Source organism: Neolamprologus multifasciatus, chromosome 22 (assembly GCF_963576455.1).
Source record: "Neolamprologus multifasciatus chromosome 22, fNeoMul1.2, whole genome shotgun sequence".
In the NCBI taxonomy this organism is placed as follows: domain Eukaryota; kingdom Metazoa; phylum Chordata; class Actinopteri; order Cichliformes; family Cichlidae; genus Neolamprologus; species Neolamprologus multifasciatus.
The window spans coordinates 29,315,441-29,436,527 of NC_140459.1; the positions used below are offsets into that span (position 1 = coordinate 29,315,441).

Sequence of the window (121,087 nt, forward strand, 5' to 3'; positions counted from 1 at the left end):
CCCCCGTCTAAAGTGAGTAAAAGGGATGTGTGTTTATATGTCAGGTCGGGTCTTACACTCCAACTCTCTGGGAACTCCCAGGCCCTCAAAGGCCTATCTCCCCTCACCACACTCCCTGCCGGTAACTGATGCCCTCAGGGGTCGGTGCGTTGGTGGTTCTTGGTGTCCGGGGCTGGGCGCTCAGGTGTGTACCAGCTCACTCCCGGCGACTACTTGGCGGGACCTGGTGCCTGTTGCTCGGTCAGGCCTCTTCCGGGGCAAAGGGGACCCTCGGGCCTCCGGCCTCTGGGCCTGCGGCTCGGTTCACTCTGGCACAGCTGGCTGCCAGCAGAGCCTCTGGCTTCTGCTCCGTGGCTACTGGGTGACCCCTCATCTGGGGCTCTCCTCAGCTCTTCCCAGGAGGGTGGCACGGATGCCCCTCCGGTGGTCCTCCTTGGGCTCTCGCACTCTGGGGCCTCTGGATGTCTGGAGGCTGGATCTCTTCCATGCCTGCTTCATGCCCTGGGAGACAGGGCTAAGGCTCTCTACATCCTCTAGCAGACCGTTACATGGGGAATCCTTTTGAATACAAGCGCGCTGATCCACACAGGTGTGCACACAGGTGTCCACTGTTCATAGACATAAACTACACCTTTATTGGCTGCTATTTCCAAGCACATTATGCGCTGTCTGTCTTGCTTGCTACACAACAACATTCAATATTTAGTATTTAGTGCTGTTTACACTTAGCTAGATTAAGTGATGGTGTTGTGTTTAGTATGTTGCTCTGTTTTGCTTTGCTTGTTTTCTATTCTTTTTCTCTCAACAGGTGATCCAGGAGATTTTTTTTTCTCTTTTTTCTCTTTTTAAGTGCCCTTTCTCACTGTCCCTCTTCCCTTCTGTTTTTCTTTTCCTTCATCTTTCTTTCTCCCTTTGCTATCCCTCAGTCATGTCTGTCCCGTCTGTAACAACTGAAAATAAAATAAATAATAACAACAAAGGTTGATCAAATGGACCAATATGGCAAGGCCGTGATGATCCATTTGGCAAAGTAAATCCATTGGGTATCCTTGTTGGTCTTCAGACAACAATTCTGACGGCTAAAGAACCAAATGGGACAGGCAAAAAAAAAAAAAAAGGGGGGGGGGGGAGGGATGTGTCATCTGATGGAAAAAGAAAACTGTCACAGGCTGGACAGAGAAATACAATGACAGTTTAAGAGTTGAGGTGAATAAAATATTACCATTAAAAAACTAATGGTAATATTGTGCAAAATATTTTTTGCACAGTTATATTAGATATGCTAAAGTCGTTGTATAAAGAAATACTTGGCTGATTCTGAGGAGGTCAGGTTGAAACAGTTTTTCACATGTGTGGGCTTTCAGGTGTTTAAATAGCAGTACAAGTGTAATTGTAATTCTTTACAATTAAACTGTATTAAACTGCATAATTCCATATTTAGCCATTGCTTGATATTTCTATATGGATGCTAACCACAAAGATTAACAAAATAAATTTAAAAAATGTCATTTTATTGGACACCTGATAAAAATATTATCACTTCTAGATTTATCATCTAAATATTTCATATTAGCTGGCAGTTATGGGTACTGGAGAAATTGTTAGAACATTTTCCTGTAACAAAAGTAGCAATGAAACACTATGAAGACACCTCACTACACATAAAACTGTATTACTGGCAAACTTTATTAAGTATATGAAGTAAAAGTACTTACTCTGTAGCTCAGTATAACTCCTGCAGATGTTTAAAGTTTAGGTCAACTGAAATATTTTATGTTCTGTTTATTCTAAAATAATGTATCATAATCTGTGTGCTGTGAGGACCACATATTTCTTTAAAAAATCAACTTTAAATCAGCCCATAAACAGACATACAAATTGATTTCAAAATGCAGATTCAATAAATATATAGTGATTTCTTATAGATGCTAATTGGAACATGCTAGAACCTAAACCTGTTCAATTTAATGGGAGTTCTACGGTGGCCCTGAGAGGCCAAACGAACTGCAACTTAAGAAAACACCAGCAATAAGAAAAACGCTGCAAAAGCACACAAGACAAAACAGAAACAGGAAAAACAAAATACGAAAAAAGAAAACAGAAACAGGAAAAAACAGATTTCCAAAAACACAAAAGAAGTGTTTCTGGGGAGACAATAACCCGACGGACCAGTTGCAGGAACCAAAATATGCTAGGTACGCGTGTTTTAACCTCATGGTTCATATAATACTGATGACGTATTTTTAGGCTAATAGTTAGGCTAACACACTTACCTCTCATCTTTTCTTTTCTCACAAAACCGATCGATCCTCCACTTCTTTTAAGTGTCTCCCAGCGCAATTCTCAGCATATTTTGGTTCCTGCAACTGGTCCGTCGGGTTACTGTCTCCCCAGAAACACCTTCCTTGTGCTTTTGGAAATCTGTTTTTTCCTATTTCCATTTTCGTTTTTCCTATTTCCGTTGTGATTTGTGTGCTTTTGCAGCATTTTTCTTATTGCTGGTGTTTTCTTACGTTGCAGTCCGTTTGGCCTCTCAGGGCCACCGTAGAGTTCTCCTCTTCATCATCAAAGCTTGCATTACTAAAAGGCTAAACAAGTTACTAAAGGTTTCTCATATCTTACATCCCAGGCAGAGATGGTTACTAAGAGAAAAGCCACCTGTTATGATGTTAAATGAGAGTGCCTGTATTTGCAAAAGCTAGCTCTGTTTCCACACAAAGCACAGATGTCAACTGATCTCAGGGCAGTGAAAGCAGAGACAGTGACATCTTGTCTAGTATCAGTCTCCCATCAAAGACCAGACTGCTATCCACAAAGCTCACGTGGATACTACCAGTAAAAGTTGCTGGCCTCTTAGCTCGATAAACTGGGACAGGTCACACCCATGACAATGCCTATGCCATATAGATTTCAATGGCTCCAAATCAAGAGGCGTTAATTGTTCCAATAACCAGTGCAGCCACAAAAGAGATTTTATGTAAAGGACTAGATATAAACAGGCATAAGAGAAACGTGGTGACAGAAAGCTGTTTGAGATGAAAGGAGAGAGATTGCTTTCACTCACTGGTATGTTTTAACTGTTGTCTATTTTTACATTTCTCTAATAGACAAGCACTGCATGCCTTGCTTGCCCTGATGGAGCACTACTGCTTTGAATGCACTTGGCTACACCCGCCCATTAAGCTTAATTTGAAAACCATGCTGAGGGCAGAAAATTGTAATTCCACTCTTGCCATCTTCCACTTGCATCTCATTCTGCACTTGATTTAGCCAACCCTGCTGTGATTTCTTCTCTTTCTCTTCATTTATATGCCTGTGTGTGATGCCATGATGTTCATCTATTAATGATTCCCTTTAATCAGACACACAACTTTTGATTTGCATTGAGTCTTCACCCCATGTTTACAGGCCTCCCTGAATCAATTTTTGCCCGCTCTTTGAAAAGTGGGTAAATTGACTGTGATGTTGCAAATGCATTGTGAAGTGGTTCATTTAACTGTACTGTACATAGGATTCATCAGCAGAAGTGATTGTGATTGGAGCAGAGAGCACCCAGTGGCCACGTCAACAGCTTATGTGTTGTCTAAATGACTAAGGTCTAATGAGACACGATCATGGCACACTACAGCAAATGACTAAAGAGCTGGCCATCTTTGCAACCCCTTTACTGATGTCCCTCTTCAGAAATCCATTATGGTCCAGGCTATCATGGGAAAATTGCTTACGTGCTTCTGTTAGGAATTTGTCATTTTAGATTTTTCTGTTGAGGAAACGCTGGTTGCACAGGCCAGATGTCCCTTCAATGAGCAGCCAAACCTAGTCCAGAGAGACCGCTGGCTGTGAGTCATCTCCAGCCTTTGGCGTTAATAAAAAACCTCCCCAAAGCTTGCTAAAGCTCTGTGAGGTGTGACAAAGTGCGGCTGATGTCTGGCTCAGATGGTAAACCTCTGATTGTGTGTGTGTGTGTGTGTGTGTGTGGGGGGGGGGGGGGGGGGGGCAAGAGAGAAAGTGTGATAGAGCTGCTTCCCAGCTTATCCAATCAAGAGCTTCCATCCTTGACTTTCCAAAATCTGAGTCACACCTGAAGCCTCTTACTTTCCAATGTATGTGAGTTTGTGTGCGCAAAGACCAAGGATACTACTACTAATAATAATAATACAAATGCACTATATGACAACCAGCCCATTTACCATGGATGGGATGAAAAGATGAAAATAACAGTTTTGTAAACAATTATAATCTTACCTCAGTTTAATATTTTCACATCATGTCATGAAGAGTAAACGAACAGGTTGTTATGGTGCACCCATTCGTACAAGCACTTTTTTCTATGTAAGTGCTGTCTATCTAGCATTCACACACATTCATACTCTGATGGATGCATCAGAGAGCAACTTGGGGTCAGTATCTTGCCCAAGGATATTTGGTACTGGAGCAGACAGTGATTGAACCACCAAACTGATTAGTAGATGACCTGTTCTACCTCCTGAACTACAGCCAGTGTAAAAGACAGAAATTCTCCTGACATCAATCAAAATCTATTTACATGTAAAAAAAAAAAAAAAAGGGGGGGGGGGGCGTTAATTGTTTCCAAAATATAAGCTAGGGTTGGGAGATTGGGCTAGGGGTTGTAGTCTTCACCAGCTATCCAGGTGATTCTCATCCTGCTTTGGGCTGAGATTTGGTTTTGTTTTAGCCACATGCAAATCTTCAGAAACAAAAAGATGTTGCCTTTTAAATGTAACGCCATATATTTTTCCTCAAAAGCCTTTCCAAAAATCAGTAGAAAGAGTTCAATGTGGGTCTCAAATTAGAGCAACAGACAACTGCTCTTGATTTCTCTCAAATGAATCACAGCCACAGTCACCAATTTTACTTAACAGGTGACAAGGTTGTTTGTTCCTCGTAGTCTCGAGCGAAATGGCTAGCTTAGTAGCACATGTGCAGTAGTGTAGGACCGAGTCCTCCCCAGTGCGCTTCATTCACCTGGCCAACACTTCCCTTTGATGGGAATTCAGCACAGAAACCTTAACTCTAACCCTACATGGGATATCAAAGACCCAGTTGACCCAGTACAGTCCGAAATCTCTTGGCAATTTCTCATTTCTAAGTAGGGATGGGTATCGTTTAGGTTTTATCTGATACCAGTACCAAACCGGTACTTTTGAAACGGTGCCGGTGCTTAAACGGTGCTGAACCAGTGCTTAAAGAATGGAAAACACAAAATTGGTCCAAAAACCTCTCATGTTCAGCTGTTTTTTTGTAAAAAGATAACAATGTTAGACTTTTCTGCAGCTATAGGGGATTTATGGCATCACTCTTGGCTGGAAGCAGTGCTTAAACAATGGAAAAAACACAAACTTTATCCAAAAACCTCTCATGTTTAGCTGTTTTCTTGTAAAACGGCAACAACGTTAGACTTTTCTGCAGCTATGGGGCATATATGGTATCACTGTTGGCTGGAAGCAGTGCTTAAACAATGGAAAAAAAACACAAACTTTGTCCAAAAACCTCTCATGTTTAGCTGTTTCCCACTTTTTCTTTGGTCAATTTAGCCTTTTTGGCCAGGGTGAAGGGAGTACCTCCCATCCCTATTTCTAAGTAAGGTAGTTTTCCAGGCTTCATGAAGGATATTCCAAAGCTTATCCCTGGATTTTGGCTGCATTTTGTTCCATTACCTGTCATGATGATCAGTAATATTAAGGTCCCGGCTCTGAGAAAACCAGTCTATGACTCACAGTGTTTCATTGTTTTCTATCCGGGTATTATTGCAGTGTATTAGCAGTGTGTTTATTGCCATTGTGTGGTGGTTCAAAATCTGATAGTATGTTTCTGCATAGGGCTGTAGCCCCAAACCATGACAGAGCCTCCACCGTGTTTTACAGATGCTGTATACACACACTGTTGGGCCTCTCTTCCGTCCTCAAGAGTTTACAGCAGCAGCCTTCTATTGGGAGCAGTCGCTACTTCTACACACACAGAAGTTCCAGTTGTGGTATACCTTTTAACTTCTATTTGTAGCTTTTAAATGAAGTGTGTCATGTTGTAAATATTGATCAGCAGGAACTAGCAGAATGCTATCACTTGGGCAAAATCAGTTTACCGGTATTAAAACTATGGTAAGTTTTTTTTAATTTATTTCCACTTGGACACATTAATGAAACTGTATTTTTGAAAAATAAAATAAAATCCATAATTTTTGTGTCATTCAATTCTGTTCAATCTCACACCATCTTTTGCACCAGAGACTGAAATTAAAGCCATTTTTTTAAACTCAGAGTGCAAGTGGAGTATATGTCCCAGAGCTAATTCTATTATTTGAGAAAATAAAAATGTTTATCATAGTAAAAACTAGGTTTTGTTAACTTTATCAATTTATGGTCAAATCTTGTGTTTTCATTACAGCTGCCATATTATTATGAGATAGTCACCTCTTCTTGTATGATCTGAAATTTACTGTATTAGTGTTGTTCCTACATCATCATAATAGTTAGCTAATGCCTTTAAAAACTAACACCAGCAAACCAACATGAATTACTTAAACCCACATAGCAAACAGGTCTGACCCAGATCCGGCATCAGCTGGCACTTCTGACTGACTGGTGTCATGGCAGGGTGTCTGTCAACCAGATGTGGGCCAGGTCTGGCAATGACACTATTTATGTTCCTTTTCCTGTTTTATTTAGAAGACCCAAATGGCATGTTGCAATACTATACTGCTATGGTAGCCAATGTTTTAAATGCAGGTTTGAAAGGTTTGTGAGTGTACACTTTATCCAAAACCTAGTGAGGGTTTACTCATGTTTACCACTGGGTGGCTGTAACTCAGGAGGTAGAGCAGGTCACCTACTGATCGGAAGGTTAGTGGATAGTAGTAAGCACTCAGTTTAGAGAAAGTGTGTGATTGGGTGAATGTGGCGTGTTGTATAGAGCGCTTTGAGTAATCCGGGAGCGTAGAAAAGGGCTATATAAGAATCAGTCCATTCACTGTCTGAACAGAGTTTCCTCATGTCACTTTTGCGCTATTATGTTCCAGCACATGTTGTTATTACATGGCTTGATTAAGGTACACATTAGGCTGACATCTGGGGCCAGAGCTGAAACTTATCTGAGCCAGCACAGGACCAGCAGTTTGTCTGCAACTGGCCTTGTGCTGGCCCATGTGTTGGCCACCTCTGGCAAACCAGATCTGGGCCACCAAAGGGCCATCATTCTTTGTGGTATGTGGGCCATGTGTAAGCACATTGTGTGGGCCACATCCGGGCCATACCAATTTTGCTATGTGGGAATTGGATAACAACAAAGCTAACTTGAGGCCATATTCATTATACTGTATAAATTAATAAAGGACAATTGAAACGCTTATCCCCCCACCCCACAGAACAGTGGTATTTATAAAGAAATACATTTTTGTATTTTTCACCCCACATTGCAAAGCCATAAAATCACAACATCGTGATTGGTCAGTTGCAATGATGATTTTGGACCAACATTATTCTGAAAATGCAGAAACAACACTTACACAATCACTCCTCTCCCTATGCATTTTTTTCCTGAGAGATGAGGCCACCCCAATGTACAAACGCTCCTGACCCCTGTGCAGTCCTCATCGCAAGTCACTTGGAATAAAAATGTTGTGCATGAAATATTATTAAGCACACAGCGTGGTGCGGCATCAGCCGGTGATGAGATCCACACATCCAGCTATTTTACTGCCAAAGACAAAGAGAGCGAGAGACGGGAGAGAGAGAGGAGAGGGAGAGAGAGCGAGAGAGAGGGGAGGGTTGTGCGCAGCGTTGGTGCCAATGGGCGCAGGGCTATCTAATTAAACCCCTACCACGTAATCCCAGCTACACCATCCCCCCGTTTAAATCCACTCCGCCGGCGCATACCACTTAAACACATTACCCTCCCCTGCCGTCCTGTCCAGCCCAGGCTCCTGGAGGAGAGAAAGCTGCCACCACAGCAGCAGCACCATCACTGATGCCTGTCGCCTGCACGGTATCATGGTTTGAAGGGTTCGGTTGCTGTAGCCAGGGGCCACTAAGTCAGTCACTCAGCCTGCGCGTGTGTGGATGTGTGTGAGCGTGCACTGAGAAGCGGCAGTGAGAGCACGCGACCGGTCCAGCGACGCTGTTCAGCCAGGAGCTCCGGAGAAAGTCGCACAAGAGCGAGCCGAGCCGAGACGAGCATCTCTCCCTGTCCTGCAGCAGGGATACCCTCCTCACCGGCACCGACACTGCCTCGCCTATTCGGGTAAGAGGAGCGGGTCGACGTTATTGCTTCAGTTTAGCTTGCTTTTATGCCTAATGTATTCTAGGGCTAATATTCCGTTTCTGGAAAGCGGCGCAGATGCTTTTGTTTACTCGCGGAAACTGTTCGTCTTCCGGCTGCTCGGTGCTGATAAACACCGCGGTAAAGTGAGCCGTCATTTGTGAGCCGCGGTCAAGCCAGCCGCCTCTTATCCGCCGCATAAATTTCCTTGCGCTTTTACACCAGTCTTTACGGTAGCGCCTTTTCGCTTTATATCCCGATTGAGAGCCTAGACCCGCGCACACGCGCACGCGCGCGCACACATTACGATGGAACAGCCCAATACAGTCAATACAATTATGTCTATTACAAAAATTCATTAAAAATCATCCTTAGTAGTTGAGGTCCAACTTTCAACAGATTCCTTCTCTGGGAAGCCTACTGTACCTGTGTGCCAAGTTTCATCCAGATTTACTGTAGAATTCCTCAGAAATTAAAGGACATTTATATTCAATGCAATACAGTCAATACACTACAATTATGTCTATTACAAAAATTCATTAAAAATCATCCTTAGTAGTTGAGGTCCAACTGTCAACACATCCCTCCTCTGGGACACCTACTGTACCTGTGTGCCAAGTTTCATCCAGATTTACTGTAGAATTCCTCAGAAATTAAAGGAAACTTATATTCAATGCAATACAGTCAATACACTACAATTATGTCAAATTTCAAAAATTCATTAAAAATCATCCTTAGTAGTTGAGGTCCAACTTTCAACAGATTCCTTCTCTGGGAAGCCTACTGTACCTGTGTCCCAAGTTTCATCCAGATTTACTGTAGAATTCCTCAGAAATTAAAGGAAACTTATATTCAATGCAATACATTCAATACACTACAATTATGTCAAATTTCAAAGATTCATTAAAAATCATCCTTAGTAGTTGAGGTCCAACTTTCAACAGATTCCTTCTCTGGGAAGCCTACTGTACCTGTGTGCCAAGTTTCATCCAGATTTACTGTAGAATTCCTCAGAAATTAAAGGGCATTTATATTCAATGCAATACAGTCAATACACTACAATTATGTCTATTACAAAAATTCATTAAAAATCATCCTTAGTAGTTGAGGTCCAACTGTCAACACATCCCTCCTCTGGGACACCTACTGTACCTGTGTGCCAAGTTTCATCCAGATTTACTGTAGAATTCCTCAGAAATTAAAGGAAACTAATATTCAATGCAATACAGTCAATACACTACAATTATGTCAAATTTCAAAAATTCATTAAAAATCATCCTTAGTAGTTGAGGTCCAACTTTCAACAGATTCCTTCTCTGGGAAGCCTACTGTACCTGTGTGCCAAGTTTCATCCAGATTTACTGTAAAATTCCTCAGAAATTAAAGGACATTTATATTCAATGCAATACAGTCAATACACTACAATTATGTCAATTACAAAAATTCATTAAAAATCATCCTTAGTAGTTGAGGTCCAACTTTCAACAGATTCCTTCTCTGGGAAGCCTACTGTACCTGTGTGCCAAGTTTCATCCAGATTTACTGTAAAATTCCTCAGAAATGAAAGGAAACTTATATTCAATGCAATACAGTCAATACACTACAATTATGTCTATTACAAAAATTCATTAAAAATCATCCTTAGTAGTTGAGGTCCAACTGTCAACACATCCCTCCTCTGGGACACCTACTGTACCTGTGTGCCAAGTTTCATCCAGATTTACTGTAGAATTCCTCAGAAATTAAAGGAAACTTATATTCAATGCAATACAGTCAATACACTACAATTATGTCAAATTTCAAAAATTCATTAAAAATCATCCTTAGTAGTTGAGGTCCAACTTTCAACAGATTCCTTCTCTGGGAAGCCTACTGTACCTGTGTCCCAAGTTTCATCCAGATTTACTGTCGAATTCCTCAGAAATGAAAGGAAACTTATATTCAATGCAATACAGTCAATACACTACAATTATGTCTATTACAAAAAATCATTAAAAATCATCCTTAGTAGTTGAGGTCCAACTTTCAACACATCCCTCCTCTGGGACACCTACTGTACCTGTGTGCCAAGTTTCATCCAGATTTACTGTAGAATTCCTCAGAAATTAAAGGAAACTTATATTCAATGCAATACAGTCAATACACTACAATTATGTCAAATTTCAAAATTCATTAAAAATCATCCTTAGTAGTTGAGGTCCAACTTTCAACAGATTCCTTCTCTGGGACACCTACTGTACCTGTGTGCCAAGGTTCATCCAGATTTACTGTAAAATTCCTCAGAAATTAAAGGAAACTTATATTCAATGCAATACAGTCAATACACTACAATTATGTCAAATTTCAAAAATTCATTAAAAATCATCCTTAGTAGTTGAGGTCCAACTTTCAACAGATTCCTTCTCTGGGAAGCCTACTGTACCTGTGTCCCAAGTTTCATCCAGATTTACTGTCGAATTCCTCAGAAATTAAAGGGCATTTATATTCAATGCAATACAGTCAATACACTACAATTATGTCTATTACAAAAATTCATTAAAAATCATCCTTAGTAGTTGAGGTCCAACTGTCAACACATCCCTCCTCTGGGACACCTACTGTACCTGTGTGCCAAGTTTCATCCAGATTTACTGTAGAATTCCTCAGAAATTAAAGGAAACTTATATTCAATGCAATACAGTCAATACACTACAATTATGTCAAATTTCAAAAATTCATTAAAAATCATCCTTAGTAGTTGAGGTCCAACTTTCAACAGATTCCTTCTCTGGGAAGCCTACTGTACCTGTGTCCCAAGTTTCATCCAGATTTACTGTCGAATTCCTCAGAAATGAAGGAAACTTATATTCAATGCAATACAGTCAATACACTACAATTATGTCAAATTTCAAAATTCATTAAAAATCATCCTTAGTAGTTGAGGTCCAACTTTCAACAGATTCCTTCTCTGGGACACCTACTGTACCTGTGTGCCAAGGTTCATCCAGATTTACTGTAAAATTCCTCAGAAATTAAAGGAAACTTATATTCAATGCAATACAGTCAATACACTACAATTATGTCAAATTTCAAAAATTCATTAAAAATCATCCTTAGTAGTTGAGGTCCAACTTTCAACAGATTCCTTCTCTGGGAAGCCTACTGTACCTGTGTCCCAAGTTTCATCCAGATTTACTGTCGAATTCCTCAGAAATTAAAGGAAACTTATATTCAATGCAATACAGTCAATACACTACAATTATGTCTATTACAAAAAATCATTAAAAATCATCCTTAGTAGTTGAGGTCCAACTTTCAACACATCCCTCCTCTGGGACACCTACTGTACCTGTGTGCCAAGTTTCATCCAGATTTACTGTAGAATTCCTCAGAAATTAAAGGAAACTTATATTCAATGCAATACAGTCAATACACTACAATTATGTCAAATTTCAAAATTCATTAAAAATCATCCTTAGTAGTTGAGGTCCAACTTTCAACAGATTCCTTCTCTGGGACACCTACTGTACCTGTGTGCCAAGGTTCATCCAGATTTACTGTAAAATTCCTCAGAAATTAAAGGAAACTTATATTCAATGCAATACAGTCAATACACTACAATTATGTCAAATTTCAAAAATTCATTAAAAATCATCCTTAGTAGTTGAGGTCCAACTTTCAACAGATTCCTTCTCTGGGAAGCCTACTGTACCTGTGTCCCAAGTTTCATCCAGATTTACTGTCGAATTCCTCAGAAATTAAAGGAAACTTATATTCAATGCAATACAGTCAATACACTACAATTATGTCTATTTCAAAAATTCATTAAAAATCATCCTTAGTAGTTGAGGTCCAACTTTCAACAGATTCCTTCTCTGGGACACCTACTGTACCTGTGTGCCAAGTTTCATCCAGATTTACTGTAAGATTCCTCAGAAATTAAAGGACATGTATATTGAATTCAATACACTTACTTAAATATTGCATCATATTCAAAAATTCATTAAAAATCATCCATAATAGTTGATGTCCAACTTTCAACACCGTCTTACTCTGGGCGACCTACGGTATCTCTGGGCCAAGTTACATCTCAATTCACTGTAATCTTTATCAAAAATTGAAAGAACAATTATATGTCAATGCTGGCTGTGTGCCTTTCAAAGTGACACTAAATAACAGAACTCAGGCACATCAGGGAATAATCCAAAAGGCGGATTTATTAAACAAAAACAACATACAAAATATCCCTAACCCATACTACATAACCTAAAAAGAAACAAAGGGACACTTAGAAGCACAAGAAAACAATACTATACTGAAAGGGCAAGAGACACAGCCCAAACATAATCCACAACTAAAACGCCAAAAGAACAAGTCATCCCACATAGCAGACGGGTGTTGCCTGGATCTAGTGTGAAGCCGGCACTGCTGGCTGACTTCTGGCATGGTAAGATGGCACTGTTTATGTGATGGCATGCTACATCTGGCCTGATTGGGTGAATGTGACATGTTGTATAGAGCACTTTGAGTAATATGGGTGAGTAAAAAGGCGCTATATAAGAATCAGTCCATTCACTGTCTGAACAGAGTTTTGTCATGACAGTTTATTTGATTGTCTTCACTGACTCGCTTTGAAATCCAGATTTTAATTTTGGAATATTAAGTGTACTTGTGGTTCCTATAGAATTTTAAGGTTGAACAGGAATCATCTCTCAGGCCTCTCTTCTGTGGATGCAGCTCACATCATTCTGTACAATACGATAATTTTTAATTCTACAACTGTTTATAACCTGCATATTTCACATTTGTGTATAGCTGTATATCTCATATTTCTGTATAGTTTTTTTAATTTCATATTCTGTATAGTTTTTCATGTTTATATCCTGTTCATAGCCTGTACATACTTATAGTTATAGCATATTCATAACATACCTTCATACCGTGTACATTATAACATACCATAATAGACCCATTTCTGTAATATACTTACATACCTATATTATTGCTAATATATATTGTAATATATCTATATCATGGCTAAAGCACTTCTTGATGGATGCAAACTGCATTTCGTTGCCTTGTACCTGTGACATGTGCAATGACAATAAGGTTGAATTCTATTCTATTCTATATTAATTCAGAAGACAAACACCCGTCTCTGCTTTTGAGATTAGCATTAAAACCCTCAGTTTTGACAAATAATACAGTTAGAGTGGATCAGGTGACCCTGAATCTTCCCTTATTTGTGCTGCAATAAGCCTAGGCTCTTGTGGGCTTCCCATCATGTATGAATTTTTTCCTTCTTTGCTCTTTCTGTGTTTATACACCTCTCTGCATTTAATCATTAGTTAGTATGTATCTCTTGCACAGTATGTTGTTCTGTCTCCTTTTCATCAACCTCAGCCAGTCACAGTAGATGGCTGTCTCTCCTTGAGCCTGTTTCTGCCAGATGTCTCTACCTCTTCAAATGGAGTTTTTCCTTCCCACTCACACTAAATGTTAGCTCATATGGGGTACTTAAATTGTTGGGGCTTTCTTTGTATTATTGTTGTGTTTTTAACCAGCAACATAAAGTGTCTTTAGGTGACTGTTGTTGTGGTTTGGTGCTGTATAAATATAATAGAATAGAATCGAATAGAATAATGTACTTCAGACCGGGAGATTGGCAAAATGTATAAATAGGATGGTGATTAGGGGAATTGGAGACAGCTGTGTAACACAGCAGGGATACATTGGGAATAAGAAGACAATGGAAGTAAGACTCAACACAAGAAAGAGACAAGAGGCCACCAAACTAAAACACAGACTAAGACACACGAGCTTGACACAGACAAAACCAGAAACAGACATGAAGACAAGACTGGCTTTAACACTAGAGTGTTTTCACAAGTGTTCCATCCACTTGTGGAATGCTTAAAAAGAACTACACTTAAAAGCAATATGGAACTGAAAACAAAAGAATACATAATGTAAACATATCATCAAATAATCCAGGACTCACAAACAATGATATGATGAACAGAACTATAAAGAACAAAACTGAGAAATGCTTGGTAAACTGACCAAGGACTATGTCATCATGTCAATTTTTTAATATCATAGTTAATGTGTCCTGATTTGTAGATAGTGCCACCTGACAATTACCAGGAAATCCAACTGGGTGACAAGCCAGAGTTGTTTGCCTACACACCCACTGACTAGAAAAAAGGTCCAGGACTCTTCAAGCTGGGATACAGGCATCAAAGACAAAGATGTAACCAGATAGAAAGTCATCAGGAAGGCATTGCCTGTTGTTGCTGCTGCTGTCAGACTTTTTAATTCATCCACTTGTGTCAGACACATATTGAACAGGAATAAACATGACTCACTGCACTCTCTCACTTTGTATGCCACAATGTTTGCTTAGACACCTGTATGCTTATATTGTTTATTATATCCCAGAAACATTAATCTTAAAACTTGTGTTCCTATGTCTATATATAAGTTTATTTTCATATCTCTATATTAATCTATTTATAGCTCCATTCCCTCACTTCATTTTATACAATTGCTTTGTTCCTGCATGAGAGCTATTTAAAATGGTTTCACACAAAGTGCCTCCAGATGAATACAGAGTAGTTTTGGACAGCAGAGGCTGGAGAATGGTATTGCTCTCTGTGTGAAAAATAACTACTTATTTGAAATGAAGATGAATGTATGTTGTCAAGGCAAAAAAAAGATTTTTCTTTTAAACAGTACATTGCATAATGAGAGTTGGCAGTTCGTCTTGTCACCGGAAGGTTGCTGGTTCGAGCCCCAGCTCCCACAGTCTCGGTCGTTGTGTCAGAAAAGCGGCAGAGCTACGCCAGAATGCTCTTTGTGGACTACAGCTCAGCCTTTAATGCAATCATCCCAGACATCCTCTGCTGACCTTCCACCACTCGCCCATTGAGAGCCTACTAACTTACTGCATCCGAGGATGGTACGGCAGCTGCACTAAGGCGGATAGCGAGTCAGTGAAGACAATCAAATATGCTGTCATGACAAAACTCTGTTCAGACAGTGAATGGACTGATTCTTATATAGCGCCTTTTTACTCACCCATATTACTCAAAGTGCTCTATACAACATGTCACATTCACCCAATCAGGCCAGATGTAGCATGCCATCACATAAACAGTGCCATCTTACCATGCCAGAAGTCAGCCAGCAGTGCCGGCTTCACACCAGATCCAGGCAACACCCGTCTGCTATGTGGGATGACTTGTTCTTTTGGCGTTTTAGTTGTGGATTATGTTTGGGCTGTGTCTCTTGCCCTTTCAGTATAGTATTGTTTTCTTGTGCTTCTAAGTGTCCCTTTGTTTCTTTTTAGGTTATGTAGTATGGGTTAGGGATATTTTGTATGTTGTTTTTGTTTAATAAATCCGCCTTTTGGATTATTCCCTGATGTGCCTGAGTTCTGTTATTTAGTGTCACTTTGAAAGGCACACAGCCAGCATTGACATATAATTGTTCTTTCAATTTTTGATAAAGATTACAGTGAATTGAGATGTAACTTGGCCCAGAGATACCGTAGGTCGCCCAGAGTAAGACGGTGTTGAAAGTTGGACATCAACTATTATGGATGATTTTTAATGAATTTTTGAATATGATGCAATATTTAAGTAAGTGTATTGAATTCAATATACATGTCCTTTAATTTCTGAGGAATCTTACAGTAAATCTGGATGAAACTTGGCACACAGGTACAGTAGGTGTCCCAGAGAAGGAATCTGTTGAAAGTTGGACCTCAACTACTAAGGATGATTTTAATGAATTTTTGAAATAGACATAATTGTAGTGTATTGACTGTATTGCATTGAATATAAGTTTCCTTTAATTTCTGAGGAATTCGACAGTAAATCTGGATGAAACTTGGGACACAGGTACAGTAGGCTTCCCAGAGAAGGAATCTGTTGAAAGTTGGACCTCAACTACTAAGGATGATTTTTAATGAATTTTTGAAATTTGACATAATTGTAGTGTATTGACTGTATTGCATTGAATATAAGTTTCCTTTAATTTCTGAGGAATTTTACAGTAAATCTGGATGAACCTTGGCACACAGGTACAGTAGGTGTCCCAGAGAAGGAATCTGTTGAAAGTTGGACCTCAACTACTAAGGATGATTTTTAATGAATTTTGAAATTTGACATAATTGTAGTGTATTGACTGTATTGCATTGAATATAAGTTTCCTTTAATTTCTGAGGAATTCTACAGTAAATCTGGATGAAACTTGGCACACAGGTACAGTAGGTGTCCCAGAGGAGGGATGTGTTGAAAGTTGGACCTCAACTACTAAGGATGATTTTTAATGATTTTTTGTAATAGACATAATTGTAGTGTATTGACTGTATTGCATTGAATATAAGTTTCCTTTCATTTCTGAGGAATTCGACAGTAAATCTGGATGAAACTTGGGACACAGGTACAGTAGGCTTCCCAGAGAAGGAATCTGTTGAAAGTTGGACCTCAACTACTAAGGATGATTTTTAATGAATTTTTGAAATTTGACATAATTGTAGTGTATTGACTGTATTGCATTGAATATAAGTTTCCTTTAATTTCTGAGGAATTCTACAGTAAATCTGGATGAAACTTGGCACACAGGTACAGTAGGTGTCCCAGAGACGGAATCTGTTGAAAGGTGGACCTCAACTACTAAGGATGATTTTTAATGAATTTTTGAAATTTGACATAATTGTAGTGTATTGACTGTATTGCATTGAATATAAATGTCCTTTAATTTCTGAGGAATTCTACAGTAAATCTGGATGAAACTTGGCACACAGGTACAGTAGGTGTCCCAGAGGAGGGATGTGTTGAAAGTTGGACCTCAACTACTAAGGATGATTTTTAATGAATTTTTGAAATGTACATAATTGTAGTGTATTGACTGTATTGCATTGAATATAAATGTCCTTTAATTTCTGAGGAATTTTACAGTAAATCTGGATGAAACTTGGCACACAGGTACAGTACGTGTCCCAGAGGAGGGATGTGTTGAAAGTTGGACCTCAACTACTAAGGATGATTTTTAATGAATTTTTGAAATTTGACATAATTGTAGTGTATTGACTGTATTGCATTGAATATAAATGTCCTTTATTTTCTGAGGAATTTTACAGTAAATCTGGATGAACCTTGGCACACAGGTACAGTAGGTGTCCCAGAGAAGGAATGTGTTGAAAGTTGAACCTCAACTACTAAGGATGATTTTTAATGAATTTTTGAAATGTACATAATTGTAGTGTATTGACTGTATTGCATTGAATATAAATGTCCTTTAATTTCTGAGGAATTTTACAGTAAATCTGGATGACACTTGGCACACAGGTACAGTAGATGTCCCAGAGGAGGGATGTGTTGAAAGTTGGACCTCAACTACTAAGGATGATTTTTAATGAATTTTTGAAATTTGACATAATTGTAGTGTATTGACTGTATTGCATTGAATATAAATGTCCTTTAATTTCTGAGGAATTCTACAGTAAATCTGGATGAAACTTGGCACACAGGTACAGTAGGTGTCCCAGAGGAGGGATGTGTTGAAAGTTGGACCTCAACTACTAAGGATGATTTTTAATGAATTTTTGAAATTTGACATAATTGTAGTGTATTGACTGTATTGCATTGAATATAAGTTTCCTTTAATTTCTGAGGAATTTTACAGTAAATCTGGATGAAACTTGGCACACAGGTACAGTAGGTGTCCCAGAGGAGGGATGTGTTGAAAGTTGGACCTCAACTACTAAGGATGATTTTTAATGAATTTTTGAAATTTGACATAATTGTAGTGTATTGACTGTATTGCATTGAATATAAATGTCCTTTAATTTCTGAGGAATTCTACAGTAAATCTGGATGAAACTTGGCACACAGGTACAGTAGGTGTCCCAGAGGAGGGATGTGTTGAAAGTTGGACCTCAACTACTAAGGATGATTTTTAATGAATTTTTGAAATGTACATAATTGTAGTGTATTGACTGTACTGCATTGAATATAAATGTCCTTTAATTTCTGAGGAATTTTACAGTAAATCTGGATGAAACTTGGCACACAGGTACAGTAGGTGTCCCAGAGGAGGGATGTGTTGAAAGTTGGACCTCAACTACTAAGGATGATTTTTAATGAATTTTTGAAATTTGACATAATTGTAGTGTATTGACTGTATTGCATTGAATATAAGTTTCCTTTAATTTCTGAGGAATTCTACAGTAAATCTGGATGAAACTTGGCACACAGGTACAGTAGGTGTCCCAGAGGAGGGATGTGTTGAAAGTTGGACCTCAACTACTAAGGATGATTTTTAATGAATTTTTGTAATAGACATAATTGTATTGACTGTATTGGGCTGTTCCATCGTAATGTGTGCGCGCGTGTGCGTGTGCGCGGGTCTAGGCTCTCAATCGGGATATAAAGCGAAAAGGCGCTACCGTAAAGACTGGTGTAAAAGCGCAAGGAAATTTATGCGGCGGATAAGAGGCGGCTGGCTTGACCGCGGCTCACAAATGACGGCTCACTTTACCGCGGTTGATAAACCGCGTGAACAGACCAGCCGAGCTGAAGATATTCCCGCCTATATTATGTGTGTGTTTTTGACTGTTTGTGTCGTTCTCCGGACATTTCTTTAAAATAAAAGGAGGAGAAAAAACAAGGCTGTTTTTGTACAGCCAATAGGATGAAAGCAGTGTAGGTCTGCCATTTTTATGAATGATCTTCACGCGGGGCAAAAGGATGGAGGCGCGTGGCGCTTCTCTGGAACTTCCTTCCCTGCTCCGAGGTCTCAGGTTTGGGCTGCACTGAAGCCTCCGGAAGAAGAGGCAACATCTTTGCCTGCTGGCTTATTTCTAGCCTGATAGTAAATGCGTTACTAGTTAACTACTGAGTGCAAAGTATTTCAGTACAGAGGAGCCTACGTTAATCACGCTCTTTAATTGCATGATGCATTTTTGCCTAATGTGGAGTTTATAGAAATTTCAAACTAACACCTTTGTTTCTTTTGTACCAGCTGTGTATGCCTGCTTATCAAATAAGATACTACCAACAAAGACTAGCCCAACATTTCAGGTTGTGATGTCTTTTTTTCTCTGTGAGTGAGGTTAGTTCACTGTTCACGGTTGTTAACACTTTTCCTGGGCATCCACTGTGATTATTACATATCAATACTGGACCGAGAACTGGGTGGGGTGTGCATAAGAGGGAACCAAGAAACAATGAGTGGGAAGCACAAACTTTATCAAATATAAATATAAACTACTAGAATTGACAAGTTGGCAAGTTGTCATTGTGAAGAGACCTGCCTGCATAAATATGTATTATGAAGCATGTATGCCCTGTAACGATATGCCAGGGACATTAAAGCACAACATCCAACTCAGGGGCTAACAAAAAGCAGTAAATATGTTGGTAGAATTAAAGAAGAAAGTCATTTTGATTTAAGCACACTTTTGCAATGTGAAGGAGTGAATCAAACCAGTGTGAGGCACATGTTGAGGGAAAATTGTAATGGTTTGCATCTCGAATTAGCAATAAAGAACACATCATTGTTAGAGATGGGCATGTCAAGTAAAATATATATTCAATATTCACTGGGAACTGTTCTTCCACTCACGCTCTAAGCCAGTGGTCCCCAACCTTTTTTGTTCCATGCACTGGTTTATGTCCAACAATATTTTCACAGACCGGCCTTTAAGGTGTCTGTATAAATACAACAAAATAAAACCAGTACCAGTAGCAAAAAAAGAAGATTTATTCATAAGACACGGGAAGAGACCCAGGGAAACTGAGTTAATGATAAAAATGATAAAAAAAAAAAAAACAAACGCTAAAAACTGATAAAAACCCTGAAAACCATGACTTTCACACGTGAGCCTCAACTCTCATGGTCTGGTACCAAACAACTCACGGACCAGTACTGGTCTGTGGCCCGGGGGTTGGGGACCGCTGCTCTAAACAACTCAGGAATGACTGTTCTGGCTGATGTGTAATGCGCTAGCTTAATGGTGCAACATAACGATAAACTGGACTTCCTCTAAGTTCTGAACGCGTTCCGAAAAATATGTTTTGCTTGCTGTCGTTGTCTCTGATTGTGTTTGTTATTACCTGTTTGTACAGCAGCACCAACTATGACTGTGACAGACACTTTGCCAGAAGAATAGCTGGTAGTTAGTGGGTCATTTTTATAATTTTTGTTGTTTTGTTTAGTTTTAATGATAAATGGTCTGTATTTGTATAGCTTTACTAAGGACCCCAAAGCACTTTACACATTCAGTCATCCACCCATACACACACTGGTGATGGCAGCTACATGTAGCCACACATGTAGCCCTGGGGCGCACTGACAGAGGCGAGGCTGCCGAACACTGGCGCCACCGGGCCCTCTGACCACCACCAATAGGCAACGGGTGAAGTGTCTTGCCCAAGGACACAAGCCGGGGCTCGAACCGGCAACCTTCCGATTACAAGGTGAACTCCCAACTCTTGAGCCACAATCGCCCTAAAGTGCATATTACATTACCACACTTGTTTGGGATTAGTAGTACACTGCATTCAACCACCCAGCAGTAAAATCAAGGAAGATATGTAGACAAGACAAAGGACAGTCATCTTAATGACTGTTTGAGTATTAGAAAATCGTGACTAACCCTAAATGTTACATTAGTTAACATTAAATAATATTATTTACAGTGATGCATTGAAGGAAGACAGTGGAACCTTTTTTTTCCAACATAATTTGGATTTATGGTACTTTTAACATAACATATCATTTTTGAAAGGGCAACCCCCCCCCCCCCCCCCCCCCCCCAGTGGATGGGGCTGTGACGCCCCAGACTCCCTTTAGGTGCACCCCTGTTTAGGACCTCTGCTTTGCTTTTTCCTGGAGATAGCACACCAGCTTCGCTGATAACACGACACATTGTCTCTGTCTTTTCTTTCCTAAATGCCACACAGCTATTGCTCGCCTTCTGTATAATCCTTTCAGATTTACCATCAGGCTTGGCACAGGGCGCAGACAAGCGAAATTTGTGCAGGCAGTCAGGAATACTCAAAGGAGCCCCATGATTGGCAGCTCATGGTGGGGGTGGGGGTGAAAGCCTTTGTGGTTATTCTCTAGCTGTCATTTAGGGCAGCTAATGACGAACAGAATGATGAGAGAGACCATTTTAACATGGCCATTTTCAGCCCGACCCCAGGTTAATGGGAATGTGGAGGCACGGCCCCAACAAATTGATCCGTGTTTGGGGCTTGTGTTGTAAGGGAACCTGCTGAATTCTGTCTGAAGCGAGCAGAATTGTGCTGCTCATGTTTTTGGTGGGTAGAGGCAGCATTTAGCCTGCATCTGCTTGTCTAGTTGTTACATAAGAAGATAAATGTGCGCTGGAGCACTACTCTCTCAGTCACTTGGACTCATAAGCACCCCCGCCTGCACACACACTTCTAACTCGTGCTTGTATATACACATGAAAAGAGGTTTTAACCCTGAAGCACCTTGCAAAAGATCGATGTCGCAGTCAACGTGTATATCAATGAGGCAAGTGAGTTGCAGAGTAGAGGAAATGGCCTCATTAGTATTTCTTACTCTCTTTGGTGGTTTTTTCACGCATTGCTTCTGTGTGAATAATGCATCCCTTTCTTTGTTCTACACTGCAGGCTCTCACATTATGGGAAACAATGTAGCCTTGCTCATTTATGTGACCCTGCTCTCACATAATGCCGCCAGAAATTCTTGACAAGATAGATGCCCCTGACTGCTTGCATGCATGGGAATACATAAGTACGCAGCCTCAAAGTCACTTTCAATTAAGGTTACATGTGAAGGCAGGTCAGCAGGGACATTCAGACTCAGCATCTTGGAGATCTTTCTTGAAGAGACACAAGGAAATCCTGTGAATCTGTGGTGGCGACAGCTCAGGAGGTAGAGCAGGTCATCTGCATGGTTCGATACATCCAAAGTATACTCGGGTAGGATACTGAACTTTATGTTGCATTTCCGATGCAATCCTCGGAGTGTGAATGTGTGTAAAAACAAAGTGCTTGTATTAATAAGGGTGATTGAGGCATGCTGTTTAAAATGCTTTGAGTGCTCAAGTAGGAAAGTGCTATGTAAGAACCAGTCCATTTACCATTTACCATGTGACTGAGGCCGAAAAGGAAATGTACATGTCCAAAACAGCTCCAGGCTTAAAGTTGGGTTAACTACCCCGCCCCTGCAAAAGTGTGCTGTTTGTACATCTTCCAGTAACCTGATAGATTCGAAAGGTCAGAGGATTTTTATTTATTTTTCTCTGAGGAGAACTCCAAGGCCTTTCCGGGAAAAAAAACAATACAAAACAAAACAGTCATTATGCGAAAAGAGAAGAGAGACTTCAAATGAGAGTAAAATGGATCTGTGGTCTGTAGCATAACACAGTAATGGGTGGAAATGGAAATCGTTCAGTTTATCTTTTACAAGAGTGATATTACATTTAATTAGCAAAATGTGAGCAGTCACTTTCCCATGAACCATCATAACTGGATTTTAATGATGCTGTTAGGTACTAATGTACACAAGACTTTCTTTTTTAAAATGATTCACAGCCCTTTAAATTTCTCTTATAAGCAACTTAAATAATCTGTATAGTCAAACTGTGATTTTTCTAAATGAAATTTGAACAGGATTTTGTTGATTCGGTGACACATTGACTCAATTCATTCTGCGAAAGCAACATGATCACCTACTGTACCTAAACCACATAACTAACAAAAACAAGACATTCTTAATGCCACAATAAGTTGGATCATCTTCGTAACGTTGGTACGCGATTGCTGTCATTTTTGTGCCTCTTTATGCCTGTGTACAATGGGCTTTAACAATTGATTTTACAGCAGCCTCCACAAACTTTCCAATTGGTTTTAGAATATGCATTTTTCCCTCGCAACTTGTGGTTGCCATATCATCACCGACTGGTCTGCGAGCCTGTCTGACCGGGGTTTTAACACGGCCTGATTCCAACATGAGGCATAATATTGTTAAGCTTATGTTAGCTGAGATGGACATAGATCCTGTTTCTGTCACACTTACTTGTTTCTGAAGTTGAAAGAGCACAGATGACACAGCTTCCTAAAAACAAGCTTAGAAATATTAGATTAGTTAGAAGTCATCCATCAAGATAGAAATAGAGGTATGATTCATCACACCAATGTTTGAAGCCGACTTAAAAGAAAAAAACCAACAGTTATTTAAGATCAGCATAATCTGGAAGAATCGAAGCTAGTTCATAAAAAGAACTGTTAAAATCATGCCGCAAAGGCAGAGTTTGGTGTGACAGGTACGTCGAGCTGCAAAAAAGATTAGATCCTACATTTCCCACAGGGCAAGAGACTAATGTCCACTTTCACCAAGCCCAACTCTCCTTCAAATAACACAAGAAAAATTCAATGAATCCTGTTCTAAAGGTGCTCTGGTGACATCTGTCAACAGTTTGAACACCTTTTTGTTTTCTATGTCTTAAATAATAAAATAGTTTATAATAATAATCATCTCATTTGAATTACTTGATTTTTTTTCATTGTGTGCAACATTGAATGCAGAATAGTCCATCTAATTGTCAAAATCTGCTAACCTTATATTTCATAAATTGCACTGATATGGAGCAGCAACAAATTCATCAACAACTGATAAAAAACAGATAAAACAAACCTGACAGCTCTCTGCCAAACTAAGTCAACTAACTGTTTGTGTGATCAGATTTGTAAATTTGGAAAATAAGTTTCAGTTCAGTGTGACAACCCAGGGTTACAAACCTACAGAAGGTGTTCAACTATAACTGCTTTTTTAGACTCAGTAGCGTTTTCTGATTACACTTCATACATGTGTAAAACGAGTGGAGTGCTCCTTAAAAAGACACAAAACTACGCCAAACTTCACACATAGCTTGAGGGTCGTGAATGCTACATGATCATTATGGGATGAGTGGGAATCAGCAACTCAGGCAGAGATGTTTTCATGGTCATCTCTGTGTGTGGATGTGTTTTCACGTGATCTGTTCGGGAGTGGGATGTAACCCGCAAGGGTTAACGCAATGTCCATGCATCCCATGTGCGCTGCCGGCCACGTAATCTGCTCTGATCCTAGTTGGGAGGGGCGTCTTCTGACTGTCAGACATCCAGTCTGATAATGACTGCGATAAGGCCGAGAGAGCAGCTGCTCTGCTGGAGGTGGATGGTTTAAAGCAAAATGCTAAAATCCAAAGATTTTACCCATCAGTCCGAGGTGAACCTCCATTTACTCTGTGGGCTTATTAGAGCATCGGTCCTGGGTAAATTAGCACAGTAGTGCTTTGCATTTTATGAGCATCTTTTGAATCAAGTGAATGAGACATGAAGCTTAATCAAGACTATTGTTCAGGCTCCTTATTGTAAGGAGATCTAGCTACTCTGTCTCAAATCTCTGTCTGAAATCAAAAGGAAACAATCTGAATTCTGGATTTGACAGAAGTGTTTTGTGACGCTTCTTTTTGTCCTCTAATAAAAGGACTGAAAATAAGTGAAGAAGAAAAAGAGCAGGGAGTTAAAACAATAAAGTAGCTAGTGAAAAACAATAAAACAGATCACAGGAAAGCAAGAAGACTCTGAGTGGAGGTTTTATTTATGAAATGACTGTAATTCTGCTTGTTTGCCTCTTGATCTCTCCTTGCCTCTCCTCTTGCCATTAGGAGGCTGAAAGGGCAGCCAATTACTCCCTGAGCTCGGTGTGCAGTTTGGCTAATGAAGCCAGGGGAGGAAAAAAATGCGTGAGAGCAGGTTCTTTAGCATAAAAGGGCCACAAGCTCTCAACTGATAAGGCGTGGTGGGGAACACACAAACATGCACACACGCTTCAGATCATATCTCAGTGCAGCTTTATCTTCCATGTCTCTCCCAGACCACAAAAACATTTCACTTTAGTGTCTTTAGAGCGATTTCTCTCTTCTTCTCTTCCGTTCAATCAAATCTCTTCCCGTCCATCCACGAAAATACCTCTCTGTCTGTCTCTCTGTCCATTTCAAAAGGCTCCCTAAGAAGCGAAAAGTAGTTTAATTAGTCCCTTAACTCCAAGAAGCTGTACAGTAGGAGAGAAAACAAAAATATCTTCTGTTCTCAGGGCGCTCCCCTGACTCTTCGCTCCTCCGGGCCTTCTCTCTCAATTTAGATGCCTCCCTTCCACCTGAACATAATGCAAGAAATTTTATGGAAGAATAACCACCAGCTGTGTCTCCACCTCAGTCTCATAAACATAAACAAAGTGGTGGTTGTTGTCGCGTCTGTGTTTTCTTATTTATTTATTATTATATATGTCACTCTAATTGTATTGAACATGGAGATAAAATGTTCCCGGTGACAAATTCAGCCCGTGCCTCGGAACTGTCAGTTAAGTGTCGCTCTCCACCAGTAGCCGTCTTGCAGGGCTCCCGCGACAGTAACAGAGGGTCAATCAGAAATAAGAAAATTAATCTGGGATCGGGCGGTTTGTATGCATTTACAAGCAGCCGTAACAACTGCAGACTCATTTCTCCGGCTGCTGGTGCAATCGCACAGCAACCTCCTTCTGTCAAACTGTGAGCAAAAGAGCAGCATTATTCTGTGGAGTCTGCTCGGTTACTGTAAATGCGCTTCCTGTCTTTCAGGCCGTGGCATGGTGCTCTTATAATGTGAACAGCTTTTTTCCCCCTGTTCCCTCATTTGACACAGTCACTTGTATGTTTCTGGAGACTCTTTTTCTTTTGTCTCCTTTGCAGATGGGAATATGACTTTTTGCATACTGACTGATCACACTAATGAGCACGTATTGATGCTGCTGCTGCTTCAGAGCTGTTGGTTTGAATTACCACTAATCAATGGCATCGTATGAGGAAGGGATCATACAGGTCTGTGGACTCCCTGCGAGTAACTACCTACTGCAGCGCTCCCCTGAGTACCACATACCTTAAGGGGCTTTCCTTATCTGTTTGCCTTCCTACCACCAATAGGAGGGCTAGTGTGACATATTAGTTGGCATAGCAACAGCTAGAATGGTGTCGATGGTAGTAGCCTGCAAAAGGAACTGTCAGAAGGTGGTGGTAGTGCTCCTGAAAAGTGTTTACCAGCCCCCATTAAACAAACAAGAAGGAAAACATGTTACTAAGTTCCAGGTGTGGCAGGTGTGGTGTGGTGATAGAAGCTACTGAACGAGCAGGAGAAGCTTGGGAAACCAAACACTAATTAGAAAGAACTTAAAATGAAACGTGAGAGAGTGTAACTGCGTAAAGTTAGCCTGTTAGCAGTTAGCAGGGTGGTGTGAGATCTAGTCGAGTAATTGCCAGGATATCATTTTGTATTTTTTCCCAACTTTCCCATCTGTACTGATTAATCTTTTGGCTCACTGAGGTGAGGGATAGCATCTAGTAAAACACAGGAATTCAGATCCACCTCAGCTGTTTTTACTTACTTTATTATCTAATTTCAGATTCAGCACATTGTTTCACTTTATGTGAATATCAGTCAGAGGAAATGCTAATGAAGCTTTAACAAATTGAAAAAAACTATTTCTCAGGCAAGCTAAGGTCCAAATCCCACTATAATGCCACTGGTATGTTTTTATGTATTTTTTTTCTTATTTGCCAGTTCTCTGTGTCACAGTATTAAAGCCATTCTTACATCCAGACAAATCAGTCTGCAGTTACTTAAACAGTCCTCAACAGAACTGGAGAGTATCTGTCTTGAAATAAAAGGCAGTTAAAAATCCACAGATGTGGTTCCAAGATCTTTGATAGTTTATTATTCCTTCAGTGTCAATACACAAAAAGGAATACTTCCATTAAAGGTCATAAGATCTCTGAAAAGATTCCTCTGATCCTAAAATACCTATTGATTTGGGCCAGTGCTGAACTGGTGCCATGCAAAATGGTTTACATTACAGACATTATTCTTTTCAGTCATTGATTTCCTTTTATAATTTGTAGCTATTCTCATGGGGTCAAACATCATTCTGTGACTTCATGATAATAATGGCTGAATCTTTGCAGTACAGTGGCAAAATACTTTTTCTGACTAAAAGATGTTGCATGAAACCCCAGACCGCTGTCAGCAGGTCTTATAGCATAACACTTATACTGTGAAATTTACCCCATAATCATTCTGTAAATAATAAACCACTCCCTAAACTCGCTAGTTTCTGAATGAATGTCACATAAAAATAATGCTAACTGTAATATCTTCCTTTGTTTCTTCCACCATGAGAAACATGATCGGCTAATTCTCCTTCAAATTACCCTTGACTCTGAGGTTGGCTTAGAGCTGGAGTTGGTCCCTGAGTGCTGCACACAGCTGCTCTTAATACTTGGTTGGGTTAAATACACATATACAAAGATTTCTCCATAATAGGATAACCTTACTTAATTTAATATGAATGCTACCTAAACATACTCAATCCTAAACTTAGTTGTGGATTTAATGCCGTTGCTTTCAGCTGTGGTGCTTCTGCTGCATCACTTAACTGATGTCACATGTTACATCAGTGTTTTATGTCCCTGCCTCTGAATTCATATTCAAAGCTGCTAACTTCACATCTCTGTAAAATTGATCCATGGATTATAATGTTAACTACTTGACTTATTCGAAATTACATTTGATTTATTTTACTGACGTTAAGGCTCTGGGGCTACCTTTAGTCTTAATAATGCTACAGATCCAACCGCTGGTGTACAACTGCCAAATCAAAGATGCAGAGCCAGCTGCTGTGGTGACCCCTTAGGGCAAAAGACCACCCAAAAGCATTTTTATGCTACCATGTTACCTATGATTACGAGATAAGTTAATCTGTTCACCCTAAGTGCCTCAATAGCTCAACTTTGGAACATGAAACAGTTTCACGATGCAGTGGTTTATACATTAAACTAAACTACTCATGATGCAGTTAAGAAGAAAACTATGCGCCCTTGCAAACTGCTCCTCAGATGGTTTGGTGATGTATTTTTTTTGTCAAGCCTTGACATATTAAAGAATAAATCAAAATAACCTAGCTTACTTAATTAAAGGGCAAGGGGGTAGTCCCACTTAAATAGACTAGCTGTAGCTTTAGGATCTGAAAAGCAAAGGTAGTGTTGAAGAGCCTTAAACCTGTAGACTTTCTAATAGCCAATAGTTTTTTTTTTCTGGTTTGAAAAGGAAGTCTGATTCTACAGACACCTATGGGGAAATAGCACGTCTGCTGTCTTGCCCTGAGACCTCAGTAAAATGTTTCCCAACACATTTACTGTCTCTGTCTTTAGTTACGTTTTATTGAATACAACACAATGTTTGTTTTATGAATTTTGGTCCCCATTAGAGGATAAGTAGGGTGGGCCCATAGTTATTCTCATATGAGCATGCAGTGTCACGTCCACTCTTCGGTTTCCACTATCGCCAAGATGTTGATAGTGGAAATCTTCTGCCGAGGGCTTCACAACAGATCTTCACTGACCACCAGTTGCCATCTTTTATATACAGTCTGTGTCTAAAACACTTACACTCCAAGTTGAGGTTTTCCATTATGGACTGAATTTGTTTTTCAGAAGCAAGTTAGATCTTTGCTGTAGCTCAGAACAAAACTGTACCTTGTTCTTGTAAGTCAGATATTGGGTTGAAATATGCTGTTTTCTTGTGAAGCCTTATGAATTTTTTTTCAAATGCATTTTTCCCAAAGGATCCTGCCTTGAATTTAAATGCTGAGTACATTAAACATGCACTGTTTACAGTAAACAAGAAAAACAAGAAGCAGAGCTCATTTCATTTTATTTTTGCCTCAATTTATACCCTGGTGCAGTAAGGAATCTCTCTTCCAGTGGTTGCATTATAAAAACGAGTAACCCGAGCAGCGGCTAAGCAGCACGAATTCTTCGCTTGGTGTCGATGGACTGATGTGTGAGCTTCACAGCCTGCAGGAGACAAAGAAAGGAGTAGGTAGAGTGTCAGAACAAGAGAGTCTACAAGCAAGAGACATAAAGTTGCCTGAATGCGTGAGCGTGCCCTGCACTTCAATACACTGCAAGTCACAGCACTGCATTGTGGGATATCTTCATCATGCAGCTATCGGCGAGACGCGATCGTTTCTGAAGGGGAAATTCTTGCTGAGCTGGCTCTCTCCCTTCACGGCAAAGGCTGAGGGTGGGCTGGACTTTTATTTAATGCTTCCTCTGTTTTCATGGCTGGTTCAGTGAATCTGAAAGTGAGACATCTATAATGTGGGAAGGTGTGGATTGTGTTTTTTAGCTGTCCCTGTGTCTCCTGTCCCAGGCTTAATCCATCTTTCTGCAGATGCAGCACTGCATTTAAGAAAGGATCTACATACATTCCTCACTCTTGAATTGTTTAATGTGGCTTTACTTGTCTTTTTATCTTAAGCAGACCAGGGCAAGCAAACCGGCTGCACATTCAGGGACGCGTCATCAGCTACATTCAATCAGACATCGCTGTGACAAGAGAGAAGTCACAGTGAAATAGGCAAGGCTGAGCAGGAGGTAGATTATGGTTGTGAGAACACAAAGTTGGGGTTAAATCCTCTTTATGTAAGTATGTTTGAGGGCAATGTTCTTTGCTTCATTTTAATATGGTGACTTAAGGGCAGGATCTCTCCCTCTTCTGCAACAGGGATACTCATCGGAGCTGGAATCAGTGTAATCACCAAGTGTAACACACTAAAGGAATTTGAGAATCTTCTTAGGACAACTCTGCGTTATGTACAGATAATAGGATTATTCTGAATAGCAGCCAAAGACATGCAATGATGAGTAAATATTACATGTTCTTTCTTTAATGACAAGAAAGTTTTAAGAAGTAATATTGTCAAAGCATTGGAACAACATTAGTCTAAATTATTTGGACAGTGCAAAATGGAAGTGATATGAATAAAAATGAACGTCTTTACTCAACATACTGTCACATAATGTGTGAAATGAAGCAATATGGCACCTACAGTTCTCCTACACATGCTTTGCAAACAGAAACACTGCCAGGTTATATATATTTTAAGTTCCATTCAGTACATTCTGCTTTGTGAGTCACGTATTTCCAAAGGATGTGTGATCTCCATATGATGGGTGATGCGAGGTGGAATTCATCCAAGAAGTATAGGGGGAGGGGGATGTTGCTGGTGATTTTCCTTGGACAATTAGCAAATGTCACAGAGAACATGCAATGTCGGCACGAGAGATGTGGTAGGGGAAGAATGAAGGGAACCAGATACGGGGGAAATGAAGTGGAAAGCTAAACAGAGAGCGAGAGAGAGGGGACAAAAAAAGCGAAAGGGTCGCAACCTTGTCGTCAGTGTTTGTGCCAGCTAGCAGCTGGAAAAGACTGATGCTCCTGCCTCTCCCATCTGCCTTTCACACCCCGCCCCGCCAACCATCAGCTCCACATGACCAAAGCTTCTCGTTTTTCTTTTCATGTAACTGTGACTTTTTCTGTTTTCTATCACCGGCCTTAAGATCAATCTTAATTTCACTGATCAATAACTTTTGTCGAAGTTTCCCACACAACTTTTTTTCTAACGATAACGAGACGATAACTAAATAAATACAAATACACAGTGAAAAAAGCATGATGACATACATTGACACTTTCTTCATGAATGAGACGAAAAATTACGCAGATTGAAAAGCTGTTTGCATAAAAACGTACTTGGTTTTTCCAGAAAAGGCTCAGGCTGGGGTCAAGTACATTAGAGGGTTACCTAGGCAACTTGAATGTCCACTTGCCACTGAATTGAGAAGAGTCACTCTTTCTTTCGGACACAGCTTTATACCTAACAGGGTTAACAACTTTAAGGTGTCGCTGTCCATGTAACGTTAATAGTGTGGTTTAATTTTGTGTTCTTGTAAATTTTCATTGTAGCATGACGTTAGCTGAAGTTAATCCTCACTGTAATCATAGGCAAGCAGAATATTTTTTTTTCTTATTAGGTTGTTCTCCCAAGTCAGGAAACAAAGAAGATAATAATTATAAAATTATATATATATATATATATATATATATATATATATATATATATATAAAATTTTATAATTATTATCTTCGATACTTTGGTGTCACGGTTCGATATTTTTTCGATACAAAAAAAAAATGTTCATGCCTTTTTAATTTGTCATTTATTACAATTATAAATATATACAGTGGGGCAAAAAAGTATTTAGTCAGCCACCGATTGTGCAAGTTCCCCCACTTAAAATGATGACAGAGGTCAGTAATTTGCACCAGAGGTACACTTCAACTGTGAGAGACAGAATGTGAAAAAAAAATCCATGAATTCACATGGTAGGATTTGTAAAGAATTTATTCGTAAATCAGGGTGGAAAATAAGTATTTGGTCAATAACAAAATACAACTCAATACTTTGTAACATAACCTTTGTTGGCAATAACAGAGGTCAAACGTTTACTATAGGTCTTTACCAGGTTTGCACACACAGTAGCTGGTATTTTGGCCCATTCCTCCATGCAGATCTTCTCAAGAGCAGTGATGTTTTGGGGCTGTCGCCGAGCAACACGGACTTTCAACTCCAGCCACAGATTTTCTATGGGGTTGAGGTCTGGAGACTGGCTAGGCCACTCCAGGACTTTCAAATGCTTCTTACGGAGCCACTCCTTTGTTGCCCGGGCGGTGTGTTTTGGATCATTGTCATGTTGGAAGACCCAGCCTCGTTTCATCTTCAAAGTTCTCACTGATGGAAGGAGGTTTTGGCTCAAAATCTCACCATACTTGGCCCCATTCATTCTGTCCTTAACACGGATCAGTCGTCCTGTCCCTTGGCAGAAAAACAGCCCCATAGCATGATGTTTCCACCCCCATGCTTCACAGTAGGTATGGTGTTCTTGGGATGCAACTCAGTATTCTTCTTCCTCCAAACACGACGAGTTGAGTTTATACCAAAAAGTTCTACTTTGGTTTCATCTGACCACATGACATTCTCCCAATCCTCTGCTGTATCATCCATGTGCTCTCTGGCAAACTTCAGACGGGCCTGGACATGCACTGGCTTCAGCAGCGGAACACGTCCTGGCACTGCGGGATTTGATTCCCTGCCGTTGTAGTGTGTTACTGATGGTGACCTTTGTTACTTTGGTCCCAGCTCTCTGCAGGTCATTCACCAGGTCCCCCCGTGTGGTTCTGGGATCTTTGCTCACCGTTCTCATGATCATTTTGACCCCACGGGATGAGATCTTGCGTGGAGCCCCAGATCGAGGGAGATTATCAGTGGTCTTGTATGTCTTCCATTTTCTGATGATTGCTCCACAGTTGATTTTTTCACACCAAGCTGCTTGCCTATTGTAGATTCACTCTTCCCAGTCTGGTGCAGGTCTACAATTCTTTTCCTGGTGTCCTTCGAAGCTCTTTGGTCTTGGCCATGGCGGAGTTTGGAGTCTGACTGGTTGAGGCTGTGGACAGGTGTCTTTTATACAGATGATGAGGTCAAACAGGTGCCATTCATACAGGTAACGAGTGGGGGACAGAAAGCTTCTTACAGAAGACGTTACAGGTCTGTGAGAGCCAGGGATTTTCCTTGTTTGAGGTGACCAAATACTTATTTTCCACCCTGATTTACGAATAAATTCTTTACAAATCCTACCATGTGAATTCATGGATTTTTTTTTCACATTCTGTCTCTCACAGTTGAAGTGTACCTCTGGTGCAAATTACTGACCTCTGTCATCATTTTAAGTGGGGGAACTTGCACAATCGGTGGCTGACTAAATACTTTTTTGCCCCACTGTATTTTAACTCAAAAGTACAGTTTTTAAATTTAATGTTGCTGAAACAACAAAGTAATTAAAAAAAAAAGAAATCTATCTGATTGAGAAATCCCTCATCTTTGGAAAGAGAGTTTATTACAGAGAAATGTCTCTTTCCAAAATAAAAGCTATACTATACGCTTCTTCTGGGGTATACTCTCAGCAGCATATTAAACGTATCAGGTCCCCATAAGGAGAATCATGTGCTAACGGCTGTCTAAATGACTCGGGTAAAGTTTGTAGCATGCGTGCTTGTTGTTTTTGTCTGCTTCCACTTGTCTTTGCACTAGGATGATGTCGACATAAATGTGCAGTCATATTCGTTGTGTTCCCACTAGTGCTGTCAGCGTTAATCTCGTTGAAATGACGTTAACGCCACAACACGGCAAATCTCCGTTAACGAGCTACCGCGGATCGCCCCGTGTGTGGGGCTTGACGGCCAACACGTTAACAAGCTAACTGTGCTAACACACTAGTTCCCACCAATGTAATTGAGCATTGCTTGGCACATCCAACATACTGTTTTACTTTTGTCCATGACGCGCATACCTTCAGGGTCATACGTCACATGAAAACCAAAATCGTTCCAAACGCCAGATCTGAATGAGGGTGGGGGAGGTTCAATTTGCTATGTTGCAACGAGAGCTTAACTTCTGTCTCGCTAGCTTGCGCTGCGCTCAGTGAATCTGCGTTCGACTACTCCACCTAGGCTGCACTGTCGAGCGCAGATCCACTGAGCGCTCAACACAGACAGCATCGTCAGAAGGAAAGTTGATAAAATAAATTAAAAATTTTGTATTGTTCGATACATATGCGTACCGAACCGAAAGCACTGTATCGAACGGTTCAATATCGATACGAGTATTGTTGCACCCCTAATATATATATATATATATATATATATATATATATATATATATATATATATACATTTATAGTTTTTTTAAAATTCAGCTTGATCTTTTTCCAGAATATAAGGTTAGGAAGAGCATTTATGATGACCTGAATTTTCGTGGGATCAAAAGACTTTCCATGCGGGTGATCCAAAAAGTAAAATTCTATACAAAGGGTGGGATAAGTGACCAGACACACATACTACCCTTAACTCCAACTTAGATGGGTTGCCAGTGTCTGGGTGGGTGTTAACCGGTTGACAAAGATGTGAATTTTTCCCACTAACTGCGCAGTAATGATGGAAGCCTGCCAACACTGAGACCTGAACGTTCTCGCACAGTCACAGCTCAAACGTTTCTCCATAGATATCCCATGATATCAATAAAATACAAGAAGTCATTTTTCTTGTGGCAGTTATCTTGAGGAACCAGACTTTTGTTTTCATAAGATAAAGAAATAAACTGATTCATATTCTTGAGAAAAAATCAGCTTTGTTACCTTGAAATTAGGAATCAGAATACAATTTCCCGGTGACTGACATAAAAAAAATGGATAATATAACTACAGAAAATATAAAAAGGCAAATGGTATCATAATCATCCAAATTAATCTATAACTTTATTGCTGTGTGTCTCTTTGGTAAGTGAAACAAACAAGGATGTAGACACAGTATCGACATTTGGTTTGTCACTGTCAGTTCATGATCCAAGGACATGAACGATCGTGTTATCATGTAAAAGATAAAAAGGTGCTTTCAGTTCACCTAAGACTGATGTGTATTATGATCAAGTAAAATATTAAAAAGGAAAACTGAATTCTCTCAGGCTAAAATGTGGGAACTGCCACAGTGAAGTCCACGGGTCTGTCTTTTTACCCCCTCTACTCATTTCTCATCACAGAGCAATCCTTGACCTGAATAAGCGAATAATTGCCTTCACCAACAAAAGAAGGAAGCTGATGCTTAGAGAATAATTACCAGCTTCATCTTGGGAAGTGTGTGTGACACTGCAGTGTGTCTTTGTCTGGTAGGACTCCTGCACGCTGCTCCGAGTGCGTCCTTGGGGCTAGTGCAGGTTGCTGCTGTGGGACATGAACTAAAATACACGTTAGTGCCTCGACAGCTCTTCACCCTGGAGGTGTCGCTCCGTAAGGGATGTCCCCTTTTTCCGAGGCCCTGGAGAGCTCCAAAAACAGCGCAGTCCACCCTTTCATTCCTTCATCAGTGCCTACAAGACATTTCACTTCCCAGGCAATGTGATACCGCTTGCAGGTTGAAAGGAGAGAGGTTTGATTCAGTATCTTGTTTAACTTACCATTACATTATCATCTACATTGTAGCTAAAGCTAACCAGAAGCCTTTCAGAAGATCAGAGAGCTGCTAAAGTTTTTAATTTTTGTCATGTAGAATTATCTTATTCTTGTTTTCCCTGATTGCCAAGACTCAGGCAAGCTAAGGGTTAGCTTTAGGGTTATGGCTGGGGTTGTTGCAATGACTTAGATGGTAGAGGGTTGACTTTACTACTTTGGTAGCTTTTTAATAGTCAGGTAGCTAAAACCAGGACACTGCACGGCACATCTGAACCCACTTTTAGTTAGTTTAATAATGAGGAGAAAGGCAACAGGGCTGGGTTGTAGGTTCTGTTGCCAATTTGCATTGGCAGGAACGGGACAGAAAGATCTAGAGCAGTGATACCATGGGAGCACAAACAGCAGCAAGCTAGGCCCAAGGCATTTGCTAAAAATCAAGGGCTGTTAGAAAATGACAAACTGACACTAGAAATGGTTTAGAGTGGACAGAAGATGCTGGAAGGAGGACAGAGGATAAGAAAAAGGAGAGGGTAAAAGAGAGGATAGGGAAGACGGGTGTGGTATGTCAGCAGATCAATTCCAGCTAAGGATAGAACTATATCAGGATCCTCCTTCACCTCAGCGACAGGAATAGCTGCACTTGTAACTCCGGGGGGAAATTTGTGGATGCTATAGATTTGTTTAGGGGGCAGTCTCACAGACACAATTTCAGTTATATCCTTGATGGTGATCTTGGAATGCTATAAACGAGCTGGACAGTTTGCTCCGTTGTCCAGTCGTCCTGTGTTTGCTGCATTGCCAATGACTGATAGTGTCGCTGACCGGGCAGCAGGATGTTAATGTGAGAGCATTGTAATATCCATCCTCTATGGTGCACAGTGTGGGGCCCCAAAACAAAACAAAACAAGGAAGGAAGATTAACATAAGAGGATGGATATGAGCCAGACACTAAAACAGTATTAACTGATAACATTTAGTAGCTCTTTACTTTTTGACCTTAAACCTGTAGGTCTACTATAGGTTGATGATGATAGACTGATCGATGAAGCCACTCACACACACATATTTATTTCAAAGTATGCAGAAGTGTAGGCACGACCTTGTGTGCAGGTGCCTGTGCATGCCCAGACATGCCTGTGCTGCAAATAATGGGTATATGTGGAGATGCGACATGAAATTATAGTGAACTTCATATTAGTTCATTTTAGGGGTGGCTGTAGCTCAGGTGGCAGAGCAGGTCAGCCACTAATCAGAAGGTCGGCAGCCTCGCCTCTGTCAGTGCGCCCCAGGGTAGCTGTGGCTGCAATGTAGCATGCCATCACCAGTGTGTGAATGGATGAATGACTGAATGTAGTGTAAAGCGATTTGGGGTCCTTAGGGACTGAGTAAAGCGCTATACAAATGCAGGCCATTTACCATTTAATCTCCCAACATCATCGTCCATCGGCACATCCTGGGGTTCAGTTTATTAAAAATGATCAGTAACAAACATCTGCATCAGATTCAGATAAGGATTGGTGACATTGTTGTTTTTTTTTAAATAAGCCGGTTTGTACCAGTGAGGGAAAAAAACAAGAACTTTCTCATTTGAAATTAAAGCTGTTAGAACTTGAACTGAACAGAACAAACACTAAAGATATCATCAGGAACACAACTTGTAGACTGTTGCAAACAAGGATTCAGATATTAATGGTTATTAATCTTAGATGACAGATCAAAATGATCCATAATTTCCACCTCTACTTCATGTACACTAATATTTTCCTACATGTTCAATTCAATTCAATTCAATTTTATTTATATAGCGCCAAATCACAACAAAAGTCGCCTCAAGGCGCTTCATAGATACAGAGTATCACCAATGATACATGTGGTATCATTGGTGAGAACTGCTCCAATAATCTGCCTATAATCCTTAGTCCATCCACAGGAGGATTACCATGCCCTGATAGCTGTGTGGCTGCTATACCAGCATGTTAGCATGGGACTAAATGGCTCAGATTATGATGAGTTAAAGGACATCAGGTTAAATGAGTGGTGCAGCTCAGTCTGATGGGTAATTATTTTGAGTTATTACTCATGCATAGATTAGATTCTATCTCTGCTAGGGCTTTGGTATATATACATCTGCACATGAAAGGAGACAGACAAGATGTGCATCTGCAAATACCTTAATAACCAAGTACTTTGAGACAAAGTAAAAGATGAATATTATTGACAATCCCTCGGCAAGTTTCTCATCCTGTCGATTGGCTCCACAGGCATGGACTGTAGCCAGTAATAGTAGTATTTATGCTTTTTGCTGTTTAAACTCAGCACCTTAGGACATGAACCAGTTCTCCTTCTTGATTTAAAACATTGTGTTTAATTCATGCTGTAGATGGTGTAGCCCAGCATCCTACAATATAGCCTCACGTATATCTGACAACAACACGACATAGCATCGCAGACCCTAATGATTGTGATAAGTCTGTTTGGTAGTAAACATGGTATTGATTAGTTCAAGCTTACTTGTTTCTAGCGTGCTCTTGCTAATGCTAATGCAGTTGTAGCCAATTTTCTTATTTTCATAATCTAATGATAATCTAAAAATCACCCCAACTGGTCATGGCAGATAGCTGCCTGTCCCTGGGCCTGGTTCTGCTGGAGGTTTCTTCCTGTTAAAAGGCGCTTACTCATAGGGGGTCATACGATTGTTGGGTTTTTCTCTGTATGTGTTAATGTAATGTCTACCTTACAATATAGTGCCACTGTTGCTATGATTTGGCAGTGTATAAATAAAATGTAATTGAATTGAATTAAATAATCTGTGTGAGGGCTTGAGAGTTTCTGAAGTTGTCTTTCTTTTCTGCATTTCAGTGAAAATTAGTTTGAGATTTATTAGCCCCAAGTCCAATATGGATAGCTCTGTTTTACTTTTCATGGTCTTACAATGGAGACACACCAGGGGACAAGTTAAAACCTGTCTGACCACAGGACAAGAGAATCACTGGAGGGACAGCTGAATGATATTTGAAACTGATCTACCTGCCCTGCCAGCAGGAAAACACAAGAAAGGAAGGGCGAGTGCTAGCTGGTTAGCAGCAACTGAACTTCCAAAAAGCCAGGGACTGTCCTCTAGAAAATCAATTGTGGTTGGTTAATATACCAGGGCAAATAAAGTCTGTGTGTTGGAAATGTTGATCAGACATGATATTTAACTCAGAACGTTAGTTTAAAAAAAGCTGTGAAAGGTTTCCTAACTGTCAGAAAGCCCATGATAGTGGCTGGTAGTTTTCTGTCTGGGTTTTCATATTGTTTTTTTCTTGGTGGAAGCTGTAGAGCATGTCTGGCAATGGAAAACCTTCCTGACAATGAGTTAGAAGTATTTAGTTAGAATATTGTATTGCTGGCACTAATATTGTGTTACAGACTTGCCATGCTCAGCTGCTGAGGTCAAGTTGTCTCCAGGAGGAAGATGAGCAAACTTGCGGCTGTATCACCAACCCTCACCCCTTCTCCCCCATGGGAGCTCGATTCCTGGTGATATAATAGGCTGTCTTAGTAGAGGGCCACGGTTCAGCCTGTCAGCAGCCTGTCTCCTGTCTTGGGTTTGCACAATGAGCAGCAGACCCTATGGATTTTCATATATTATTATGCTCAGGCCCTGTGCTAGAATTACACACTCGCTAAAGGTCAGAACGGTGCATAGAGCAGATACGAAAACAGACGGCGAGAGGAGGGAGGGAGGGAGGAAGGAAGAGGAAAAAGTCACATTAATTATCCATCAGTGTTCCACTTGTTTTGTGTAGTCTTTTTTTATTGCTCCTCTTTTGCTCTATCTTTTCCTCCTCTTAATCTGCTACCTTTACAGAGTGAAACCTAACCTCGCAAACATTCTTCAGTCATGATGTCTCTCGGTCTCACATATGGTCTAATCATCGAAAGGAAAAAGCTCGGCTCCCTTTGATGCGCCAACTGTGCCGACACCCTGCTCGCAGTCTCCTCAAACCTGGCCCTTCCCACACAAGCACATGGTGCGCTTTAGTTGGGAAGCTAGCTAGAACACCCTCCCATGCTGTGAATGTGCAGACAGATGCAGAGCTGACCTGAGCCGTATGCTGGCTAGCACACAAGTCTTCCTCAAAGCAACAGCTCAGAGTGTTCGTGCACTCAGCCAAATGCTTCGTTTTCTGTCTGAACATGTTTACGGTGCACTGATGTGTTTTCGCCATTAGCTGCAATGAAATCAAAAAATAAGGCTGTAATAGCTGCCCACACCTTCCCGTTTGTGAACACTCTCCCTGCTCTGTTTCCATGCATGAAACGGTTAGTGTAAACAGCACGAAGTGCATTACCAAAGGTACTGTTCAGAACCTAAAAATTCATAACAAAAAGTGTGTAGCTACAGCACACAATTGCTTTTGCCTCGGACGCAGCGGTTGTGTGTGTTTGCAGTCGCTCAAGGCAGAATCTCTCTGCAATTCTGGCCCATGCATGTGTGAGGGGAGCAGAATGAAGTAGTTAACAAATGCATGCTGGCTACATGGTGAATTTTGCCTTAGTGACTGTGAAGATGAGCTTCCCAGTGTCAATATTTTATAAGGAACTGCTGTGAGTAGGCTTTCCACCAGTCCGGCTTCTAGAAAATATTACATAAATATTATATAAATGAATATCTTCTTTCTTTCTTGTCATGTGGGACCGGCTGGCTCATATATCTTTCCTATGAGCAAAAAGTATTGAATATCCGTACATTCCCGAGTGCTGATATATTTGGGCATGTGCATCTTTTTTTTCCTTTTTTTTTGTATCATACACAAACCCTCTGAGGTCTAAATTATCATTTATGGTGATCCTGCACTAACCCTGTGCTACCAGAATATATTTTGTTGTTTTTAAAAACTGTTTCTCTTGGGTCTTGGCAGTCAGGAGAAAGTAGTGAACATTCTTACTGGCACTCATAAAAATCTGATTTTGATGTTTTTCCAATCAAAGTACTTTTACTTACCCCTAAAACAAAGGGTTAGGGTTGGGATTGGAGTTTGGGGATAGGGTTGATGGTGTTGCTGATGATAACTTCAAGCACAAAGAGGTAAAGGTAAACCTTTTTCCCACAAGTCAGTCAAAAACTGGAGCAGTTGGTGGTATGGACTAGTAATTTCATTTTGAACCATTCCTGTTCCCATTAAACAAAGTGTTCACGGCTGGATACAGATCGTTTATGGAGTTTCCTGTAACTCCTTACAAACCACTATCACTGCTTTCCAGAGTTTGATTTGTCTCCGTTGGAATGATTATTTTGTGTCCGCTAGCATAGAGTTAAGTTTTAGGGTCATCATCAGATTCCCTAACAGAGAGCCAATCTGTATTCTGCCAATCTGTTGGCGACCCAAGGAAATAGATAAGTTGTGGGGGAAGGGGACTGCTGAATGCTTTCAGTCATGAAATGGAGATTTGTACTCCTGGATGCAGGACATTATTTCCTGTCTTTGTGACCTAGATGGAAATAGCATTGCCCTCTGATGGATGTGTTATAAATGAGGTCAGCCTCCTCCCAGATGGAGGTCTGAGTTTTTGAAAAGAGGTCTACAATTGGGCCGATGACGAAGGAATGCTGGCGGTATCACAGCATTAATACCACCTGCCTTAATGGTGTGTAGACTGGTCTTGAGACGTCGAAACCACTTTTAGCTGTTTTAGCACTGGGATGTTGGCAATAGATTCTTACATTTCGGTGCACTGGGGTTGGATGATTAATTAGACTTCAATTTATTAAGATGTTGACCTTTAAGAGAAGAGAATCCAGTTAAAATGATTATTTTTCCATATATTCACACTACAAGGTTTTCCCCAATAGGAACCTTTTCAATTAAAGCAGTGCTCATTCATCCTTCTCAAAACCCCAAACTTACTCGCCGTTTAGTTCAGATGGAGCCGAGACAATGGAAAAAGGACCTTTGGTCATCAAGACTATATCTGAAAAATGTCAAAGTGATAACAAGATTTCCAGAAGTGAACCTTTGACAGCTGCCTGTGTCTACAGATCCAGCAGCTTGTGGTGGAGGCTGTGCCATAATTTCTTTATTTTTCATCTAAATTACATTTTTAACTGGCAAAAATTCCCTGTAAAAAGATGCAATTTTCAAAAAGTCAGTAATGCACAATTCTTGAACGAGTTATTGTGTTACATTAAGAGTTTTGGCGTAACAGAGTAGACCCTGTTTCCATGCACTGGACCAATCCCAGTTCACTCTGAAGATCTTGAAGATCCATTTGGGATGCAAGGAGTTTGGAGTCTTGGTCTCTTCACAGTGCTCCTTACTTGTGAATAGTTTTTGTTTTGTGGGTGAATCCGATGGAGAGTGGGAATGTACCAAACAGAAGACTGCTTGTAACTGGGGATCTTCTTACTCAACTAAACAAGGAAAAAATATTAGACTGACCGCTGGTCTAAAACTAAGAAACACTAAATATCAAGTTAAATTTGAGAATTGCTTAATGGACCATGTCAAAAACCAGTAACAAAAACATTTGAAACCATTAATCACATTCATTCTTTTTCTGTCTTCTTGGTCATAAAAGCAAAGCAACTATAAAAAAAAAATCATAATTCACGATAAGTCATTGAGTAGAGGTTTTCAGTTTGACCTTTCGAATTCACAGTGGGGATTTACTGCTTTTGTGAGTTTCCATGACAGTAAATGGAATATCATTCGACTGTAATTTATAGCATCCTTGAAATCTTTAGCTTCACTATTAATTGCAGCATTAACCTCTTGACATATAAGTGTCTGTGGTTAGGGCTAGGATGATTGTGAGTCTCATGCTAAGCCAGCACGTTTTTAGAAAAACGTTATATTTTAAATAAAGGATCATTTTTGTATGTCTTCCTTGCAGCTCTTTCATAAGCTTTCATAAGTTTTTCCCATCTCAAATGGGCAAATTTTCCATAAAAAGAGAGCCCTACCACCAACCGGAGTGGGACACTGCGATCTTGGTGCAAACAGAATAAATAGATATCCATTGATTATGTTCATAAACAGAATACATATTGAACAAATAGGAAAGATTAAATAAACAGTTTGCAGTTCGATTGCAATAATATGTGAAGAATGATTAGCAGCTATTTCAATCATGTGAAAAGCTCCATCAAAAAAGGCGTCCCTGATTTACCCCTAAACTCTCCTCTTCATCTGTCTGTTTGTCTCTCCGTCTCTCAGAGAGGTGAATGCCACATAAGCCTTTTAAGCCTTAGCCCGCTGCACTTATGTGACCTTAGCTGTTACTTCATCATACCCCAATCTCTTCTTATCGTTTTATACATTAGTCATTTTGAATGAAGAAGGAACGGTTTTAGATCACACTGTATTGCATTGTGTGTGTGTGTGTGTGTGTGTGTGTGTGTGTGTGTGTGTGTGTGTTCAGATAGCCGTGACTACTCAGTAATGTGTGTGTTCCCTGTTTGATAGCAGGTTATTATCAGCATTTAGTCCTGCTCTGAAAACTCTCTCTGCAGCAGCAAAGAGCTCCACACTGAGGACCAGTCCTCATTCTTATTTTTAACCACTCCATTAATGTCTTTTCTTTCAATAACTTTCAGTTTCTTCAACAATCCTTCTTCCTGTCCTCTGCCTCTGCTTCTTTATGTCTATTTTTCCCCACTGCTTCTTAAGATGGAAGCACAAGAATTTGGAGACTTGACGAACTGATTTGTATTGATCAGCTGCCTCTGCCAGGCAGCCAGTGACAAGGCACAATATGGAGCAGGTTCAGGAAAGGAAGGATGGGGTTGATGGGAGAATTATTCTTAAAGGGCAATGATCATATCTATTATTTACACAAGAAAAGCTCTTTGTTGGTTCATTTTTGTGAAATACTAATGAATTGTTACTAAATCAACATTCCCCCTAAGTTTTACTGAACATTTTAGCATTTTCCAGCTTCTGTCTGATTTAGTCCCATAACATCACGTGTTTGGGGGGTTTGTCTTATGAGTCTTTATAAGTTTATAAGACAGTGTTTTACAGTGTTGGGTAAGTTACTTTAAAATAGTAACTTAGTTACATTACTAGTTACTTCTATCAAAAGTAACTCAGTTACTTCAAGTTACTCGTTACTTTCAAAGTAACTAGTTACTAGGGAAAGTAACTTTGGTTTTACTCAGAATTCTCTTGTTAATGTGTTGCTTCCATAACTTTGCCAGTCTTCTAGCTTGCTTACTTGCCACAAGTGCACTGTGCCACCTACCAATAGAAAGGAAAAGATAATGTGCATATTTCCACGAGAGAAATCCCAGACCCGGACCATCATTGACTGCTGCCATGATTCTAGCCTACGTCACAGCGTCATGTGCGCCTTTTACATCCAACACAAAAACTGCAGTCGTGGTGCTTTGATTGTACTCAGAACTCGGAAATTCTGCCTTCTGAATAGGAAGATGTAGGTAACACCAGACTGCAGATGAGCTGCATACAGGGCTGGACTGGGACAAAAAATCGGCTCGGGCATTTTGACTAGAGACTGGCCCACCATTATAGGAAAGATCATAAAGCCTTTGAATGAAAACAAACACTGTTGTGACAGTGATGTTCACTGTTTTGATGGTATATTTGCATCAATCTATGAATCGTTTGTTCGCAAGATTCAGATAATTATTTTTTAAAAGCTAGACATTTTAAATGAGAATAAGAAAGAAAAGTATTTCTTTGTGCCCACCTTTCCCTGTTAATGCCCTACCTGGCCCCCCTGGCAAAACTTTGCTAGATCCGCACCTGCACAATTACCAGCTGTCAACTACCTAAAAAAGGATCCTGGGGTTATCTGTCTCTCAGAAACAGTTCATAACTTCCCTTCAACTCATTCATGTCACCTAAAAGGTAAACCTGTTTCTCCATCACCTGTTCAGCTCTGATGATTCAGTAAGGACGTCTCCTGGTTTCATCTTCATGTTTCCCTCTCACCAGATAACCAAACCGACATCATGACCAGCAGCTTTTTTGCAGCTGTGGCTCCAGCAAACATCAACTGATACTAGAAATTAATATTAAATAAATTCTAACAACAGCTGATCAAGCTTAAACGTGCTGCTGTTGTTTAGCGCGACATCGGCTGGTTTCCTCTTTCTTGCGCAAAGTGGGCGATAAACAAACAAGAGAGCCGATCAGCTGATCATTGATCAGTTTTCATGATTGAAGTAGAAACGGGAGAGGGAGGGGGGAGAATGAAAGAAGAAGAGGCAGCTGTGCAGCAAAGACACAGAATAACTCCAGCTTTGTGTCTTTTTCATTGTAGCTGAATTACGGGACAAACTGTTCCTTTTCACCTCAATAAGAAACGCGTAATATTTTATCTGAATACCAGACGGGACGGTTGGCAACTCTAATAACTTATGAACAAAATAAAGTTCAACATGATTAACTTCATAGCACCCACCCAGCTGTATAGAAACTCCGTCATGCTAGCTAGTACGCAGTACGGAAAAAGTCAGAATAACGAAAGTAAACTCCACCTAAACTTGGTTCATATCTGACCCAGATAGACTGCAGGTCATAACTTCTTACCTGAAGTTCAGTTCACACTTGGACCGGCGGCCGCCTCGGGTCTCTTTTCCTTCTACGTCCCCTTTCCCTCATCCACCTGCTGCCTCCACCACTTGCTAATGTTACAGAATCTGTGGAAGCTCCGCGATGCCACCACACGAAGTAACGAGTAACGACCGTATCTAAATCCTAGTAACGACTAACGCGTTCCTGGTTTTGGCATAATAACTAGTTACCGTGCTCGTTACCACAATAGTAACGTAGTTACTGTAACGCGTTACTTAATAACGCGTTAGTCCCAACACTGGTGTTTTACCGCTTTTGCTACGTAGCAACCATTAGCATTAAGACCTTTGATCTTAGCCTTTCAAAAGAAATGGTCCCAGTTCAATCATACTCGGCATGATCAGTTATTCCTTTAATCTTACATTACTGCATCTATCATACCACCACTTTGCATTCTGTTGATAGCATTAGGTACTTTTGAAAAAGTTTAAACTTTTTTTTTTAAATTAATAGTTAGTAGCTTTAAAGTTGCCAAAAATCTCATCCCAGTGTATCGGTATTTCATTATGCCCAAAACTCTGCTGAATGCTTTAGTTCACCATAAGTGCGCTGTTGAATATATTCAAAGCTTTTTAAACGAGGTCTAAAATTGACTTTTGTCATTGGTGCCTTCAGGGATGCTGCAAAAAAAGATTTGTATTCATGAATTATTTTGCCCTTTAAAGGATAAACCTTTGTCATAACGGAGATAGGATTTCAGAAGCAATAAAGGAAGAGTGAAATTCAGAAGTAGTTTCAGGAATAAGATTTGCGAGTTGCAGTCAATGACACAATGACCCAGCAGTTCTGATAACTCGTCGATCAGAAGTCTTTTTGTTCCTACGTGTTCACAAATAATTTTATTTCCAAATAATCTATTCTTCCAACACTTACAGTCATTTGGAAATAAGTCTGTCAAAAATCTGTGAAAACCAGCTTCACTCTTTGCAGGCTTGAGAGTCTTAACCTCTTAGGACCCGGCGTCCACATATGTGGACATCACATTTTGGGTTATTTAGACCAAAATACTCAATTTTGCTTCACAAGGGCCTGATATCCACTTACGAGAACATTATACTGCTACTGTTCTATCAAAATTTTAAATGAATATCCTCATATGTGGCTCTCATTTTTCTTAGAAACAAAAATTAGGTAAAAAAAAAATCTGGTAATTCTTTGTTTTTCATCAGGTCCCAATCAGCCCAAATATCAAAGAGAAAAAAATGCATGCTGTGGATGAGTTCGGGTCTCAGGAGGTTAAGGTGTGTTTTCATTTTTTTTTGGTTAGGGTTTTTTGCTGAGGCAGTCCGTGAGGGTGGAAGTTGTTATATAAAAGAGTGCCTTCAATCTGCATTCTTTCTAATGTACAGTAGGGGACGACTCCTCTGGTTCCAAAAAGAGGTGCATTTGTATAGATTTATATGAGAAAACAGCCCTGCGCTGGATCTGTGAGCTCAGTAAATGCTGTAATAATCAATATAATACATTTATAGGGTTGGCTGCTAGTTTTAAATCTCGTTGAATACAACATGATGTTCATTTTGCAAAATAAAGTATGAGCCCATTACATACAATTGATTTATACTTCTGTGTAAAATATTTCTGAAACCTTATGCTCGAGCCTACGCTGTAAGCTAACATGAACCTCCCTGGAAATGCATCCATATGATGAACTGGCATAAATGCTGGCAAAGGTGCTGACCACTTGCAAAGCCTTTATTGTAGACTCTACACAGATTCATGGCAGTAAAAATAAAAATATAAAAGTATCATTTAAGCTTTAGAAACTGCAAGAGTATGTAACGGGTGAACAGGAGCGGACCAAACGATGACAATAAAGAGAGCAGTTAAGATGCAAATATCTTTCAATCTTTTACTATGTTACCATTTTCTAATTTGTCACCTACACAGTGCACAAATACAGTTATCATCAAAAGTTAGAAAAGGTGTCAAAAAATACGACTCAAATTCTTTTGTGAGAACAATCGCTGTGAGACCACGCCAGGCTATCGCTTATCCCTGCAGTGACAGGGAGAAGCACCAGGAGGGCTGCTCCAATAGAAGAAAAGGAAATTGTTGGGCAGAAATTACGGAAAATTGTGAGGGAGATAAAAGCATGAAGAGCAGGACGGGGAGGAAAAGAAAGCGGCCCAGCATCTCAGGTGGCCTCTCAGATTGCTGCTCTTTGGCTCTTTGAGAAGAAGCAACGGGAGACGGCAGACTGAAAACACTCGAGTGGAGAATAATAAAAAAAAATCAATGGTGCCTGTCAGTTTTTTTGATCTGTCGCTCTTTTCACATGGCACCAGCTTGGTGTGCTTTATTCAAGTACCGTATACCACTTCAGCATCCCCCCACCCCTGTTGTCTGTCTTCTCTCCAGTCCTCTTGCTTTTTTTCCCTCCCTCTCTCTATCCCTTTTCCTCCCTAATGACTGAGCTACTGGCAGGCGATATGAAGGCGGCATTTTCTCATCGTAAAAGCATATTAAACAGTCAAGAAAGAGACCAACTCTCTGAAATGTTAAATTGAACTTTGGACTTGTCTCTAGCTTGCCTTATTTTTTTTAAACATTCTTCCTTTCTCTTTTCCCATTTCCACCTCTCCATCTCAAACTTTTCGGCCTCACGACTCTCTCTTTCAATTTATTGCTGCTAAAATTGGGCAGATGTTCTGTAAAAGCCTTTTATTAAAAACCTGATATTGACCAGCCAATGCCATCCTCCTCTTTTATAATGGCAGTGCCTCCCTGACCACAGTTAGTCAATATAGTTTTAATACTTTTTATTTCACATGGGCACCCAGAGAAATAATTTCAGCCTGGTGTGGGAGGATTTTACTGAACGGTCTGTAAAACCTGCAATGAAACCTGCTTCAATCCTCCTTAAGGAGCAGCTTACACAACTAGAAGAACTAAATTACTTGTAGAATCAACTGATGTGCTCTAAGGTACTTCTGATGGGTTTTCTGGGTAATATAATTGTATCTATCTATCTATATAAAATGTATCTAGCACATAATAGCAGGGTGCAAGATGCTAGCAGGCAGGGCATTCATGGAACGCTATAACCAAGTGGCCGGCATATTATGACAGCAACATCAGGAAGAAGGAACAAGAGAAGCTGGAGAAGTACCAAGGGCTCAGAGAAGAGCTCGAGAAGATGTGGAGGGTGAAGGTAACAAGCTAGCCGAGTGGCTCCAGCAAATCCCAGGAAGAACATCTGATATCTCTGTCCAGAAGAGCACAGTCCTGGGAACAGCTAAGATACTGCGCAGGACCCTCAAGCTCCCAGGGCTCTGGTGGCAGACCTGAGCTTGAAGGATAGACCGCCTGCAGGGCCCAGAGGAGACATTTTTTCTACATGTGTTACATAAATGCCTGAAATCGTGAATGCTATGAAAAATAACTTATCATATTAGTTTTCCAATTACATAAAAGCAAACAACAACAATAAAATGGTAAATAGAGCTTTAGCATCAACAGCTAACTTAATATTAATTTAACATAAGCATAAATAACACTGAAAAACCCAGTTATGTGATTCATTAATACTGCAATGTATGTCGCTAACATTAGCAAGGCAGCTAACGTGTTGACACAACTTTGTTCGATGGGATTTGCATGGTTTGGTTAGTCTGTATCCCCCACCTCTAGCTCTTGAGCCAAGCGAGCTAGCTAGCTTTGAACTGTACGTTTTGCTGAATGCGGCGAGATCACTTCAACACCTCGATCACTTCAACACCTCGATCAGACTCACTCTAAAACAGCAAAGCAACAGCAAACTAAGTACCAAGCTTTTAAAGAAATGGGCCATTAGGTGATGTGAAGTTATCATGGTGTGTATATGACAACTTAGTAAAGACATTAGACTGTTACCTAAACAGGAGGGGCTACTATGAATCATACATCAGCTACAAAGGGACGTATAATAAGTGAATCGCTTTGTGTTTACTCAAAAATACCACATTTCTTTTTAATTAGTGAGAGTGTCAGACTGCAGTGCTCTGAAATTGCTCTGAAATTGTGTTTTTGGATTTTCAGGAAGGTACTTGGAAAAACACAGTTGCAGATACTGTAATAAGTTTTGGTAGCACCTCTAAATCCACAGATCTGACTTTCTGTCACCTCTTTTCCCTTTCTCTCTGTGATCCTGTCTTTGTTCTTAAGCCATTTGTCTGTGTAGCTTTGTCTCTCTTCTTTGCCTGCTTTTCTCTCTTTTCTCCATGCGAAGATCATCAGGGTAGAAGTCAGTGACCCGCTTAGCAGCTCTGAAACAGATGTTCACAGGGTTTGTGTATGTGTGCGTATGGACTTATGACGGGGCCTGACAACAGCAACTAACAAGCAGTGGGCACTTAAACTGGGGAGATGGATTAATGTTTTTTTCATGTTTCAGGATGGAAGGATAAGCAATAAAGGGACAGTAGGGATTGGGTTTGAGAGTTAGATTGGGATTAAAATAACTGTAGCTGTGGCTTCTTTGACCGACTGACATGCACACAGAGTTGTTGTGGATCACAGCTTGGTTAAAGAACAATTCTAGGGGGAAAGACGAGAGTTGTGAGCTCACAGAAAAGGTCAGTGTGCTAGAATAGGTTTTGTTGTGCAGTTGTAGCATAGAGCACTGTCAGTCAGGCTGTCACTTTACATTATTGAGTCTTTAGGACAGGATCTGACTGCCTCGTGGCAGTAGCCATTTTTGTTAGAGCTTTACGGATGGTCTTGATGAAATAATATAAAATGTGATTGTAAAGATCACCGTTGTGTTTAATACACAATGCTAACAATCTTATTTGTTGTGAAGACTCAGATCTAAAAGCCGAGCAGATTGCAAAAAAGCGCCATGACATTCCAGATTTTTTCATATGCGAACTTGTAACATATAATATGTTGTATAAGATATACACACATGGAAAGGATTGCATTTCTGCATTGTGAAAAAAAAGGAAGTAAACATCAAGTGATTATGAGCTGATCCTGATATTTCAAAACAAGAAAAGGAAGAAATGGAGATTCTGGGTTCATCAGTTCTCAGCAGAAGGCAGCAACGGGGAGGTTTGAAGAGTTGAGGCTGTATGACGGCTGCTTTTGTACACATTTCAGGATGTGAGTGGGGCACTTTCAGCTCTTCACTTTCAGTAGAGGTGGGACCACATCAAAATTATGCAGGTGGTGTGAGCGGCTGAATTGAGAATAGTCGAGGCCCCAACATTTCTTTAACACACAAAATATTTTCTGTGTCCGGTGTGTAAAGGCCTTGAGCGTGACTACGAAGAACACATGCCTAAAGTAAAGTCCTTATAAGGTAACTGTTTGTTTGTTTTTTGTTTTTTTAAGTCAGTTACTTCAAAAGCTGGATGAGCTTGCTCTTAGGGTGTAGTTGTGGTTCCCATTCTGAGCCTTTCCACCAACAATAATTGCACTGGACCGAAGAGGAAAATCCCATGATCTGAGGATCTGAGGATCTGTGGCTACATGTGGCGAAAGGTCCTCAAAAATCCTGATGTGAACATTTTAGCAGGTCTTCACAAACTCACTCACTTTCTGTTTGTTTTGTTTGGATATCAGCCCAAATCATCTGCAGCGTTTCACAGAGACATCATGTGGAAGCGGCCCTCGTGGCTAATTGAAGCAGAGGTTGACTGTTTCTGTTTGTCATCGGGAAACCTTTGTTGCTGTTATTTAATCACCTTTGTCTCAACAATTAAATTTCACATTTGGGCAGCGTGGGAAGGAATTATTAATCGTTACAGGAACTAGAAAGTGTGTGCATCAGTGAGTGCGCGACGGGTGTGTGTTCTCCAAATGCTCATCCAAAGCACAACGGTGCACTCGGTCTGTTCAGCTAAAACGTAAATTACTGGTTTACAGCGACTACCTACTCATTTCACATATAGCCTTCAGCGCTGCAGGCACCACCACCCAGTTACTCCTTGAGGAGAAATAGATTTATGTCTGTCTTTGTGGTTGGATTGCACATGATGTTTAAGACAAACTGAAAAATTTGATCACTCAAACTATTTAAAAACATCGTGGACTTAAAATTTGAAACAAGCTTTTCTGGGAAAAAACAAAAAGAAAGCACTGGTCCTCAGGTGTTTCTAAAATAACCTTCAAAACCTGACGCCCTTCAGAATCAAAGCAGCTGCAAGGTGTGAACTTGACAGGAAACACTGGCGTTGTGACAGCTGGCAAAGGGTCGAAAATTGCAGTGCATTCTGGGTAGTTGCAACCATGTTGGTGTTCGCTCAAAACCTAAACAAAGATGGACATCAACAGGTGGTTACTCAATATTCAATGCTGTACTGTAATGTGTTTTGTCTTTTTTCCAATTCGATAAAACACAACATTTCCTTATTATTACATACTAATATTTTGTAACCATGTAACAATTACTGTAGATGTGTAACTGAAGTGCAACGACAGCAGGAAGTTGTGACTGCAGAAGTTTTAAAACACAAAAGTATAAAGCTTTTGTTTGATTCAAGCCATACCGCCATGTAGCTACAGCCTACATATAACTGCCACATTTGTAATGTAGCAAAATCCCTACGATGTCTTCAAGCCGTACATCGTCGGCTTCATGACCAGAGCAAAAGTCTTCCTCCACTCTGTAAAACACGGCTGTGTCACAGCAGATCACAATTCTGATGACCCAAAAGCAGCTTCAGTCTCTGTATTTGCTTTTCTCAACTTGGATTTGCACGAACAATGGTCCCATAATGCACTTTGTTGGTGACAACACGAACCCAACATCCGTCACATCCCAGTCCTCTCTCTGCAACTTTCACCAGACCCCAAACAGGAAGGACTCATAACTGATGGTTGCAGTTCCAGCGTCAGCAGGCTGGGGACTAACTACAAGAATTACTGTCAGTGCTCAAGCGTTTACAGTAAAGCCTCCAGAATGAGTCTAATTTTATTAGCCGAGTAAAGAGATGGTTGAGTGCGTGGGTTTCGCTTCTGCGATGGTGCAGCTCTCGCCAGTCAGTGATAAACACCACGCCGTCCACCTCAAATGCCCCACCAGCTCGCTTTGACTTTGTAGAGGTCACGTAAACACAAACATTCCCGCTTCTTTGGGCACCTACACGAAAAGCTGACGGCGTAATTACCGAGCTCGACCGAGGAGAAAGTGGAGGTCAGGAAACGTCTCGTCAGAGGTGTTCAAGCCCGACTGATACTGTAATTTTAATTTGCATTGCCACACACACAGAAGACACAGAACACTTTGATGGCTGAGCACAAGCTAATTAGTGGTCCAAAGTAAGGAAACAAAGTTAACAAGCACAAGTTTGTTAGACCTTTTTTTTACTGAAAGATTTTACAGTGCAGAACTATATAAATGTTTGTATAGAAAGCTCTACCACAAGAAATACCACAAAGACATCATTTTAAATGAGGCAATCACTGCATTTCAACCCTAATTGGTGGCAATTTAAGGTATATTTAGTTTTTTTCCTACTGTTAAAATCTCTTACTCTGTGTATTTAATCTTTAACCACTATTGCAATGTACAAATTGCCTCCAAAGTACCTTCATTACATTATTAATAGGTAAATGAATCGGATTTTATATAAGTGATGTACTCCTTTTCATAGTAATGGTTTTATTGTTTAGTTGAATCATTGAAATCGCATTTTGTGCAGCAGGTTGATCTGACATGAAGATTAGGAGATCTGAAGGCACACACCACACGGCTGATTTGACACACAGACACGCAGCTGGCTAAATAATCCCATAAAAATGTGATCAGTGGGCTAGCGCTTGACGTCACCGAGGCGCGCTCAGGATTATTTAACGGTTTGCGACTGTGATGCGGCAGTTTAAAGGCTTGCGTAACATCTCACGTCAAAGGGACTGGGTAACAATACCGTCACAAGGCTTGCTTTGATTCCATTAAAAGACTTTGTGTGAGTTGCAAAGCTGTGCTGTCTATTTGGAAGTGTCTATGTTACTGCTCCATGGTTTGCCCGATCATTTTATTTGTTCAAGCAGAAAGCAGCTGCTGGTTTTAATTGTAGCCGACAGTCGACTGTGCGAACCCTCTCTTCTAATCCCTCATATGTTTTGTTTTTGTTTTTTTCGTCTGTTGCCGAGCAGCTTTGGTGACGTTGCGCTGTTTGCACTTCTCAATTGTCACTCGAGTTCACCCTCCTCTCTTCTTAATTGTTGCTGACCTCCCGTTTCCTTATCTCTGATTGACAGGTGTGAAAAGCAGCCTGGCTAGTGCTGTAGTCGCTGTTGTTGTCAAGGAAACCCAAAGTCCCATCCCGTTGCCATGGGGAAACAGAACAGCAAACTGCGGCCAGAGGTGTTGCAGGATCTCCGTGAGAATACCGAGTTCTCCGACCACGAGTTGCAGGAGTGGTACAAGGTGCACAATTCACACCCTGAACACTGTGCAAAAGTCTCGAGCCCGCCTTCAACTCTTTATACTCTCCTTCCAAGGAGCAAGACTTTATTGTAAATTTTTAAAGTGGTCTTGAGCAATAGTTCTCCAGGCTTTCTGAAGGTGTTCAAAGTTTTTCTTTAGACATTGACTGCAAGTCCTTACACTCGATCATTTTCACAGGAATGCTTTCTCTTGTTTGTTGAGCCACATAACCCTGACGTATGATTCATTCTAGGATAAAATGGCACCTAATGCCACCTAAAGGCACCAAACCTGCGTAGTGTCTACACATAACAGGCCACAGATCAGTAGATGAACAGTATCTGAAAGTCACATCTCTAAGAAACAGAACAAAATCCAGCAAAGACCTGACACAGGACCCGAGATGCCTGAGAGATTACAGCTGGCTCTTCAGCTGTATTTTGTGTATCAATGTGTACAGAGGAGGTCAGGATACAGGTACAACAGTCTGTGGCTGCAACCATCTGTAAAACATGATGGAGGCTTTGTCGTGGTTTGGGGCTGCATTTCAGACAGTTGTGTCAGGGATCTTTTGGATGATGATGGAAAAGATGGAAAAGTACTATCTGATTTTGATCCACCATTCAGTACCATCTAGAAGGTGTCTGATTGGCCACAGTTTCATTTTAAAGCATACAATGATCATAAACAAACTGCCAATACAGTAAAAATCCTTCCTGGTAGAAGAACTAACACAATGGAACACTTTCAGTCATGGATTGGCCTCCCCAGAGCCAAAAATCCAATGTTTTGAAGCAATGTGGGATCATCCTAACAGAGAATAGAACAAAAGCCAACATCTAAAGAAGAGCTTTGACTGTCTTTCAAAAGGTTTGACGAACTATTCCCAAAGATACTTGATAAAATGATAAGGAAGCTGACCTAAGAGAGTTCAAGCTGCGTGGGAGAGTAAGGCCAGTCATACCAAATATTGACTTTCAAGCTCATTAAAACTATACAAACTTTAAATTTAAAGCTTTAAATACTGTATTTCTAATTGTGTTCCCACATGCTGCAATAAATTGCTGCATGAGAAGGAATGCAGAAAATTAAAAGAAATGGTGAATGGCTCAAAACGTTTGCACAGTACTGTACTATATTATAACTGTAGTCTTACACTACTGTACTTCTAAGAGAAATACTGTATTTTTTTGTTTTGCAGATTTATATTGAATTGTATATAATGACAGATCTGGTATTTATATGGCACCTATATAAAATGGACCAGTAATACTAATATAACTATAAGAGGTATCATTTGGCATAGATGTTTATAAAGCCGTACGATGAAGCCAACAGCAAAGAACCAAAAACTGCAGTTTCTCAAACAGCCATCTGAGGCTTGAGGCTCAACTTTAGTACAGAAATAAACTGCCCAGGTTCTCTACACATGGCAACTGTGCAGGCGGTGGGGTTTTTTTTTTCAGTTCTTCCATTTAACATTATACAGGAATAAATGTTAGCTATTAATGAGGGTGGGGCAACTTTGAGTTACAGAATAGTGCTCACCTCAGGCAATTTATCTCTCTTAAATTCTCTTATTTGTGGTGCTGGTGCCTTTTGGAGCATATTCACTGAAGTTATCCAGCAAATAATATGGATTTCAGTTTGGTTATTATACAGACAGATTGTCCAACAAATCCATGATCCTGTGTTGTTTGTTGAATTACAATCTTTTATTCGATCGTGGGATATCTTGATGCATGCTCAATCATCCATGTAAGCAAATCCCAAAAGGCTGATTCTGTTCATCTGGACGTAGCGTTTTCAGTGCGAGAAACATTTCGTCACTCATCTGCAGGTTTCCTCAGCCTTCAGTGGGCTGGTTTCAGTTATTGTGCAAATGTACTTGGGGAAACCTGCAGTCAGCTAAGACTGAAGAAGTCACTTGGATGAGTGACGAAACGTTTCTCCGATTGAAAATGCTACATGCAGATGAACAGAATCAACCTTCGTGGGATATGTTGCTTGGCTTAAACACAGATACCAGGTATCTGTACGATCTACTCCCATCTACTCATACAATGCCAACTAAGCTTGCTAGTGTTAGCTGATAACACAACCATTTTTGTCAGATTCTTTGGCTATTTGGGAGCAACACAACTAGCTAGCAACTAGCTCAGGGGTGGGCAATCTCAGTCCACGAGGGCCGGTGTCCCTGCAGGTTTTAGATGTGTCCTCAAACCAACACAGCTGATTTAAATGGCTAAATTAGCTCTTCAACATGTCCTGAAGTTCCAGAGGCCTGGTAAAGAACTAATCATGTGATTCAGGTATGTTGACCCAAGGTGAGATCTAAAACCTGCAGGGACACCGGCCCTCGTGGACTGAGATTGCCCACCCCTGATAGCTGAACGCATTAGCAAACTAATAAAAGCAATAACCCGGAGCATAAAGATGAATAATCTGGTCGATTTAAGTAGATTCGTCACCTTGCATATGACACAGCACAATCGGATCAATTGGTGTTATAAAAATATTCAGTGTTGCACCTTTAACTACCGTCTGAACAGCATGGCTTGAGTTATCTCATTTTATGCACATGGATATATGTGTAGTGGCTGCAGAGCTTTACACGTGGATTAAACCTATGGAACAGCTGTGCGTGCTGTCCTGAATAAGAGTTGTACAGGTTAAAGCCACTCCCTCACTGACCTGTCACAGTGGTCACAGCTCTCAGCAGATTAACTGCTTCTGAGTGTGGGAGATGCTGGATGCTTCACTAAACACAGTGAAATTTTGAATACTGTCAATTAAAAAATATTTATTAGGAGCACAACCCTGCTGATTTTTCCCCTCCAGTTGTGAGTAGAAATCCCAGCCATCAAAAACGGTTTTATTAACTCATTGCCTCTATTTTAAAGGTCTTTGTAAAAGAGCTTTATTTCTTTTGAACAAAGACCAGGGATAGAAGTGACTTTTACCTCCCTTTTTTTTCCTCAGGCACAATGCCGCTTTATCAAATGTGAGGGCTTGAATAGAAGATAGCGTTGGCTTTTCTTATCCAAGGCTAAGCTCCTTTTCAAAATCATTCTTATCAGAATAAGAAGTTAAATGATTGAAAATGTTACTACTCAAAGTTTTGATTGAGAAATTTGATCTCTGACGGTTCTGATGTTTTGAAAAAGTTATGTTAGTTTCCTGGCTTCTTGCATATTTGAGCAACACAATGCTGAACTGCATACTGCATTTATTACAACAGCAAGGCTTTATAATAGAAGAGTCCGGGTACCAGACTAGCCTGTCTGCAGCCCAAAATAGACACTGATCACCTAGAATTCAATGCATTTTATACAGCATCCCAACTTTATTGGAATTGGAGTTGCTTTATATTATTCTATAGACATAAAGAAAATGTTAAAGGTCTTATTTTCAACCTTGTCTCACCTAATATCTGCTTTTTTTAACCTCAGGGTTTCTTGAAGGACTGCCCCAGTGGAACCTTGAATGTGGAGGAATTCAAGAAGATCTACGCCAATTTCTTCCCCTACGGCGATGCCTCCAAGTTTGCTGAGCATGTCTTCCGAACTTTTGACACCAACGCCGACGGGACAATAGACTTCCGGGAGTTCATCATTGCCTTGAGTGTGACGTCACGAGGAAAGCTGGAGCAGAAGCTTAAATGGGCCTTCAGTATGTACGACCTGGATGGAAATGGGTACATCAGCCGCGAGGAAATGCTGGAGATTGTAGAGGTAAGCAAGGGAAGCTGGTTAGTTTTGGTTGAAGTAAACACTTCTTCTGGCCTCAGGTGCTGGTGGAGGGGTTGTCCCATGTAGACCATGCGATTTGTCTCAAAACCTTCCGTTATAGCTCAATATGACACTTTTATGAGGGCCACAAGGTTACTGCCATTTAAAAGCAAACTGTTTTTGCAGTGCTATCTACTGCATTTAGCTAGGTCACACATCCAGAGGGCTCGTAGCCTACTCTACATTTACCTCTTGACTGTATACGTTTACCTAATTGCATAGTGAGTTGATGTTGGTGGCATCTCCCCCACCACATAACCAACAACAAGCTAATTAACTCCCTTTAAATCGAAACTCAGGCTAGATAAAAAGTTAGCCATGACAGTTTTGAAGTTGTAACACTGGAATCATTAGTAGTATCCTAGTTTGCGAACATGTGCCTTAGCAGCTCACAGACACTTAGTATCATCACTAAATAATATAAATACTTGTGCAAAAATACTTTGTCATCTCCCTAGCAGGCCTTTATATTAGTGCTGTCAGCATTACTCTTGTTAAAATGACATTAATGCCATAACCGCGGCAAATCTCTGTTAGCGAGTTACCACGGATCACCCCGTGCGTGGGGCTGCACGGTGTCAACGTGTTAACAAGCTAACCGAGTACATTAAATCACGAATGAAATCACTAATGTAGACTCTACAGTATGCTTGCCATATGTGTAGAAGATCCCTTAATATCTGTAGCAGTTGTAGCTCAGGATATAGAGCGGGTCGTCCACCAGTTAGGTGATACTCAACCCCCAAATTGCCTGTGATGCACCTGTGGGCATGCTATGCGAATGTAGCTTGTAGTAAAAAGCACTCAGTAAGAATAGTAAAGCACTTTGATTTATGGTCCATTTCAATTTCTAAATCCCCAAACCTGATTTCCTTTTCATAAACTCACATCATGCGACTGAAACAGGAATGTTCTTGAATAACTAATTTGATCTCACCAGGAGTCTCAGTATGTTTTCTTGCTTTTTCCTGCTTGTTCTTTCCATTGGTCCTTCAAATTTTCATCTAGCACATGGTGCAAACTACATGACAGTTTGTATTGATCAGCCAAACACAGAGATTTATACAATACTAAGAAAAAACAGAGCACCTTTAATAAATACTCCCATTAGTTATGTTAAGTAAGTTAATGCATTCATTTAAGTATGTGGATGAATGCATTAACTTACTCTAATAGGCACCCTGAGTGCAGCATTGGCACAGGCAACAGTTTGCAGGAAGGCTGTTAAGTAGTGCTGCATATAATCCTTTCACTGTTGAAGAGAACAAGCAGAAGGACTCATATGTCAAGATATTGGACTGAGGATCTCGCTGTGTATTCTGTGTGTGTGTATGCACTTCTGGATTCTCATGGATTAGCAAGTTAAATTTAACTTGAGTTTATCCCTGAGTGTGCAGAATACTAGGATTATCTACAGGCTCACTGAGGTTACACACCGTTAGGGAAAGGAGGGGACCATTATGTGCTGAGAGTGAGCAGGAGAGTGGAAGGGTCATGACTGAGGTCAGATTTGTTTTACACCACATTATCAGATTAGTAAAAGCTCTACACTTTTGCTGATCAATGGACGTGTCCATCATAATAACCACAATTTCAATTTATTGCATATTGTGAGTTGTATGTGGGTCTGGACACACAGGAAGTAGAAAAGGACTCGTGCAGATTGGTTAGACGGAGAGATCGAGGTGGAAACGACGTGCAGCAGGTCAGGGTGATTAAAGATAGATAAAGATAGATTTTGCTAACAAGCAAAAGTTTGCTGAGAAAATGGAAGGAGCAGTTTGAGGAGCTGATGAATGAGAGAATGGGGAAAGATGGTGAACTGGGAAGTGCAGAGGATTAGTAAGGAGGAATTGAGGGACAGAGGGCGGTAGACTTATTAACCAAATTGTTCAACACAATCCACAAGAGTGAGAGGATAACTGAGGAATGGAGAAGCCTGCTGCTACGGATTTTCAGGAGGTGTCATATGCAGAGCTGTAGTAGTGATGAGCCATACCAAGAAAATATGGGAAAGAGCTGCTGATGCTAGGTTGAGAAGAGAGGTGACGATCGGTGAGCAACAGTGTGGCTTCATACTGACAAAGAGCTCTACAGAACTGATGTTTGCTTTGAGAGTGTTGATGGAGAAGTGTAGAGAAGGATCTCCACTGTGTCTTTGTGCATCTAGAGAAAGCAGATTATAGGTTGCTAAGGAGTGTCAGGAGGGAGAGATGTATGTGAGGGTGGTGCAGTGTATGTATGAGGACAGCAAAGACATTGGTGAGGTATGCGGTAGGAGTGGCAGGGAGTTAACCCTAACACTAACCAACATGGGGGTGGGATTACATCAGGAATGAGCCTCTTCCTCTCCAGAGGGTTGGTGTGACAGAGAAGGATGTTAGTGATAGGCTGAGATATTCAGATGATCTGCTGTGGGGAATCTTAAAGGCAACAAGCTGTGGCCTTCAGTGAATCCTTTACAGACTATGGCCTTGCTATGGTGGAGTCGCTTTTTCTACTCTGGCACAATTAAAATTGGGTGACTTATTAACAAGTATCATAACTGCTCTTCCAACATATCTTTTCTGTGAAATTCATATTTTATAACCTGAATTTGAGTAAACACCTGCAGTTCAATCCAAATGTGATTTTTATCAATTCTTTTTTTGTGTGTAAATACACAATATTCACGTCCATGAAATGTGCTAAAGATATATAATCCAAAGTTGTAATACCATTTTGTACCACAAGATGGTGCAAAGAGTCACTATAACATTTAATGTAACCAGCCAAATCGATTAAAAACTGAGCGGGGGAGGGAGAAAGAGGAATATTAAAACATCTCAACCATCTACAGTCATTGATCTCAACACAGTCAGTTGTAAAATGCTGCCCCCCTGGTGTTGAAAGTTTTAGTTTTCCTCAACAAATGCAGGGATAACGTCCACATCCCAAACCGTGAACTTGTGTATCACAAAACCCTGTTTTCTCATTACTTTGTTTATGTTCATTTTATTTTATTTTTTAACTTTCTAGCTACCTTAGTAAGTCAGTTGGGACAATATTAATCAAATATTGAGCTAACGCTGGTTTGAATGCTGTTTGTCTGTCTTAATGATGGATGGATGCTACAATATGCCCTTAAAATGGTATAAAGTAAGAGTACAGCTGAGTTCCATTTCAACTTGAGCTGATATCTCTGCATCCACAGACATCTTGGACATAACGTCATCGCTGTTGTGTCTTCAGATTCTGTTGTGGTCCCGAGTCATTAGTGAGCCTTCCTGGGAGGCACATCTGAGGATACCTCTCATTACAGGGAGCCACCTGGCACACCTGTTGGCATTAGGTTGACATTCATTGTTGGTGAATAGATAAAAGGAGCCAACCATGAAACTGAAGGGTTGTTGCACACTAATGATGGCATAGCTGAATCATCTGTGCTCAGACTTAAAGCAGTAAAAATACCTGATTATTTCTGTGTCCGTGACGCCTTTGTCACTATTTTTCTCCTTGGAGGTTTTTCCCACAGTTTTTTGAAGGACGATGTGGGCATGCGCTTTATAGTCAGAGGAGATAACATTTTAGAGCCAGTGTATCTTTCTTAAAAGCACAGAGGGCTCATTTCCTGCGAGCTCCCTGCCTCTGTGACGATGCTCCTGCGACACCGATCTACAGTTGCTTTTACACCCTATACTCCCAGCGGAGGAGATTTAATAGGCATGTAAGCTGATTTTAGATCTGCGCCTGAGGACAGCTGATACTCGGAGCTTCTCTTGCAGAGGTTAATTTAATGCTATCAGGGGACGCGGCGTGCTCATATCGGTCAACAGATAAAGATGTTTGAGATCAATAGCATAAGCCCTCCCTCCCTTTACCCCGCTGCCACATGTGATCCATGTCACCGTGGCGCGATGGAGCGATTCTATAGGCACACAAACACTGCGTGGGTATTTGTGGAAAAGCTGCCCAGGGAGCAGCTCTTAGCATCAGGAGCAACAAATGTCAGTGAATCATGTGGACTTTCAGAAAGGCTGTTTATCAGCATCTTGAAAGCTGCAGTGACTTTATTTTTTTTAGTTCAGTTATGTTTTACTTCTTTCCTGCTGAGTCTCCTTAATGGGTCCCTGCTGGCTTGAATTCACTTATCTTTCTTGTTCTCCTGCCACCGCCCACCCAACCACCCACCCTATCTCTCTCTCCTTCTATTTCTCTCTCATCTCTCAGGCCATCTACAAGATGGTGTCATCCGTGATGAAGATGCCAGAGGATGAATCCACGCCGGAGAAGAGGACGGATAAGATCTTCAGACAAATGGACCTCAATAATGATGGTGAGAGGAGGAAATGGCAAAAAGGAGGGTGCTGGGGAGAGACAGAAAAAGAAATGAGGGTAGCGCTGGGTGAATGTGACAAGATCATCTTTGAAATGTGCTAATTTTGTTGAGGACAAAAGACTTTGTACAGAATTCAAACAGCATATATGTGTCAAACATTTACAAAAAAAATGCAGCTTTCATTCACACGTGAAAAAACAAACCATTTGGTGTGTGCACGCGCATGTGTTTAATGAAAGCAATTAGTCTTTATGTGTCATCCTGTTGTTAGAATAGCAATAAACAAAGTGCAGATGAGGTCAGAACTATTAGCCATCGTCTGAAATTGTATTTGACCGAGTGCTGTCAAACAGAGCAAGGGTTTTTAAACACAGCTCTTTGAAGGTTTGATTTTGGATTCTTATATTTATTTATTTATTTTTTTTACACAAAAGCGAAATTATTTACCCCCACCCCTCCCCCCTGCCGTTAATTATCAGCCCCCTGATGGTAATAGTTACTTGTTGGTATCTTTTTTTGATGGATAACAGTCTGCAGTCATTTGCTGTAGTCTCAAAAACACTTCTGAGCTCTCCACACTCCACATATTTTCAATGCAGTGCAGGTTGATGCAGGTTGGGGCTTTGTGACTTTTGGAGGTAGTGCTTCACCAGGAGCGACATATATTTTGGGTACTTGTCATGATGAAGGACAAAGTGCTGATCCAGACCTGGTTTTACTGCTGACTGCTTGAGGCTTTCTTTCAAAATCTTTACGTCCTCCTTTCTTCATGATTCCTTCCACCTTCATGCATTTCTCAGTTCAAGATGTGCTGCCACAGCGTAAGACTCCCACCACCGTGTTTCACTGTGCTGATGGTTTTCTTTGGGCTGTGCATCCCTCCCTTCTTTCTCCAAACATAAGAAACACCTCTGTGGCCAAAAAGCTCTAGTTTCATCTAATCTGACCAAAGGATGTGCTTCCAGTACGCATAGTCTTTCTCCAGGTTGTCCTCATATGGAAAGAAATATGTCTCAAAAGAGTTGCAAATATGGACGATGTGATCTAAAAGCATAAACTAAGATTTACGAATGTGTCCAATGATTTATATTTTGCTCAGCTCACAAATCCAATAATTTTCTCTTTCATAAACCTTTCTGTGCAAAAAAATGTGTAAAACTACACGTACCATCTCTCGCTTACTCACAAAACGTGTGGCGAATTACCAGATACGCACAGATCACGCCGCATGACACTGATTTAACGCACAGATCCACAAATGTATGCTGCTTTCAAGTCCCAGTGTAAAACTGGGACATCTGGCCTTCCACTGCATAGTTCAGGGTTTGTTTTCTTTTTGTTTTGCTACCATTACCACCATGATTATTCATTACACTAACATTAATGTTAGCCTGCCTTTATTAGTGAATGGTGACATTAACATTAAAGTGTTATTCAATATATTTGAATGACACGGTTAGCGCCCAGTTAGCTCCTAGCATTTCTCAACAACTCTGCCTCCTTTTCGACTACCGGGACATTTAAACAATGGATAATCCATATACAAACAAATTCACGCTTTTCTCCTCAACAGAGAGCGTTCCCCGAACAACAGCGCCGTAAAATAAGAAGAATGGCGCCTAATTGCAGAGTTAATAATACAGACTTTGTGATATGTCACCAGCCAGATGAAGTGTTTACTGGCAATTGACAGTGATAGCGGACATCATCATCACTATTCCAATCAATCCTCTCCACACAGACAAGCATAAACACACTTGACTATCACTAAATCAAATTTAACACACGTTTGTAATGACGCTAATTCAGTTTACAATAGGGTTCATTCGCTCGGTCAGCAGGTGGCAATATCCTCGAACACTGGGGTGTAAACTGCCATTAAACGAACAGAAGAAGAAGAAAACCCCTGCACATGCGCGGTACGGATCGGGTAGACCCGATTTGTAGGGTCCGACTTTGCACATATACGGATCGGGGAGCACTGATTCGTCACTATCTTTTTATTTTTTTGTTTTTGTCTACATTATATTAAATGTTTCATTATCGGAAACATTTTAAGAGATACTTATTATTCTTAACATCTTAACAGATACTCTGACCCGTAACTATCGTAAAATGCTTCGACCAGAAGTAGACACCTTTCGCGCATGCGGGGTACCGATCGGGTGTCCGGTATGGATCGGGTAGTGACATACCCGATCCATACCGCCCATGTGCAGAGGTTTTCTTCTTCTTCTGTTTTGTTTAATGGCAGTTTACTCCCCAGTGTATGAGGATACTGCCACCTGCTGACCGAGCGAATGAGCCCTATTGTAAAATGAACTAGCATCATTACAAACATGTGTTAAATTTGATTTAGTGATAGTCGTGTGTTTATGCTTGTCTGTGTGGAGAGGATAGTCGGAATAGTAATGATGATGTCAGCTATCACTGTCAATTGTCATTAAACACTTAATCTGGCTGATGAATCTTCACGTGACATATTACTAAGTCAGTATTTAAGTCTGTAATTAGGCGCCATTCTTCATACTTTACAGCGCTGTTGTTCAATTGGGGGACGCTCTCTGTTGAGGAGAAAAGCATGAATTTGTTTGTATACGGATTATCCATTGTTTAAATGTCCCGGGCAGTCGAAAAGGAGGCAGAGCTGTTGAGAAATGCTATGAGCTAACTGGGCGCTAACCGTATCATTCAAATACATTAACTGTCGCAATGTTGGCAAAGAGAGGAAGTGACGTAAGATTTGCGCATGCGTGGTACCGATCAGGTTTCAGGTACGGATCGGGTAGTGACACTAACAAGTAGCACTGATAAACTGTAAGGATACAATGTGCAGACACATTGGCTAATTGTAGTCTGACATTGATCTTGAAAATATCTCCACAAATTAATAACAGCATTTCTTTTGTTTTTGTTCTTCTTCTTTTCTCCCTGTCTCTCCTGCAGGCAAGCTATCCCTGGAGGAGTTTATCAAAGGTGCCAAAAGTGACCCCTCCATCGTTAGGCTACTCCAGTGTGACCCCAGCTCGGCCTCCCAGTTCTAAAACTGCCCCTACTGCAACCTTCTTTTTTTTTTTATCTACAACTTTGCTCTGTTGCTCTATTGAAACAGTCAATCAAATCAATGCATGATGGTCCTCGTCTCTGATATCTTTCTGTTGTTGTTGTTACTGTGTGCAAGGATGATAGAGGAGGATAAGGAAAGTCGTCACTGTCATTTTACGTTTATGTTTGGGAGAATGAAGGGACTAGGTATGACTGACAGAGACGCCTGCTAATGTTCCATAATATCTGTCTCTCTCTCTCTGGAGCGTTGGATTTCCAAGGAGCTTGTGACAGCGTGTGGATGTTTGTTTGTTTTTTTCTTTTTTCCGCAGGGAGAGGAATCAGTTCCTACTCCTACACATATGCACATGTAGATGTACATCATGTATATACTGTATGCCTGTATATCATAAGATAAAGTGCATCTGTCTTCATATAGGGGCGCACACTCTTTGCCATTGAAAGGCAGTATTATGTAGCGTAGCTTCCTGGTGGTCCATCTGAATGGGCAGTTTAAGGGGGGTGGGATGGGGGCGGGGCTACTTCTGTACATCAGATTTCTTTGATTTTTTTTTTTAAATTTAAAATGCTTTTTATTTTTCTTTTGTAGATACTGTTTTCCTCCTTCATGGTTTATTTATTCGGTTTTTATTCTCATTATTGCGCTTTTACTTTGATAATATCGAGATGATCAAATTCCAGTTTACAGTGACGGAGAGAGAGAGAGACAAAACTATTTAAGATTGACCTCTTTGTGGACTCGAGCGGAGGAATTCCTGTAAAATAACGGGATCCCATTTGTTGCATTTGATCAATGACACCAGTAGCACATATCAGTCGAGCCGCCATTTGTTTATATAAAGTATGGCTGTGCATTTGGGTCTGAATGCGTGCGCGTGCATGTGGACACACACACTGTATGCTTGAGGCTAACTTTTACAGTATTATCTTGTTGTGTTGTTTCTTAATTTGTAAGTATTTTAAAGTTCTTTAACGATGAGCAGTAAACTTAAGATAGCTGTAACCGTTCGCTATACTACTGCATGATCCTTCGAACCAGGCGACGACAGATTCCACAGACACAGTTTACGCACAGCGGTAACTTTTTGTAGCTCTTCAGCCTCCTCAGCATGGACCCCAGGCAGAAATGATTCGATATTTGTCTTGCTCTGGGACAACACGGGCCTCCTACCCCCGCGCTCTCTTTTCCTCTGACAGACTAAGAACTCACTAAGGGCTTGTTCATCGCTCTCTAGCCTAATGCTTTTTTATTATTATTATTTTTTAACCTCCTGGATTAGTCTGCTTGCAGAGCAGTTAGATGAAGGGACGTGTTTCACAAGATTGCAGCGAGTCCAGAAATGTGTTGTAATTTGGATCTGTTTGATCTTATTTATAGTTAGAGCAGAAAGAATGTTGAATATATTTTAAAAAATTAAAAATTATAAACTTGTCTCCTGTATCAATGACAAATAAGTATTGTGCATTGTTGAGGTTTTAAAAAGACCAGATGCAGTTGTGAAGAAGACCTGAACCTGAAATAAACATAGTCACTGGTTGCAGCACGGCCAGCACCATTCTCCTTTATCATGCCTTAAATGCTCCGATAGTCAGATCACTATTGCCCTCTTGTGTTTTCAAGGTAAAACACACACACTCAAATTGAAGCAATGGGACAAAGCTAACAGAAAATGTGTGGATATGGCGCATAAGGAAGTTGGACTCAAGGATATCAGTTTGTCATGATGGATTTTGTCATCATGGGTGTCGTGATGAGCAAAACACAAAATCACGTTAACGGTATTTCAATATTTATAGAAAATAATGCTCTCGGTCAAATTTTTTGTCTTCTTTAATGAACACAGCAGGGAGGAGGTAGGAATGTAGTCATGAATTCATAAATACTCAAACAACATTGATATTTTATTTTTAAATATCAGGATTATTGTTAATTCAAAGTTAGCATGGCACCTCTGGCCTGTAATATTAGTTTCAATGGTGTGTTCTGCTGACAGAACGCCAACACGTCGTTGTCTCCTTTCAATTTTATCTTGACATCATTAGCCAGAATTTAGCTAACTTACTGAATTACTGTAGCAGTGGGGGCTGAGAGTCGTCCTGGTGCTGCTGCATCTATGTGACATTTAACTAGTACCAAACGCTCGCACAGGAGCTTCCTAACCAGCCGCACCTCTGCTTTGGGGATCCTTTAGTGTCACTGCCTTCTGCTGATAGGATAAAGAACAACAGTTGCTACTCTCTGATCTATTACAGTGTAATCCTTTTCTATTCTCACTGCCTCTGATGAACTGGTACCTTGTGTTGGATAAATACGAACCTCCTTCTTTCTTCCTTCCTACTTTTCTGTTGCATGAAAACCTCGTCTGAGGATGTCATGTTTATTCTGTTGAACCTGAAATCGAAATATATGTGTTTCTAAGCTGCACGTGTGCACTGCGTCCTCATTTGTGGTCTTTTTTGATACGTGTGGAAAACGTTAAAACAGGGGTCGACATACAGTCTGCTTTTGTCTTAACTGGATCAAACCAATGAAACTCTGTGAAACTGCTTAGAGTTGTAAACCACTGACATTGTTATCATATTAAAACATTTAATTATCTTAATATAGGAATAAGAAGCCTTATTTTAACATTATGTCTCATTTTGTCTACATGATATAGAAATGTAGAATGCAGTTTTAAAGAAAAACATCTGCTAGCATTAATCTTTGGGCTTAAATTACAAGGGGAAAAATCAGCAGAAAAAAGTAGGTCATTGCCCAGACGATCCTCTAATTATGGAGCAGAAAGATTTTTGTTAATTCACATAAAATAGCCTTTTTTTTTGCAGACCCATTGTACAAAAAAAGAAAATCCAACATTTATGCCTTTCTCTCCTTTTTTTCCAAAGCAGCCCAGTCGACCGAATTGGGAGTCTGTGGTGGCCCAATTCTGGTCCCCGAGCCTTATGTTTGAGCAGATCGTGTCTGATCTGACAGCTGAACTGTAATATATTAAAAACATGACATATATATTCCAGGCACTTCTTGACGTGCACCTGCAGAAGGTTTGTACCAACCTGGCTAAAAGTCATGCATAACCAGTCCTACCTGTCAGGTCACTCACGAGCTGCTGGCATTACCATGTGCTAAAAATGTTCAGAAACAAAACACAAAACAATGGCGTGGTTTCTTGAATAAAAACTTTATTTACTTAAGAAATAAAAAAACAACATGTGCAGTGCTAATTTGACTTGAGCTAAAAGAAGAAAACAAAATGCATCTCATACCCTGTTAGGCAAACCTGAGACTATCCTCAACAAAAAGAGGAAAAGCATTGTAATACCAGGAGAGCAGCTCATTTACATCCCAACAAAGTCAGAATAAAGAATATTTTCATCTTGTTCTTTCCATTCTGTTGGCATTGTGCAAAAGAACCCACCAAAAACACCCAAAATGAAAACATTTTGTGGTCACATTTTGTGGTCACATTTTGGCGTGTGTGAAATACTGAACTTTGAATTGTGGTGGAGATTTCAGTGTTGGAGAGCGCTAACTTCCTGCTTCATGGCTTTATACTGGGAAAGTGTGAATCGAGTTTTAAACAGGCCCGAACAGCTGACATCACAGCGGCATCGGATCATTCATCCAACACTTGGCAACAAACTGACCAGCTATTTCTCATAATCCCATTCAGACCTGGCACCGTGTCCTCTCTTTGCAGCATCTCTCCTGATGTGCATATTTTGTTCAACATGATGACAAGAATGAGAACTGACAAATTCCCATAACTGAGAAATAATCTGGGCCTCAGAATATTCATAGATCACTTCCTCTTAAAGAAACATCTTCATCTGAGGCCAGAGCTTTAAAGTACTGACAGGTTATGAGCATGAAGTTTGACTCCAAGTACTGTAGCTGGAACCTCATAAGTCTTTTTCTGGCTCTTCGAGTAGATCTGCTGCGTTAAATGACGCTATATCCAGAAGCTGGACCTTTCCAGCGCACCCCTTTGCAAGAGCCGGTGTTGCTCCGTCGCCCTTTGCTGGCTTCCAGCTCTTGTTACTTGCCTTTCTCTGTCTGATCTCACTCTGTGTGGCTGGCGAAGAGGTTGTCTCTCCGAGGGAGGAAGACTGTGGTGCTGACGAGGAAGATACTGTGGAGGGGCGGGAGTTCGGTGCTGGCGTTGTGGAGTTGCTGTGCTCCTTCTTGGTGGTTGGCTGTAGGTTCTTGGTGGTTGGCTGTAGGTTCTTGGTGGTTGGCTGTAGGTTCTTGGTGGTTGGCTGTAGGTTCTTGGAGGCTCTGTATGCCCAGGGGCAGGTTCATTGTAGCTACTTGGAGGTCTAGAATAGTGAGGAGAAGCACCTTTCTTGATTGGCACCACAGCGTTAATCTACAGAGACACCAAAAAATGGCTTTAGTTATAGTGCACAGACTGCCAGTAGAGTTCAATAGATGCTCGAGTCAAAATCTCACCGATCTGCCTCTGGGTCTCTTCCTGGTAGGGCAGCAAGGCAGACCCAGAAAGGAAATGCAGACAGCAAAGCAGCGGGCACAAAACACCAGCTGGATGAGACAAGTCACGATTAAAGGCACCCAAAGGATCAGAGTCGTACTCTGGGGAGGGAGAAGGTGAAGATGAGCTGGGGGGAAACACCAGCTGGACCATTCAGAGAACAATATCTGTAAAGGTGCTCTGCAGTCTCACATAAAATGGGGAAACTGTATAGATAATAATGTGATACAGAAGTGAGCGTGTTCTCAGATTGCACAGCAGGGCTGCAAACCAAAAAACTTCTGGTTTGCAGCCCTGCTGTGGGAATTTCAGTTCGCACAGGAGAGGCTGGATAAAATATGCAGAGCAGAGAGTATCAGCATGAAATGCTACAGAGGGAATTCAAAGAAATAGAGATGCCTTTTGTTGTTGGGCACACTGACTCGCAGACTACAAAGAGAATAAAAAAGTGCACCACTCAAAATTTGGAGCTCTCTTTGTAAATCATGATGAAATATGCAGGAAGCACAGATCATAAGGCTTGCATAACCATCATTACTGCTTCTAAGCATGCATGTGTGCCAGAAAAGTCCAAAACACACTCTCAGGTGATGTAATGTACCCTCCGGCAGTCATATTGGAGGCCGCTAGTTAATACACAGCACTGAGTGAACAGCATGGTCTGCAGTCTCAATAAACTAAGACAAAACTTGATGCTCTGGGGTCCAGCTTAAATTTGGTCCATCGCAAACTTTATGTGGCTATAAAACAAGGAAGAAACACACCAAAGATGATAATCCAATCCTCATTCCAGAAAGAAAGCAGAAGAACTTGGGTTCATATGTTACAACTTGTCTAAATTTCAGATAAGTATTGCTCAAGTTGTTTCATAGCTCTCTGTTGACTTATTGAACCATTTTCTCTCTTTTTAATAAGCTTTGATGGTAGCTACTTACTATATTAACAAAAGTATTGAGCCACACCTCTTAAGATTTGAATTCAGGTGTTTTTAGTCCCATTGCCACTGGGGAATAAAACGAAGCACCCAGTCATGCAGTCTGTCTTTCCAAGTCTTTGAGGGTCGTTCTAAAGAGGTCAGAGAATGGTACTGTAATAGGATGGCACTGCTGCAGCAGGAGAGTTTGTCTTCCCTCCTAGATATTTCAGGACCACCTGTAAGTGGTATGATTGCACAGCGACGCAGCCGCAACGTGTCAGCAGACAAAGATGTAGAGCGAGGGTCGCTAAATACTAAATACAGACTCAGTAAAACTGTGTGCCAGGAGCTTCAATAGGAATCCTATTATTACGCTTTACATTATGTACTCAGGTTTGCAATAATTCCCCCACTTTTCCTTTTAGCTTCATTGCCTTCTACCACTCCCGTTCACATCCTGTCAGACTGTGGCAGGTTCACACTGATTTATTTATTCAGAGGAATTCTAAATAAAACACAAAGAAATCCACATAATTAACAAGACAAGTTTCTTCTCTTTGCTTAAATTCTAATAAATGTACTTGTTATTAATTATTTTTAGGTCTGAGCAATTGTAATCTCAATATTGAAGAAAATAATTCTGTATATACAGTGGTCCCTCGTTTATCGAGTTACTTTCTAAAAATAACCGGTGATAGGTGAAATCGGCAAAGTAGCCAACCTTATATTATTTTTTACAATTATTATAGATGTTTTAAGGCTGTAAAATCCCTCACTGCACACTTTATACACTTTTGTCAGACAGGCATGAACATTTTCACACTTTTCACTCTTTTTAAACACTCTCGAAGTTCAAACCTTCGTAGAAAAATAAGTCCAGTATTATAGAATGAAACCAAAGGCACCCATGGTTTCCTTTGACGGTGCAAAACATTTCATCGACATTGTTGTGTTTGTCGGGGAGAAAACTTACATATTGTACAGCACTTCAGACTCACGCTGCTAGCGATGGAAGATTCATGACAATTTGACAAGCTGAATGAAAAGTGGGACTAGTGCATTTTTGGCTTCTTCAGCTATATTATAATGTGAAAACACCTGTGTTATTTAAAGCAGCGTGAATGTTAGGGTTTTAAGGTAGTACGTCTGAGTTAGTCGTTGCTTTAACTGTCTTTTGTGATCTTCAGGATGATTTGCCCTGTTCTCATCCCAATCATCGGGTGTAGGGCACTAAATAGAGTAAATAAAAGCACGGCCCACAGGCGGTTACAATCATGGTTAAATGACTTACACAGATGTATTGATTCAAACGGAAACATATCTGTTCACCCAGAGAAACGATGTAGAAACGAGGCATAATATGCTACCCTGTGATTACCGCTCTCTATCATGATGAGTGACGATCTGCACTGCAGACACGACTGCACGATGGCAGTCTCCTTTTCAATATTTAGACAAGTGAAGCCCTCCCACTCACTGAGCCACAAAATTGATTGAAAGAATACAAACACGGCGGCGGTGGGGACCGTCTGCCCAGGGCCGTGGCTGTGGCTACAAATGATAACCTACACCGCGTGCAGCAGCTGCGCCATTAAACCCCGTGCCAAGAATAAATCCACTCTAAGATGAAGGTGACTGATGCAACAAATTGTCAACTACATTGGGTGTTAAAACGCCAAAGTGTTGCTGATGTGTGGATGTTTCCGTGAGGCTTAGTGCGTCTGACAGTGTAACGGCGTCTGGATGCAGCCCGGAGCTAGCTGACGGGGTCAGGTCAGCATTTGTGCCACCAGTCCGTCAGCCGCACAAGCGCGACAGCCTGAGTGACAGAGAAGACAGACACCCAGCCTCCCACTCCTTCTCCCACACCCTTATGTACACACACACACACACACACACACACACAGTACAAAAGGGAATGCTGCCACCATGATGCACAGCCTCTGTTGTGATTATGTCACAACAGTCAGCTGTTCAAAGAGCCATCTGCTGCAGAAAAGGTCACAGGTCACGCCTTGATCTCAGCATCTGTGGTGCGCACACTAATGCACTCACGTAGATGCGTGTGGGGTCAAAGGGACACTCGTTGGTGACGCTGGAGTAGCCGGTGGCGTCGGGGAAGCGGCAGAAAGTCATGAGGCTCCGCCCACCGTGAACAATGGCCCTCACCACGGATACAAAAAGGCCAATGGCTGAAGCCGCTGCCGTGAAAGACGCAACCAGACTCACTGTGAAGAGAGACCACATCTAGGGGAAAGGAAGAGAGAAGCACAGCTTAGATGATCAGGAAGGAAAAATTCTCCCAGCTGGGAAACTGGGGCATCTCCAGCTGGAAATAGACTTTTAAAAAAAAGAAAAGAAAAAGAAGGCAAAAGAGAAACAAACATTAGTAGAGCTGAGACTATTCACAGCAGCCGCTCTGACATGTCAGAGCAACAAAAGCACAGGTGTATTAATGATTCTGGTTCCACTCCTGCTACTGTGCGTGCTGATTCACTGCCATAGACTCCTCATCCTCCCCACCCACAACAAGAAGTTTACAATACAAACAGGGTTAGTTAGGATAGTAAAAGCAAGCAAAAGCAGGAGCAGGATTTTGACTGATGCTCATAAGGAAATATGCAAAGAAAAGCAAGACTAACTCGACAAAAACAAACAAAACAGTTTCATATTTAACAACCTCACTTCAACCAGGGGGTGCAGTGTGGAGTTTGCATGTTCTCCCTGTGTCTGTGGGCTCTCTCCAGTTATACTGGCTTCCTCCCACAGTCCAAACACACAAATGGGGTTAGGTAAATTGACCATAGGTATGAATGTGAATATGAATGGTTGTCTTTCTCTCTTTGTTAGCTCTGTGGTGGACTGGCGTCCTCTGCCTCTATGATATGATCCAGCTGCCTCCGTGACCCTTAATTGGATAAGCAGAGGAAAATGGATGGATGGCTGGACTTTAACCATGCTTTTGATTAAGTAGACTTTAAATTGTTGTGTCCCTCCATTTATCGCAATTTGTCATTACGCAGCCTATCAGATTTCATATACCAAGATAAGTGTTCTTGTGAAAAGAACTCCTGTGTCTGAATATTGTGTTTCTGTCTTCAAAGAGTTGAGCTCCCTCAACACATGAAAAAAAAAAAACCCTAAATTACAAAAAAAGTAAACAAAAACCCCAAAAGAAATCGGTTTGTCTCTGCTTGGACATGTTCTCTCGCCTTGCTTGTCCTGACTGCACTGCCATAACCTAGCATAGCGTTGCATAGCGTAGCATAGCATAGCATAGCATAATAGGCTCTCAAAACACATTATGATTTGAATGTTGATGGCTGCACAGTAAAAGCTACAGATAGCAGCCTTAGGCTCACACAGGATTAGAGAGCGTTAAAAGACTGCCTGGCAACCATTGGTTGTTATTAAAAAAATGTTACCCAATCTGTTGCAAGTACTTGCTAGAGGCTGCTGGCAGTTGCTGTGAAATCGACTGCTAAAGCCCCAATCATGCAGGCTTAAAAACCTGCAATGCCTTCTGCTAGCCCCTAGTTGTTAGGGAAAAAATTATATTCCCTAAATTGTTTGAAAGTGGTTGCTGGAGGTTGTTAGCTGCTGCTAGGTGAAACTAGTTGTAAGAACTTATACAGCTGTGCTGACAACCTCCTTGCAATTGCTTTTGTTGCTAAAAACATTGCTGTGGTTGCCTGTTGTTTGTATGTTGCTCCTTTTGCCAAGTGTTGGTTTCAGAGGTTGGGGGTTGCTGCAGCACTCCCTCTGTGACCCATCACAACAAACAACCTTTGTTGTTTGTTGTGATGGGTTGGACGCTTGACTGTCTGCAAGAGTGGGGTCTCTTCATCTAGCTGGCTATTCCCAGTATCCTCATGATTTGTTTGTCCTGGTGGATATTTGAAATCGGAGGATTCCTGGCTGGTGTGATAAGTGAGGTCGAGCTGGGAGCTCAGTCCATAGCATACCAACTCTGCATTGTAGCTTGTATTGTAACCACTCACCAACCAGAGTGGTTTTTTGTTTTTTGCTCTAGGTCTGTGTGATTAGGGGCTTAGTAATCCATCCATTTTCTACCAATTGTTCAGGGCCGGTTGGCGAGGACAGCTGGATGCCAACAGAATCACATCATCTACAAAAAGCAGAGATGAGATTCTGAGGCCACTAAAGTGAAAGCCTACTGCCACCTGGCTACACCTAAAACCTATGTCCATAATATCTGAAAAGAATGAAAAGAATCTGTGACAAAGGGCAGGCGTAGCAAAGTCCGACACCCACTGGGAACGAGTCTGGATGCGGCTGAATGCCTTCTCCAAGTCCACAAAACACAAGTAGACTGTGGGTTATAAATTTGAAATGAAAATTCTGATTTGATCACAATAAAAATCTTGGGTTAAAAACAATTTTAAATGGGAACTTAAGTCCAATTTAACCATGAACACAAACATTGCAGTTTATTTCCTGATGTTTTACGAATGGTGTTTCCTAAGTACAGTCATCGCCTGTTCTAAGGAACTACTTATAATTTGTTTTTAAAAAGAAAAAATAATAGTAATCCATTCAGGATGTAGCACGCCTCTTGGACAATGCAACAGGAATAAGCTCCAGCCTCCATGCATGATAAGATGATAAGAAAATAGACTGATTATGCAAGCCTTAGCTATACTTGTATTACAAATGAATGATGCACGATAATGAATGATACGCTGGGTGGAGAAACCTATCCCAAGTTTACAGAAGGTGAGATGCAGCTAATCAGCGTGCCCAGATATTTAAAGTCAATTTGCGAAGATGACTGAGCTGTTAAATCAAAACCCGATAAGGCCAAAAAAAGGAAATAAAAATAGAAAAAACACCTACAGCAGCCAGCACATGTAAGAAAGGCCCGTGTTCACTCATCACTTGAAGTGGATGACTGAGTTACATAACAAGATGTAATGGACTCAAACTGCCGCCTCACAGCCTGCTTCACAGAGGCACTCGCTAACAAAGGAAACCGGAGTGGTTTATCAAGCTACAGCTCACTCATGAGCAAGCTGCCTCGTCAGTCCCGTCTGAGCAGCCCGACAGCTAACTGAGTAAACAGAGAGGAGATGCAGGGAGTGAGAGGGGGAAAAAACCCAGAAACACGCGCGCACTCGCGCGCACACACACACACACACACACAAACACACACAAATCCAGCTCTGCAGGGCTGAATTCAGACACTTGAGGCAATGTGCAGGCTTTTATTTAAGTCACGACAGAGAGAAAAAGGTGAGGAAGCTGTAAAATATCAAAGCAGAAGCAGGCGAGCAGAGTGTTGGAGCGCTGTGAAGGTACTGCTCTGGCACAGTAATGTTAGATCAATAAGAAAAGCAAAGGAGAAAAGGTGGATAACACAAGGAGAAAGGCACCTACTCTCCAGATATTGAGATTAAAAAGCATACTGCAGAGATACTAACCAGGGATTTACTCTTCTTGTTTTTAGAGAGGACGATAGCCAGAATACCAGCAACAACTCCCTGCGGAGAAAACACAGATGACATTTAAAAAAAACAAAAAACAAACAAAAACAAAACAGGGAACGCACTGCAAGCAATTCAAACACATCTTTAAGTGCCTCTGTATTTTTGAAAGATATTTTTAGGAGACCTGAGGAGCAGCATTTTCACAGAGTGGCTCAAACTAAGTGAAAACCACTCAGATTCCTACACAAGCCACATTTTTCAGAGAGAGATTAAACATTATTCTAGAGTTCTTTATACAGTAAAAATGGTTTTAATGAACTTTAACACTGACCTTTTTTCACATACAAACAAATGTGCTGCATGTCATTCTCAGAATTGCTTCCTCATAGCAGCAAGGAGAATCATTTATGGCACAAACCCAAAGAACAGCCAGAAGTGAACCCTGTCTTAAAATGTGGTCACATCTTACAGCAGAGTCATTGTGACTTTGTTTCATTCTTATCTGTAACGAGCACATCACATCAATCCCCTACACGTGAATGACATCAGCAACTTTTAACTAGAGTTGCGGTAGTCCAATTAACCAAAGGCCGGAGCTGCAGATTAGAAATGAAAAGCCAACTTAAGCTTGTGATATTTGTCCAGAGATGGCAAAAGTGAGCACATTTATCACTAAAGCAGACATACAGATGCTTGGGGTAACAAGTACTTTGGTAAATGTTAATGTACTGATTCAATTTATTAACTCAAGTAAGAGAGAAAAGGCAGAAAGTAAAAAGTAACTCTTTGAATATTTCTACCAGCTTTTTGAACCTCCCACAAATGTGAATACAAACCTTATCATTTTAAAATTTGAATTCCGATAACCATCTGTTATTTGGAAGCAAAGTGACATTCAGCAGGTGAGGGCAGCGTAAAAGCCCGTCTTATCTGTCTTACATCTTTCTCCATCTCTGATTGAGCGTATTTGGCCATATCCCTGTGTTGGTGTTAATCATGCATTATGATAATAATGTTGTTCCAGGATCAACATTGCAATTGATTGATCGCATCGTGTCATAACTTTGGAATATTGAGAAAAATTTAAAAAATGCCCTTTTTTATAAGAAACTCTTCTGGAAAAAATGTAAGCATGTCAAGTGTTTCCTTTATTTAGTTATATTATATAATGTGTATATTATCAATATTATCAGCTTTGCTGTTACTCCAAATTTACGCTACTCATGCTGGTTAGCTAGCAATAGTTTTTAAAAGCATTAGCTAACTTCCTGGCTAATGCTAACTGACTCCTCAGACAACATCATTGGTCAGCTGGAATCTTGATCCTGGACCGATGACGATGCAGGATCAACGGAATTATCAGATGGTAGCTCTGAGTGAACTTATCGAGCACTCTTCTTTTCCAGGGAAATACAGCAGCTGGATCTTTAGCCAACAGATGTAACGCGTGACCAACTGCATACAAATAGATGGTGTATTTGTTGATATCTCTTGAGCTTTTAGAAACTTATTTGAAATTACCTGCTACCAAAACGGTCGCAGCAGATGGCCGCCCCTCCCTGAGCCTGGTTCTGCCAGAGGTTTCTTCCTGTTAAAAGGGAGTTTTTCCTTCCCACTGTCGCCAAAGTGCTTGCTCATAGGGGGTCATATGATTGTTGGGTTTTTCTCTGTATCTATGAAGCGCCTTGAGGCGACTTTTGTTGTGATTTGGCGCTATATAAATAAAATTGAATTGAATTGAATTGAAAAACAAACCCCTGAACAAACAAAAAGTTACTTCATTTACGCTAGCGCCTCTTCTGTAGCGCTAGCTAGATGTTTAAGTACTTCAACCACAACTTTTGGACGATCTGCACCAAAAAAGCCATCCCAGATTGTTCCGGCCCACTTAAACCCTGAGTATAGTACAACAAATGATATAATGTGTATAGATTATATATTTGGTTTTTTTGCCTCTTAGATTTCTTTGTGATAAGCACCAGTGATGGAGACACCAACAGGACTGATTGTCCTTTTTCTTGTTCTCCCCATTTAGCCTCCAATCACTTTAAGGTTTGAACATTAGCAGAGTCAGGAAATAATAGCCCCCTCAAAAGCGTTAAACCTGGAGTAAAGAACTTTTTTGGAAAATGTAATGAGTAGAAATTGCAGATATCTTGGTTAAAATGTAGGGAGTACAAGTAAAAAGCTGAAAAGGTAAAGTAAAGACATCTGAAAAATCTTAAGTACAGTAAAGTATATTTTTACTTCACAGCTGTGAATTTGTCTACAGATTTATAACTTATGAATCCTGAAAAACAGGTAATTCTATTGTTTTTTTCCCCCATGTTGCTCTAACCTGTGCTGTCATCACCACGAGGGAAGGCAACATTGGTAATACTTTACTAAAACGTACGCACGTAAAAGAATTCTTACCCTGCACAAAGAAAACAAACAAGCACGCGCACACAAAATCACCATCGGCTTTACAAAACCCGCGCACCAGCCTGTCGCGTCTCACCACCATCCTTATCTGCACACTGCTCCACGTGACCTTAACTCGCCCACACTGTTTTGGATGTGTGACACTCACGGTGACAGAGTATGATCATGCAAATAAAGCTTTAGTCACACAGGTAAAAATGACTATTCCCCGACTGAATGGGAGTGGCAGCTGGAAAGTTTACACTGGCTGCAGCACTGAGAGTGAACTTTTAGTCTGAGGGCAAACTTCTTTCCAGTCTGTTGCACATTTTCAAGCTTTAGCATCACTAAGCTAACAGAAAGCATGAAAAACTAGAATATGTTTACTTATATTGTATATTGCATGTTGTAGCATATGGTATTTTGGAAAACCGTAACTATAAATAATAACCAAAAGGCAATATTTTATCATTATTATTGTTGTTGTTGTCGTTATTGTTAGTGATAATAGTAGAAGTAGTATTCATGCCAAAGATTTATGTTTAAATAGTTAAAACCTGTTCTAAAATCACAGGAGTGAAGCAAAGATGACATTTTTTTTAACCAGTCCTCCAGAGAGGAGGATTTTGGGTGTTTTGGCTCTTTTTGAATGTGGTCTTGCAGGTCAGTTCTCTTTGTTACCTTCAGGGCATTGTTATACCTTACCTGCTAGTAAAGGTTTTTGATGCTTTAGCTCACGTGTTTGTTTGGATGTTACTGTGTTTTATGCACAACAAGCTTCTCCGAGCTAAATTAGCCAGAGTGGGATTTATACAGTTATTAATGAAGATTAGATTTCCTAAAATTCCCTCCACAGAGATGTCCTCTAGCTCTGTCCTTGTTAGTGCCAAAATGCTCACCAGCATGCCAGATGCGATGGCCACCACGTTGGCGATGGCGTACTGCATGGTACGGTCCTGGTTTTTGATGCTGATGTGCCTGAGCACCACGCCGTGCACCAGAGCTCCCAACAGAAAGTTCACGTGACCGACTAGAATCACACTCAGACCCATCTTCATCAGGGCCTTGGGATCCTGCAGGCTGTCGCAGCACAGTCCTGATGGGAGAGGGGAGAGGGAGAAAAGAAGCAAGTCGAGCCACAGCAGCAGAGCAGAGAGAGGTGACTTTACGTAATCAACGCCGTATTGATCAGAAACACAGGGACCAGGTCAAAACCACAGCGGAGATGTCAGCCGTGTTAATAATTAGCTGCTGAGCACAGGCTGTCCCAAACAAGTGTGTAAGAGGTGACCAAAGATTTCCAAGACAAAAAAAATCTACACTTGGCCTGTTATGCTTTCCCCCCCATCTTTTCAACCAGTCAATGCTCACAATAAACCCACATTAGCTTCATGCAATGCACAATAATCCCTCTTATCCAAAAGCGGAAACTACAGATACTCAGTTCCTGACAAGCTTATCTACTCTTGGCTCTGTATGATGTCATCAATGTCATCATCTAAGACACACGCCCTGTTTGTGTCACTTTTATGCTTGCACATCAACTTTAATCTCATCTTGTGAAAAGCCTGCTGTTTAAACCTTCTGTTCACTAGAAACAGCCAATCAGAAGAAAGCAAGCTTTAAGGGAAGGGGAAAGGAGCTAACACAGACTCTGGATAAAATCAAGGGATGCTCCAAAGCCCAGTTTAATAGAAATAAGGATTATTCTGAACTGCCAAAGCTGCTCAAGTAGAAAGCAAAATTATGAAGTAGAAAATTAGCATGAACAGGCCTCCCTTTCAAATGAAATCTGGATCATATCTCAATTTATATAATGAATATTGATGGGGTTTGTGTAGTCACGTGACATCGGTCCTCGCATACATTTCTTACGGCGATCCATCCAAGTGAGATCCATATTTATTCCTTTATTCCAGCCACAACAGTTTCACAACTAAATATCTGGTCAATGTTTACTCGCCTCTTGCCACTTGAAACATCCACGCACAGGCGTGACAGGTGTGAGAATTTAACACGGTGCTGGGTTTGTTTGAATCTGCCAGTAAAGGGTGATAACGTTTAGAGAAAATGCCCAAAGTAAGCAGTCACTCTGTTATTGCGGTATCAAAAGTGACCTGATAAACTAGTTCCACCCCGCCACCACCACACCCAAACAAACACTGAAGTCTGGAACACTGACAGCACTTTACAGGCGATTAAATCCCCAAACCCCCACTCTTTGTTACCTGTGTCGCCCATCTCTGTCAGGTCACCATTCGGTAGGTTTTTTTTGTTTGCTTGTTTGTTTTAAATTATTTTAATTCAAAAGACAGGATGTCCTGCGGTGGGACGGTGTCAGCGTGCTCTCGCTTCTTCTTCAAAGTGATCTCCACAATCCCGTCGGACAGAAAGTCACAGTCTCTGACACTTCTGCACGACGCTTTTCAAAATAAAACAATGATCAATAGCGTGTCCCTGAAAGTGGAGCATAGTTGATTAGTTTTCAAAACTGTCGATAAGCTTTCAAAACTATTTTGTTATAATGAAAAGAAATGAGGAATTTAATACTTTAAACTGATTCTTTCTTGTGTGGAAAAATACATTGGGATCATGTCTGTGAAATAATTTTATCCCCTGAATAAATTGTTTTAAATACATGCTTTTATTTTGAAAGTAAATTCAATAATTATATATATAATATTCTCTAACCTTGATGCAGACGAGGACACTGCCTATAGATTTCTTTTTAAATGTAAAAATATTTGAATGATTGTGATGCAACTTTTGACAGTTTGACAGTTGCCATTAAAAAAAAGTCCAAAATTCAATATATGTGGCTGGTTTGAATAAATAAGTAAGCTGCACAAGAGTAAAAGAATGTGTAGCAACTACAGCAAAATAAGCTTTTAAAGAAGCCCAAATAGTAAACAGTCACAAAACAACGGAACTCTGGGGATATCACTGATGGGTTCTGTCCCTTCATATGCCAATAAGGCTTGACTGCCACCAAGTGGATCAGTGACGCTATTGAAGAAATATGAATCTGAATGACCATTTTACAGATTTTTACAAATATATACAAGTTGTAAGGTTTATTTTTGTCCTTTTGAGCGACTAAGTCAAACAAGTTAATAGTCACTTTTGCTCAGTGTTGTACTGTCTGTAGTCACAAATCTGTGAATGTTCAGCCCATAATGTGAAAATCAGTTCTTGATATTTCATCAAACATTTATTTGTAAGATCACAACAGGGAATTAGAACATTTACATTAAATTACATTTTGGAAACTTTATAAATGTAAATACAATAAACCTGAATGCGTTCACCTTATGGGTGCTTTTTAACAACACGCAGAGGTCTAAATTATCATCGTGTCCATTAGGGCCGTGGAGAGATCCCTTCTGAAGGTTAACAAAACACGCACACACTTAAGTTCAGTTGAAGCTGATATGAGGTGTCAGATGTCAAGTGGATAATCTTACATTTGAATGATATTAGGAAGGGATCTTCACATGTGCAGAACACCATATCAAAGATTTGAAAGCCAAAGGTGAAACTACTTAACATTTAATGCATAAAAATAGGTGATTAATAAGGGGCGTGAGAAGATTTCTTGATTTTTAGTTTCCCAAAAGGGTCTTCAGCTATTCAGCGTGAGAGGACTTGCAGGCGTCGCAGTCCACTTCAGGGCGGACCTTTCTTGATGCAATTCTGATGCTACCGTGTTGTTTTCGATTCACCACTCTGGTGGCAATCATGTAGAATATCTCACAAATGTTGAGCACCACACACAGGACGGATGCCCCCACCATGAAGTAGGAAAAAACGGTTTTCTCAGTGGGTCGGGACACATAGCAGTCGACCAGATTTGGACAGGGGCTGACATCGCATTGAACCTTCCTGGGCAGCTTAAAGCTATCGTAGATGTAGTGGAGCAAGTAGAGAAAAGTGATCTCGAAACCAGTTTTGATGAAGAGGCTCATCAGGTACGTCCACCACAGGCCGCCATGCTTTTGTCCCGGGTTGTCGTAGAGCCGAGTGTTCTCGCCGTGCTTGGCTTGGTACTTGCGTTCCCGTTCTTCCCGGTAAGCCACGTGGAGCACCACCATGAATGAAGGGCAAGTGATGAAAACAAGTTGGAGGGCCCAAAGGCGAATGTGAGAGATGGGGAAGAAGTGATTATAGCAGATGTTGGTGCAACCAGGCTGACGGGTGTTGCAGTCAAAGTGCCCCTGCTCGTCGCTCCAGACTCGCTCAGCAGCCACCACAAAGATCAGAACCCGGAAAACAAAGACCACCGATAACCAGATCCTTCCGAAGGCAGTGGAGTACTTGTTGACTCCGCTGAGAAAACCCTGAAGAACTTTCCAATCCATGAGTTCAGGCTTCGATACGTTTCTTTTAAGCTGTGAATATTTGGGGAGGCAGAAAAAAAAAGAAAACATAAAGGCAAAGTTATGCAATCATCCAGAGAAGTTATGCAATCATCCAGAGAATCATCCAGAGAAAGACCCACTGTTCCCAACAGTGGGTCTTTCAAATTGGTGTTCCCATTTCTGATCAAACTTTTGCTCGGCAGCTCTGAAACCTAAAGCTCTCCCACTTCTCACAGCATGTTTTCACTTATGTTCAAAATTTGACACTTTTAAAGAAATATGCCATTAATAATTAATGAAATGCTCACTGGTTTAAAACATAAAATCCCTCGACAGCACAAAAAATACTTGATTCTCTACCTCGGCTACCTTTAGAAGAGTTTAAGCTGAAGCTTGCCTCAACTGTGTTCCACGTTTAGTTCTTCCATTAAACTTAAGGATTTCTTTTTCTAAATAAAGTTTTAAAATGAAAAATAACTAATGTGAGACTGTATCTAAAAGAAACTTACCTTATGACTTCTGTTCTTGCACGCAGTCTTTCAAGCGTCCAGTCTGGGAAATAAACTTCCTAAAAAAATAAGTTAAACAGGTAGCATTGGTTCAACCTCTGGATGGACTGGTCATAATCTAGAGGTGTGTCCACTTCTGGCATCTACCCAGCTAATTGGAGTGCTGGACAATATACTACCTTAAAGTTATGAATGCAGCAAAAAAATGACAAAATACACATACGTAGTGATACGCTACCATTTAGCCTTAATAAGGCACATTTTAAATTGTATTTGTCCACTGTGATTTGAGTTTCTTATCAGTCTCATGAGGCAGTTGAGATGTGAAGATATGTCCTTGGGTAGGTGCTTAGTCAACAAGGCTACCACCTAACATTTGTTTGAGCAACAACTCTAAAATGCACCTGAGAGTTGATATCGCTATATGCATTTGTTGATTTTCTAAGGTTAGGAAGTGCAGCAGTCACCACCTTATAAGTACACTCAGTACAAATCTGTTCTTTGATATGACGCTCGTAGAAGGAATGCCAAATGTAGTTTTTACTGAGGTGGTGCGAAACTAGTGTAGGAGTAGTGTTTGTTTTTAATCCTACTCCCTTCACTTACCACATGAAGTTGTCATGTGGATACATCACATTGCGGTTTTGCTGACTACTTTAAAAGATCTTATGGAATGGTAGTAGCAGTCTTGCTCTATTAGTGATTATCCTTCCCACCTGCGATAATCTTGGCAAAGGAGACGTGCTCACTAACACAGATTTAGACAGATTTGTGAACAATATTTGATAGTAATGGGTCCTTTGTGTATGTAGAAAAAGTTTCAGATATTAGAGCTCAGCTTATGAAGAATGGGAGCAAAAACAAAAGTGTTGCGTTTATATTTTTGGTCTGTGTACATTGCTGAACATGTGGAATATGTAGAGTGGAGAGATAGTCTTGACATATGGTCATATCCATAAAAAATCATTTTGATAGTATCAGATTAAACGTTTATTGAAATAGCAGTACATACATGCTCAACACATCAATGTTGGGGAACAAAAACATAAAATAGTTTAAATGTAAAATTGGTTTCAAAATAAACAACATCATTTGTTTGTAAGCATTTGCTGATGATTCTGATTCTGTTATTTAAAAATTCATTATGTCTCTCAGGACATAATGAGCTCAGGCTATGGTGTAGGGCGGGGCTGAACCCTTCTGGCCCGGTTCTCCATTGGTCACACTCTTCTCCAGAACCGGTTCTTTGTAGGCTGAGTTTTCATTACCACTCAGAGGAACTCTGGTCATCATGAAGGAGTTGTCTCTCATGGAGCGAGGTCCTTTTTTGCGGCATTCCCCGAACCTCTTCCCACACAGATATAACACCTCACAAAGAGTGAGGAAAATGCAGACAAAGCTGGTCACCACCATAAAGACAGTAAATATCTTCTTTTCCGTTGGCCTGGAAAACAGAGTGTAAGAGATAAAACATAATGTATGACTGAGCGTTTGAAATTTTTGACCATTTAGAACCTTAAAGGTATCCCTTACCTCGCAATGTAGCAGTCCACCACATTGGGACATGGCTCTTCTCTGCATTTCACCAGTGGAGGAAAGAATGCAGCTTCGTAGAGGTAAAACAGCAGGAAGACAAACACGCCATCCACAGTTATCTTGAACAGCAGGCTGAAAAAGTAGGTCCACCAGAGACCCCCTCGTTTCTTTCCTGTGTTATCATACAAAGGTGTGCAGTCTTCTCCATACTTTAGCCGGTGCTTACGCTCCCGGTCTTTTCTGTAGGAAACGTGGAGAGTCACGAGAAGGGATGGACAAGTCACAAAGATCAGCTGGAGAGCCCAGAGTCGGGTGTAAGAGATGGGGAAGTAGTGGTCATAGCAGACATTTTGACAACCAGGCTGGCGGGTGTTGCAATCAAAGTCCTTTTGTTCGTCGCCCCAGACCTTTTCACAAGCCACCAAGAAGACCAAGAGCCTGAAGATGAAGACAATGGCAAGCCAGATTCGACCAAACCTTGTGGCGTACTTGTTAGTCCCACTGAGGAGACCCTCCAAGAAGATCCAGTTCATGGTGTTGTTTCAGATGTCAGTTGAACCCAATTGTAGAAACAGAGCACTAAAAAAAAAATCCCAAAATGTGGGACCCACTGCTGAGGTATAGCTCGCTTGGACACACTCTGAACTGGGCATGTCAAGCATGAAGGTGTTTTAATATGTTTCTTAATACCTGCCTGTGCCTTCTTGACACAGCCAGAAAGGGAGGGAGGTACACAGAACAAAGCAAACATAGACCCATTCTTCAGCTAGAGTCACTTCTGTAACTGGTGATAAAACACACACACACCTTGACTAGTTCACTAGTTCACACAGGCTCTGCACCATCCTGGACGCTACAAGTCTTACATTCAAAGAATACCCCGCAAAAATACAAAGAAAACAGAGGTTATAATAAAATATTATATTGATTCACTCTTTAGCTAAATTATAATATGGGCAAGACACTTCACCCGTTGCCTACTGGTGGTGGTCAGAGGGCCCAGTGGCGCCAGTGTCCGGCAGCCTCGCCTCTGTCAAGTGCGCCCCAGGGTGGCTGTGGCTACAATGTAGCTTGCCATCACCAGTGTGTGAATGTGTGTGTGAATGGGTGGATGATTGTGTATAGTGTAAAGCGCTTTGGGGTCCTTAGGACCAAGTAAAAGCCCTATACAAATACAAACCATTTACCATAATAGAAAGGGGAAAAACAACCTTTATAAAGATAAAGACACAGCACCTCTGTGAAATCATTTTATTTTATTTTTGCAAAATCTGTTACAATCACCAGACAAAACTTGTCAGATTGGACAAAACGCAACACAGTTACAATAACCTTATTCTCAATTTTATAACCTATGAAGCTGGTCCTGGATGAACAACCTTTTTGTATATCAACCCTTGCTATTAAGGCGGTCTGCTGGCTGGCTCCACAGCTCTACAGTGCACAATAACTTTAGAGTGGATATAGAGAACCACATCAGCCAGAGTCAAGTAATCCTTTGGGTTTAGACCACAGACTGTATAATATGGTTATGACATTGTACGTGTCTGCGTGAAGCTGGACAATGAAATCCAGCTGTATTAGATTAGATCAGCAGTTGATATTCACTCTTGGAGAGAACTGATGTACAAAGACACAACAACGCTATAGGAAGGTGTTTATGTCTACAGCCTACACAGACGGAGAGGCCCAGGAAGACCTGACTCATTATTATTCATTATTATTATTTGTGGATTAATAGTTGTACTAACATAATGTATATTATGACCTTAATCGGTTTTTAGTCATTCTAATTTATAATTCTAATTAATTATTATGAATTATAATGACACGTTTCATGTAGATGCCCTGAGTGATAATGGATCTCTTTTAACTCTAATGCTTTTTTTTTTTACTACAAGTAATCAATCAATAACTACATACATATCTATCTATCTATCTATCTATCTATCTATCTATCTATCTATCTATCTATCTATCCAGTTTTATACTGTAAATAAAATAAAGTTTAAGATCAATTTCTTTCTTTGCACTGAATGAGAGGATATATTTTGTAAGCTTTTGGTATAGCTGCAATAAAAAAAGATTTCCATATTTAAAAAAGATTCTGAAGGAGTTTGACTGCCGGACTTGGAAACACAAACATTCATATTGTAGTATTATGATTCTTACTTGAAACAAGAGTCAAATACTTTTTCCAACATTATGCAAAAATAGTTAATTCAGAATCATTTTCAAACATTTGTGCACAGTCACCTTTTAAAGTCATACCATCTGTATTAAAGTACAGGTTGATGCCCAAGAACCAAAAAGTTGTCCCAAATTTTTTCTGTCCATATTTGCATTTAATTTTGATAGATTTTTCTGATTTTCTATACAGGCTCCCACTGACTGCTTTGCAAAGCACAACCTCACAAAGCTGTAAATGCTCCTTGCAAATACATATTATGGTTAAGTACATTTCATGGTATTCCAAGCCAAGAACAGCCACACTCTCGTTTTATCCACTCATAATTGTTGTTTACCTCCTGTTCATATGGCTTCTTCTGCAAACGCTTGCGAGGAAGCTTATTACAGTCTGCATACAGACCCACTTATGTATTGGGCGGTGATGCGTCAAGGAAAACCGATTTAGTGACATATTTCCTAAGTACTTGTCCGAAATAAAAGAAGAAATGTTTTCATCATGGGCATTAAATGCCGCTAAAGCCGCCTGAGCGAGATGTACGCACAAGCATCGTTACATTTTCAGACAGTTTAGCTAAAATGTTACTTTTGGCTTCATGTCGCCCTGCAGCCGTGCTTGAATTTAGGGTAGACGTTTTCTAGCATGCACTGTACAACCGGAAATCACAATGATAATTCTTGCTGCCTTCACGGTACTGTCGGGTGAGGGGTCACAAATTGAGACAGACTCCTCTCGTTTGCATATACTATTTCCCCACTGCATAGCGAAAGACAACATGACCCCGCATCCTTCACCCTCTATTCGTTAACTTAACCGTCCGCCTTCAACCCAGGACTTATTTACTATAGCGGAGTTGAGTGGACCGCTACTTTTTTTGCCACTTTTAATTATCTGCCCTGTCCGACCAGCCGGCTGCAGCTGTCTCTCTTCAGCAACGGGAGGTAAGAGAGGTGCTCCGCGGCGGGACAATCCGCTGCTAGCCACCAGCTAACTTAGCTAGCAGGCGAGCTAACCCGTTAGCAGCTGGCGGTGGTCCCAGCCCTTCGACTTAACACATACAATTTTTGGCTGTAGCACTCTAGAACGGTGATTTTTTTTCGTATACGGTTGCTTGTTTGAAACATTGCTCATATTGCCCTTAAAGTGCAAGTTTTGGGTAAGTTGTTAGCCGAGACAAGACAGACCGTTTTATCAAGGTAACCAGAGTAAGTAGCATCGTTTCTCGGGTTTTTCAAAATAAAAGTGTAATTTGCGCTCACAATTGGAGCAAAATAATAGTTGTCATTTCAGTAAATGGGTCACAAAAGGTGAATACATTTAACTTTCTAAGCGTTTCACATTCATCTTTGTATTTCTGTGTGTATAAGTGGATAATGGAGTTTGAGAAAAGACATGGCATGTGAAAAGTATTTTATTTTATTTATTTATTTATATGTTTACTACTCTGTCGTTTTACAGCTGAGTTAAGTGTAAAAACCTAACATTATGTTGAGACATAAATGGAAATAGCCCCAAATAGAAAGAGAGGTGGAAAATAGACTCATTTTGTAAAATAGCTATAAAATAGCTATATGCTTCCGAATTCAGTGTAATTCTGTCTGTGTATAATGTGAAAATGGTTATTGTTATCGAGCTACCAGTTTGTCTTACTTTGAAGGTTGCAAGCATCGCTTCCGCTTTCTAGTCTCGTTCTGGCTAACAGGACAGCTAAGCAGCAGTTGATGGGAGGTTGGTGCTCAGGGTAACCAACTGGAGTTGACGGCGCTAGCTTAGCCAGCACAGGCTGCTAGGGGAGTGATCTGTTGTTGCAGGTTTTTTTAAGATGCTAATAGAGGCGATTTAACCGCAACACACTGCAGCAAGTCTCCTGTGTGACTCCTCAGAGGTCCAGCCGAGCTGAACTTCGCTGAGCCATGCGACAGTGGTGTGTCCCCGTTGCGACCCCACGCACTGAACCACTCCCGGGGCGCCTGTCCGTGTCACCACCTCCATCAGGTAAGCTCTACAACGAGACAGCGAAACTGTCAAAGTCAGCCAGCTGCTGAGATCTGGATGTTACAGTTGTGCTTAAAGAGATCCGTGTGTGGTAAAGGTGGGGGGTTAAATCACTGCGCGCTGCTTTGGGAGCGCTTGACTTTTGAAGCAGAGAGTTTTGTAAAAAAAAAAATTAAATTAAATTAAAAAAAAATCCAACAACTTTAACTTTTTCCAGGCGGCAGTGTTCTGGAAGTTTCCTCGTCTTGCAACACATTTAACAAGTTGAACTTTTTCTGTTTGTTGTAGCAGCATCATTATCCATTATTTACAGTTATGCAAAAGTGGATGAAATTATTCCAGTAGATTTTTGTCATCCGAGAACAGGGCAGGGTGTTTAAAATGTATCATCCTGCTTAGGTGAAAGTGCAAAAGTTTTATCATCATAATGTACTTAATGCACTTCAAGTGAAAGTACTCATGCAGACTTTCATGCAAGATTAAAATCATCTGCAGCTGGAGGCTAATGTTAGTTACTGCTGGTAGATTCAAAAATACAGCTTCATATTAAGGAGACAGATATTTTAGAATACATGCAAAACCTACTTTAGAAGTACTTAAGTGCATTAAACATACTTAATGCTGCTACCTTATTTCCAGAGGTGTCGCCACAGTGCAGTGATCCATATATTTTATCTGGCACAGTTTTTTCGCCATATGCCCTTCCTTCCACTGCTGTACTTCACTAAAGTACTTGAGTAAATGCACTGAGTTATGTCTACCACTGGTCCTGTCTGTACTAACATCTAGTGGCACTGATCATCATAGAAAATCAAATTTGAGGGGGGCTAATGCTACCTGATGCCCCATCTCTGAATACCCATGCTTTTCATGTTAGCAAGGTCATGTCAAATTCCTGCAATTCTTTAAAAAAAAAGTTTAATGTGATCTTTACTTTTTAGTGCATCTTAGTCATTGGTGAATACTAGGATAAGGCTCCCTGCAGACTTGCGGGACTTTAAAAAAACAACCCTAAAAGGATGGATATGACTCAGCCGAGGTGGGACCTGATGTTAGGTTACGTATGCCAGGGTGATCTTACTTTAATTCCACCCAGGACAAATGGAGCAAGGTTAGCCTAAGTGCAGTGTTGCCAAGCATTTGAAAGGTGGCCAAAACTTTTTTTCTTTTTTTTGAATGACCCAAAGGGTTCCTCGCAGGAGAACAGTGCGGAGTGCTCTGTTCTCTAAGTGCAATTTTTTTTATAACCTCGTCATGTTTTCACTCAAAGTTATTTGGTTTTTTTCGAGTATTAACGTTACCAAAATACTTGGATCAGATTTGCATTTAAAGTGTCATTATAAATAAACTCCTTCAAAGTGCTTGAATCCTGCTGCGTGTGCCTTTCTCATCTATTAATATTCCTTTGATCATTTCTCTGCAGGTTCTGAAAAAGTCTGCAACATATTATCTCTATTTAAGGTCTGTGAATGGTTTTGAGTGGGGATAAATATAGCCGTTTATGTCTTGGTAACACTGTGAAGTCTCGTGGTGCTGTTTATCTGGTGAGAAATCAGCCCGTCCGTGCTGCTCTCGGGTGTATTAATAGGTTGATGGTTGGTTCAGACTCATTCACAGATTTGGTCTTGTGTCTCATTGGTTTCGCTTTGATAAACCCGGTTCATTTACTCTAGATGCCAGAATGGAGTGCTGTGAGGTGGAGCCCCGCTACACCATCGAGCAGATTGACCTCCTGCAGCGCCTGCGCCTGTCCGGCATGACCAAACCTCAGATCATCCACGCTTTAGAGTCCCTGGAGAGGCTGGACCCCGATCACCGCCCGTCCCACTGTGACTCTCACCCGGCCCCTTCCAACAACGCCCCCGCCACTGTCGCCCCAGCCCCGTCCTCGTCATCATCATCCTCCGCCTCCTCGCTCTCCCTGGCCTCAGCAACCACGCAGACCTCCGGCCTGGACGGCGCCGCGCTGTCCCCGAGCAACAGCTTCGAGGCCTCTCCCCCACCCCTCTATCCTCCCACTGTGGCAGTTCAGCGGTCTTTCAGCTATGACATGATGGGGGAGGAGGATTGGGACCTGGAGGAAAAGGTGGAGGAGTACATGAGGTAAGGAGAGGGAGAACGGGAGGATTGTGGTGCAAGAGACACCAAAGAAATAGTAGAGAGACTATTATAACATCAGATAATGACAGCTACTATTCCCAGAGGCGAAGGCTTATTCTTCAGAATTTACATGCAGTTAATTCAGGTCAGGTGCTCAGGGATGGCTGAAAAAGGAGAAGCAGCAGTGAATAAGGTTAGTCGGAGCAAAGGCTGGTGTTTTAACCACCGTGTAATGGTTCTTCTGGCAGTGATGGGGCCTTTTGTTGCTTTCGCAGGAGAGACAGCAACCTGGTGAAAGAAGAGATTAAAACTTTCCTCAACAACCGCAGAATCTCTCAGGCAATCGTGGGCCAAGTTACAGGTACTCTGCTTTGCTGTGACATCCCCGATCATTAAACTGTTGATCGTGCAGTGGGAAACACGGGGGGACTCAGCATTTAATTAGAGTTGAACTTTTGTTGTCTTGATTTAATTCAAACAAAATGCTAAACCAAACGATTCTGTATTGAACAAATGAAAAGCTGCTTTCAGGCTTTTTGCTCTTATTCTCTCTGCCAACTCATTCACTCGTGTTTCTTTTATTTTTAACTGCAAAATGAAGTGTAACTGGCTCACAGATGCTCCCATCCCACTTTTGCCAGTTTCTATTCAATACTTGAACCTTGGCTTCAGGCATCTGCTGATGCGGAGTATTGATACTACTGAAACTACTGCAAACTTAAAGCTGTTAAAGTTGTGAAATCTCTCCAAGCTGCTCTTGTTTTGTTGTTAACTTCCTGTTGGATTAAATTTGTTGATAGTTTGAGACCGTTAGGAGACCACACACACAAAGCAACATTATTGTGTACAATGAAATTGTGGCCGCGTTGCTTTTGGTGGTTTTAAAGATGGAGAGCATGTCTGCAACATGCAATCATGATCAGTTGTGATGAACTAGTGGAAACTGCAGTTTTCACTAGTTGAACATCATAGACTCAGAAATTCAGAAACCTATATAAATAGTGACATAGTTGCTGCAATATGAGGATTTAACTGAAAAATTATGTAGGTGCATAGCAACCTTGCTGTTATAGTAATATAACCAGTTGGCAACCAGTTGAGTCGAGTCCCCTACTGCAAAGAGACAAATTGCACTTATCGGTGTAGACTGATTCAGGTGAATGTCAATGTATTGACAATCTCTCTGCTTTTATAAATGAGACGGCAACTATTTGCAAACTTTCAGCAGTCTGTCTGAGTCAAGACTGTTTGGAAAAGACTTGCCTCCTATCAGCCAACCTGTGCAATCACCTTGCGATTGGAAGTGGTTTCCACATCTATTTGCGATCGGTCACCAAATGGGGGAAATTCCACGCCATCACAGATGCTTAGACATGAGTTTCACACATTCTGTTTAAACCTAATCATAAACTACCCCTCAGATACGTCAGGTTTCCATTAGTGGGCTAAGTTAATGTTGTAGCTTATATCTAAAATAAAGATCCTAAAATACAGAATTTCCTGGTCTTGGTGGTCATTTTAGGGCCATTGAGTTGGTAAAAAACTTGAGAAAATATTGCGATTAAAGTGTTTAAATTAACTGCTTTGTCTAACAAAGTTCAGAGAGATTCACTGTACTGTCGTGTAGGCGCCTAACTGGTAACTGGACTTGCTTTCAAAGCCTGAATACAGTTGAGTACCTGAGCACAGTCTGCCTTTTAATACCAAGAAAAGGAAAAATAAGCACACCGAGTCAGAAAGATTTTAAAGAGCCTTTTAATGGGCTTCAGCTAATGCCAGCTGTATTATGTGTGTTTGCAGTAGCAGCAGGTTCATGTCAGTAAACTTCTACTCCTTCCCTGAAAATGGATTGCACTACATCACGTCCTTAATTAAAGTATCGATGTCGGGGGATGGCTTCATTAGCTTAACAGGAGTATTCCAGAGCTGGAACGCAGCCGATCTCTCCAGCAGCGCCGCCGCCGATGGTGCGCCGCGACATAAATCATTGTCCTCAACCTGTTAAAATAACGTGTGTCACCTCCCGCACGCAGGCATCAGTCAGAGCTACATTTCTCAGTGGCTGCTGCAGCAGGGCCTGGAGATGAGCGACTCCAAGCGCAGAGCTTTCTACCGCTGGTACCTGCTGGAGAGGAACAACCCAGGTGAGACGCAGGCCAAGAGGTACAAGCGTAACATGTAACTTTTACAGAGGAGAGGAGCGGGACACAGATCCTCCCAGGAATAATGGATTTTGGATTAATTATGAGAAGGTGCAGATCAGTGCCTCAAGGTTGAATGTCAGGTTAATGATGAAAGATTGCACTGCAGATTAGATAACAGAAGGCTCGTGTTAGAAAGGGATAATATGTCTTGTGTGTCTTGAATGCGAACCACCGCTTGCTAACCCTTCCCCATCCACCTGTCCTCCTTCTCCTCTGCTTTACCCGCCCACCATCCTCCCGCATGGTAAACCCGCACACCTTTAATTCCTCCCGCTTAACCCCAACCTGGTCCACAATGGCTGCGAGGTCGAGATAGGACACGAGACAAATCTATATTTTCAGCTAAAGGTAGTCCCGTCACAGGAGATTCTAATCAATAACGTTAAGGCTTGTGGTTGGGAAATGAAACTTTAGCGGGCGAATCCGGCTTCTTTGCGCAGGCTAGAGTAACAGCTCGGGTCAGCGCTGACCTCGCCTCGTCCTGAGATGCAAATTCGGCAAGCATTAAAACGGCAACGTCACGACAAACGGGCGTCAACTCAAGATGCTCCCTGCTTTTATTGATTATTGTCAAACAGCATGCTCCCGCACCAAATCATGTCAAAAAGTCCATCTTTACATTGTTAGTGTGTGAAATAAACAAAGCCGCTGATGGACCATCTGCCGTCCCTGCTGTCTCCTTTCATCTTAATGCTTTATTATTTCCCCCCCTCCCACACCGTCCCACTCAGGCTTCGCTTTAGCTCCTCTGTAGTTCCCAGCCCTGACGCTGGAGGTACTCTGGTGCTGGTTTTCATTCCCACATGGCTAACAAACAAGCTATTAACAGTGATACTAACAATAACTACTTTGTCTGCAATGTTTCTGAGCCAAAGTGGCCACAGCGCTTTGCTTCTTACATGAGCTCTTATTGACCTGCCCTCCATAAATCTGTAAAGAAGCAGTGTTGTCTGTGAAATTGATTCCTGATCGGCCAATCCACTGAAATTACAGCGCGTGTATTTGTTGATAAAGTTACCATTTCAAGGCACGTCTGCAGGAGTGTGTCACTTAATCCAGAGACATAGATGCAAACTATCAGCCTCCAGTTGTTGCCACAGCTGGTGTCTGTGTCCCGTGGCGGTGGCCTGCCTGACTATTGGTTTTGTCCCGACTGAAGGGCTGAGGTGGAGTGAAAGCCAGCACAGCGTGAGTCCCAGGGCCAGGGGAGGGGACAGAGACGGGACGGTAGCAGGGGCAAGCGGCAGCCTCCCCAACATCCTCCCCAATCCCAACACCAACCTCAACCCCAACCCATCGTGGAGCAGGCAGAGAGAGCTGCTGATGCACTTGCTGCCGTGGTACACTGCTGCAGCCGCAGCTGCCCAAGCCCAGCCAGGTAACTGCGCCCTTACTCGCGCACCCCCACCCCGCCCTGCTTGGCATCAGCAGCTTGCCACAGGAGACACATGCACCATAGTGGGTCTGCATGCTGATCAGCCTGGACCTGCTTTGTCAGCACGGGGTTTTACAGCAGTCTCAGATGGCTCCTAAACTTAGATTTCTAATGCTAAAAAGAAATGGCTCCAGACGTTTCATATCCAGCTCACCATTATAGCGAGTGGGTGTGGTTTAAATGTAGTTGTCCCTGTACGTTCTGAGTCATCCAGGTCATGATAATCTAAGGAACTTGGAAAGAAAAGTGAATGGACTTCTTTAAGTTTCTTAAAGATGTTTCACCTCTCATGCGAGAGGTTGTTCACACGTTTATCTAGAAGTGAGTTTCTTACTCTTTGTTTAAGACTCCCTTTCTGTTCCATTCGTGTCAACCTTTCTGTGACAGTGTTTTCATAAAGCTTGCTTAGTCAAAGTACAGATGGTAAAAAGTTCTGATAGGGTTTGACATAAAATCCCACATGCACTGTGATTGGTACCCCAAATTCTTCACATTCACAATCAGATACTAAACATAGTTCAGTATAACGAAACCATTTTTTCCCTCTTCCCTGCTACATTTAAACTTTGAATCTTTTCAAAAGCTTTTAAAAGCTCAAAGTCTGTGTCATGCAAATTGTGTTGATATCATGTCCTTTAAAAACCTGAGACATGAATGTGATCTGAAAAGAATAAGACTTGACTTTACTTGACCACTACAAACGCCTTCTGTTTAGGACTGTTTAGGACAGGGCATTGTATCAGAGTTTTTTTGTTTGTTTGTTTTAAACAAAAAAATCCATTCAAATGCATTTCAGAAAAGTATTTGATCCCTTTGCAAAACATACTTTAGTACCTGGTGGCAAAACCTTTGTTGGCAATCACAGAGGTCAGACGTGTCTTGTAGTTGGCCACACGTTTTTCACGCAGAGGGGATTTCGTCCCACTCCTCTTTGCAGATCGTCCCAGTTATTAATGTTTCGTGGCTGATTTTTGGCAACTTGAACCTTTAGCTCCCTCCACAGATTTTCTATAGGATTAAGGTCTGGAGACTGACTAGGCCACTCCAAGACCTCAATATACGTCTTCTTCAGCAAATTCTTTGTTGCCTTGGCTGTGTGTTTTGGATCATTGGCATGCTGGAATACCCACCCATTACCTGTTTTTAATGCCCTGACTGAGGGAAGGAGGTTCTCACCCAAGATTTGACGGTACATGGCCTCATCCATCCTCCCTTTGATGCAGTTTGGTTGCACCCCCAAAGCATAATGTTTCCACCTCCATGTTTGACCCTGGGGATGGTGTTCTTGAAGTCACAGGCAGCATTCCTCCTCCTCCAAACATGGTGAGTTGAGTTGATGCCAAAGAGATTTTGGTCTCATCTGACCACAACACTTTCTCCCAGTCCTTCTCTGAGTCATTGAGATGTTCAGTGGCATACTTCAAACGGGCCTGTACATCTGCCTCCTTTAGCTGGTGGGGCCTTGTGGACACTCACCGAGCTGCTTGGTGATGGTCTTGTAGCCCATTCCAGCCTTGTGTAGGTCCAAATTCTTGTCACTGACATCCTAGGAAAGCTCTTCTCTTCTCTTCTTTTATACAAGTAACAAGTAGGGATGGGTATCGTTTAGGTTTTATCCTATACCGGTGTCAAACCGGTACTTCTGAAACGGTGCCGGTGCTTAAACGGTGCTCGAACCGGTGCTTAAAGAATGGAGAACACAAACTTTGTCCAAAAACCTCTTATGTTTTTATTTTTAGCAGTCTCTTTTTATCTGCAAAATGATAACCAAGTTAGCCTTTTCTGTTGATACAACATACCACCTTTGGTTGGAACCGGTGCTTAAAGAATGGAGAACACAAACTTTGTCCTAAAACCTCTCATGTTTAGCTGGGGGTTTTTTTGGAAAAAGATATCAATGTTAGCCTTTTCTGCAGCTATAGGGCATATATGGTATCACTCTATCAAACAAGAAGACAGCCGCATGTAACTACGACGGTGTTTGCTAGTTCACCTTACATGCATTAATTTAATAACGCGGTTAGCCTACTCAACGTAAATTACACACGAACAACATTAAGCTACTCACGCAGAGAAGAACGGCTGCTGCCGCCATCATCATCCATCATCATTTCTGCTACACTGGCAGGGCTAGGGGCCAGGACTCTCCTCTTCGGGTTTTTGGGGGATGTTGCTAACTCCGGTTCCGATAACAGGCACCACACCCGCAGTAGATGTGCTGCTCTGTGTGAGGTCTGGCAGCAAAGTATCAAATACGGTGCATTTCTCGGCTTTAGAAAAAACGCTATGCGTCGCCAGGTGTTTCATCAGATTCGAGGTGTTACCTCCTTTGCACAGTATCACCTTAAAGCACTTGTTGCAGGCTGCTGAGTTTGCATCTTTTGCTGTAAAGTACAGCCAGACTTTTGACTGCTTCGCCTTGGGCATTTTTAATCTGCAGCTCTGCTCTAAAATAACGTACGTATCTGGGCCCGCCTACTATCCTTGGAAAGGTAAAATGATTGGCTAGAATCCAAAGTGTATGACATCTCAGGAAAAAAAAGCACCGAAATAAAGCACCGAAATGTGCGCTGCTTTTCGGTCTGGTTACTACTGTTTATGTCAGAACGGTGCCATTATGGCACCGGATACCGGTACCCATCCCTAGTAGCAAGTTGGAAAGGCTGTCATTGTCAGCTTTACCTGTATAAAATACACCTGGGAGCCAGAAATCTTACTGATTTATAGGGGATAAAATACCTATCCTTCATGAAATTGTGAATTAATTGATAACTTTTTTGAAATGCATTTTTTTTGTTATCGTTCTGTCTCTCACTGTTCAAATAAACCTACCATTGAAATTACAGGCTGATCAGTTCTTTGTTAGTGGGCAAACTTACAAGATCAGCAGGGGTTCAAATCATTTTTTCCCTGACTGTATGTGCTAAAACATGCACAGAGGCTACATGAGCACTGTTACCTTGTGCATCAGTTTAATTTAGTTTTATTTATACAGCGCCAAATCACAACAACTGTTGCCTCAAGGCACTTTATACTGTAGGTTAAAGACCCTACAATAATACATACAGAGAAAAACCCAACAATCATATGAGCAAGCACTTTCCCACGACAGTGGGAAGGAAGAACTCCCTTTTAACAGGAAGAAACCTCCGGAACCAGCTCAGGGAGGGGCGGGGCCATCTGCTGCAACTGGAAGGAAAACAGGATAAAGACATGGTGTGAGAGATAAACAGAACTTAATAACAAGTATGATTCAGTGCAGAGAGGTCTGTTAACACATAGTGAGTGAGAAAGGTGACTGAAGAAGAAATACTCAATGCATCATGGGAATCCCCCAGCAGTCTACACCTATTGCAGCATAATTAAGGGAGGATTCAGAGTCACCTGATCCAGCCCTAGCTAACAAAAAGGAAAGTTTTAAGCCTAATCTTAAAAGTAGAGATAGTGTCTGTCTCCCGAATCCAAACTGGAAGCTGGTTCCACAGAAGAGGGGCCTGAAAACTGAACTTTTAAATACTCTAGGAACAACAAGTAGGCCTGCAGAGCCAGAGCGAAGTGCTCTAATAGGATGATATGGTATTATAAGGTCATTAAGATAAGATGGGGCCAGATTATTTAAGACCTTGTATGTGAGGAGCAGGATTTTGAATTCAATTCTGGATTTAACAGGAAGCCAATGAAGGAAAGCCAATACAGGAGAAATATGCTCTCTCTTTCTAGTCCCTGTCAGTACTCTTGCTGCAGCATTTTGGATTAACTGAAGGCTTTTCAGCGAGTTTTTAGGACATCCTGATAATAACGAATTACAGTAGTCGAGCCTGGAAGTAATAAATGCATGAACTAGTTTTTCAGCATCACTCTGAGACAGGATATTTCTAACTTTAGAGATGTTGCGCAAATGGAAGAAAGCACTCTTACATATTTGTTTAATATGTGCATTGAAGGAAATGTCCTGGTCAAAAATGACTCCAAGTTTCCTCACAGCATTACTGGAGGCCAAGGTAATGCCATCCAGAGTAAGAATCTGCTTAGATACCATATTTCTAAGATTTTCAAGGCCGAGTACAATAACCTCAGTTTTATCTGAATTAAGAAGCAGAAAGTTAGCGGCCATCCAGGTCTTTATGTCTTTAAGACATTCCTGCAGTTTAACTAATTGGTGTGTGTTATCTGGCTTCATAGACAGATAGAGCTGGGTGTCATCTGCATAGCAGTGAAAATTTATGCTATGTCTTCTGATGATGCTGCCTAGGGGAAGCATGTATAATGTAAACAGAATTGGTCCTAGCACTGAACCCTGTGGAACTCCATAATTAACCTCAGTGTGTGAAGAGGACTCTCCATTTACATGCACAAATTGGAGTCTATTAGATAGATATGATACAAACCACTGCAGTGCAGTACCTGTAATACCTACAGCATGTTCTAATCGCTCTAATAGGATATTATGATCAACAGTACCGAACGCTGCACTGAGGTCTAGCAGGACAAGCACAGAGATGAGTCCACTGTCAGAGGCCATAAGAAGATCATTTGTAACCTTCACTAAAGCTGTTTCTGTGCTGTGATGAGCTCTGAAACCTGAAACTCTGAAACAGCTAACAGATCTCTTAGATCTGTTAGCTGTTTGACAACTACTCTTTCAAGGATTTTTGATATAAAAGGAAGGTTGGAGATTGGCCTATAATTAGCCAAGACAGCTGGGTCAAGAGATGACTTCATCAGAGTGAAAAAAGTTATTTCAGAAGACTGAAAGTTTTTTTTAATGGGGTTGTGTCTGGAGGGACAAAAACATGATAAAATGCACAAAAATGACTAAACCTCAGTTTTTAAATGCCAAAAAGGGAATAGCATAAGAAGCTCACAAGCTAAGTGTTAGACATCGGATAAGACGATGTCAAACTTTCCGCTATAAAGAAAAACATATTGAAGGACACAGCAACGGCCTTTGTAAAGGTCTGGTCTTGGAAAGTGAAGTTGCATGCTCTCCCTTCGACAGGTGCTACCTTATCAATGCGTTCTTTGGTGAAGGAAGAGCCTGACTGGAGGACGGGGATCATGACAGGCGACAGACCAGGGATAGTGGGCGGTCCACTGAGGCTGCGCAGAGGAAGCCGTTTCACCTGGAGAAAGGAATGCCAATCAATTATGGAGAGGTGAGGAAGGTTTAGCACTAATTTAGACTTGGCTTATGGTTTTCCATTCAACTTTATTTTCTGTCGTGTATCAGGTTTGGATTGTTGGAGTAGCACTTTGGGGCAGGGATAGCTCAGTAGGTAGAGTGGTGGCCCCACGATCGGAAGGTCGGGGGTTCGATTCCCCTGAACTGCTACCCTGAGGTACCCCTGAGCAAGGTACCGTCCCTACGCACTGCTCCCCGGGCGCCCAATGGCTGCCCACTGCTTCACTGAGTGAATGGGTTAAATGCAGAGAGGAATTTCCCCACGGGGATCAATAAAGTACACTTTCTTTCTTTCTTAAGCAGAGATTTTCAGACTAGGGATGTTCCTGGTGACTAAAAAATTATACTAGCAAACTAATGTGAAACTAATAAACACTTAGATGTCAAAAACTGTCTAAACAAAGACATTTGAAATCATTAATCACATTCTTCAATCATACTTTAAATGCTGCTTAACTATGTGGCACCTCACATCATGGATTATGAATATGGCATTTTATACATTAAAATGAAAATTAAGAAGAAGAAAAAAAAGAACAGCTCATGTTGAATATGATATGAAAATATGTTACTGAAAAGATGTTCAAGTCTCATTATTATCCATCAGTACATTTTCTTCGACTTGTCTGGGGCTGGGTCATGCCTGAGCAGAGCGGCCTCCTCCAGCTTATCCTGCGAAACACTGGGGCGTACCAGGCCAGACGAGAGAGTAATCTCTCCAGCGTGTCCTGGGTCTACCCCTCGGTCTCCTCCAGGTAGGACACCTCATCCAGGAGGTGACCACCTCAGCAGGCTCCTTTGGTGCCAAAGAGTAACAGCTCCAGTCTGAGCCTCTCCCAAATGGCCGAATTCCTCACCCTCTGTTATGGAGAGGCCAGCCACCCTTAAGATAAAGCGGATTTCCACTGCTTATATCTGCAATGTCATTATCTCGCGTTTAGAACACTAATAATAATATGCTCAACAAAAAGATCAGGTTTAGATGAACAGCCTTGTGGCGTTTTTCTACAACAGTGTCGGGACTGCAGCGCCATCTGATGGCAGATGACAAAAGAGCAAGTGAGTTTGGCTTTTGAGGGAGGGGCACCGATGGGGAAGGGGTGTGCTTTATTTAGGACACAAGACATAATTTGAGCTTTGGTTAAAGAAAATGAAAAGTCACTGTTTTATCCTGGTTGTCTTGTTTTCATAGTTAACTTAGCTGAAATTCAAATTCAATTAGTCACGCACTGCTTCATAGGACCGAGGTTATTACAGTAAACTAAAACTAAATTCAAATCTAAAACCAGGTGGGCCAAAACATTTTATATAAACTAAAAAATGGCCTTTGGAAATAAAAAATTATTATAAAACCGCTCAAATGATTTTGTAAATTTCCAAAATTAAAATTTGCCACAACCCGCCTAACTAGGGTTAGGGTTAGTACTGTGTCTGTTCTGTTGTTCTGAAATATTTCCGCTGACAGATGTCCCGTCTTCATAAGTGCAGTGACCAAAACAAATAGTGAAACTTACAAACCTAAGGTAAAACTACATAATTAGAATAACTCTGGATGGATCCTAAATTGTCACCATAAACATCTGCAGCCCCTTAAACAATGACTGGAAAATTCCCGTGGTCGCCTGTTGTGCTTAAATAAAGTTTATGTGCCGCTCTGAAGTAAAAAAGCTCATAGAAAGCAGCCGAGATCGGCAGAACACTTTAGATGACTAGGAGCACATCTGTGCTCGAGTTCTTGGAGCAGCAGCGCAGCGTCGCTTAAGCTAACAGTCAGCATTATAAACCTTTCCAGTATTCGTGTCCTTTATGGCTTCTTTGCCGCGGCTTCCTGCTCTCAGTGGCGAGCAGAACCGGCTCAGTTTATGATGTCATTTTTCATTAAGACTGCTGTGACCCTGCTTCCCTGGTACGTATTTGTCCCAGACAGTCTTCTTAGTAACCTAGACGGATGCTGAGAAAGAGGAGCACGGTGCCCGCTGTGTGCAATTGATTTCTCTATTAAATGGTTGCTGTAAGTATAGGGTGCAGTCTGGGCACTCAAAGTAATAAGAGCACGCAGACAACACTCACCAGCAGTACCCCGGGATTACGCAATTCTACTGCAGTGCTGATCCTTATGAGCTAGTTCAGATCCAAGGACGATACAGTAGAGGTGAAGATGATGTGTGTGAGGGAGGGAGGGAGGGAGGTGATAGGATAGGAGAGCTGGGAGAAATTGATCCCTGTGTTTTTTTTTAATGTGAAATAATGATTCTTTTTCACTGTTAGACAGACAGGAAAAGGAAAGAGATGAGTAACACAAATTTGCAAAGAAAAAGATAGAAATAGAAATAAATAGTTGTATTTACGGAGTTTTGAGTGTTGAAAGCTTAAAATGAATCTGCTTAATGGGTTCGTTAATCTGTCCCTTCACGGCGTGAACCCTCCCTGCTGCTCTCTCGCTGTGTAAACATTGTCCTTAACTCTCCTGCCGCTTAATGCAAAAGCCTGAAAAGTTGATGAGGTGTAAAATTAGGGCGTAACTAGCTCGGCTCAGACCGGCGCTGCGCGTCGACTAATAAATGCCTGCGTGATTGAGCTCTTTGCCAACAGAGCGGCTCTTCATGTCTTCCAGCTTCTTCATGGAGAACCAGTATCCAGATGAGGCGAAGCGGGAGGAGATCGCCAACGCCTGCAACTCCGTCATCCAGAAACCAGGTAGCAAGAGGGGTTCGTCAGTAAAGCGCACTTTTCTGAGTTCTGAAAATACATCTTGCTGAATTGATGTCAGCTGACAGGTGATTAGTCGCTGACGTTCATCATTATTAGTCTTTTTTTTTAATTAAAATGCCACCTACAGCTTATCGAATGGGAACACCTGCTGCTTTTCTGTCATGCACATCAACATTCATAAACGCTGTTGGAGAAAGCAAGTGAGCAAGAGCTTTAGCTTTTTCCTGGAGTTTCTGATTAGACCGTTCAAACCTTCTGGAGATGTTTTTCCTCATCACAGAACTGCTTCACCACTCCTGAATTCTGAAACTGCTTCGAAGCTGATGGTCATATGTCAACAGTTTAATTCGCTCTCATCAGTCGTCGCTAAAGGTCGCTCATCTGGAAGCTGTTGCTCTGTAACTGCGTTCGACTTTCCAGTGCTGGTTGCTTGTTTTGCTTCAATCACTCTGCAGCATCTTTAAAATCCACAAACTCCGTAGACCCATTCTTTGAAACTTTCAGTTCCAGTTTAGCTCCAGTTAGCCCCATTCTGTCTTATTTTTGAGGTTCTCTACCTGCAGATTCACAGGCTGCTGTTGTGTCGGTCCTCCACGTCACTCAGCTGCCTTTCCAAGTGAGTCTCTCCTACTTCAGACAGACTCTAACGCCACATTGTTATTCTGCTCTAAAGATCCACTGATGGATCCACTGGAGAGCCACTTGAACCAGTACCAACAGTAGGGTAGTAACTGTTGGATGCTTGAGTCCAGAGTGGGAGTAGGTAAGTTGGAAACAAGACCTCCTGCAGGGACAGCTGAAGGACATTTTGGACTATCATGTTAACAACATAGCCAGCCTGCAGGCAGAGAAACAGGATGTGTAAGCAGCGCCTGGAATTGCAAAATAAAATCCTTAGGATTTGCACATTTAACTGTTTTGTATGTTTGGTTTGTTTCAACCTTCAGGCTGTAAACTGTCAGAGTTTGAGCGTGTGACGGCGTTGAAGGTTTACAACTGGTTCGCCAATCGTCGGAAGGAGATGAAGAGGAGAGCGAATATAGGTGAGGAAGATGGAAACATAGGAACGACAGATTAAGGCTTTTGGAAATGTTAGCTTCTGTTAATGTTAATTAATTTGTATGCGCATTTTCTACACATTATATTTATCTCACTTCTGCTTCCTCATCTGACCCAACCAGAAGCTGCCATTTTGGAAAGCCATGGGATCGAGGTACCAAGTCCAAGCTGCCACTCGAATGGGGAGGAAGGAGAGATGCAGGAGTTCACGGATCAGGTGACTCATCGATTCTCAGAGCAAGTAAGTAAACACGGACTTAATTACATGACCATATTCTACCCAAGGAGAGGCCAGAACAAATAACTAACAGGAACACAAAAAACAAGCCCCCCAAATGTAGAAAATGATGTAGCAGGTTAGTCCATTTTACCCAAATTTCATTACAGCAACTCAAAATGGTGCTCAGTAGTTTGTGTGGCCCCCCTGTGGTTGTATGCATGCCTAAAACATCGGGGCATGATACCAGTGAAATGACAGGTGGTGTTCTGGGGGTCTCCTTCCAGATCTGGACCAGAGCATCACTGAACTCCTGGACAGTCTGTCCCAGAGGTGTTCTACAGGGTTAAGGGATAGCTAATACATTACTCAGCCCATAGTAGTACAGATATTCAGCGTAATGTTTTTCCCATTGAGATAAATTTTCAGTTATTAATTAATTTAACTGTGAATTTACATCTTTTCCACTAAAAGCACAGAGCAGCGACGGTCATCATGAACAATATTCACGAGGCTGAATTGTAAAAGCAATACTGAGACCGCAAGAATCCTAGTGATGCCATACCCGCTTACACTTTAAGCTAAGAAAACGTTGCATTTTTCACACATTTTTCGAACGCCTCCAGTGTGAACAAACACGGAGCTGCTGCTGCTCTGTTAACACGCTACGCCTTCTGTGCAGACAGGGTGTAGCAGCCAGAGTTTACTAAACTGTACAAATTGCAGGAAGTCACAGGGGCCAGAGCAGAAGCTGGGGCCAGCTGTTAGCTGGTCACAGCAGGCAAGGCATAAACGCAGTGTGCAGCACTTCCACAGCCGCTTCACTGCCCTTAACAAGCTGCCCAAGCCCAAACTGCTGCCTTAAGACTGACAAGAGGGCCTGAGCTGCTATACGAGAGAAAAGGGACCCACTTTATGGAGTGATATCTAATAAAAGTGACACTAAAGTCCCAACTGTTTTGCTTATGCATCCACAGGAAGACACGTCTTCCCAGAGGATTGTCGACCAACAGGATCCCGCCTCGCTCGCTTCTACGGAGGTGGCAGCCTTGCCGAGCCCCCGCCCTCAGGTTCTGGAACAGAAAGAAGAGGATTCAAAAAGGGAGAGTGTGGATGAAGAGTGACTGAAGTCGGGCACGTCTGTGTTCGAATTTTAATCAGATGAAATAAGGAAACATTAAGTGTCTCCTGCTCCACCAATGCAGGGCCTTTTCGGGCCTGAGTCACCCAAATATGAAAGGGAGGAGGGTGCAGAAGCTCGCTGAGGTGCCTCAGATGGTAAGGAGGCCACTGTATTTATCAACAGTAATCCTGCTTATATTAACGGCAATATACAGTATATAAATATCTAAATATATATCAATATATATAGTGCATTCCAAGATGGTATTAAAAAGCCTAAATTCCTTAGAGGGAGAATCATGTAAGTGATACCTCGCCTATTTTAAGCTAAGCGTTTTCTGTTTTTGTGCTCCATGCCTTCTTTGAGCTTTGTTTTTTTAAAGGGTGGCTGTTTGATGGACTGTGGTGACGGGAATGTGCTGAGCCTGCAGGTCGGGTGTGTTGGGGTGGTGGGGATAAAGCGCGACATCAAGGATCTAGCGTGCGGCGAAACAAACGCCCTCTGTTTTCTTGAACGTCTTGACCTCTTCCCCCCCTCCCTCCATCTGATCCGTAAGACTGCAACCTCAATCAATCAATCGATTGATTCCATCAGTCGATCAATCAAGGAGTGCTGTTGCCATCAAAAGCCCTGAGGGACAACCGGAATCTCAGGTAATCCCAAAAATCGTGGATCAAGGCGGTGAAGAGTTGCACCAGGTTTCTTTCGTGTCTTAACGTGTGCTTCGTTTTCTTCGTCTTAACTGTTTAACCGAAACAGGAAGTGTTATTTATACCTTTTGATATTAGCCAGACATGCCTAGGACTAAGTATCACACTCTCTGTCTTCTTTCTTATATTTAATGCTGCTGTCTCCAACCTCAGCCAGTGAAGCTAGACTAGAAACATAAAGTCTACTCAGTTTTTTTGCTCTTGTTTCTTTTTTATCGTTTGAAAGAACGCTAAAACAAATGTGATCAAAAATCATTGTGCGACAACATAAATGCTACAAGTTACCCTCACTTTCTATTGGGATAAGCTAAAGCTCGAGCTTGTAAATTTCTCAGACTGCAAAGCTGCACTTCGGAGGGAATCTTACTGGAATTGTGTTCGAGGAGCTCTCCGACATGTACATAACCCAGAAAAAAAATCCCTCACCTATGGGTGCTTTCCTTTCAGTCCATTAGCAGTATATAGAAACTTATTTGTCAGACTTGAAATATGAATAGCTGAACTTTGCATTACATAGGTCCCTCATATATTCACTGGCCTAAGGCCTTGGAAGTTACCTCCTCGATGTTCATATAATGAACAAACCTCATGTTCTCAAATTGCAGGTGGGGGCGGCTACCATTTTACCTCCTAATGCCAAAGCTATGCCACGGTAGAGAAACCAGGAAGTGATGGTCACAACACTATAGCTATACAATAGATAGGTTTATTTGCTCAGTACAACACTAGCCAACTTAAGCTTACCTCAGAGTTCCTGTGTGACAGGCGTGCACGACGGGTTTAGTGTCACGAAGCTTTGACAGCAGCCCTCATTGTGACTGTTTATGATATGGACAGTGTCATGTAGCATTTATGGCGCTGGGGTTTGCCCTGTGTTGATAATGTATACTCACCTCAGACAGTTCCCTCGTCCAGCTTTGGACAGGAAAGCTGCACGCCATTATGATTATAATGCTCCTCTCTATCTCTCTGCTTTTATCTGACAAGGGAAACCAGTAACGATAATAAAATTGTACACAACCAGTGGAATATGTCTTCATTTATTTCAAAGGATGTAATGTTAGGTTAGGCTTTTCCTTATTTTTTTTTTATATTTATACTGTTATATTACAGTTAATGTTTCAAATGATGGGGTCGGTGTAGGCGTGAGTAACCCCCGTCAGGCAAAAGCTCTGGCTTCAGATTCCTCTAAACGTGTGGTTTAAGAGAGTTACTTCTACTGTGGGCTTGGTATGATGAAGACCTTAATATGGTCATTTTAGGTGCACAGCTCTGCTCATGAGCACACAAGCACCTCCGACCTGCTGTAAAACATTTTCCTGAGAGGGAGCCAGTCGGACGGAAGCTGACCTAAACGGGAAAGCAGCTAAAATGTCTGCTTTCAGCCAGGCGGCGCTAAGGCCGATATAAGATCAGTAGAGATTATTAATGAACTAGGAATCACACAAAGCTGTTTTAGTAGATTTTTAGTTATGTGTAGTTTTCTGGTAGGGCTTACCAAAGTTATGTCATCATAATGAGATACAAAAAAACAGTTCATGAACTCATGAAACAAATTATTTTTTTTGTGTTACATCAAGAGCGAATATCCCCAATAAAATCTTGTTCCTGCATGTGAAGAAGGGAGCACAGAAACCCTGCTGTTCAGGCTTTGTGTTCAAGAGGAGCAGCCAATCAGAAGAAAGCCAGCTTACTGGGAAAGAGTAGGGGGCTAAAACAGCATGTTTCAGTCAGAGAATAAAATGAGGAGCTCATTAACAGCCCAGAGCAGTGGGTTGGGTTTGATTCTGTAAGGTGACACAAATCAAAAATGCTGAGCTACCTGCTGTGGTGGCCCCTTATGAACAAGGGAGCAGCTAAAAGCAGCTTTATTCAAAACCTAACCCAAAATAAACGGGGATCATTGTGAATGATTGGGAATGGGAACATTCACTGAGGGATAAGAAGGTGAAAACATTTCAAACACTTTTTCATCACACACCAATTAGAACAGAATTATTTATAAATAATTATATAGTTAGTAGTTCTAACATAACGTTAGTCATAATTCAATGTTAGTTTAAGCGAATAGTTTCTAATGAGTGCACCACAGATCTCAGGAGAAGTGGCAGCACTGTGATTTTTTTATCTGCCAGAGCAGAAAGTCGGGGTCACAGATGATGTTGGCAGATAACAGATGTAGTGGAACAACACGGTGAGCTAATCTTCCAAGTATTAGCTGCTAATAACTAAACCTTCATATCCAACATGACTGAAAATGTTCAACTCGAAGCACCAGCGGCCTGCAGGACTGTTGAAGCATGTCCTGTACAAGAAAATAAAATACATTTGACCTCAAGATCAAATTTGAGTTCATTCACACGTTGAGCTGGTGTCCAAATTTCACCTGTTTAAAGTGGTGCTTCATTTCTCACCACAGGATGGCAATGTTATCACTTAACTGTGCATAAAAGATGCTTGAGTGAAGAAAGGGGATCAAGCCTGAAAAATGTGTAAAGGCATTGTAAAGCCTATCAGCTGACGTGGTGTATCTTATTATGAACTGAGGCCTGTATTGCTGTGATAAGCAGTTTGTTGGTGTGAGCTGAATGTTGAAGGGGACCTTAAAAATGCTGGATACTCCTATTAAACATGGCTGAGATTTCATACAACACCAAATATAAGAAGAAAATGCTCCTCTCAGGCAAAGAAGCCCCCACCCTACTGGGGTTCACAGCTTTTGTTCCTCGGGGGCAGCCAATCAGAAGAAAGCTGATCTAGATGACGGTTATTTGAGACAGTGACAGAGTGAGTGCACCAGTATAAGGTAAGTTAAATATGAACTGTGATTTCCAGTAGAGTCTAAGAATAAATATGAATGGGAATGAGTGTAGTAGCAAGATAAAGAGCTGAGGGAAGAGTAATTAAGTACAAACAGGAGCCAGTTGGTAATTATTTGGAAGCTGATTCAGCAAATACAGAAGCTGATATATTTGGAATTACCTATGTGATCTCTGCACCAGCTGAGATCCTTATGGATGGGTGTCAAACGTGCCCCACGTTTTGATTGGCTCCAGTTTACTGGATGTTTGTCATTTTCACAAGAAGCATGACTCGGAAAGAAATGCACGGATTCCTGCTGAGACCCAACGACAATTACAAGGCAGAGCAGCAGCTGAAAACACAGTTTTAACAGTTATTCCAAAAGAAATAATGAATGCATATATACAACTCAATCATTTCTGTTTATATAAGAAATTGGGGAAACTTGTATAATGTCTGTCTGCCTCCCTGAGCCTGGTTCTGCTGGAGGTTCTTCTTGTTAAAAGGGAGTTTTTCCTCCCTTTTAACAAGAAGGGAGGACAACACTTGCTATCAGCAAGCACTTGCTGATAGGGGGTCATCTGTTGGGGTTTTCTCTGTATCATTGTAGGGTGTTTACATTACAATATAAAATGCATTGAGGTGACTGTGATTTGATTCTATATAAATAAAGTCGAACTGATTCTGAGATTTTAATAAACTTTTAGTAATGCACTGCAATTCTGTACTTTGAGTTGCACAATTTCTAACTCACTGAGTTTTAACAGTGTGCGTGACACAACTGCACAAGGTTAAAGAGAAAAATACTATTTAGAAAGACCACTCCATTGACCATGAACACACTGACAAGCAACATGATAAAAGTGATGATCCTAATCCTTCAGAAATCTAATTGTTTCAGAAAGTGCTGGAAGTCTGAGTCTGTGGGTCCTTGTATGCTTGCAGTCAACAGCTACGAAGAGTTCCTTTACATGTTATTCCTTCCTTAAACCACATGAGGGAGACATTGTCTGCTGCTGATTGCTAGGCCCTGTCGTCAGCAGACTGTTCCTACTGTACCTTAAGGCAGTAGTGTTAATGTTGAACTGTTGAATCTTCTTTTGAAAAGGAAAAAAAATATCTTACCCTGCATGTTAAAAATGACTTGAAAGAGAAAGTGCTTTTTACTAAGACTGCTTCACATTTCTTTTTGCCTCCTCATGCTGGTATAAGACAATATGATGAGTGTCAGCAAGTGTCAGAAATCACACTGACGTATTTGCAAGTCAAATCAGCTCGGCTCCCTTTGTTTTTTTCTGTTGTCGGGCATTTTTTGAATAATCGTGTTGCAGTAAAATCCTCAACCATCTGGTACGTTTAGCAGCCCGCCTGAAGCAAACTCCCTATCCTACAGACCGAATGATTCTCACTGTGCATGTGTTCAGTTAATTCATGCTGTGAAAATGTGTCAGTCTAAAGTAATTTTGTGATGCACGGCTTCAGCTGCTTTTATTTTATTTATTTATTGTGATCTTATGATCATCCAGTCTAGATATGATCATCAATATGAAAACCTCTGATTCAAGAAGATATATGAGTCAAGATAACATGTTGAGATGAAGCAAACTGTAGTAATTTGCTTTACTGAAAATCTTTTGCTTTTGAATCAAATCTTAACTTCTGAAATAAGCTAACAGGTAAGTGAAAAGATCCACGCCACTCATTTCTGTGCACGCCAAGCTTAATTAAAAGTCTGATAACAGTTTGACAGGCCTGCACAGTCTGAAAGACTAAACACGTGCCATTTAATAACTTTATATTGACTACATTACATGAGCTGAATGCCGTCTTCTCGTTTCTTGTTTAAGTGGTCACGCATTGCTTTCCTTGCTTGTCTTGATTGCCCTTAAATTTAGGGAGGGTTCAACAAGACCGCTCTCATTCCCAACGTGTAACATACCGACGATTTGTCACGTCCCGAGGCGTCCCATAGGAACCCGAACAGTAACCTTCCGCGTCCCTATGATACGCGCCAGATTGTGGATGGAATCCAATAGAATGACGCTCACGGCGGTAACACATCCGGGTTAGCCGTGTATTGCAGCCCTAACCATAACCGAAATCATTAGATAGTGTTTTCCAAAGCGATCTATGATGAAAAAGTAAAATAAATGTGCGTTTGTAGATTCATTCCAAACAGTTCTTATGTTTCTGAACACATAACATACAGACGGGTTGGGTGGCCGAAAGCTTAACATACCAGTGATTTGGCACATTGCGACATTATGTTACGCTTTGGGATGAGAACGTGTTGGTTTAACTGATACTGCTTTAAGCTGAACTGTGTTCTTAGGGATTAGTGATGGGATTTCCGGCTCTTTTTAGAGATCCGGCTCTTTCGGCTCGGCTCACTAAAAAGAGCCGGCTCTTTCGGCTCCGAACCGGCTCTTCAGGTTGTTTTGTTGCTTTAATTATTTAATCATTAACAATAATATAAAATTATGCAGAAAAGGAATTACTAATGTAAAAAAAGTGGTTTTATTTATATATGTTTATATATGGCCCCTAGAAACAAAGCACGTACAAACTCTAAAGCACGTACAAACTCCAAAACACATTTCTAGCTTTTACTGAACTTCCAAAACAGAGCTACCCAGATCACTTAAATTACACAATTGAAAGCATGTGTGTATTGTTTGTGTATTTATAGACAAGCACTCATATTTATTCAAATAATTTAAAAAACAAGTTCATTTACCTGTTACTACCACACACCAAATCCAGTTGTTGATACTTCCTGGCTTGTGTAGCCACTAGGTAACAAAAGCTCAACACTTCGCCCTAGAAACCTGGAGCACTTCTGTTGTCTTTTGTACGTGATTCTGAGTTTGTACGTGCTTCTGAGTTTTTACGTGTTTTGGAGTTTGTACGTGCTTCTGAGTTTTTACGTGTTTTGGAGTTTGTACATGCTTCTGAGTTTTTACGTGTTTTGGAGTTTGTACGTGCTTCTGAGTTTTTACGTGTTTTGGAGTTTGTACGTGCTTCTGAGTTTTTACATGTTTTGGAGTTTTTACGCGTTTTGGAGTTTGTACATGCTTAGGAGTTTGTACGTGTTTTGGAGTTTGTACGTGCTTTGTCTCTAAGGTCCACCATAAATATACTTTATTTATTCACTCCACATAAAATGTAATAAATAAATCATATAATACAAAAAACAACTATTTACATTTTAAACTTTTAACTATTTAAATTTTCAGCTTTTTCCTTTTAAACAAATTTAACGTGAAACAACACAAAACACTGCAAACCACAACACAATTAAATATAAATTTAAATATTAAAACAAAAAGAAGATGCACATTCTCTGTCATATGGGCCTGCATGATTTCTGAATCCTTTATCATCTGCAACTGAAAATAGCGGATGATTACTATACCTTTCTAATGTGACGTTGTCCCTCACTCTCTTTCTCTCTGGCTCTGTTCCTGTGCTACTGGGAGTGTAACTAACGCCCCTCCCCCCTCTGCCCAGCGCAAAGTACAGGCCGCGCATGCGGAGTTTAGCGGAAAAAAGGGCGAGAGAGAGGGTGAGAGAAAGAAAAAAAACAAAAAAAACCTCACGGCTCCCAATAAGGAGCCGGCTCGCGTCGTTCACTTCAAAGAGTCGGCTCTAAGAGCCATTTCGTTCGCGAACGACCCATCACTATTAGGGATTAATGCTGAGCCCACCCATGGTATTGATCTGATATCAGTGTCTGAATGTCTTACCTGGATGATGAGATGCAAAGATAAAGTGGACATGTTTCCCCATAGATAGATCGATATGATGGTGAATGCTAGTAATAGACCTGGATCAAACTTTTAAAAATGAGTGTGACTAATTCCTGTAAATGCTCAGTTTTCAGCTGTTCTCCCTGACTCTTGTGTGTATGATTTCAGTAATGATTTCATGTTTATTCCCAGCAGGAGCATTTGCCCTTTGCATTCAGTTTTGTATTTAACCTGTGTATATCTCAGAGATACAATCAGTCATTTGATGCCCTGAGAAGGAGAGCAGGTTGGTAAATGCTGGGTAGCCAAGCTAGCTGGTCCTAGCTTCTGACTAGCAGTCCTAAGGAGTTTTAATAATGACCCATTTTCTAATGTATTCTTACTTTCTCTGTAGCCACTGATTCAGTTTTTACTCCACTGACAGCTGCCATTTATTGTGATGCATAAACATGGGCGTCATAATAAAATCTCACTGAATTTGAGTTTGGGTTGTCACTGTTACCAACTATTAATTTGTACTTAGTTAAATAAAAACATCCCCTTTCAAAGTGCTTATTCTGCTTTTATGAGTAAAATGTAAAACTGTTTTGATTGTTTTGAAAGCTCAGTTTAAGGCCGTTTGTATCAGCAAGTTTTTCAGTCATGTGACCACAGACCACTTACAATAATATGTCTGCCATTTTGGTCATGCAAGCTCGAATGAAAAAGGCCTCATTCGCACAGGCGTAGAAACCAGTTGGCAAGCATCTGGCAAACACTGGTCATGGGGAGAAAAAATGCTCCCAGACTGGTTTGCAAGTGGTTGCTGGAGGTTTCTGGCTGTCAGTGTAAAATTAATTGTTAAAGCCTGATTGACACAAGCCTAGAGAGGAGGTCACTGACTGCTGAGACCATCGCCCTTCAAGATTAACTTTGCACACTTTGAAATGAGACACAATTTTAACTCTGAACTATAAACATTCTCTGTTTTGTGTTTGAAATGCACTTTTCAAGTTTTGCTTTTAGTAGTAGTAGCCTATGTTGTTCATACAAAACAGTATCTTCCATGCAAACTACGGGTCACTTCGATAATCTTACCTTCAATGAAATGTTCATTGCATAATCTACTGTAAACTTTAGGCTCCCACTGTTTGCGATTCACTGCTGCAATCCAATTTGGGAGGAAAGTGAAAAAACAAAAGTTGTCTTTCTGTGCTTTAGGATTGCTAAAGCCAACAGGGCAGCAGAAAATAGTTTTAATTCACAAATAAACAACGTGAGTTGTGTCAAAGGTCATGTCAGTAGGTTGTATCACATCCAATATGACGGACAACTCTCAAGCAATGTGTTTGCGACATGACACAAGGAACATGAATTGGCAAATCCACAGTCGCTTTCATCTTCGTGTCTTTCATCTTTATTTCATACGTAAAATATTTATTATATTTTAATACTGCATTTGGTAGATCTGTCATGGGATATCCAAAAGGAACACAAGACTGGGACTTTGAGCAAAACAAAAGGCTTCTTCAGAATGGCAGCACCAGAAACCCATCTTGTAAGTGGGATAAAATGGCAACGAGCTTTTTTCCAAGGACTATAAAATGATGTATATTTAACTCATGTGTATTTATTCTTTATTTCATCTTTGTTAATATACCCACCAGTACTGAAAAGAAGAACGGCAGCCTTGTGGAGATGTTAAATAAAGCGAATGCTCAGAAACAGCAGTCTCTCTCATCCTTCTCTCCGACATGATCGTAATGTAGAACGACTGCACAGATATACGAGATCAATCATCTCATATTGATGATGCTCTATATGTTGGAGCCTTCTTCTTTTTTAATGACTCAAGGTCTTCCTCTTTCCAGTTCCCAGGGAAACCATCCAATCATAGACAAAGACCAGACAAAGAGACTTAATTACTGTGAGTCAGTATTAGGTGGCACCTCTGTGTTAAAACGCGCACAAACAACAAAATGTCTTTTGAAACCTATACACTGAAGTACACCCAAGTCCAAATCCAAACCCTTTCAGGTATAAATACCCACCTACAGACACTTTGTTAAGCAGCGTGCGTCCAATTCAGTCACACAAACGCACACACAGTGGGGTGGTTTTGGCAGCGTCAGGTTTTGAGGCCGGCGTGCCCGTTCTATCATTCATTCCCTCAGAAGTGTTTTTCATCCTCTTTTACCCCTGTGGAAAAACAGAATTCATGACCTGCCACCTTTTTTTGCTGACTGCACAGGCCATCCGCTGCCTCGGTAAACGATTTTCCCGGCTTTTTTCAGCCGCCTCACAAAACACTTGATGACACAAGTGGCATGAAAAGTATGCAATTCAATTTGTCAGTGGTTATTACTTCGCAGCGTGGACAGCTACAGTTATGTGTTGATTACAGGCAGATTTTTATTTTTCCTCCTGTCGAGCTGACTGTCACTTCAGGCAGTTGGGAAAAGCAAAAGTGTTTATTTCTTCCCTTTAGCAATCTATTAAATGCCTGATTAAATATCATCTAATGGTGAGGCTCATCTTTTTGTGAGAGAAAGTGAGAAATGAGGTGGGGGAGTGGGGTGTTACACCGATGGAGGATAAAGAAGCAGAGGGGGAGGTTTCCTTCAGACTGGCAGCAGAGTGGAGAATTTGTGTGATCATAAGAGGAAATACCGTTTCTTGATTTGATTTCCACTGGAGTGTTTGGCTTGGGTGTTTAAATAAAGCACTGGCTATAGTCAAACTCTGGTATTTGCCCTTGAAAGAATAACACTGGAAGATATGAGTACAAACCTTTTTTTTAACCATGTCCTATTTTGCAGGACAAAAAAAAAATGGAAACTACACACACACACACTTAGAAAAATCGCAGTGACACACTGTGCCCTGAATCTGTCAGGACCTTAGTCCCCCCCTCGCTCCTCCAGTTAGATAAGAATTTCCACAAAGGACCTGTCGCAGTCTCACCATGCTTTTTTTTCCCCTCCCCTACTTCCCATAATTCACAGCATTTCTCAGCAGCACGGAGCAACTTCTCAAATGAACACGAGCAGGTTCAAATAAAATGAGCAAAACCCGCCTCTCCTCGGAGGCTTCTCCTCTGAGCTCGATATGAGTTTTCCTTTTTTATTCTCTCCCTCCCTCCACCCCGTCTTCCTCTCCGGCCCCTGTAACTTTTTCTCTTTACTTTGCTCCTTCCATCATCATCCCTCTCAGTGGGGTTGCAGACTGCAAAGAAAAAAGAAAAGAAAGAAAGAAAAAACGGGCCTTCATGTTGAAAGAAATCCAACCTTTAGTTACTGAAACACCAAACCTACTGCTGTCAAATGTTCAAGTAAGACACAAACGACAGCTACACATATATTTTTAACCTTCATTTTATCTGGGGAAAGCATGTGTGCGCTTTGTCTCACACACTGTTGCACACATTTGCAGTGGGATCTGCCCCCTGCAGCCTCAGGTGTCTGCTGCTGGTCAATGAATAGATCATCTGCAGCATGTGCCTTCCTCCAAAGCATTAAAACATGTTCTACCTTTAAATTCTTTCAATCCAGAGAGTTGGTCCACAAGACAGACTATCCTTGGCAGATAAAAATGTTTTTAGGTGTCAACCCAGGCCATGAGTAATGGGTCTGATTTCTTGGGTTGTTGCTAGGTTACTGATCTTTTCAGCAAAGTGGAAATCTCCACAGCATGAAAATACACAGAGGTGGAACAAACTGCAATTCCTGGAGTGACCACTTGAGGCTGGCTCAAAAAGCAAGTCAATCCCTATAGAGTCTCATGTTAAAATGGCCAACTTAACAGTATTAAAAAGCATGTGTACAACCTGGTAAGAATTGGGGTTTTGGTCGCTATGGTGAATTTTTATATCACCCATTTGGATTTTACTGAGACTTAAAGTTAGGGGGTGTGGCCACATTTATTTAAAGAAGTAACTAACCATAACATCTTCACTGTGTTTATGATGTTGGTTCCTTTTTGACCATTTTTAATGGAATTATCTGAGAAATATCATGGGCTGCTGTGTGCTGCACACTCTTCAAGAATTTTTTGCATCTCTGTGTTGCACTAATACAGCTTAGCTGTACAGCTTGCTAACCAAGCTTCAAAATGAGTCTAGAAACCAACAGTTGACACCACTGTGGTTATATCCTTTTCTACACCAATTGGGCATTACATTATTACCACTTGTCCAATATTATGTTGGTCCCCCTGACCCACTGAGGCATGGACTCCACTAGACTCCTGAAGGTGTGCTGTGGTTTCTGCACCAAGATGTTAGCAACAGATCCTTTAAGTCCTGTAAGTGTGAGGTGGGGCCTCCTTTGATCAGCCTTGTTTGTCCAGCACATCCCATAGATGCTCGATTGGATTGAGATCTGGGGAGTTTGGAGGCTAAGTCAACGCCTCAAATTTGTTGTTGTGCTCCTCAAACCATTCCTCAACTATCTTTGTCACAGGAAACATTATCCTGCTGAAAGAGGCTACAGCCAGAAGGAGATGCTGTTATCGTTCCCCAGGTAAACGATACACACACATTGGCCATGTACGTTAGCGGTCCCCAACACCTGGGCCATGGACCGCTACCGTCCCGTGAATCGTTTGGTACTGGGCCATGAAAGTTGAGGTTCGGGTGTGAAATTTATGGTTTTCAGGGTTTTTATTGTTATTTTTTTTAATAGTTTTTATCGTTAACTCTGTTTCCCTGGGACTTTTCTTGTGTGTTATGAATAACTCTTCTTTTGCTTAGTTCCGGTACTGGTTTTATTTTTGTTGTATTTATCCGCGACACCTTAAAGACTGGTCCGGGAAAATATTGTGGGACATAAACGGGTCCATGGCGCAAAAAAGGTTCGGGGCCGCTGCTCTATGTGATGTAAAAGAAAATGCGATTCATCGATGTAGGTCACCTTCTTCCATTGTTCTGAGGTCCAGTTCATTGTCGGTGCTTTCGATGGTGGGCAGGGGTCAATATGGGAACTCTAACAGGTCTGCGGTTATGCAGCCCCAAACACAACAAACTGTAATTTACTGTGTATTCTGACACATTTCTGTCAGAACCACTATTACATTTTTGGCTACAGCATCTCCTCTGTTGGGTGGAACCACACGGCCTTTCCTAAACTCACTCAAATCTTTATGGTTTTCCATTTTTCTGCTTCTAACACATCAAACTGTTCAGGTCCCCTGATGAAGCAATAATCGGTTCACCTCACCTGTAAGTGGTGCTGATGTTATGCCTGATAGAGTGTGTGTTTAATGCAGACTGCAGACCTAACGTCACGTGACATGCGACATCTCGTGAAGTCGTCTTTGAGAAGCAAAGGCTGATGTAATGTGACTTGGTAAAACCTCCCTAATGTATCTTCAGATTGCAAACAAAGTCAAAGTGACGCCTTCAGCAGCTGCACTCAAAGTCAGTATACGCTGCATGGCTTGAAACCACTTCTACTTTCCGAGCACAAGTCCATCTGAAACACAAAGGTCTGTTTGATTAAACAGGAAGCTGGAGTGAATCACAGTTTAGGTTTCTATCGGTTATGATCACATCGTACCCTCCAAAGTAGCTGCAGCCATGAAGCAATAGGCAGGGGTTTTTTTTGTTTTGTTGTATTAACATTTCTCCCATATAAATGATGATTGCACACTGTAGTAGTTATGGAATAATGACACCATTGCAAAGTGACTTTTATTTCCAGCCATTTCCATGTTCAGCAGTCCATGCGATCATTTAGAACTGTGAGTGTGACTAAACCCCAACCATCAAGGGCCATTTGCATAGCAGATCATATGAATCATGTTGGTGGTTTTGACAACAACAGCACACAAACTGTGTGATTGGAGGACTTGACAAAGCCAGTCTAGATAATCTCTAGATATATATTAATATTTTTTACACTCTGTATTATGCCGGCTTACCGGGCGGCACACCTTCACATGATCTCGTGTTCCAGCCACCCCGCTGTTTCATGAGGCTATGGGCTTACCGGCAGAGGGACGTGTGAGATGAAGCACCTGAGTGTGCTGAGCTCCGGAGAGTGCTACTCTGCCCCGCGACAGATAAGCCTCCCGTCTCCGCCAGCCTCCTTCGCCACACGCTCATCCCTCAGCGAAGAAGATTGAAAAGGAAGATTTCCCGGAAAATTTCAAAGCAGCAAACAGGATCAACAGCTTAGACGGCTTTTCACTTCTCAGCAACTTCCTCGCTCCTGATGTTTATGCTTTTTTTTCCTCTTCTTTTTTTTGAAGGAGGATGCAGCTGTGTGTGTGTGGCTGTGTGTGTGCAAGTGTGTGGAAGAAAGGGTGGTCTAGTGAGGGAATTTATTCCTCTGTGTATTCGTGTGTAAAAGATGCCAGAATGCTGTCTTTCACTTCACTGATGATGTGCGGCAGCCACATGAAGCGGGAAAATAACCCCCCCCCCCTCCCCCGCCCAGTCTCCCTAACAAACACACACACACACACTGTAACTCTTGCCCTTTTACCATCATACACGTTGTGACATCCATATAAATATACCCACTCAGTACATTATTACTTTAAAAAAGGCCATTACATTAGGCTTCCCTCTTATGTCACTTTTATGGCCGCCGCTGTCGTCGTGTGAATGCAAATGAGACCGTGACTATTCGGCAGATGCTCAAACACCAGCAACCTGGAGAAGAAAGCTCACAGCTACCGCTGCCAAAGCCTAGCGGCCGTGCGCTGATTCCTCTTCCTGCCTCAATACTGTTTGCTGGAGTAAAACAGGCATGCGGCAGTCCTTGCTGTGAAGCATTGAAGTGGCTTCCCAGATGTTCTCTGTTTGCAGAGGTTGAATTTCTAATGGCGGTAAATTCCACGTCGCTGCCAGCAGCTGTAAACAGATCGATGGAAAAAAGAGGAGGGCTCAAGGGAACAGGATCAACTTGGTTGTTGACGGAGGACCACAGCAAGAGGGTCAAACAGCTAAAACAAGAAAAGGTCTGAGCAACAAACAGTCCAGCGTGATCTGAATCCCAGACCAAACACACTGTGCGCTGAGAAAACAGAGTACCTTGGTTTACCTTCAGGGGTGTCTGAATCGCCTCACTTAGGAGGCATTCTCATTAGATGCCTCAACCTCCTCAGCTGGCTTTGACGTGGAAGAGTAGTAGTTCAACTCTCAGTCACTGTTTAATGACCGAGATTGTCACCTTATGTCTAAGTGAGAACCTGGACCGCCCTGGAAGGAAACTTATTTCAGCCACTTGTATCCACAGTGTCATTCTTTTGGTCACTCCCCACCAGAGATGGGCAGTAATCCGATTACTTTTTTCAAGTAACGAGTAAAGTAAGGGATTACTATTGCAAAAACGGTAATTAGATTACCGTTACTTTCCCATAGGAATGCTGCGTTACTGCGTTACTAAAACCGTGATTTTTTTGCGAGAATGTCTCATGACAGTGACGTAAGCGAGTGCAACGTTCATGACAACAGCTGTGTGCAGATCAACAATGGATCATATATCGAGTGCAGGAGAGAGTATGAGCGTTCAGCGTTTAAAGCGTGGAAGTACTGACGTTACTTTGAGTTTGATTCCATAAAAAGTGACAAAAACATTAGAGTCCGTTGTGTGTGGGAAGAAAACTTCTTTTTACAGCGAAAAAACCCCTAAACCTCCAAGCAAGCACCAAGTGCGCTACGACTTAATGGGAAATTCACAGAGAAACTGCCGTATCCTTCCACTGACCGCTGCGGCACACCTGCACCAGGGTAAACCTCCACCTAGCCTACTCCTGCTTTACAGGTGAAAATAGAGCAAAAGGACCATTAGTCTTTGACTTTATTTATGTATTGCTGTGTTTTACTTGCATCTATTTGAAAGAGTGAGTGTAAACACAAAAAATATTTTATTTTATGTGCTGGAATGTGCAGAAAATAGGTTTAAATATTAAACAAATTTCTTCCAGTCAGAGCATATAATTAAATTTTTGCTTGATGCATAAAGTTAAAAGATTTAAACTAATAAAACAAGTTTTAAAAAGAGACTTTTCCATTTGATTACATTTTGTATGATGGATTATGTAGAAAAAGTAGAATTGGGCTGAAAGATCTATCGCTTTATCACCTATTCAGGTTGTAAATTGTGTTTTTAAAAAGTAACTAAGTAACTAAGTAATTATTTATCTTTGAAAATAAGTAATCAGTAAAATAACGGGATTACTTTTTTGGGGAAGTAATCAGTAATTAGTTACTGATTACTTTTTTCAAGTAACTTGACCAACACTGCTCCCCACACCTCATGGGCATAGGTGAGGGTAACAGTGTAAATCAGCAGACTTGCTTTCACATTCAGCTCTGTCTTCACCACAGCAGACCTGCACAGCATCCTCATTAACGTCTCTTCCTTCTTTCCAAGGAGGAAAACAGTTCAGCCATGATAATAAAGGAGCAGCTGTCACTGCCCAGCAGTCTGGGAAGCACACAGAAGGCTGTTTCTAGACAATTTGAAGTCCATCATTGTGCAGTGAGAAAGCATTTATTCACAAGTGAAACACACTCTGACAGTTGTCAGTCTTCCCCAGGAGTGGATGTCCCAGGAAATTCGCCCGAGATCAGACTGTTACATCTTGGGTAAGCTCAAATAATTTTTTAGCCATAGGACCCGAACTTCTTTAGAGTCAAACATGAGGTTGTCGGTCTGGCAGCTAAAGCTTGGCCTTGGGTCATAGATGGATGGATGGATGGATAGATAAGATAGATAATATGTTGGGCAAAATGTGAAAGTTCTTTGCCGACAGGGTCGAATAGCCCAGCAATCAATGAGAGGATCCATCGTTTGATGTTTTTTTCTAAGGACTATTGGACAAATTTGCTCTTTGATGACCAGCTGGGTTTCATCTTCATTTTCAGAAGTCTAAAGGACTTCTTTCCCGCTCCAAAAAAGGCTTTATTGCCAAGAGGTAGATGAGAAGATTCAATCCTTTGAAAGCACATCAGGCCATTCTGTGATGTGACAATAAAGGCTGTTTTAAATTTTTTGTTACATGTGAAGCATTCCCAAGACCACCAAACAGGCTGGTATTTAAAATTAGTGGAGCTCCCCTTTAACGAGTTACCGTATATGACCCTATGAAAGAAGCAGTGCAGTACCCAATCAGGGAGACAGAGAGAGAGTGTGTGTGTCTGTGTGTGTGTGTTTGCAGACTTGCTCATCTAAACTGACAATCATGATTACAGGTAACCAAAAGGTTTGGCACATTTTTGGGGGGATGGAATAGGAAAGCTTGGGAAAGCATTATTGTTAATTCCTGCCCTCACAAAGATGGCTGAACATTAGCCGTGGGTGTAGTCCCTCCACCTACACAGCGTGGAGCAGCTACTGTTCATTCTGGGGCAGACGCTGGTAACGGAGGAAAATTTGTATCCAAAATTACGAAATCCAAACGAGCTCAAACGCTGGTTCTCGGCAGTATGTTAAAAAAGAGCAGAAGAAGAGTCTGAGAGAAAATTCTGGAATTACTAGTAAGATGCTGGATGTTGTTTGGCAGTCTGAAACACAATTTTTTGTTCTGACTGCTATACAAGTCAAACGCTTGCTATCATGACAGAGCTGCCGATTTCTATGAGGATTCTGAGGAGAAAGAAACG

General features: G+C 41.2%; 5 protein-coding genes across 9 annotated transcripts; 2 read left to right on the plus strand and 3 right to left on the minus strand.

Annotated features, from left to right (window-relative positions):
• The first annotated feature begins 7,872 nt into the window (after positions 1 to 7,872).
• hpca (hippocalcin) lies at positions 7,873 to 66,782 on the plus strand. The gene is made up of 5 exons (XM_085148783.1): positions 7,873 to 8,256; positions 53,014 to 53,182; positions 56,635 to 56,916; positions 61,183 to 61,288; positions 64,238 to 66,782. The coding sequence occupies exons 2-5, from the start codon at positions 53,087 to 53,089 to the stop codon at positions 64,333 to 64,335; spliced, it is 582 nt and encodes a 193-aa protein (XP_085004909.1). The 5' UTR covers positions 7,873 to 8,256; positions 53,014 to 53,086; the 3' UTR covers positions 64,336 to 66,782.
• On the minus strand, positions 66,393 to 80,023 carry LOC146493702 (keratinocyte-associated protein 3-like). Of its 3 annotated transcripts, XM_085148772.1 has the most exons (7): positions 79,845 to 80,022; positions 78,516 to 78,712; positions 75,208 to 75,267; positions 71,822 to 72,013; positions 68,811 to 68,951; positions 68,603 to 68,727; positions 66,393 to 68,560 (listed from the first exon to the last, which is right to left on the minus strand). In XM_085148772.1, exons 1-7 carry the CDS (start codon positions 79,855 to 79,857, stop codon positions 68,311 to 68,313), a joined length of 978 nt encoding a protein of 325 aa, XP_085004898.1. In that variant the 5' UTR covers positions 79,858 to 80,022; the 3' UTR covers positions 66,393 to 68,310. The 3 variants fall into 3 exon arrangements, with proteins under 3 accessions (XP_085004898.1, XP_085004897.1, XP_085004899.1); XM_085148771.1 differs by having other exon boundaries at positions 66,393 to 68,727; positions 79,845 to 80,021; XM_085148773.1 differs by lacking the exon at positions 71,822 to 72,013 and having other exon boundaries at positions 66,393 to 68,727; positions 79,845 to 80,023.
• A 368-nt stretch (positions 80,024 to 80,391) lies between these two features.
• LOC146493703 (gap junction beta-3 protein-like) lies at positions 80,392 to 82,690 on the minus strand. The gene is made up of 2 exons (XM_085148782.1): positions 82,484 to 82,690; positions 80,392 to 82,004 (listed from the first exon to the last, which is right to left on the minus strand). The coding sequence occupies exon 2, from the start codon at positions 81,972 to 81,974 to the stop codon at positions 81,243 to 81,245; it is 732 nt and encodes a 243-aa protein (XP_085004908.1). The 5' UTR covers positions 81,975 to 82,004; positions 82,484 to 82,690; the 3' UTR covers positions 80,392 to 81,242.
• Positions 82,691 to 82,729: 39 nt separating this feature from the next.
• LOC146493704 (gap junction beta-4 protein-like) lies at positions 82,730 to 84,887 on the minus strand. Its single transcript, XM_085148781.1, has 2 exons — positions 84,017 to 84,887; positions 82,730 to 83,927 (listed from the first exon to the last, which is right to left on the minus strand). Exons 1-2 carry the CDS (start codon positions 84,550 to 84,552, stop codon positions 83,651 to 83,653), a joined length of 813 nt encoding a protein of 270 aa, XP_085004907.1. The 5' UTR covers positions 84,553 to 84,887; the 3' UTR covers positions 82,730 to 83,650.
• A 1,499-nt stretch (positions 84,888 to 86,386) lies between these two features.
• Positions 86,387 to 105,969, plus strand: LOC146493705 (homeobox-containing protein 1). 3 transcript variants are annotated; one of them, XM_085148766.1, is made up of 11 exons: positions 86,387 to 87,148; positions 88,091 to 88,202; positions 89,876 to 90,305; positions 90,578 to 90,663; positions 92,336 to 92,446; positions 93,666 to 93,884; positions 98,941 to 99,097; positions 101,738 to 101,820; positions 102,783 to 102,878; positions 103,020 to 103,135; positions 104,089 to 105,969. In XM_085148766.1, exons 2-11 carry the CDS (start codon positions 88,121 to 88,123, stop codon positions 104,233 to 104,235), a joined length of 1,527 nt encoding a protein of 508 aa, XP_085004892.1. In that variant the 5' UTR covers positions 86,387 to 87,148; positions 88,091 to 88,120; the 3' UTR covers positions 104,236 to 105,969. The 3 variants fall into 3 exon arrangements, with proteins under 3 accessions (XP_085004892.1, XP_085004891.1, XP_085004893.1); XM_085148765.1 differs by having other exon boundaries at positions 86,709 to 87,148; positions 103,017 to 103,135; XM_085148767.1 differs by lacking the exon at positions 93,666 to 93,884 and having other exon boundaries at positions 86,716 to 87,148; positions 103,017 to 103,135.
• The last annotated feature ends 15,118 nt before the right edge of the window (positions 105,970 to 121,087 follow it).

What these genes read in the sequence shown, in the direction of transcription:
- LOC146493703 (XM_085148782.1), bottom strand. Translation starts at nt 81,974, where the DNA reads ATGGATTGGAAAGTTCTTCAGGGTTTTCTCAGCGGAGTCAACAAGTAC.
- hpca (XM_085148783.1), top strand. Translation starts at nt 53,087, where the DNA reads ATGGGGAAACAGAACAGCAAACTGCGGCCAGAGGTGTTGCAGGATCTC. An exon ending in AGTTGCAGGAGTGGTACAAG is followed by an intron (nt 53,183 to 56,634) that starts GTGCACAATTCA and finishes TTTTAACCTCAG; the next exon opens with GGTTTCTTGAAGGACTGCCC. An exon ending in AATGGACCTCAATAATGATG is followed by an intron (nt 61,289 to 64,237) that starts GTGAGAGGAGGA and finishes TCTCTCCTGCAG; the next exon opens with GCAAGCTATCCCTGGAGGAG.
- LOC146493702 (XM_085148771.1), bottom strand. An exon ending in TTGACCCCACACGCATCTAC is followed by an intron (nt 68,952 to 71,821) that starts GTGAGTGCATTA and finishes CTCCCTCCCCAG; the next exon opens with AGTACGACTCTGATCCTTTG. An exon ending in AGAGACCCAGAGGCAGATCG is followed by an intron (nt 68,728 to 68,810) that starts GTGAGATTTTGA and finishes GTGTCTCTGTAG; the next exon opens with ATTAACGCTGTGGTGCCAAT.
- LOC146493704 (XM_085148781.1), bottom strand. Translation starts at nt 84,552, where the DNA reads ATGAACTGGATCTTCTTGGAGGGTCTCCTCAGTGGGACTAACAAGTAC. An exon ending in GTGGACTGCTACATTGCGAG is followed by an intron (nt 83,928 to 84,016) that starts GTAAGGGATACC and finishes TCTGTTTTCCAG; the next exon opens with GCCAACGGAAAAGAAGATAT.
- LOC146493705 (XM_085148765.1), top strand. Translation starts at nt 88,121, where the DNA reads ATGCGACAGTGGTGTGTCCCCGTTGCGACCCCACGCACTGAACCACTC. An exon ending in AGCTGCCCAAGCCCAGCCAG is followed by an intron (nt 93,885 to 98,940) that starts GTAACTGCGCCC and finishes TCCCTTCGACAG; the next exon opens with GTGCTACCTTATCAATGCGT. An exon ending in CTCATCGATTCTCAGAGCAA is followed by an intron (nt 103,136 to 104,088) that starts GTAAGTAAACAC and finishes ATGCATCCACAG; the next exon opens with GAAGACACGTCTTCCCAGAG.